At 50.9% G+C, this 139,290-nt stretch overlaps 6 protein-coding genes across 13 annotated transcripts in view; 2 read left to right on the top strand and 4 right to left on the bottom strand.

Moving 5' to 3' along the window:
- Positions 1-2,061: 2,061 nt before the first annotated feature.
- Positions 2,062-42,386, bottom strand: NUP214 (nucleoporin 214). Of its 8 annotated transcripts, none has more exons than XM_062011460.1 (36): positions 42,275-42,386; positions 41,350-41,545; positions 40,487-40,638; positions 39,994-40,198; positions 39,479-39,549; positions 39,092-39,155; positions 38,283-38,386; positions 37,596-37,702; positions 36,953-37,019; positions 36,291-36,414; positions 34,248-34,409; positions 32,512-32,965; positions 30,945-31,120; positions 30,331-30,422; positions 29,671-29,760; positions 29,152-29,301; positions 28,759-28,917; positions 26,606-26,709; positions 25,915-26,097; positions 25,353-25,438; positions 25,168-25,251; positions 24,589-24,834; positions 23,771-23,932; positions 23,323-23,431; positions 20,109-20,184; positions 19,332-19,440; positions 17,986-18,085; positions 16,564-16,637; positions 13,068-14,813; positions 11,587-11,657; positions 10,942-11,098; positions 8,898-9,047; positions 7,252-7,423; positions 3,753-3,895; positions 2,917-2,941; positions 2,062-2,287 (listed from the first exon to the last, which is right to left on the bottom strand). In XM_062011460.1, exons 1-36 carry the CDS (start codon positions 42,314-42,316, stop codon positions 2,254-2,256), a joined length of 6,246 nt encoding a protein of 2,081 aa, XP_061867444.1. In that variant the 5' UTR covers positions 42,317-42,386; the 3' UTR covers positions 2,062-2,253. The 8 variants fall into 8 exon arrangements, with proteins under 8 accessions (XP_061867444.1, XP_061867443.1, XP_061867441.1 ...); XM_062011459.1 differs by having other exon boundaries at positions 11,587-11,660; positions 30,331-30,428; XM_062011457.1 differs by having other exon boundaries at positions 11,587-11,660; positions 36,291-36,429.
- A 3,312-nt stretch (positions 42,387-45,698) lies between these two features.
- Positions 45,699-57,898, bottom strand: AIF1L (allograft inflammatory factor 1 like). Its single transcript, XM_062011588.1, has 5 exons — positions 57,810-57,898; positions 52,939-53,005; positions 50,002-50,043; positions 48,700-48,862; positions 45,699-47,092 (listed from the first exon to the last, which is right to left on the bottom strand). The coding sequence occupies exons 1-5, from the start codon at positions 57,885-57,887 to the stop codon at positions 47,005-47,007; spliced, it is 438 nt and encodes a 145-aa protein (XP_061867572.1). The 5' UTR covers positions 57,888-57,898; the 3' UTR covers positions 45,699-47,004.
- A 1,887-nt stretch (positions 57,899-59,785) lies between these two features.
- Positions 59,786-79,911, bottom strand: LAMC3 (laminin subunit gamma 3). Its single transcript, XM_062011650.1, has 28 exons — positions 79,505-79,911; positions 76,317-76,621; positions 75,429-75,559; positions 74,447-74,613; positions 73,975-74,163; positions 73,273-73,390; positions 73,094-73,192; positions 72,337-72,473; positions 70,915-71,031; positions 69,927-70,125; positions 69,586-69,698; positions 68,657-68,875; positions 66,349-66,537; positions 65,670-65,915; positions 65,178-65,331; positions 64,945-65,087; positions 64,684-64,862; positions 64,465-64,603; positions 63,834-64,039; positions 63,476-63,552; positions 63,217-63,351; positions 62,678-62,822; positions 62,408-62,569; positions 62,066-62,168; positions 61,754-61,953; positions 61,380-61,526; positions 61,085-61,184; positions 59,786-60,473 (listed from the first exon to the last, which is right to left on the bottom strand). The coding sequence occupies exons 1-28, from the start codon at positions 79,875-79,877 to the stop codon at positions 60,223-60,225; spliced, it is 4,743 nt and encodes a 1,580-aa protein (XP_061867634.1). The 5' UTR covers positions 79,878-79,911; the 3' UTR covers positions 59,786-60,222.
- A 12,681-nt stretch (positions 79,912-92,592) lies between these two features.
- On the top strand, positions 92,593-108,600 carry FIBCD1 (fibrinogen C domain containing 1). Its single transcript, XM_062011515.1, has 7 exons — positions 92,593-92,687; positions 97,791-98,267; positions 99,154-99,313; positions 99,987-100,123; positions 105,154-105,250; positions 105,577-105,756; positions 106,177-108,600. The coding sequence occupies exons 1-7, from the start codon at positions 92,616-92,618 to the stop codon at positions 106,434-106,436; spliced, it is 1,383 nt and encodes a 460-aa protein (XP_061867499.1). The 5' UTR covers positions 92,593-92,615; the 3' UTR covers positions 106,437-108,600.
- Positions 108,601-110,410: 1,810 nt separating this feature from the next.
- QRFP (pyroglutamylated RFamide peptide) lies at positions 110,411-110,791 on the top strand. The gene has a single exon (XM_062011922.1). The coding sequence runs from the start codon at positions 110,411-110,413 to the stop codon at positions 110,789-110,791; it is 381 nt and encodes a 126-aa protein (XP_061867906.1).
- A 5,237-nt stretch (positions 110,792-116,028) lies between these two features.
- ABL1 (ABL proto-oncogene 1, non-receptor tyrosine kinase) overlaps positions 116,029-139,290 on the bottom strand; it is a 33,516-nt gene continuing 10,254 nt past the window's right edge. Inside the window, exons 2-10 of the mRNA XM_062011966.1 lie at positions 138,438-138,733; positions 132,208-132,480; positions 128,286-128,370; positions 127,745-127,922; positions 125,446-125,630; positions 123,221-123,373; positions 122,568-122,657; positions 122,092-122,256; positions 116,029-119,738 (exon numbers count right to left, since the gene is read on the bottom strand). Of these exons, the coding sequence (XP_061867950.1) occupies positions 118,039-119,738; positions 122,092-122,256; positions 122,568-122,657; positions 123,221-123,373; positions 125,446-125,630; positions 127,745-127,922; positions 128,286-128,370; positions 132,208-132,480; positions 138,438-138,733 (3,125 nt within the window). The 3' untranslated portion in view covers positions 116,029-118,038. The remainder of the gene's footprint in view (positions 119,739-122,091; positions 122,257-122,567; positions 122,658-123,220; positions 123,374-125,445; positions 125,631-127,744; positions 127,923-128,285; positions 128,371-132,207; positions 132,481-138,437; positions 138,734-139,290) is intronic.

Genomic DNA, 139,290 nt, shown 5'->3' on the forward strand with positions numbered 1-139,290 from the left:
TTTAACACAGCTGACAGACCAAACCATCTTCTGGCAACCACCAACCCCACACCACACACAATTGCCAAGTCCTTGAGTCATCTAATCCAAATGCACATTTCTCAAACTCAACTTTGCTGTGCTTTGTGCATATTCCTGTAGGCTTGTGGTCACAATCAGCCTCTCTGCACTGCTCAGCTCCTCCAGCAGCTACTATGGAAACCAAGAGCAGCACCCATTCCTCAAGGGCACAGTTCAGCCCTGATTTTGTTTGCTTCAGCCATGATTTTGGAAGCATTGCAAGAAAATGTGTGTACAATAAGGATCTGGAGTAATTTTAACAGCCCTTCACTTGCAGAGGGTAAAGGAGTTAAACAGGTACCAAACAGCACAGCAGGGACAACCCCCAACTGCTCCCATCCTTCCAAAAAAGACACTTGAAATGGCTCAGCATGCCAACATCACATTCTTACCAAGGCAATCTTCTCCACAGCAAGAGGTTTGTGAGCTATCTGGGGGAGCACAGCTGATAGGGCCTGGCTAGGAGGTGTCGCATGCCACAGCAAGGGGAGATTAACGCAAAGAATTTAAGGTCAATGGTTTGGGCCAGCAGCTATTTATAAAGAGGAAGGAAAGCAGAACAGCAGTAGCATCTTTAGGCCTTAACAAATGTTGAATAGTCAAGAGAACATAGTGGGAGGGCAGATTTCAACCCATCTTTGGCTTTTTCTTCCATCTCCAGCATCACTCACACTGTGCTGCTCCAGGGGAAGGGAAGTCAGAAACAAACCCCTGACAGCAGCCCTATCTCCACCATGCAGGGTGCACAAATCCAGGGCATAAGGAAAAGCCTCAGAGTCCACAGCCTCTCAAAGCCTCTCCATATCCAAAAATAAGCTCTCCTTGTACATTCCATTTCCTCTATTTCAGGGAGTCTTCCTTTTTAAAGGGAACCTACCTCCATGTCACTCAAGTGCAGAGATGGGAAGGACAGGAGTTAGGACAGATGCTAACATTTTAGGTTGACTTGAAAAAAGCCACTTCTTCAGGAACTGTTGGTAGATACAAGTATTTAGTTTATAAGATTAGACATAATAATAAGCTGTTATCAACTATTTCCAGTTCCAAAAAGTGACCATACACCCACTAAACCAGAAAATGATACTTGTCACCATATTGTGTGCTCAGAACCACAATGTTAGAATGTTTGTGCTCAAAAGAGGAAAAAAAACCCAGAATCACCCCCAAATGTCCTAACAGGGCCAACAAGATAAACCCATCCAATCTGCATGTACTCAGCTAATACACAAGCTGTTATTTCAGTCCTGCTTTTCACAGAGCAACAAAACCCCAATGACATCATTGGAAGGTTTCACAGAGGTCAGATGCATCGGATAGAGAAAGTGTTTGTCCACAGTGCCTTCAGGGCATTCTTTCAAACATTTGCTCGGTATGTTCAAGTATAAACATATGAGAATTTCACAAATGACACTGACTAAAGCCAAGAGCTACAGGGGAAAAAAAAGTACAATCTCATACATGTTACAAAAATGGAGCTGACAGCAGAATCCAGCAGCCCAAGCCATAAGCTGCAAAATCACTAATGCCTCTGGGTGGAAGGCACGCTTCTAACTCAAGTTTCCCTTTAACCTGAGTTCCATTTGCTGTAAAACTTACAGAAAAGGTAAAAATAGGAAAGCTTTTACTTCCCACCTCTTTGCTGAATGTTACTGCCATGGGAACGTGTTCTGCACGCTGCCAGTTTCTTCTCTCAGATAATTTCCTTTCTCCACTAAGCCTCTGGCTCACACATGACTCAGTTTTAGCACTTCACTGAGATAAGCATGTGCCCCATCCTATACTTAAAATTAGCAGGGCAAACTTCATCCCCTTCTTAAGAGCCTATGATAATCAGGCATTCTCTTCAATGAAACTGTGCTGGTTTCTATCAGGAACTGATTTGAGATGCTCCATTGTCAGGGCAAAGGATGAACAGAAAGCAAAGGGGCTGGTGACTACAGCATCCATCTATCTCTTCCAGATGCAGGGAGAGAAAACCTTTCCAACACAAGTAACACCAGAGCAGATAAAATAGTTTAATATAGAGCAAGAACAAGTGTTGCATAAAAATAAGCAAAATCTTCTCTTTTTTTTAAAAAAAAAAAAGTCTGAGAGCTCCCATTTAAAAAGAAAAAGCTGTTTGGGCATTATCACAGAGGTGACTCATGAATGCAGGAGCTAGGGCACAGCTCTACAGGAGAGTTCAGGATGTTCCTAGCTTCTCCAGCCACTAAATCCAGAGGAAGATCTGTGGAGCAAGAAAAAGAAAACCCAACATAGCAAAGAATGTCCCTCAGGCAGCATTAGCTCAGCAGATCTAACAAACCTCCGAATCTTCCCAGTATCACAAGCTTATTAAGAAAATGCACCCAAGGCTGCATCAACAGACACTGACTACATTTCATTCTGTTTCTCCTAGAGCCTACCATCTGGAGATCCACGCTCTCTCTACCTGACAGGGAAACAAACTTTAAGAGACTTGCTATCCAGCAAGCCAGTGGCAGAGTGGATGGCAGTCAACCTCAGCTCTTCAACATGTTCTTTAACTGTAAATCATCTCTCAGTTCTGCCAGAAAAGGACCAATTTATTTCATTCCTTGTTTCAAGCTGGTAAATGGAGTAGGTAGTCGATTCACACACACAGCTTGAGCACACATAATATGCCTGAGAGGTGGAGAAAGAGCACAAGGTAGCTGAAAATTCTCTCTTGTATGACAGATTATCCTGACTGGGAAGCAGAGCCTGCACTTAGGAGCTCTATGCAGTGCCACTAAAAAGGAAATGAGAACTAGTATGCTACTGTTCCTTTCAAAGCTTCCTCTTGCAAACCATTCAACTCTCTTACTCTGGTTCTGTGTGTGTTTTAACGGTACTTACGTGTTAGATGATCCAAAGCCAAACCCTGAAAGAAACACAAGGGGAGAAAAATAATTATTAAAAGGCAAAATGAATGCATAAGATTTGTCATAACAGTCCTCTCTCATACACAAACTGAAAAACATTTCTTTCCTGCCCATTGCTCTTCCCTGGGCCTAAGGCAAACAATGAAAGCCAAATCTCTGTCTAGAAGGAAAGTGACTTGCCTAGGTTCTTACAAGGGTTTTGCTTTCCCTGCTGTCAGCTGGGTCCATTCACTGGTAGCAATTGCACACAAAGTGCAGTTTATTCACCTCTCCATGAAAACTGAGGGCTGCTTTCTGAAGATGGAGCTTGTACTTAATGCAAGCCCATGGTGACAGGCAAACCCCTGGTGCACACATCCTCTCTCAAAGGCTCTGCTCTCAGCCTTGCACAGATCACTGCAGCTTCACTGAGTTACAGCAGAGAAAAACTGGACTGTTGAGTGTTCTAGCTCCAATTTGCAGTGAATACTCTTTTGACACCAAGTACTCACAGATACCTGTGCATATGGTAATGAACAGGTATCATTTCCCAATATTCTCCCTTTGAGAAGAAACTCCACGAAAAGGAGTGAAAGGCAGTAATCTGATGAGGTGTGCAGCATAGAGAGGGGTTTCTTGATGTGTCACTTAGGATCACAAGCTAAAGTCTGAGAAGACATAACATCCCACCTACGCAGCTCAATTCAAGATACAGTGCCTCCCCTACAGCAGGGCCAGGCAGACTTTTGAAAGGGAAGTGAGGAATCACACCCAAGTTCCAGGGCAAACTGGACACATGAGGCCTGTTAGGTTGATTTTAGCTTCTCCTACCTCCTCCACCGGTCCCAAAAGCTGAGAATCCACTGCTCTGTGTGCCAAAACCAGTGCCTTGCTGCGAGAGGGATCCAAATGTGGGCGTATTTTGGTTTGCTAGTGTGCCAAAGGAAGCTGTGTTGTTACTGGTACCACCAAACCTGCAGTTTAAAGACAAAAATTGTGTTTGTAAGCACTTTCTCATATTGGCAGTCTGTCCTCATACCTGTAATGATAACACTGCACTCCTTAAAAGAAGATACAACAAAAGAGTGAGAGTATCTGATGTGAATAATTGGAATTGTTCATTCTGGAAATGGGTTTTCTGGTTTGGGCAAGACTGTTGTACAAACAAATGTCTGTTCAGCTCCCATTTTTAATGTACACCAGGCAGAAAGGCAAATATGTTCATGCTCACACAGAGTCTGTTCTCAAGTGCTTGGAAATACCAACTCCAGCCATTAAGTGGAATATATTGATCAACCCCTGCATGTACCTCAGAAGCACAGCATCATTTTGGTTCACAAACAGGGCAGCAAACACAGTACTGGTATGAGCTGCTCATGGCCACAGCACAAAGCACAACTCAGGCACAGAACTCCAACTCCCAACTTTCAGGTGGTACCTTACTCACTGCCCACATAAACCTTCTGCAGATTCCTTTCTCTCCTCAGCCCATTCTGAACTACAGTTCCAGTGCTTTCCCAAAGATCTGCATCTGCCTGGCACTCCTCCGCAACACCTTCGGATTACTTCCTTAATTTTGTTTGGGGACTGGAATAAGAAACACTTTTACATATGGAAATTGGTCTCCCTTGTCCAGCCAGCCCATCTAACCAGGCACTGCAGAGCTATCAGCATGGCCCACTAAGAACACCATGGCATGTATTGTGGTTCTCTGCCCCTCTCAATATACTGCTCACAATTCTGACCATATGAGGTGCACTCTAAAGAAGTGATTCAAATGATTCTTAACTTAAACTGGGCAAAATGCAGCCACAACATTTTCAAATGGCAAGTTCTGCTAAAGCTCTGCAAGTGCAAAATGCTACTAGTGCTAACCCGGCACTAGTGCTCCACTGAGCAGTTGGTCAAGTCACACAGTATGCCAGCTTTGCAAAGCTCTGCCTCACACAGCTCCTGTCACTCTTGCCTTTAAATATGAACTGACAGCACATTAACCCACCTCTCCATCCATCCAGATCTAGTAGACTTCAAAAAAACCCCAAAGACCCCACATCAAAACATATCTCTCCAGATAAAAGACAAGCCTTGCAGCAGTGTGACAAGCAATTCACCTGGTAAAGGACATCACCTCTCCTATCCCAGACATTGTCACCATACATGCTGCTTCCACATACAGCATTAGATACCACAGGCAGTTCAGTGACTTTGCACCTTTGGCCCTGCTAACCAACCCCTGGGCCTCCAGTTTGGATCCTGACCCATGTACCTCGCAGACAACTTCAGCTCAGAACCACAAACGTGGTTTTTTTCTCAGCAAGGACAGGACAGGTTTTGTAGTTCTGATTTAAAAGAAGCAAGATAAGGTGACACATTTGAGAACAAGAGGTTTTTGCAGTGCTCCATCTCCCCAAGACCAGGCCACGAAACACACCAAGCACCTCCACTCAGTGAAAGGAAGCAGAGGTGAAAACAGTGACAAGGAAACTTGCAGTTAAATCTGCTTCTTTCCGTTGCAACTAGAAGAACACACCTGTTAAAAAAGGCTAAGCATACTGCAAGTAGAGAAACAGCTTAAACTGGGGACAGATATTTATTTTGAACACAGAAGACATGAGATAGAGTCAATTGGCAACAATTTAATCAAACCCACCTTGCCCTGATTTTCAGGTCTCCTATAGAAAACAGAATTGAGAGGCACCTGAGGCTAGTTTATGAAAGCAAACCATTATTTGCTCACAACCAGTTGGAACTGCAGACTTTGAAGAAGTGTAGTGGTTTCTATTTTTGATACCCAAGTCATTGCTGAAGTGATGCAGTTTTCAGAAGCGAAGCAGCAACGAATCACGTGTATTTAAGTTAGCAGGGTTGGGGATTTTTGAAGTTCTACTTCAACAGACAGGCAGAAAGGGATTCCTGTACAGGTGCCACATTATGCTGCACAACTGAACTATTGCTACAAATTTTGTGATGAGATTTGGAGCTTTGTAAAGCTGCCTTGGAATTCTGCACACTTTACAAGAACAAAATCCCCTTAAAATTGAAATCAAATTCCTCAGGTAACTCTGCAAATATCACACACCTCTGTGACAGAGAAATTCTCCAAACCTCCCCCAAGTTAAACCACTGAATTGTCTTTCTTGAGTCTGCAGTTTGCTTATGCACAACCTCTGTACCACCACACTGCTTGGTCTGAATCCTGTTTTATCTTTAAGCTTCCAACCACTGCCATCGAGCTCATCCAGCTTCAGTACAAAATCCTGCAGCACAATGGCTAAGAGTTGGAACTGAACAAGACACCAGTTGAGTCAAAGCTAAGTTGTCCCTACAAACACATCCTTCTTTGTGGGAACTGCCTTTGTTTTCCAAAGGGACTCTCCAATTTGCTGCAGCAGAGCTCAAGACATAGAAGAACTTAGCTGAAGCCTCCCACAGCTCAGAGGTGGCCAGGCATCTGCTTCACTTCATGGGGCAAGCCCCAGGTTATACTTCTGGATGTTGAAATGTCCCTTACATAAAGGCAGTTCCTCCTGAAACTGGAGAAAACCACTTGTGAAATATATAAACCCTAACACTGGGAAAACTTCCAGTTGCCTCTTTTCATTGGAAGTTGGTTTGTTTTTAAGTTGGGGTCTATTCTGTCTGAATTGTAGGGTGTGAAGGAGAGCTGCTTGCTGCTAGTACCATGTTGGAGAAGTGCATTTGCTGAAGTTGCTTTGCAAGGTCTGAACAAAACAAGGAATAACATGCTGTCTGCTCTGGTGCCAAGCACAGGCTAAAGGGGTAAAGAAACAGGTAAAATCAATCAGTGTGGGATAAACAGAAACGGCTGTGGGAGCGCAGGCTGCTGCAAGTGCTTTATCTCACCCCCCTCAAAGGTGGGAGAACAGACTGTATTCTCATTAGTCTCTCTAGCCCAAATCTCTCAAGTGGATAAAGTGGCTAGACAGCCACAGATAATGATATTTATTATTTAATTTGCTAGGCATGGTTTGTAGGCCTAGATTTGAACTCATTAAATGTGCACACAGAAAATACTCACCCATTTCCTTAGACACTTGCAAGGTGACTCACGCTTCCCCCCTCCCTTCCCCCCAAGTCTCTAAAGCTAAAGATTCAACACAGCAGTTTCAGCACTAAAACCAGATCATACACTTCATTTCCTTTGAGGTTAAAGTCTTAGTTTTATGCCTTTATAAAGATTGTTGGATAAACCAACCAAACCAAGCAAGCTTAGCAGTCAATGACAGAATATATTCTTTACATTAATGCAGAGGTTTCTGGCATGCAAGAAGATTGCTTCCCCAAAGCCTGGCCCCCCTGGTTGTCTTACCCAAATCCTCCAGCGCTGGCTGCTGCCGTACCCTCGCCGAACACTTTGCCTCCCGTTGAGCCCAGAGGGCTTGAAAAGGTTGGGGCTGAACCGAATGCTGGCACCCCTCCAAACCCAGGGGATCCCCCAAAAGTAGGAGGGCTGCCAAACACTGGAGCAGCACCGAAGCCACCTGAGCAAAACAGAGGCAAAAAAAACACAAAGGGACAAGAACATCACGTAAACAAGGCAGAAAGAGAAAACAAACCCTAGATTTCCAAGCAGACAATGTCCACACTGAGGCTGTTCATCTTATCAGGTGGACACAGCATATTTTACAAAACTAACTGCCACAAAACTTCCAAAGGGCAAGGTGTTTTGTTACAAAAGGCATGGATAAGGAGAGTGCCTGAATGCAACTGAACTAAGAGGCTAAGCAGAAAGAAAGAAACAGAACTCTCCACATTCTGGGTCTCCTGAATGTTTGAGCACAAAATCAACTCAACCTCCAGAGTTGTACTAAAAGCTGGTAATATATAGTACATGCTTCTGTGAAGGAATATCTGCTTGCTATATATAAAAAAGGAGCAGCATCTTAGTTGTGAGACAGCAACTGTGCACAATAACCAAGTATTAGACTGATACTTATATTGTTATAAAAACAGGCAAATCCATCCTTCACTGGAAAACTTGCAATCCTTACCAGAAAAAAAGAGGCCTAGCTTCTTAACAACTCTGGTCAAAGTCAAGCTCTGCTTATCATCATTTAAATGAGTTACATTTAAATGAGTCCAAAGGAACTGCATGTAACAGCAGAGAAGGAAAAGCCTTCTGTAAACATCTGCTTTGTGAATGTTTGCTGTCATGGTCTGGTTGCAGTGTTCCACCTAAAGCTCTGCAAGGACATACAACTGTGGACAGAACTTCAAGCATGCTTCAAGCTCAAACTGGAGAGGCTCCTCAGTGCAATGAGCAACTCTCTCCCATCTGTTCTTTAGAGAGAGTGGATAGCAAGCTTGGTTTTTAGGTGCTTCAGTGATGCAAAATGATTCAGGGGGTAGGGTATTATCTAATTCTGGTTTAAGAGGGGGAAAGTAAGACACAATGATTAAATGCCAGGTCAGTGGATCTGCATAGTTCTTCAGGGAATCAAGAAATGAAGTCTGCTCTTGGCAATTTCTGTTTGGGGTTTCATTGCCTTCTACAGCTCCAAAGGGATTTACCCAAATAATTTTATTCTATGTTCATCTGCTGGTATTGTTGGCCTGCTTCTAACTGACACTGTGGAACATGAAGTACACCTGCTCTTTTGTTTGACTAGAGATGAGGATGGGATACCACCACACATTTTAATACCCTGGCTGAAATTCCAATCCATGTCAAGGTAATGGATAGTGTTTGGCTGTAAATACAAAAGGTCTGGAAAAAATAAATGCTAGGCCTGAATTATTTAAAACACAGCTCAGATATCTTGTTACCTCTATCTCTAGGAAGTCAGAGTATTTATCATAAGGGCTGAAGCTTTGCTTGGCTTATACTCTCCTTTGCAATGGATGCAAGTACATGTAACTGAGTCCAGGCTGTAGATTTCTAAATGGCAGAATACACCACTAAAATCTCTCACAGGTAAGTGTGGGTGTTCGTGGTGTGGAGGATTAACAAAGTACCTGTTTGCTTTGGACTGGAGAACCCAAAGCCTTGAGATGCCACACTTCCACCTCCAGAGCTGAAAGTGCCCGTAGGCTTCTGCTCTCCAAAAGATGAGCTGCCAAATCCAAAAGTCTTTGCTCCACTGTTTCCAAATAAGCTAGAAGAATCTGTGGAGATGAAGAATATTTGTGAAGCTCTTAACAGACAATATTCTACATGACACTTCATTAACTGCATCAGGAGAAAAGGAAAGACCTTTTACTCCCTCGACTTCCAAGCACAAAATGGTCACCACAAGTTAAACAGCACTCTGCAGAGACAAGCTGAGTTTTCCCCTGTTCCTACAAAGCTTTCTAGTTCCACCAAGATCCATTCTGGATCTGATGGACCACTAACAACCCTTTATTGCTGCCACCTAGCAAGTCACAGTGATGGATGATTTATTTAGTTGCTTCCTGTGCTGCTGCCACTAAAAGACAGTCCCTCAAGTGAGAAATGACAGCAGCTGCAATCAGTCTCTCCTGACAACATAAATGTAATTCCACCACAAATTAAACATTCTCAGCTCTTTTGGCAATGACCAGTAGTTCTTAAGATGACTATAACAGGACCTTAAAGTAGGAGACAAAATTTTCCAGCCTTACTGAGAAACAACCCAAGTTTTCAACTTTCACAAGGCTACACAGACTTTTAGCATCCAGTGGCAGGACAAAGAATAACCAAAGCTCCTCTTGTGAACCATCTGTTTTATCTCATCACAAAACCCAGCACTGCAATAAAGGAGGACTAAATCAACAAGGTTAGAGAACTAACCATTAATCCCAATGGATTGTTAAAGAGGTAATGAAATAAATGGATTTACTCTCTCAAGACTTGAAGTGCTACTTGTAGCCACTTGCAGCTAATTTTACAGCTTCCCATTGCTCTCTCACATCTCAGACATTGCTCCCCTTTCTTTGTGATTTCTACCTGCTGCACATCACATCCCTTCTGCTTTACCTTTCTGCCCAACTCAAGTGATGAAATAATGGAGCTGGGTAGCCTCACTGAATGAAAGCCACACTTAGGAAATCATGATGAAGAGTGAGGGTGGCCTACAAATGCACATCAGCAGCACAGATCTGCAATAGGTGCACACAAGAGGCATGAGCCCCTCAGTAATTCAAACTACTTGCTACAGCAGACAGTGGCACACATGCATCTCAAGTTTTAGAGTATTACCAGAAAACTACTGTGTTTTTAACTTGACTCTCACATTTAAACAAAAACATCTTTCTACCAATAGACAGTGATTGATTCTTGCCTTTACAGTTAATCCTTTATGGCTTCTAGAAAAAGGAATCTAGTAGTCCCTTGAAGTCCCTGGTGAAGTAGTCCCTTGAAGTCCCTACTTTTAAGAGTATTTTCAACTACTTTTCATGCCTCCTTCTGTGAGGTTGGTTGGCTGGGCAAGACGCAACATGTGGGAGGGCTGGTGTGCACCTCCTATGCAGGCTGATTTAGCTAAGACACATGTGACTGATGCCTTTTAGCTGACAACTGGGGGAAATGGAAGGACAAGTGCTGAGTCCCTCCTCCCAAGGAAAGCTTGAACACAATTTCTGTCATCTCCCCGGCTTTCACTGATGCTTGTATAAGTTTATCTGTGAGACTCACCATGTCTATCTAATCTGGACAAAAACTGATGAACTATAACTGTGCCTCCTTTCAGAAGCAGAACACATCCCCAAACCAACCACTGAGCATATTTATTTTTCTCAGCTATTACATCCATGTGGCTTTAAAGATGCATTTGGCCAACAGTTCCCTACAGAATAACAGCCAGCCTTCATCCTCCTCACACCTGCTTGCTTGTTTCAGTGGCTTCCCTACTTGTTTTCCAACCTAAAAGACAAATTCTGGATTACAACTCACTGATACTTTTCATCTCTTTTAACACAAAAGGCTTCCAGGGGATAATACAGAATTTACTCAAAACCAACTAACAGCAGAAAAGCAGATGGGATCACAAAAGCAGATGGAAATGACAGCACATTTTGTATTCTTGTTTTGTTCACTTACTCTGGGAAGCTGTAGATCCAAATCCTCCACTGGAGGAACTGAAAGGATTCTTGTTGGCTGCATCCTGACTTGGCTTTCCTCCTAAACCACTGAAGAAGCCGCCACCTCTCCCACCACTTCCAGTTCCAAACAAGCCTCCACTGGAAGAAGATGGCTGCTAGAACACAAAAAGGACAAAAAGGGACTTCAGTGAAGCCGGAGCAGCACGTGCCCACCCCAAGGCTGATTTTTCTGTCTCACCTGTTCCTCTGGATGTACAAAGGGGTTGATGAACCAGCAACCAATTACCTTCCAACATGTAATGTAATGAAAATTTAAGTCTATCTTAAACTCTGGCTATGGTTCAGAATCATGCCTTTGAACCTTGCCCTACACTGTCCACTTTCCACTTAGCATGGAATAATGGCAGGTGACTTACTGCATCTCTGTCTGGCAGGTGATTAAACGTTTGTCTCTCCATATGTCTTGGAAAACACAAAAGTAGATGCTGCTTTGGTGCCCACTAGAATAGCAAATATCTTCAGTACAGGCTGGAACATCTTTTACTGAGCTTTTCTTTGAGTGTATCAGAAATAAGTAGGGAATCCTAAAGAAACCCACTACACGTAACAACCCCTTGTTTCTACAAAAGCAATAATTACTTGCCTGGCCAAAGACAATGCCTCCAGTATTAGCTGCTTGCCCAAACACAGAACCTGTGTTACTAGAACCAAAACCTGCTAAGAAAAGAAAGGACAATAAACCACCAGAAGTATTAGTAGAGTGTAAGACAATTCAGCGAGGTGACACCAGTCCAGAAGCAGGAAAGGACTGCTCTCCCATGCCAAAACATGGGGATACAAATGATGTTACCAAATCTTGGACCAATTTATATCATGTGCCAACACACAGATAATAAATTCCATTGAAAGTTTATTTGAAAGTCATTCTCCTTTTCTCTTCAACCAACTTAAAAGCAAACAGAAACCAATAATGCTGCAAGTCATGAACAAGCACTGTAGCACTCTGACTGCCCTTGTGTAGGGAGGAATTAGGTTTTGTTACCTAAAGATTCCTGTTATCTAGAACAAAATGTTTTGATTAAAAAAAGAATTGTCCACTCCATTTCCCAGCCCACTCCAATGTGCATTTTGTTATAAATCTTGCATTTCTATAATTAGCAACACCTTTCTCAAGCAGAGCTCACTTCCCCCAGTTTAACTGTTCTCTCTTCCTGTAGTTAAAATGAGCAAGCAGTTTGCCTACAGTGCCATCATTTTTAACTAAATGAGCCTAATTAGTTTTTCTTCCTTGGAAATACATGTTCTCTATTATTACTATGTACTTTTCACTTCTCCCTGGAAGCTCTCTGCAGATTGCACAGACAAAGCTTTGCAAAAAAACCCCACAGCAATACATTGTAGAAATGTGGAGAAGGGAGACTGCCAAAGAAGGTTTGTTCTGTGCAAGTACTCAATGTACTGCTATATTTAATTTTTAGATGCTTCCAAAAGCAAAGCCAGGTTTAACAGATTAGTTTGTTGCTAACCCATCACTTTGAGTGCTTGACAGGTTGGGTTTTTTTGGCCACCTCAGAATACAATACACTATTATACCTGGTTACACATCCACTGTTACATACACTCAGTGCAGCAGCCTGCTGAAAGAAAGGCTGCATCTGTGTTCATTGCCTTGATTACAGCCTCAGAGCTACCTTGCTACTTCAAAGTAACAATTTCCAACAACATTCTAGTTAAAGATCTTGTGCACTGTGCTGAATCCAACCCACTTATTCTGCAACAGACAGGACAAAGCATAATTCAAAATTAAGTCAAGGTAGACTTGTAAGTATAAAATGAATGCAAGACTGAACTGAAAAGGCTACATTCAGTAGCCTACTGATGAACAGTGAAGCAGACCAAAAGCTTCTTTGGTCTCCAACATTAGCCTGCCCCTCACATACACTGCAGCCTCTATTCTTATTAATTGAAAGAAAAAAACACCAACACCTCAAACCAAAAAGCATATGCCACAGGGGGGAAAAAAAGCATTAAAAATGTCCTACTTTCCCAAGAGATACACTGCTGTCTGTTCTTCAGGCAGACAGCACCTCTGGGATGGCACATCTCCCTGCAGTTTGCTCTTACCTGAGGCTTGGCAGAAGCTGAACCCAGCAGATGACGTTGTCGTAGTGACGGCGGCAGCACTGCCAAAGACAGATGCCCCTTGTCCAAAGGCAGAGTTCTGCCCAAACACTGGAGGGCTGCTTTGTCCAAACAACCCACCTCCAGTGCTGGCAGATGGCTGTCCAAAGGAAAAGGAGCTGACAGTGTTGGTACTAGTTGGTGCTCCAAAAACATTGCCACTGCTCGAGGTTGCTGTGGAAGCTGCTGGCTGGCCAAAGGCTGGCATTGTCCCAAAGCCAGATTGGGTAAAGGTAAAACCACCTGAAGAACTGCTGGCTGGTTGCCCAAAGGTGGGTGCTTGGCCAAAGGCTGGCTGACCAAAGCCTCCGGTTGTGGTGGTGCCAAAAGCAGAAGTACCAAAGCTTGAGCTGGCAGCCTGGGTAGTAGCAGTGGCAGTGGACAAGGTACTGGTAGTGAGTTGTCCAAAAGGGGAGGATGCTGTGGTACCTGCTGGAAGTTGTCCAAAAACAGGTGGTGTGGAAGGAGTGGCAGTTGTATCACCAGCAGGTTGGCTAAAGGCTGAGCCAGAAGAGCTGGAACTTGGAGGCTGAGAGAACACTGAGGAGCCTGCAGAAGTGGGAGCAAACACAGAGGCAGGAACAGCTGGACTCTGAACACACGTAGTAACATCAGAGGCAGCAGCCAACACACTTGTGGCTTCTGCAGGAGAAGCAATGTTTGTTGTAGAGGCTGTGGCTGCAACATTCTGATCTGCTGGGGCAGATGCAGAGACAGCAGGAGGCACTGGTGCCTTCAGATCACTCGTGGAGGCAGGAGCAGCGGCTTCAGGGGGAGGAGCAGCTGATGTGGTACTGGAGCCTGCAGAGACTGTGTCCCCAGCTGTGGCCTGGGGTAAAGCAGGTTCTTTAACAGACTCTGAAAGCTGTACCTGTGGCTGTGATGACTGAGTCATTGGAGGTAAAGACCCAGCTGCTACAGCTTCATTTTCAGATGGCTTTTCTGACACAGATGGTAATTTGGGATCTGCTGCAACCTTATTGGAAGTTGCAGCAGGGACAGCAGTTTGTGATGAATTCAAGAAACTTCCAAGTGAGAGGGATGTTGCAGCAGAGAGAGTAGAAGGGGTAGAGGTGGATGTGCTCATGCTGTTTGTTTGTGGAATACCAAATGAAAAAGTGGATTTGCTGCCACTAGAGCCTCCAAGATTAAACATCCCAGGAGACCCCGTGTTGGTTAACTGGATGTTGCCAAAGAGACTGCCTGTGGTACTAGTGCTGATGGATGAAGGTACCGTGCCAGAAGATGTGACTGATGTAGCTTCTCCTAATGAGAGGGGAGCACTAAAAGTAAACCCAGAAGGTATTGTAGACACTTTAGTTGACTGTGCTCCTGCAACACTGGTAGATGGTGTTTTAGTGGTGGCCTTGGCGTTATCATTGCCTTGACAAACCCGTAGTCCTGAGAAGCTCCCAAGAGTTTCCCCAGCTGCATTGCTCTGAAACAAGTGATCTCCTGGTTTAGATGGAGCGATATCCAACTTGCCAGAGGCTGTGGAGGGAGCAGAAGATGTTGCAGCAGGTTTGTTTGACTGGGTGTTGTCTGCTGAGGAGCTATTTCCTACAACAGCTCCTGGAGCACTTGCTGGCTTGAGGGACCCAAAAGCAAAGGAGCTCTCAGGGACTACTCCAAATTTGGCAGTCCCAGCAAGCGAAGACGAATCAGCCTGGGTGGGCTCTTTAGCAGGGGCTGTGAGAGAGACAGAAGTTACATATTGAGTTATGGTATGCAAAGCTTACTTATCATCCTCACAATAACAGCATTCTGTGGTGCTTCACAGATTGGCAGACAGTGCTCTTGCCTCAAAACTAGAAAGTCTCTGACCATCAGGTAACTGTCACTTCCAGTGCATTCAGGAGACAGTGACATCTCAAGTTTTTACGGACAGGGTTGCAATGACAAACACTTACTTTCATGTCAGCCTCCACTTAACCATCCTTCTCTTTGAGTAGAATTTCAGCCTTTGGCTCCTATCTCTTTTTCAACAGTTTGATAAAACTTCAAAGACCTGGTTACTACAGGCCACTTGCTGTTAACACTGTTTTCACCCCTTCTTACTTTGTTCAGCTAAACAATTCCTGACACTCACTACAGAATGCTCTGTTTAAAGCAACACTGAGAAAAGAGTCTGGGTCATAAAAACACTTTCTAACACTTGAAAAGTCTTTCACAGAATCAAATATTTCTTTACAAATTCGACTAGTTCGACCAGCAACCAGTTGCTAACAGTCTGTTTTCAGCTTTGAAGGACTAGGGAAAACACCTCTAATATAATTTCCAAAGCAGCTCCACATATAAGATATATTGCTGCCCAACAGTGTGAAACTGCTGAGGTTTTAAGGAAGACTGAACTAGTTTTATCTGATGTACTGCCATTTCATTTCTGAGCTCCAAACACACACTCAAATTCTGACTTGAAGACACTGCATTGATGTTTGGACTGTGGGTTGATTTAGAGAAGACATAGGAAAGCTGCATTGAGATCAAATAACAAAGAGTAAAAGCTTCTTAGCACAGCTGGTATTATCCTGTGTTTTACCCTATATTAAGCATATTTAAATAGATTAGTAATTGACAATGAATAATGTAGCATTTATTTTCTCCTGAGGCACTAAAATTCCTTCTTCCATCCCTAACTACGAAAGGCAAAGACACTCCTACCACTTTAGGGAGCAGCATGAAGTAACTGCCCTCATACAACACTGTGATTTATAAGTCTGTCTCCTGCACTTCCTGTTCCTCCTTTCATCAGTGCTATTATGCTTTTACATTAACTGCATCTTCAAGTTTTAGACCAAGTTAGTTCTCTCTGCTTGAACTCAATAGAGTATTAGTAGCATTGTTGTGGCTGTGATGGTCTAAAGATATAAGCAAGCCAAGATTTGTAAGAAGAGGTGATACTTTTCATTAGAGCTACCAATAACATTGGAAGCCAGTTTTGTGAGACTGAAATTTACAATCTCTTTTGTGAGACTGAAATTAAAAGCCAGAAAACTCAAGAATATGATAAAGCAGATGCATTAATCTCCTTTTTCCAGGCAAGTGTGCTCTACCTATGAAATGGAACAATAGCCTATATGTTGTCAATTTTAAAAGGCATCCTAAGCATTCCCCTCCCATTACTGAATGCTCATTCCCCTTAGTGGCAGCTTTTTGTGTCAGGTGACCTCGGCAACTTTAAATCTACTGATTAAAGACAGCAGCAGAAGTGACTACAGATGCTACCTTTTTCATAACTAGTACCTCCTAAATGTTCTTGGCAGCAAATATTTTGCTTACCTTTAATTGAAAGGCAGGTGACCTAGATTTCTGTGCATTACAGGGCATAATCCAGCATACATATATAATGTTATTGCAGCTACTGCAATTTTAATAATAGAACTGCAACATAAAACAAGAGCAGCATGAATTAAGAACAGTAAGCATCTTCCCAACTAACCTTGTGAGGCAGTGAGGCTGGGCAGTGTTGTTAATGAAGCTGCTGATGTGACAACACCAAAATTAAATCCAGACCTAGGAGGAAAGAGGAGAAAAGGAAAGAACGACACTTAGCACAAAGTGTTGAAACTTCCAATCCTATGATTAACATAACTTTGAGACTGAGATTTCCAGTACAGTCTGCACAAAGTCAGGCACAGACACAAGAACAGTTTCTCCAACAACTAAACAGGTAGAGAGGAGCACACACAGACTGGGCTCCATTCCTTGCCCCTCTGACAAGGCTTCCAGAGGGTTAAAGAGTGTCAGAGTTGCAAATTCTTTTGATCACTCCTCATCTTTCCATATTCTTTCCTTTCTGCTATATATTTCTTCCCAATTCAGCTCAGCAGCTGAACACCAAATCCTAATAGTTTTTCAGAGACTAGCAAAAGCAGAAGCCACAGTTGCAACCAGAGTTTATTTAGAAGAGCCAGAAGGTAAGAGACAGTGCCTGTACAGAAGGGAATAACTAGACACCACCACTTGTCAAGGAGATCACTCACAACAAGACAGAAGATGAGAGTTTCCACTACTATTTCACACCACAAATATTCTGTCTTGCAAAAATACTGTGATCTTTCATAATGAGCACTGGAGTCCTCCAGAGACCTTTATTCCCTGAGGCTTTTTAAGCTTTCTCCAATTCTCAAAGACCAGCTGCTGATACAGAAGTCAAGTTGTGTAACTAAGACATCACTGACAACAGCACGGTCCTCAGCATCTGGTTCACAGACTGAGGCACTGCAGCCTGGGACAACGGCAGCGTTTGTTTGCTTTTTGAATTTAATTTTCCACTCTCAAAAGGATCACTTTAGCTCTTTGAAGAACACAGTAAGGCATTTGGGCAACATTCCCTTGACAAACTTGAAGAAAAATGGTTAAGATTGTTCCTCTGTACTCAGCACTGGCGAGGCTGCACATCAAGTGCTCGTTTGGGCTTCTCACTACAAGAGGGACATTGAGGTGCTGGAGCGTGTCTAAAGAAGGGCAATGCAGCTGGGGAAGGGGCTGGAGCACAAGTGTGATGAGGAACAGCTGAGAGAATGGGGGTGTTTAGTCTGGAGGACACTGAGGGGAGACATGAGCACTCTCTGCAACTCCCTGCCAGGAGGCTGGAGTGAGATGGGGGTTGGTCTCTTCTCCCAAGTAATGATTAACAAGACAAGAGGAAATGGGCTCAAGCTGGGCCAGGGGAGGTTTAGTTTGGAGATTAAGAATAAAAGGTCTTCCAAGAACTCTAGTGCAACCCCTGCCCACTCAATCTATCATTTGCAGGTGCCATTTTACAGTGTTATGCAGCTTGTAGGCAACAACACTTGCTCTAAGACCCCACATTCATATTTACTGTCAACTACAAAGAAATCTTAACATTCATACAGACCCCACAGAGGAAAACGAGAATTGACTGAGCTGTGCAGTTGTTGCTGGTACTGATGTCACTGTAGAAGTCACAGCTGTAACTGTTTTTACTGTCCCTTGTCCTGTAAGTTACAAGAACAAGTATTACAAGTAAGAAAAAAAACCCCACACCTTGTCATTCATCTACCAAGAAAGAAAAGAACAGTTCACACACACAGTGTCTGATTTTAGCAGCTGGAAACAAAACTGTTTGGCAACTTATACCAAGTCTGATATTTGTGCACAGAAACATTCCTGCTACTGTTACATCAGAGAACACACGAATTATTTCAAAGATTTAAGGCAATAAAATATATCAAGTTAGAGCAAAGATAGGTGTTGTCATCTTGACAATAAAAACTGAATAATAAAGTCAAGAAATTCTTGTGAAGTCTCCCATCAACATTTCAAAACACATCTGAAATAAAATGGAAGTGCTGTCCAATTCAGCAGCTAACATTTTCAATAAATCAAAGTTTAAGAAGCGTTTGCCAAGCCAAATATGATTCCTAGCTATTTGTACTGCTTTTTACCCCTGGCTAAGAGGCAACCTACATCCATGGATTAAAGGCAGAAGAGCAACAGAGATAGATTTCAGACATTTCTGCAAGAGGCTTATGGACCCATGTCCAATACAAGTGTTATTATCTCATACACATAAAAAATCAATTCCTTCCTTCCTCAAGCTTCCTCTGCCCGTTTGCATTTGATGGTGTAAACTGAGCATTCCTTTGCTTCTGAACTTCTAAACTGTGCACAACAGACCACAGTATCTGCACTGGCTTTCAAATTGGTCATACAGCCCAGTGTTCAGACCCTGTGCCAGAATTAGCTCGCTTCAAGCTAGTTTCAGGTACTCTTACACCGCTGCAGCCTCTACTAAAGGAATTCTCAAGTGAGACAGCAAGGTATGGAAAAAATACTCCTGTTAGTTCAGGGTGTAATCACTTTTCTGCACAAATACAACCTTCCATGTTTGAAAACAAAACAGCACAGACATCTGTTCTTCATCTGCTGTCAAAACACAGCAGCCTTTGGTAGATGTGCTTTTGACATTTCTCGTTAAGGGTTATGCCTTCTGAATCCACTTTGAAGGTGAAATTGTGTCACTGAATTCTAGATGCAGAGACAAAACATGGGACTGTACACAAAACCAATCTCCTGCTCTTCTGTACTTTGGTTTTTCAAATTCTCTCTCTCAAGACTGGCACAGTGGCCTCTCAGTGGAGGCAGCAGCTTCCTCAGTGTCTTCATTTTCTGGATCATGCATCCTGACAGCTAGCACGAGACATCCAGGCCTTATTTCCATCTCCACCAGAGACAACTTACCTGAGATTTTGTTGCCAGATGATGCTGGACTAGCTGTAGATGCCATAGGACAGGGTGCACACACAGAGGAAGGTGCAGTTTGTCCCTTAAGCGAGCTTGTTAGAGGTGTCTAAAAACACAAAACCACTTCAGGTCAGTGCAGTCTGTCCATCAACAAAGGTCCTTCTCACCATAGTCTGGTATTATGAGTATATGTGTATCTATATCCATCTCACTAGAGGAAGGTGATAAAGGACTTAGAAGTGCCCTTCAATCTTGGGACTATTGTCTTGACACTTAAATACAGACACAATACTCAACTTTTTCAACAAGTCTCTTGCAGAGGCCAGTAAGCCTCCATAGGCAACAGCTCAACAATTCCAGGGGACAACCATTGTTGCAGAGTTTTTTGATGTATGGACATAAAACCTAGCAGCTTGTTGAGCAATAGGAAAAATCTCCCTTGATTCCCTAGCCCTTTTTCTGTGAGTGTGTGAAATGTAGGTGTATCGAGATAATATAGTTTCCTTTGTTGTTAGCTGCAACCCTTTTTGCTGCAAGGCTGTGACTGTTCAAAAGGTATGAGTCTCCAAAAGAAGGAAAAGGCAAGACATAACAAAGATATGCCTAGCATCACACTGCCAAAGTCACAGATAAAGAAATGGTTTGCCAAGAATACAGGGCAAGCTGTGAAGGGAGATTTTTAGATGACCTGTTCACGAACAATTAACCCCCCAAATTGTGCTGAGCATACCCAGGTACAGTATTCCACAGGGAAAAGGTTCTGTATCACGATACCTGTTTAGCTTGATTTGTAGCAACAGTTGCCAAAACTTGCTGGACTGCCTGGGCTGCAGAGTGAGGCACAGATGATCTTAAAAAGAAACATGAAAACATTAATGAATGACTAGCCTAAAAGGACTTCCTCAGCTATCAAAAAGCACAGCTTCCATGAATCTTGGACAAGCACTGCTACTAAAGATTCCACACGCAGCTCCAAATGAACAAATCTGATTAGAGAATAAACCTCTTAAATGAATCGACCACATTTAACAAAGGAAGTCTGCAAACGTGTTTAAAGCTCTAGACTTACATGCTGAAGTCTTCTTCACAGGCTCTTGCCTCAGAAGAAAGTCAGGCCTTTCTATTTTACAGGGAGTTGATGAAAAATCAGCAGGTAAGGGGATTACAATTTTATGCCTAGTGGATAACAAATTTAAGAAGCTTCCTTTACATTGTGGAGTCCAGACAAGTATATGCAGCTCTGAGAAACGCTGAGCAAGGAGACAAAGCTGAAGAGGGGGTGAGGAAGTGCTTCATGTCTTTGAAGTGTAGTATAAATATTAATGAAATCATGGCAAGAACTCTGATAAAATTAACCCAAATTCTGCATTATAGGTTTGGGAATTTTGACCGTGAAATAAACGGCACGTCAGAGCCCACAGACAATTGGTGCAGAGAGGCAGCTACTTCTGAGGGGAGAGACATCCAATCACAGTAACCTGGGAACAGCCATCCAGTTTTAGCATCTCCTCAAGTCCATGCCTCATCAGGTTCAGCAGCTTAAGTGACCAGTGCCAGAAGCTTTCATAAGCATAAATTCAACACTTGATTGCGTTCTCTTGGTGGCAAAGGCCAGTTTTCCCTTACCCTAGCAGCTTCTCTCCATCTCAACTCAGGCTAATAAGCAATCTATATATTATTATCATCTTGTAAAGCATGAGGACTCCCAAACTGCAGGCCAACTCATAGACATTTCCAACTATACTCCAAAGGAAGAGGACATACACATGAAACAGTAATTTTGCATAGTCACTTTGTCTTGGATAGGATGTTGTGCTATTTAAACAATTTTGCTTTATTGGTAAGCCCTTCCTTTCAGCAATGAGCACTTGGTCTCCCTGTTGCATGGCCTGGATTTGCCCTCTGCCTAAAGCAAAAGTAAGGCAAACAAGGAAAACTTCACATCAGCACCAGAAAGAGTCCATGTTGAGAAGGTGCAGCTGGAAATTTCAAGTTCATATGAAGCCTGAACAAAAAACAAAACAAGAGAGGGTCTGTGAAACTCATGATAGAGTTGGACAGCAAAGTCCAAGGTCACTTGACCCACAGCTTCTCTGATAAAGCTACAAAAAAAGCTGGTTTTCACTTCAGTTGTGGAAAGAGGAGGTTTTTTTGCACTGAAAAACTATATACAAGCAACTAGACTGGGACCACCACACCTACCCACAGGCCATTGAACAACTGCTAACAACTGAACAATCATTACTGCTTAACAACCCGAGGAGTGTGCTGTGGCAGCAAAAGAGCCAGGATGTCTGAAGGAGCAGAAGCCCAGGAATTAACTTTGCTGGGTGAACACTCTTTCCTTTAGTACTGACTCTGACTGGCAGCCACGGTTCATTTGGGTAGAATTTTTAAAGAGTACATTTTTATGAGGTCAGCTATAAAATAAGACTGTAAAAAGCCTTCAAGATATCAAGCTAGCTGGTGCTCTATAAATTAAGAGAGATCAATCAATACTGCCAGTCTAAAACTACTTGAAAGTAAGATTGGTTTCGCTTGGATGTAGTTAAAGACCAATCTCAGATGCGTATCATGTCTCACGTCCTTGCTTCTGTGCAGCCACTTTACTTTTTTCAATCACAGTTTTGATGACACAAAGTGTAGACAACTCTTCCTGGTCATAAATGCTTTCAGCAAAATTTCCCCAGAGCTGTTTGCAAGTTTTGCTTCCAAGAGGGACATGAAGCATTCCCCTTCCCCTTCTTAATTTATCACTAAGAAAAACAAAACAGTAAAACACTCCCAAACTGTTTCCCAATTATAATGCAGAAGAAACAGTGAAGTGAGTTGCAAGGTCAGCAGCTGAGTACCACCGCTGTAGGACTCTGCTCCCTTTTTGAAATGTCATCTTTTTTCTCTGTGAAGAGGATACAAACATGTACAAAAAAAGTGTTGTTACAACAGAAATCTTTGTGTTGTCCCCAGTTACACGGATGAAGTGTTCTTTTAATGCATAAATAACCGCACATTGTACGTGGCAAATTTATCCCACTTTATGCAGGAAGTCCAATTTAGTTCAGACTTCTCAGTGGTGCCCTTGCTTCTCCAGCCCAAAGACAACCATGCACTATCTTGATCTTAAGCAAGAGTAGAAACCTCAAGCAAAGAGAGTTTCAAGGTCATTATGATGACAAGGAAAAGGACTAGTTCTGTGGCTGGTGACAAAGCCTGGTGATAAGACAGAAATCTTTGGAATGAGCTCAGCTGGCTGTTGTCTGTAGGAGGTAGAGAAGCAGGAAAGACAGTGTTACAGCTAACTCACAAGGAATCTTTACAAATTCAAGGTTAAATACCAGAAGACAAGATTCATAATTTACTGGCAGCTCTGTATTTTTCCCAAAGTGAACTGGCCTCTACTGACACTCAACCCTTCAGCCAAAATTCTGATGTGAAAACATTTGAGACAAGTTTCCAGAAAAGCCAGTGTACAGTTCTTCTCCCCCTCAGGGGATGAATCTGGAAACAGACAGATGAGGTATAACTCCAGAGAAGGTTTCCTCTGTAATGTAAAAGTAGAAGGAACAACGTTTGGATAGCTTAAGGCCACAGACTACACTCTGTGACAGAGGCATGCACTTCACTCACAGAGAAGAGGCAAAATAGAGGTAGTGACTGGAAAGACATCAGATCCAAAGTACATATTAGCAGTAAAACCACTGAATCCCAAAAGGAAAGGTTGCACTAAAATGTATTTCACAGGCTAATGGAGCAGGTGGTTAATACTGGTCTCATCACTTGCTCAGCACAAGCCATTAGCAAAGCCTTGAATGACCTGGGGAAAAAAAAAAAATGTTTCCTCCTTTCATTCCACAAACCCAATACCCCTCTCTAAATGCATCCACTCTAGGTCTTGCATAGCCAGACTATGTAAAATACTACTACTGCTCTCCACTGGCAGATGTGCTCTATTGCAAGCATTACAGAAAGAAGGGGAACAACCACTCACCCTATTACTGTAGAGACAGCTGGAGCCAACACGCCAGTCTTGAGCTCTCGCACATTCACCACCTGAGGAACGTTTTTCAGGGTTGATTCAGTCAGGGAGGTGCTTACAGCTTTAGAGGGTGGGGAAAAAAAGAAAGAGAAAAAGAAAGAAATGTAAAGATGATCTCTATATTAAGCATTACACTCACTATATTGCCTTTGAGTAACTTCAGAAGAAATACATCCAGCTTCCTAGCGGGTATCTGATGTATCTGGCCCTAAACATTCGGCATCTCAGCCCTCAATACAGACACCAAAGTACTGGGCAGCTCTTATATAGTTGGTATATTTTTACCAAATCTAGTTATCCTTAACAACTTGCCCTTACCTACATTGCACAGCACAAAATTTCAGTAAAAAGCCACATTCAGTTGCTCAGAGGTCACATGGGCAATTAGTCATCCTTTTACCTGGGGACTGGTTAGCCATATGCCTCCTCAGAGCTGCGGCAGCAGCTGCCTGTGGTGCTGGAACAGTGACGGTGGGAGCAGGGGCCCCATGTTTCACAGTCTTTGTTTCAAGCACTGCACTGTCTGCCCCTTGTGGTATGATTCTGTTTGAAGATGTAGGCACTAAAAAACAACCAAATCAACAAAAATATTACAGTTCATTATATTTACAAATTAGGGAGACTTGGACTTGAACTCTTAAGTTCCTCCTTCCTTCTGACAAGCAGATCTTTTAAACAATCAACATGATCTGTCCCTGGCAGTTCCTGTATATCCCAAGGAATTTAGCAAGTATGTCTCAATAGCTGTCATTTCAATGCATTAGATGACTTACAGTTTCTTGTTACAGACACTTCTGCTGACACTTTCTTTTTCTCTCTGGCTATAGAGATAAAAAAATCCTTCTCTTACTGTGACTCACTGGGCTCCAAACTAACTCTGGCCACACCAATCAAACACAGCAGTACTTCAGTTGCTTTGGGCATTATTTGAAGGAATAATGGCCTCCACAAATTACTGAAGGAAGACAATGTACCTATGGTCAGTACTATTTAAAAGCAACAAGTTATCACAAAAATACAGTCAATAAGTCAAGATATTTTAGCAGCTTTTAGCTGAAGTTCGAGGTTACAATGCCACTCTGCTAACTGCTTCTGGAAACTTGGCAACGTACATCTGCATGCTGCAATCTCATCTCTCCAGGAACTGAAGCACTGGCAATGGACACAGCAGTTAAAGAACATATGTTGAATAGGAGAGGTATTGCAAAAACAACTCACACAAAGTACCCAAGGAGGGGTGCTGTTTCCCAAAGGATGGAGACTGAGCTATCAAACCAGGCTGGATGGACGGAGTACGGACCACAGGAGCATGACGAGGGACTTGGACTGGAGCAGCCTCTTCTTCCTGGTCCACTGCCTGTGAATCATCGTTCTCCAGTGACTGGGAAAATGAGGATGTTGAACTCACTTCATCCAAATCTTCATAGTATCTTGTGGACAGGAAGGCAGATTGGGACAAACTTGCTGCAACATCAGAAACAAAACTGTGTGTGTGTGTATTAAGTTGAGGAAATCATCCAGCCTAACATAGCCACTCTATTTTAGGATGCTCTTCTACTGGTTTGTTTTAATCCTACATTGATAAGGCTCAACCCCTTAACCGCCACAAAAGGTGGCTTTCAACAAAACAGTAACTGAAAGCAATTCTTACTGAGAGCAGATAGGGGGAGAAGTGACAGGAAATGAGAAGCAAGGGTTGAGGAGTGAGAAGCCAAACAGCTTTAGGATTGATTTCCACAGCAGTTAAGTCACTCTCCTGTAAAGCATTTCAGACTTGTATGGTAACTAAAGGTTTACCTGGAGCTGTAGACCTAATTGGTGGAGTTTTCCTCTTGGCTAGGAAATTCCTCAACTGTGCCTGTTTCACAGGGGATAATTTAGCTGGAAAAATAAAAACCAGTTATTAGTCTATAGTCAAACTACAAGTCAAAAAAAGTAATTCCCATTTATGGTGTGAATGTCAGGAAGAAAGAATAAGTTACCAGGTACTTTAGGCAGAGGTTTGGCATGTGATTCCAAGGTAGTTTTCATCAAGGCGCTGCGCAGGCTTTCAACATCACTGTCAAAACTGGGACAAGGCAGAGCAGTGAAAAAACATGATCAGCAGAAAGAAATCAACTAAGTCAGGAACAAAATGGGGTCAAAAAGGAGCCACTAGAACCAATGGCTTATCGGAGAAAACAGCTCCTCTAGATACTGTGCTATTTAAAACACATGCATCTTTATGTATTTTGGAAACTCTGGGAGCTACTCAGTACTTCTTCCCCTGCATTCAGACAGACAACCAGCAGTACCTCAGCCTGGAGCTTCTCCTGTTTACTATAACAAAACATAACTTTTAGGGGAAATTTCTGATAAGCATCAAACAATGTGCCACAGAGTATAATCAATGAGCTTCGCTATCAGCTGGGTATAGTTTAGTACCATTTTTAGGACATCATCCTATCCTCCCATACCACATCCACAAAGCAAAATTCTTTGAAGGACGCTGGGGGCAAGAGAGGGAGAGCGTCACCACCACTCTGAAACTCATGTTTCACATACCTTTGAGCATTGCTAAGAGAAGATGTATCACTGGGGACACTCCACTGAGATGTCCGGTTATACAGTCGGAGCTGATGCAGGTTGTTCATGAGCTGATTCAGTCTCTTCCTCTGCTGACTGATTATCTCCCGGTTGTTAGCCAGGGTGTTAAACAAAGTCTCTCGCTCAGGAACTATCAGATGCCTTAAGACAGCAGATCAAGAGACAGGGGTAAGGACCATTCTACATATCTAGCCACAGGCAGGCATGCATACATAAAGCAGTTTAGTGGTTCTAGCTACTTAAACTCTGTGAGGTCAAACTTGGCTTGGTTTGAACACCAAAGCAGTGTGGTTCAACTCAAATGCTTATTTCTCCTTTGGGTATGCTGCAAGTTTATTCCTTTAGCTCATTTCTTTCAAGATGTTTTCTTCATTAGAGAGGTTTTATTATCTACCAGTAAAGAATGCATTTGGTTTCCATAAAGCTTATCTTTTTTTTTCTATAAGCACTGTTTATACTGTATACAGTCACCATGCAAGCTTTTAACACATGAGAGCAAAGACTCTGACCCTATAGCTTCCATTAGGTTTATTAGTCAAGTTCATCCCTAGACTCCTTGAAAAGGCTTTTGTCTGTCGATTAGACACTAATACCTGATTCACTGACATGCTCCTCACTCTTTACCTGTATTCTAGTTCCAGTTACTTACCTCTGTGCCCTCTTCTGTTCCAGATGTCGATCCCATTCCAAATCCAGGACATCATTCACATCCTGAACAGCAAACTTCACGTACTGGTGCAAGCGTCGGATTTCCTACCATGCAAAATAAAGCCAGCTTTTAATCCCCTTCAGAAATCCCCATTGCAGTTACAGAAGCTGAAGACCCTTTGGGCTCCTTCAGTCCAAGCCATGCAGCACTTTTCAATGCCTGGAAAGTTTTACCAGCAAAACATAACCCAATACAGTGAAAATCTACTCATTAGCCAATGGGGTAACCACAAGGCTTGGCTTGGACATTTTATCCCAGCTCTCAACTAGAAATAATACTTTCCATAATGTCTGCAAAGCATTGCCAAGTCTTTACAGAAAGGGTTTTACAAACATCAGGTGCTATACAAAACAAATCTTATTTCAAATCTCATTTCCAGAACATGAGTCATTTGCTCCCATTTTACAATGCTGAAACTTCTAACAATTATAGGTGAGCAAAGCTTTGCAGGCTATTCATATGGCTCTAGGATACCAGCATTCCCAGACTATGAAAGCACTCACAAATACTCACAACTTCCATGTTAAGGCAAGGAATTAACTTGAATTTTATGAGCAGCACAGAGTAAAGTGACTTATCCATAACCACATAGTTGAGCAACTGTCACAAATAAGCCAGAGACTTCTGGCTACAAGCCTTGCTCTCTAAACAAAACCAAAGATCAGCCTCATTACTGTCACCCCTCCAGCCTGTCATGGCATGAACAGGTCTTGAACTCCAACCTTGTAAAATGGAAATGGAAACTGCAGTTGGTTTCAGCTCATCTCAACAAATAACAATGATGAAGCAACCAAGTAACACAGCCTGGGAAAAATTACACTGCAACTGTCTTTGAGATACATCATGAAGTTCTAATGTGATGTACCCAGCCTGAAATCAAATCCAGTCCTACTCTATGCTTAGTGCCACAAATGACCAAGCATAGGTTTCTTCTCCCAGCAACTACAAGCATTATATAGCAACAACTCTCTGGACAGCAAATCAATATGGCTGGTCATCAGAAGAGCCTCAGGATACTTAAAACTTAATTGAAAACCAATACACGATGCTGACTAAATGAGCTTTTCTCACCCAGGAGAATGGGGATGATGTAGACTGAACAGAATTTAAGAGTCAGGCTAGAGCTGTCTTCCTCAAACTTTCAAAAGTTGACCTAAAAACTCTCTCCTTACATCCTAGTCCACTTCCACTTCTCTCCCACTGTTACTCTGCCCTAGGATCCTCTCTCTAGATCACTGAAACAAACAAAATTCACAAGCATAAGCCTGAAATGTCACAGATATAGTGGACATCAAAGCAGGCACACAATTAAGACTGTGACTTAACCTAGGGACTCCAGGTGAAGACTAGAGATCAGACCTAAAAGAAATTACTTCAGGTCAGCTGATTTCTAGCAACTGTGTGCATGTGCTTGATAGCTACCTTAACAAAGATGATATTCAATTATGTCTTCACCCTGATAATCAAACCTCTGGAGGGGAACTTATGAGTGTACAAAAGACCAAGTATCATTTGTAGGCCACATTCATTCTTATTTTCCTTAGAGTCAAATAGCCCTCTCCTCACCAGAGCTGTAACAAAAAGAGTGCTTCATTCCTAGTTTCTATCATGTCTTTGAAAGCCTCTTTATGTACTGCTGGTTATTCTTCTTTGTGCTCCAGCTTTTAGAATATCATTTAGCTTTATGCTTCACCATCCATGAAATTAACCACACAATTCTGTAAGTCATAATAAATCATCAAGTTGTTCCATGAGGCACTTGCTGGAGATAAAAATAATTCCAATAACTCTTCTGCAAAGTGCTGAAAACACCCAGTGTTTTAACTTAAATCCCTGAGCAAACACTACAGGTTGAGAAGGAACAGGATGTCAAGAGTCAACATTCCAGTCACATTCTGAACTTCCCTTCAGCAGGAGTTCTGAATCATCACTGCAAATGGCAACAACACTGAGAAGCTTTAGGAAAGACTTTTCTGCATGTCTTGCAAACTCATGGAAAACAAAGCTCATCACACATTTACTAGACCATGTTGAAACAGCAGATATTTAGGACAGAACAAAATTAGTGGACATTTGGCTGACGTGCTTCATACCTGAAACTGTGCTTTACTCTTGAGATCCAAAGGTTTCTTATAGAGCAAGTGCAAATATCCCGAGCTATGATTCCGCTCATTCTGCTCTCTAGCCTCCTCTACCCCTGCAAATCCTTCCAGCAAGGTTGTCTTCAGAATACTAATATCTCCATGAAGTGACTGCAAATAGAACAAATGAGATAAGGTTCAAAAGGACCACTTCTTCACTGTCATCTCTAGCACAGGGGCTTCTGCAAGCACCTAAAAACACAACTGCAAACATCACCCCTACATTCACGCAGCACAGTCAGATTTTCCATCTACATCCATTCAGCTTTAGCAGGTTAAATGGGAACATCAGGTGAAGAACAGTCATTGCTGAGGAGTTAAACAGGTTGAAAACACTCTGCTCACCTCTGTTGTCTCTTTAATTTCCAAGAGGAAGGTGTGAAGATCATCTAACTCAGTTCGCAACATCTTCATTTCCTCTGGGGTACCAACTTGGAAAGAGGCTTTGGAAGTCCGAGCCTTCAGTTCCTCCACCTCCTTTTGAAAATGTGCAATCTACAAAGCCAAGCAGAAGAGAGTGAAGCCACTGAAACATAGCAGGGTCTGGGACAAACATCACAGCTCATGGATAACATTTCTACTACACCATAAACATCTGTCACTTTGCAGCCAAAGCAGGAAATTCTTCTTGAAGATTAACAGGCAAGAATACTCCACTTTTCCAGCACAGTAATTGAAATTAAAGATGACTGAACAGGATGCACAATGAGAAATTACAAACCAGGCTGATCATCTTAGGAAAAAATTCCATTCTGATTCCTGAACTACTGATCAGAACACATGTGAACTGAAATAAGCATCTGTGTACCTATTACAGCTCTTACAGCTTCTAAAATGAACAAAATAGCTTGAAAAGAATCTTACCTCCTCTCTGATTCCTGCTATGACAGGGTCTGAATCCTTCCACTGGTGGGTCTGCTTCTCTAAAGCTGTGCTGGGGAGTACTGATTTGCCCTGAAAAAGCACAAACAGTATTAGAGATATATCCTTAGCAACAGGGAGCTTAGAATATCAAAAAAGGCCTGTTGTTAGAAACTGCGTTCAGACACCAGTCACCAGGGAGACAATAGTCCTAAGTATAAATACTTGTTCTACTGTAAACTAAGACTGGCATGTGCATATTTGAAGTAGGACTGTGCAGTATCTAGAAGTATCTAGCTAAAGCTTTACCAAAGCAATCTGCTCTGTATCACTGCTTTGATTTCAACACACCTGGTGTTTCTTAATATACAGTCAAGGCATCTCTTCACTGTTTATTAGCTTGGAAAGCCAGTGAAACTTCCTAATTTCCACAAAAGTGGGAAGTATTAGCTTCTCCAACTCCATTATCACAACATACATCAAAACACAGTTCTCTGAAGAGATGCACAGACCATAGTTTCAGTCCCACAGATTTGCCACTGTTTTAATATCAAAGGCTAGCTAGTTGACCTAAGAACAGGCACTCGGTCCAATGAATTCTAAGCAATTAATGGGCCTTGTAAAACATTCATCCTCTAAAGACTCCACTGAAGTTCTCATTACCTGAGCAGAACTTGGCTTTGCTGCAGATGGAGTGATTTTGGCTGTCTTCTGTAGTAAAGAAGCTGAAGGCACATTTTGAGCAGGACGTGCCACTGGAGCTTGAAAAGACAGAGTCACTTATGAACTTATTCAAAGCTTGAGAAGACAGTTTGTGATCAGACACAAACAAAATCACCCCTGTCAAACTCAAAAGCAGCAGTGGTATGGGCCCCAGAGCAAGACCACACCTTCCTTAGGGGCTGTTGGATAGGAATCCAACTTCTCTGCTAACGGTAACAACTGTCACACTGATCTGTGTTACTGCCCAGATACTTTCCCAATCAGAGCTGTATTACAGAGCACTGAAAGTGCCATAACTTCTAGATGAATTGAAGAAGCTGAATATATTCATTTCACATATGGATGTCTGGGGAAAAAAGTACACAAATGGAAAAACTTCTCAGTTTCAGTACTAAGCCCACACCATTACAGTGTGCAAATGAAGGTCTGTTCTATCAGTAAAAGCAGCAGGAAAAATAAGAATGAAAGAAGACAAATGAAGCTCACTGTTTCCTAAATCCATTACAACATTGTTTATAATGCATTACTCCCAACAATATGCGTCAGGCTCCTACCTGTGGCAGGCAGAGGGGTCGAAGCCTTCAGTGGTGCAGTAGAAGAGGCTGTGAGGGGGGTGGACTGGCTTGGAGAACCTACAGAAGCAGCTTTTGAAGTAGTTGAGAATGAAAACATTGTGGAAGTGCATTGACCACTGCTGCTAGTGGGAGAAGAGCTATCTACAGCAGCAAACCTGCAACAGAAAGTAGAGTATCTTTCAGCTCTAAAGCAGTGCTGGCTGTTTCCCTCCATCCAAAATGAAGCACTAAGTTCAAATCAATTAGCATCCCCTAAGATCAGCAACAGCTCAAGCTCCAGGTGCAAATTTACAAGTGCAGATTCTGGAGACAGTGGGAACGAGCCATTGAGCATAACTTCTGAATACATAAAACCATAAAGCCTGCTATCATAGATCCATCCAGTAAGCCGCTACCCTGCTTCAAAATGACTTCATCATTTTGCACCAAAGCAGCAACTAGAGCAGATGTGAGCTGCCCTTCAGTGTCATCCTTGCAGGCAGGCTCAAACAGAAATTCTGCAAGAAAATATTAACTCCCATTCATCTGCAAATTAAGCTCCTCAAGGCAGCCAATTTAAATATTCAGCCAATTCACAAGCATATCATTTGCTTTATACAGCAAATATAAACCTTAACAAGCCCTAATAGCTACCATCAGATCCTGCTGTAGTAAAGGCTTTTCTAATTAGAAAATAATCATTTGAACAATCAGAAATTTCTTATGATGAAAATTGCTCAACTGATCTCCATTGAAAGCAGCTCCAGTTAACATAGCTCTGTGTTTCAAACCAGTCCCTCTAAAAACAGAGAGCAAGTCTCAGGAGTCAGAGGGAAGACTGGGTATATCAAATCTGTGAACACTCATCATTCAAATCCATTTTGCACAGTTTCTAATCAATATTACTTTCAGTTGTCATGAACAAGCTTTGAAGATTTCAGATCCTGTGTTCAGTGACTGTGCAGACATCTCAGAACAAAACCAAAAGGTCTGGCACCTTCTCCACTGAACAGCTGATGAAGGAAATTCATCAGCTGTGGATACAGCTGCCCCTCAGCTCTGAGTTACTCTTTGGGCTGGGGGTAAGAAATGTTTGACAAACAGTCAAAGAAACTCATGCTAACAAAACCACTTGTGCTAACACTAATGCACTCCCAGACACAAAGGATTTCAAATCTCAGTGTCCACAGGAGTTCTTAACCATGATTTCCATCAAATTAAGGCATGGAATTATTGTTTGAGGCCTACGAAGCAAAGACGTGAAAAAAGTAGTTATCTGGCAATTTGGAAAATTATCAGTGTAATTTTTGGCATTAATCCTTGACTAGTATTGTGCCCATGAACACAACCTCTAGCATATAACCTCTGGCAAGGGATGCTAGAGAAGTTTTCACAGCCAAGACAGATGTGTCTTGGATAAAGAAAAGCTTTCTCAATGCTTTCCTGGGAGCACGGGGAACAGATAGCATGGCAAAAAGCCAGAAGTCATCTTCAGAACTACCAAACATTGTCCTCACTTGGAACAATTTAACAAGTATCCAGCCACTGCATTAACTATTATATTTACTTCTCATTGAGGTTCACTTTGACTGAAGAAGCTGAAGGGGAAAAAGATGGCTTCTGTGCAACAGGTGTTGTGGGGAGTGGTGGCCCAGGTGAACTGTCTGCAGCTGGCTTAAAGTTCATGGATCCAAATGAAAAGGTGGTGGCAGTAGCTGTAGTGGTCCCTGTGGAAGAAGCAGGAGCCATGGACACCTTGGGAGAAGCAGAGGAGAAGGAAAACGTTGCTGCTCCAGTCAGACTGGGAGCCAGAGCTTGCTGGGAAGCATCAGTGGCAAAGGGATAAGGTGGAGGATCACTGCCTGTGGCACCAGGCATCTTCACAGTTGAAGGCATGAAGGAAAAAGCAGCTGCTCCACCCGCTGCAGGAGGCTGAGTCGAGGCAGGAGCAGCAGCAATGACACCTGGTACTGCCTCAGCCTTTAAAGTTGGAGGAGTGGTTGGAGTTGTGGCAGTACTTCCTACAGAAAGACAAATGGAGAAGGAAGAGACTCATTTGCTGCATTGACTAATGGTACAAGGTATTGCAAGACAGACAATACAGTGAAGAAGAGAGATGGCAGAGCTGGGCTTCTAGTCCCCAAACCCAGTAAGTGATACAGAAACTGCACAAAGCCCATGATCAATACTATAGTCTATCTAGATTAATGTTGCCTGGAATTTCCTGTGAAAGGGCTTCACCTTCCTCCATTGATTTTGATGAGGTTCCTGCCACCTCAAATAAAACAGGTTGTCAGCACACAAATCAGCCAATGCTGCAGAGAGGCAGGCTGCCAAAAAGAAGCATTCTTTTTGGAAAGGAGAAGCAAATTCAGGGTTAGGGAAGAAAATGGTGGGTTTCCAATTATTATTGCAAGCATATAGAGAAGCAGAACAATCAGTTTACCTGCCTACCCAAGCACGAAAAACTACCTACTTCACATATGGTAACACATACACAACTCAGAGAAAATCACTGCTCCTCACTAGAAGAATGCTATTGTTTAAATAACAGAATGAAATAACAGATTGCAGGATGCTACTGTTTAAATAAGCTTTTGCTGCAGCCAAACACCTTAGTTCATACCATGGCCTCTTGGCACAAATATGCAGGAAAATCATCACCTTTCTGCAGCACACAGACCATGCTCTGGCTCTGTACCTGTCCCCAGGCAGAACCTGTCATTAGTGCTGCAGTTCCAGTCATGCAGACCAAATCTGGGAAAAGAGCCTCCTAGAATTGCTTTGGCTCTGTTCCCTAAAGGTTGATTGCACAGTAGAGTCTGAGTGCCCAGTATGCAAAGTGCTTGAGATCCCACAAAATGAGTATCACAGAACTCCTGAGTGGTGGGGGTTGGAAGGGCCCTACACAGCCCCTCAATCAGGGAGCACAGGAACACGCCCAGGAGGGTTTGGAAACTTCTCAAAATAAAGCCTCCACATCCTCCCTGGGCAGCCTGGGCCAGGGCTCCCTCACCTCAGCACCAAACAAGTTTTCTCTTGGGTTTAAGTGGAACTTTTTGTGTTCCAGCTTGTCCTGTCACCGGACACTTGAGAAAAGTACAGGACTAGATAATGTCACAATGATGCACAAAAGAGAGAAGACAGTCCTGGGAGCACAAAACACCCAAAAACTTCCCCCACTACTATTCTAAAGAAAACAGAAAATATATTTCCTGTGACCACATACACATTTGACTACCAAGCTTAACAGATGAAGATGACAAATATCCACAACTGCAAGGGTCCCCCCAGAACACTTACCTGCTGCCTTTGGAACTCTCTCCCCTACTAACAGCAGTGGTTCTGGGGTCACCATAAGCGACCTGACCCCTGGGTTTTGATTGATCATGTAGAAGGGGCAAAGCACACCATCCGTAGAGAGCAAGATCAGGACTGGAGCTGGAGGAAGGGTCTTCTCATCATCTGCCAGAGACCACATATATAAGTCCTGCAGCCAAAGTTTCCTGTTCTGTTCCTACTGGCACTAGCACCTTCACAAGACTTAGCACAGTATTTCTTAGATTTCTCCCTTCTTGCTTTCACCTGAATCTTTGATCCCTTCCTTCTTTGAGAAGGCACAATTCTCCTCTTTTCATTCTTTATTCTTTCCTATTCCTGACTTCACGTTTCATGAAGTCATAGATGAAGGGTTATTTTGACAATCAAAAGTGACCTCCTGAATGACAAAGGCCAATTTTCACCTAAAGCTTTTCCACACTTTGAAGCTGTCCATTTTCTTCACCTGTATGCTGTTTTCTCCTTCAATCCTCTGCCTTTCAACAATCCCACATTCCACTGGGTCCTGTCACATCAATAATATTCATATACATAAAGTATGAAAGAGAATGGCTAGACAGGAAGCTTTTAAACTTGGGAGAAAGCCAGCATCTAACAACCTGATGATATGAACCTCTGATATAAAATACTTGTGTTTGTGTAGCTGCAGCTTTGAGCTGAGAGTCTGCTTCAGTTCCAATAATCTCAGCATAGTTAAAGGCCACAAACTTCTATATGTATTTCTTAAAAAGAAGTCTACAATGATTTAACTGTGCTTAATTAAATCAAAAATAAACAACTTAAGCCAAATCTAGGATGTCAGAAAAATCTGCTAGAATCAGGTGTTTTGTTTGTAAGCCAGCGCAGTGAAGGGGTGTGTTTCTCTAACTATTGGCTTTTCAGTAAAAGCATGCTAAAGAAGAGCAGTTTCCACATGGGAACAAGCTCCAGGACAAACAGTTTCTTTACAATCCCACCTTGCTGTGAATTGCAAAGCCAATTAGTGTGCAGTCAAAACTAAGCTGATTGCACTGTGAGAACACAGAAAATACGTTAGCAAAAAGCTTCTCCAAAAAACCTTTCTAAGAATTCTAGGGCAGCACAGCCTGGGCTTTAAAAAAATCAGACAGATTCCTTAATCCAATAACTGTATAGATTAACAGAAAAAATGCTTCAAATTCAATTTGGCATTCAAGTACAAAGTTTGACCTCAATTCCCTACTGTAGGTTTTCATTCAGGTAAAAGTTCTCAGTTAATCGGCACCCTCCTGTGCTCTTCAGGAACTCCTGACTGCAGTACCTTCCACTCTGCCTGAAGGCATCTCTGTATCAATCTGTCTCTGGGTTTCAGGGGAGAGTTTTCAGAATTCACTAAGGCACAACACAATAGCTCAGATGTATCTTCAGCTTCAGCCTCTGACAAGGTGCTCTGAAGAGCCTTCCGGCAGCACAGAAGGTACAGCAATAATGCAACTGGGTAGATGTAGAGCGCAGCAGGGTTCAGTCAGTACAGGCCCTGGGCTTTAATGCAGCATTAAAACCTTCACATTCCCCTCAAACGATCTTTGCTTTTTCTGGCTTTAAAACTAACCCACTTTTCCTTTACATCAGTGCCAATGCACTTCATACAAAACAGTTCTGCAAAACGACATAAGCTAGAAGAATAAAGAAAACCTCACAGGCAGTCTGAAATCCCCAGTGTTAGAACACGAGTCCTTCAAACTGACTGCTATCCCAGCTCTGTGAAACACAGACATAACTCAGCTGCTTTGTTTGCCATGTCTGTGAATGTAGGCTCCCAGACTGCTGAATGCTTTGAGGAAGAATTGTACTTAACACTTTGCCATTTGAACCCTTACACAGAAGTAAGCCCACATGTGCTGGGGACTCGGTACAAAAAGGCAGGATTTGTGTCTGTCTCCCTTTCAGAACGATCTCCCAGAACCACGTGCATCAGGCTGCCCCTCTAAAGTATCCCATCTATTGTTATTATTGGGCTATTCCACAAGAAAGACTAACAAGACTTACTGATTGGGATAGGCATGTTACTGGTGTAGTCCACAGCAACACCAACAGGCAGAGTGTCATCGCTCTTATCTGTCACGGGAAGTTCTGCTCTGCTGGAGTCCTCCAAAACCCACGATTCCCAGTTCTGCAAAAAGGAAGACTATTATATTGACTCCTTCCTTGCTATGATCAGCCTTCTTCAGAACTCTAGCCTACTACAGTTTAAAGATAAGACTGCAAAAACAAACTAGAGAGCATCTACTTAAACAGATTAACAAAAGCCAGTAGCACCAGACTTGTGTGTGAATTCTCACACATCACTGCACGTCAGAGCTAAGGTCAGACAATTTTAATGACCTCACATGAATCACTATTATGGTGAGTCTGACCAAATTTTAAGACTGCCAAGTGAATCATCAAGAACAGACTTGTTACTCAGCTCACAACGTACTGTGTTTCTGTTTATCCTTTCTCTTTTGTGTCACAGATCTCTTGCTTATCTGAGAATTACATTAAGATTCTCTGTAACTCAGATGTAAAAAGAAAGAAGGTTTGTTTGCTGTTGGGGTGCTTTTTAAAAATATACCACCTCGTATTCCAGGTCTTATATAGGTTACACTTGCTTAGATTTTAGAGAAAGAGCAGGTACATATGCACAAATGCAACAAGAACAAAAATATTACCTGATCCCCTTGCCTGGCAAGAATGCTGACTTCTGTGGAGGCTGCTGAAGCTGCCAGAACTAGATCCCTATAAGCACAGACACAAACAGCTTAAAACATAACCAAGAATACAGTTATAACAATATCTTGGGAGGAAAAAACAGTTTTATGAGGCAAACATGACTGGCTACTTCATTATAGATTTTAACTCCTTTACACCTCCTCAGCAGGAGATATGAATCCCTTTGCCAACCAATGACCTGACAGACACTGTACCATCATAAATAATGATGGTCCAAATCAGGTAGTTGAAAAGTTAGATCTTCCTCACACAGGTAAAAAATTAAGTGAGACAAAAAAAAAGGTCATGCTTTACCCAAGCTATGACTTAGAATCTCAAGAGAAACTATTATGACAGATTTAAATAATCTTACAGACCTGCATAAAACATGAGTTCTCACCAGACAAATGAGAACGTTGGCATGGAGATAAAGTATGCAGGAGAGATTAGACATACTTCCAAAGCCCTTTCAAAGTAACAACCTTATTTCATTTCTCTCATATTCAGATATTATATTTCACAAGAAGGAGGAACACAGAGAAGCACTGACCACTCAGACATGCCTAACAAGGGAAAGACCTTGCTGTGATTTCTGCCACTCACCATTCCTCAACATAGTTGAGGAAATAATGATGCTGTCTCTCTGTGCAGCTCCCATAGCAAGGTTCCATGAAATTCACAAACTTCTCTGGTCGCTTCTCTTCCTTTTTCTGTAAGGCCAACATTGATAATTTACCTTCCAACACAGAAATCAAGTAATCTCCCATAAATACGACTGCATCAGGGTACACCAGTTATTGCCACATACCTCAAGAGAGAACAAGTCTCCTGAGATCACTTGAAAAAGGAAGAATTAAGCAAACAAACCAAATCCTTCCTCCAAAAGGATAAAGGAATGACAAAGAGGTTACCAGGGAACTTAGATCTCACAACCCCCCCAGCAATGAATAATTTGGTATTAAACAATATATATCAGCAGGCCTAAAAGTCTCCTTATCCTAAACAAAAAACAAACATACACAAGAAGTGGATCAGGACTCTGCATCAGGTACAGTGCTTACTTCAAAAGCCATTTTCACATCATCATTTGATCTCAACAGAAAACAGGTTACTGAATAGTTTTCAGGTGGATGCTACTTCCTCCACTCAATCTCCCCACCCCAAACCCACAATTTATTGTACCAAACTCACATGATGCCAATGTGAATAACGAAAGCCACTTGCTATTGCAAGTAACAAGCCAAGAACAGGCAACAAACACTTTTGTCACTGAGACCTGCTGGCACTTACAGGCAATATGGCAATGACCACTTCTGGGGGCGTTTCCAGCGTCCCATCAGCTGCTGCATATACAATAGTGAAGACGTATGTGCCAATCCAAAGTACATCCAAAACTGGAAGAGAAAGAAACAAATAGCTCAGACAGAAACATAACCTTGTATCATTCCCAAACCAGAATGATACTTCCTTGGATATTGTTTTTTTGAACTGTGCACAGCACACAGAAGACAAACAAATAAGGAATCACTAACTTATAAACACCCAAGATAAGGAATTTCAATGACTTGTCTGTAGAATATCCATCTTATTAGGGAGGAAAAACTATTCAATCCCAGAAATTTTAAACACAAACCAAATTAAAGTATTTGCTTGACCATATCACAGGTGAGACACCAGTGGTTCCAAAAATGGATGTTTCAGTGTATACAAATGAAGTATTTCAGCTTTGACATTTTATTGGAGAGTCAAAGTGATGAGATGAAACTCACACAAAATGGGATTTATATTCAGAAATGTTCATGCTAAAGGAAGATTACTTGTGACAGTACTGTCTATCACATCAGAGAGCTAAAAATAGCTTTTAAAATGCACATTGAAAACATTCTAGAGACAGACAAGGACTCTGGCTGACTGGAAATTCTTCTAAGCAGCCCAGACATAAAGCATATCAATTTTTTCCAATAGTTAAAAGAAAGAAAGAAAAAAATCACACTAATTTTATAGCCAGTGCAGTACAGAGATTCTATAACTAAAAAACATGAGGAATGAGTAAAAATATTTTAAGAGAAAACAAGTTAAAAACAAATAGAAATATGTACCTTTAACAGGATTGTCTGAGTCATAAAAGGGAGGACAAGGGATCACTTTCTTCTCCTGCAGATTCTGCAAATAAAGCTACTCTTAAATACAAAGAAAAAGCCAACAAACAAAGCCAATCACAAGTTTACCAGGAAGCCCAGAGAACCGATGTAGAACAACTAGGCCACTCTCAAACACTAACCATGTGTCACTGAGATAATTTTTCAGTGGAAGCTGCAAACCTTAAACTAAACCCAGCATTGGTCCAAGACCAAAGCATTTGTGCAGCTTCATGTGGGTCATGTCACATGCCAACCAACCAAATTCTGTGGACTGCAATGCAAAGAAAGTAAAGCATACTGCAAACTAGTGAACAGATGCAAGGCCTTACAACCAGCAGTACTTACAGGTAGATATTGCACCACGGTGCCATTTTGCCTCCCTACAGCCAATTGTTTTCCCTTTGGGCTCCAACACACTAAACAAAACAGATAATTTCATTAGTGCTGAGGAACTGGAGAGTTACAAGGTCCCAGAACAGCAAGACCCATGAAAAAAAGTCATGAATCTGAATTAAATAACCAAGGAGTCAGCCAGTCACAGAGAAAGCAAGACTGCACAGATCAAAAAGCCAACAGATTATGACTCTTATTTACATACTTCCTTCAACTGACACTCAAGCCCAAGCAGCACGAAGCACAGGTAGACACATTAGACTAATTCACAAGATGCAGCTCCTCCAATCAAGTGGGAAAGAGCAGTTATATTGCAATACATTTTACTGTTGAGTTTAAATCCTTCCTTTCTGTGAAGAATTTTTAAAGAAACCTCCTCTCAAGTCAAACAGCCTTTTGACACCCATCGATCTGCTTCTACTCTCCAGAGTCTGACATGCTGTATGCCATCTGAGGCTGCCACTCACCAGATGTAACTGCTACAGAGGAAGGCAGTGTGGCATACACTTTCACAGTGTCTGTGACCTGCAGGACAGAGATGCTGCCATCAGACAGGCAGATGGCCACCATGGCAGGGCTGGCAGGGTTCCACTTCAGGTCGTTGACCGTCGCTGCGCTTCCTGAGTCCTTTGCCAGTTTGTGATAAGCAAATGCACGTTTCTGCTGTTTTGCCTTTCAGAAAAGACAAAGATATGGGATAGTCAGCTCAAACCCAAGTTCTCCCAAAGTCATAATCCAAAGTAGTTTTAAGCTTCCTGTAAATTAACGAGTGATAAACATAAGCAGCAGATTGAGTTGAATGAACAATTCCTTTACATCTCCCACACACAGACATTAAGTCCCACCCAAGCTGTGACTCTCCTCCTGCTGTATTCTGAAAAAAAACCCCGCAATCCCAAACCACAAAACCCAAAAGAAGAAACTAAACCAAAACACAAGCTCACTTTGCATTTGCTTTACCTGATTTAAGAACGTACGGACATCAAAGAAGCCAATGAAGGCCCCGATCTCGCTGGACATCATACAGACAGACAGGGTGAGATTATCACAGCTCAGAGCCAGGTGCTGCACAGGGAACTTCACAGGAACTAAGGTACTCTGAACATTCTCCACTGGAAACAACAACAAAAGAAGAGACTGAATGGGACAAATTTAAATAGCAAGAACTGCTCTTGTAAAACAGCACCATTAAAATAAGTTTGTGCAAAAACCACTAGTCCTATGAACAGCAGCTGACAAAGCCAACATGGCAAAAAAACTGAGTGGCAGCAAATCACTTTCCTTCCTCAGTAAATCTGGTGGAAAAAGAAGTAGATAGATTTTTGGGTTTACTTCTGTATGCACATGAATACCTCTGGGGGTGCAGTTACTAAGGTGAAAGGGAGAACAAAAACCATTTTGCACTTAGGTGGTGGAACAGCAGCAATTGCCTCTTCTACTGTGGGAGAGTCAGAGTGGATGATTCAGCATGAGAATGCCGTCCCTCTGCTCATACTCATCCCTGACCCATGCACAGGTTCACAACTCAAAGCCTGGCTACCAAGATAACAGGTGGCTGCAAGGAAAGGGGAACGTTCTCAGGTAGGAACAACCATCTCCATTGTATGGAGCTGAACACAGGTGACACTGAATGACACTTATGCACAAGCATCCTAGCCACATGCTCCCAACAACTCTACTTCATTTCAGCCTGAGGTACAGTAGGCTCCTGCCTTCTCACACAAGAGCATGACAAGGACTGTATCAGAAGCCAAGAGCTTCACATCATAAAAACGTGTATGAATTTGTGTCTGCCAAGACCACAAGATGTAAGTGTGCCTTACCAATTTTATTGGGATCTTCTCCCGGTTGGTTTTGCATGAGAAGATTTCTAGTGTGAAAGACCTGCAGGCTGGTTCCTCCCCCAGCAAAGATCAGCCCATATTTGTTAGACACTGCAAGGAGACTGGAGCGCTCCTTGGGAAGATCATCTGGAGCATCAAAGATACGGACCTTCTTCAGTGCTCTGAACTGAAAATCCTGTTATGAGAGAGTTAAGAAATAGCTGTCCACATGCTGGCAAAGAGGAATAGTTTACTTCAGTTACTCTAAGACAGTAAATGGAAAAGCCTCTCCACATGAGCTGTACAACACCCACCATGGCAGAGCCCACACCCATACTGTCACTAGCAAACCCATCCTGGTTTTTGTCTTATAAGAAAACCTGAGAATACACATCTTTTTTCCCACTGGCTGAACTGCTCTTCTACATAGCAGCCTATGTTCATTAAACTTGTGGGAGCTCCATCTATCCGGGATATCTAACCCTCCCAGAAACATACCACAACTACACACTGCAGAGTGAAACGTTTTTCCAGCGCTCACCCTCTGCCTCTCCTCCCCCAGACATTACCAAGACACACATCCCCGCTCCTTACAGGCCAAGCCAATCTTTCCCTCTTCCACTCCACAAGCTCTGGGACTCTGCTGAAAGTCCCCAAGTGCTCCACAAACTCTGCAAGGATGTCTCAACTGCCCCCCCTTGACCCGAACCAACACCTGCACCACTGTTCACCAGCCTGTCAGCCCCGCGGTCCTTCCCACCGTCTTTTCCCCATCACAGCCTAGGTCAAGCCGCTCCCAAGCCCCCTTCTCCTCACGGCCTGTCACCCCCCCACTCCAGGCCCAACTCAAACAGCCCGCGAGCCCGCCCCACCACCCCCGCGAGCTGCCCCCTCACACTGAGCCTACTCCTCCCCCGCCGCTCACCTTCATCTCCCGCTCCGGGATCACGTCCATGTCGTCGCCCATGGCGGTGCCGGTGGCCCCGCGGCCCGCGCTCCTCTCAGCCCTGCGCGCAGCCGGGAAATCCCCGCGCGCCCGCCACTGCGCTCACTTCCGCTTCCGGCGGGGGCCGCTCCGGTCTCGGCTCTCGCTGCTCCGCGGCGGCCGGAGTCCTCCGGCGGGTCCCGCTCCGTGCCGCCCGGGGCTAACGAGCGGGTGGGCACACGCCAGGCCCTCACAGGCACACATCAACCCCTCATGGGCACACATCAACTCCTCACGGACACACACCAGCTCCTCACGGGCACACATCAACCCGTCACAGGCACACACCAGCTCCTCACGGACACACATCAGCTCCTCACGGGCACACACCAGCTCCTCACGGGCACACATCGACCCCTCACAGACACACACCAGCTCCTCAGGGGCACACACCAGCTCCTCACGGGCACACACCAGCTCCTCACGGGCACACATCAACCCCTCACGGGCACACATCAACCCCTCACAGGCACACACCAGCTCCTCACAGGCACACACCAGCTCCTCACAGACACACACCAGCTCCTCACGGGCACACATCGACCCCTCACAGACACACACCAGCTCCTCACGGGCACACATCAACCCCTCACGGGCACACACCAGCTCCTCACAGGCACACACCAGCTCCTCACGGGCACACACCAGCTCCTCACGGGCACACATCGACCCCTCACAGACACACACCAGCTCCTCAGGGGCACACACCAGCTCCTCACGGGCACACATCAACCCCTCACGGGCACACATCAACCCCTCACAGGCACACACCAGCTCCTCACAGGCACACACGAGCTCCTCACAGGCATACATTAACCCCTCACGGGCACACATCAACCCCTCACGGGCACACATCAACCCCTCACGGGCACACACCAGCTCCTCACAGGCACACACCAGCTCCTCACGGGCACACACCAGCTCCTCACGGGCACACATCAACCCCTCACAGGCACACACCAGCTCCTCATAGGGACACATCAACCCCTCACGGGCACACATCAACTCCTCACGGGCACACATCAACCCCTCACAGACACACACCAGCTCCTCATGGGCACACATCAACCCCTCACGGGCACACACCAGCTCCTCATGGGGACACATCAACCCCTCACGGGCACACACCAGCTCCTCATGGGGACACATCAACTCCTCACGGGCACACACCAGCTCCTCACGGGCACACATCAACCCCTCACAGGCACACACCAGCTCCTCATGGGTGCACATCAACCCCTCACGGGCACACACCAGCTCCTCATGGGCACACATCAACCCCTCACAGGCACACACCAGCTCCTCATGGGTGCACATCAACCCCTCATGGGCACACACCAGCTCCTCATGGGCACACATCAACCCCTCACGGGCACACATCAACCCCTCACGGGCACACACCAGCTCCTCATGGGGACACATCAACTCCTCACGGGCACACATCAACCCCTCACAGGCACACACCAGCTCCTCACGGGCACACATCAACCCCTCACGGACACACACTAGCCCCTCACAGGCACAAGTAGCTTTTTTCCTTACATTTAGAGATGGAGCCTGACCCTCTCAGCCCTTCTCCGCCCCAAAGAGCCCCAGCCTGGTGGGGCTGCACGTGTGTAACCGGATAAATGATCACAGGAGGCTGATGAAAACAGCACACACTGGGTGCAGAGGGGCTTGTGGTTAGAACTGATAGTGAGATGGTACTGATCAGAATAAGCACAGCTGGGCTCTGGACAGACACCTGTCCTCAGGAGGGATGTCCTGGAGTGATAATGGTTCTCTGCCTGAGGGGGAGAGACCCTATCAACAGGGGGATGTGGTAGGCACAGGCACTTCTTGTGCATGACTTGGTCAGGACTGTGTTCTCGTAACGGGACAGAAGCTGGAACATAAAGAGTTCCACTGGAACACAAGGAGAAACTCCTTTGGTGCTGAGGTGAGGGAGCCCTGGCCCAGGCTGCCCAGGGACAGTGTGGAGACTCCTTGGGAGGTTTCCAAACCTACCTGGACATGTTCCTGTGCCCCCTGAGCGAGGGAAACCTGCTGTAGCATTCCATGATTCTGAGACTGATGAGGACAGAACCCTCTGCCCTGCCAGAGGAGGGATGAGAGTTTACTCAATATACTCAATACCCACCCCAGGCAGAGGACTCACTGAACACAATAACAAGAGGTGTTCTCTAAGGATTTGTACCAATGCAGCACAGGATGTACTGCTGGGTGTGTCTCCTCACTGTGCAATGGTGAAAGCTGGCAGGCAGCTGCTCCTCTCAGCCCATCAACCCTTGGTATGAGACTCTGATGCATTGGCCATGAAGGGTCCACTGCTGCTGCAGCTCTAAGCTAATCCTTCCCCCTCAGCACAGGCTACAGAGGGAGCAGAGGCCAATGCTCAGGTTTGGTCCCTGTACACCTCCAGTTACATGTGGTTGAGCTGAAAACATGGAAGCTCTGTGAGCAGGGACAGCTTTACTGTACTCCTAAGCCCCACAAAACCAGCATGGAGTTTTTTTTGTCACAGTAGGAGCTGGGTTTCTTTCCTTGCTCCTTCCTACCTCAGATTCAGGGCATTCACACCCCACTCAGCTTGCCAGCTCAGCAAGGTGTCCCCCCTGGCCCTGTGGGGCCAAGGATGTGCTGAGAAAGACTGTTTATTTGAAGCAGGTTGTGTTTCTCTTTTCCAGGACAAGAAGGACAAAGATTTCCAGCGTTACAAAAGCAGTGATGGCTTTGGGCAGTGACCTGAACGGTGGCAAACCACATCCAAATTTCCCTTGTGTAATATGCTCCCTTTATTTTCTAACTGCACATCAGCTTTAACGAATATAGCCCAGAAAAGCAGGTAGGTTCCCAGAGGCTAACAGGCAGCAGAAAGCGGACACAGGGCTCTGATCTAAGGGCAATTCTGTCCTTTTGAGGTGCACTGGAAAAGTGTACCTAGTTATTCCCCCAGGAAGCCTGATCTCCATTTTGATAACTCACATCAAACAAGAAACTCTGGGAATTGCTTCAAGAGCAAAGGATGAAAAAAATATTACTCTTTCAAGGGAAGCATTACAAGTGTCTGCTTTTGATAAACAAGTTTTTCCTTAAAACAAGCATTGCCACCTGCTTCCTTTCAGCAAGTCAAAAAAAACCCACCCCAGACAGCTTTCAGAAGGTGGCCCCTGCATTTTGTAACACAAACTCCATGGCATTCAGTCAGCTACTGCAGATAAAGATCAGATCAAGACAGTCCAAACCTATCTCTAGGATCTATTTCAGGGTTTATATTAACAGCCTTGGAAACAAGCTCACTTAATCTGCAACCAATCATAAGGACCAAGCTTCAGAGGAGCTAAACTAATACACTGACACACAGTGTAGCTTCAGAAGATTTATTTTCAGCCCTTAAAAGTAGACTGGTGCTGCTTTTGCTCATAATTTTTCTCTCCATTACAGTTTTGGTTTTCATGCAAACAGTAGTGAGTATGTTTTCTTTACTGAAAAGTGCAGCCTTTGGCAGGAACAGTCAGCCTAGTGGAGTTAATCATCTGTAATTCCTTTAAAGATTATTTATTAAATCATGATTTCTTTTTTAAAAAATAAAACCAGGTTAAAAGCTGCCAAGAACATTTAAGAAAATAGCAGGGAAAGGGCAAAGAGCAAACATCTGGATTCCAGAAATTGTGTTCAGAGCAAGAATCACCGCAGCAACCAGTGTGGATAGCACAGCTACAGCTGGGTCCCAGCCTACACTCCACACTTACAGCCATTCATATTTTGCAGATTTGAAGGTTTAACCATTGGGAAATGTACTGAATAACCCCAGGAAACACGGTGAAACACATACAGGGAGGTCTGCAAAAGTCAGAGGGACAGAGCAGCTGTGTGAAGATGGATCGTCATCTGCAACTGGTCTGGCAGAGCTCACAGTTTAGTCACCCAGCTTCCTTTCACCTGAAGGTTTCGTTCCCCCCAGGCCTTCCTGGGGGGCTGCAAGGGCAGAAGGCAGGCTTGTTTCTGCACTGGATGGACAGGACAGACAATGACCTGTTCAAAGGTTATGCTTCTGGTCAGATCCAAGCAGAGATTTATCAGGAAGAAGGTCTTCTGAGGTAACTTTTAATCATCCTCACTTGTCAGTGGCCGGTGTTGGACCTGGTGACCACAGGATGACCCCAGGGAGCAGACAGAAGCTGTCCCTGCAGTCAGCCTTGCTCACTAGTCCAGAGTCAGGATACATAGGATGGAGCAGAGAAGGCACTTATTTCTTTGCACCCACGAAGCTGCTGTCAGAGGCTTTGCCAGATAAACATTCAATGTCTGGCAGCAAAGCCCTTCAGGAACCTGTCATGACAAGCACAGCTCTGATACAGTGAGAGGGAAGTAGCTCCTCATCTCAGATATGCAGGAAGGACAGAGGAAAGAGTAAAATCACAGGATTATTTGGTTTTTGGTCTCACATTACACTTGGTGCTACAGCTTCTAACAAATCATGTCGGGTAAGGAATGCAGCAGAAAGACGTTAGCTGGAGGTCTCCAGCTTCCCTTGCTGTTCCTCTAAGGCAGGTTAGTTGAAAACTAGTTGACAACTAGGAATGTCCACGGTAAAAAATAACAAAGCACAGGTAACCTCTGTTACAGACCAGCAAAGCAAACAGTGCCACTCTTACAGCCAGTCCTCTTCAAGGGAGGCTGGCTATGTCTCTCTCGGGAGGCGGACCAGAAGGTTTTGGGTTGCTTTCATTGGCTTTTCCTTCAAACATCATGACCCTGCAAAACACAATGGATGACACCAATGGGAAAAAAAAAAAGAAGCAGGTGCATCTTTACAGATCATTGGGGTGGGATTGTCTTACGGGCTGAAAAATAGCATCTGCCTCCTATGCAAAGGGCATCCGCTAATTAACAGAGGAGGGAAGGCCAACAGAGCACAGTGCTACCAGCAGCTTCCAGGAGGGAGTTCCCAAAGCCTCTACTGGTTTCCCTCTCAGAGCCCAGAGGATTAGCATGTTTTATTTAGACAGCCACTTCTGAAATCCTCTGGGCACACACTGCATGCCAAGTCCTGGTGCAAAAAGGCAAATACCATCCCTGGCTCACCTTGTACATAACCACACAGCAGAACATTCAAAAGCCAACACCAAGCAAGCAACAGTGAGTACAGCCAGGGAAGAGAAGAGAGTCAAGGAGCAAGGCACTGGCTTGAAGAATCCCAAGCATTTTGCAACCACCAGCACTGTCTTCCTCCCTGAGGGCCGCAGCTACGCTGGGAATGCCAGCTGCCACGCTGGATCAAAGGGCTGCACTGCTCTTTTGGGACGAGTTTTACATTTCTGCTCCTGCTTTAAAGAGTCCAACAGACAATGGGGTGTCTGTTAGCAAAAGAAAGGACCCATCTGTGAAAGCTGCTGCAGTTGGGACAAAAGGTAGAGATATGGGACAGGCTGCAGGCTCAGCCTGCTTCCATGGAGAAAGAAAGGAGGAGCAGGGTGTGAGAGGTCTGACAGTGCTTGGAAGAGGAGCATCCCAACACACAGGCACAGGGGGGAGGAGAAACTCCTTGCCAGCAAGCACATACCAGCTGAGAGGGACTATGTGAGACGTGGGAACAAGATCCTTCCTCCCAACCTGCCTCGAAAGCTGGCTGTGTTTCTAAAACTCCCTTCAGAAAGGAGCAAGGGGGATGGAGAGGAGCAGCCCCTATTCACTGTGCTTACAGACAAAAAAAAGCAGGGCCAGCCCCCATGGCTGTGAAAGGAAAAGTCAGGCTTCAGTGAGGTGGAGATGGAGCCAAGCAAGTGTTTGGAAGCCATTTGTTACAGCAGGACTTTCAGAGCCCTGTTGAGAGGGCAGAGGAGGCCGTGGGAGGCTAGTGCTGGCAGCCTGTTCTGCAGAAAAAACCTCTCCCAGCACAAGCCAGCTGTTTCAAGCATGTATCCCATCTCCCATCTACTGCCCATCTCTCCAAAAATCAGGCAGGGAGGGGGCATCCTGGGGTAAACAGGAGCCAGCACCGCTGCTGTTGGCTGGACTGGTATTCACAGGGAAGAGATGGGAAGAAGTCCTGCAGTCCTGGGTGCCTGCACAACCTCAGGAAAGGGGGAGAATCACTCTGCACAGAGCATGTGGGAGGAAGCCTGTGTTAACACACTGCAGGCAACTCCTCTGTGAGCATTCACCACTATCTAGCCTCAACACATACACACGCTCATCTCTCTCTGCAAACTCCCACTTCACAAGGGTTCTTGTCTCCCCTTCATGAACATCAAGTGTGCACAGTTCCACCTGCACCAGGCAGAACAACTTCTGCTTCCCAGCTCCCCCAACACACCAGTTCAGGTCCTGCATCTCCCCCACTCCCTGGCAGAGACACTCACAGTTTAAGCACAGCAGAGCGTTTCCCAAGCATCACGTTGACAAAGTCCTGGTATGAGATGGTCTCGCTAACCCCTCCAGTCACCTCAGAGATCATCTTCTTCAGCTCTAGGTGGGTCTTTGGAGCCCCCATCTTCTCCATCATCCTTTTGACAGACATCAAATCTGCAAGAGCAAGGTGGTGTTGAGAGGTGACCACACTGAGCACAGACCAACCCCAGGGACACAGGCATGAGTTCCCATCTCAGACTGCCTCACCTGTGGACTCTGAGGCTGACATTAAGCGGTTTCTGAAAGCCAAGAGCAGCCTTCCAGCACTGCTGTACTTCCCAGTACAGAGCACCACTTCCCATTTGTGCAGCTCAAGAGAAAAGCACCACACATGCAGAAGAGGGACAATTCTCCCAGCGGTCCAGGGACACGTGAGGACACGGCGCTCTAGCTCGAGGTGGGGTGCCAAGAATCACAAGGAGCAAGGAAGCAACGCCAGGGTTAAAGCTGGAGACAAACAGGCTGTGGGGAGCAGGCGCCTCTGCCCAGCACCACAGGCCATTTCCTTCCATTGCTCTGCTGCCTGCTGTGACCTGTGGCCCCTTCCCTCCGGAAACTGCAACGCAGCCCTGAGTCAGGCCTCCTCCAGCTCCCCACAGGCTTTACTTCAGCTGGAGGAGGAGAGCGAGGCAGCAGCCTCCTGGAAGGGGCAGCATGTGAGTAATTACACTCCAGCGTCAGTTGCAGGCTTGCAGAAGGCTGGATCTTTACATAACTGGTGTTTCTTGGGCCCAAACCAGCACTGTTCAGCCAAGCCAGACTCACACCCAAGTCCCCTGCTCCCCTCTCCAGCAAAGAGCTGCTCTGCACTGAAAGTGTTCATGGTTTTATACAGCTTCTGCCCTAAGCCAGGCAAAACTCAGGATTGTTTTGATTGTCCCACAGTTTTCCGGCTCTGTAAATGCTGAGGATTGAGAAGAAATCCTTAGTGGAAAAAAAGGGAGAAGGGGAAAAAAAATCACTTAATGCAGAAAGAAGTAGAGGAGCTAAGCAGAAACTCAGGAGGAAAACAGGACTGAGAAGAGGTTTAAGCAGGTGAGGAGAGACTGAGGAACCTGAAAGGCAGAGGCTAGAGAGCCAAGGAAGCCCCTGACTGGCAATCAAGACCCAAGCAAGGCTAAATAGGGGAAAAGCCCTCATGTTTTTCTCCTCAGCAGCACAAGTGCAGAGGGAAGCAGCAGATACAGCAGCAGACACCACCTCAGCAGGCTGTTGCTTTTGCAGCCCAGTGCCAGCATCCCTGAGTTACTCACCAATCTCGCCTTGGTTGTTCAGGTCAAACTCCATGTACTTCTCTGGAAAGAGACACAGAAGCAAGTTAGCAGAACACTAGAGCAGGGGTTATGCAGGGCTTTGGAGCCCTGCCTGCTTAGAGCAATGAAAGAAAAGATTAGGGGCTAAGATTGATATGCTGCTGAATGCAAACAGTTCAGATGGAGACCATCAAGACCTGGCTTTAGTGCCCTTAACTGAGTTCCAGGGCTCTAGAGTTAAGTGCTCTTTAATTGTGGCTGCTTTTCATTTACACTGAAGGAAAACACTGGCATGAGAACAAGGGATCAGCTAACCACCAATAGCATTAAAAGGTTTCCAGCCAAAAAAACAAAGCTCTGGAACAGCCTCCCAGAAGGAGTAGCAAGGAAAACAGAACCCTGAGCACTCCTCAAATGAAGCTTGATCGGATCAGGAGGGAGATTAAATGACGTAGTTGCCTGCAATAGCAAGGGTCAGGCTCCACAGTCCTCCCAATGCCACGCTGCACTCCCAGAGCAGCACCTGCCAGGAGAGATGCTCATGGACTGCATCAAGAAGCTGAGGCCAAGAACATGCCCAGGAGCAGGTTGCTTCCCTTTTCCAGCCTGCTGTGAAACAGGACAACTCTAGCATCCTCAGAGAAGGGCAGAGCCTGCTCCTGGTTAGTTTTGCAGGACAAAAGTTCACATTCTGTAACAGACAGAACACTGATTTGAGTGGGAAAACTCACAATTTCAGTCCTGTGCTGCTTCTGACCTTTGGAGTGGCACATCTGTGTGCTCCCTATTCAACACCCCTTACTAGCTGTTCCCCATTTAGACTTTAAGCTCTTCAAGCAAGGATTTGTCTTACAGACAACACAGCTCCTAGCACCACAGGGAGCCCCCCATCATCTCAAGTTCTGCTAAATGAGAAGAGCAAGATGCCTGCTGCTGCCATCCATCCACACTGAGCTGGAGAAATCGCCACTTGCCCTGCAGTTAGCATTCACTCCCCAGAACAGCCTCAGAAGACTCTCAGACCTCCCAGGCTGCTCCTTTCCCCAAAGGGGAAAGACCTTTTGCCTCTGCTCCAGGGATACCAGCAAGCAAGATGAGCATGAACAGAGAAGTGGCATGCTAATTCAAGGAGACAAAGGGAAGAGGGGATGTTTCACATATCAGAGCCTTCCCAGGACCTGTGTTTTTGAGGGGAGGTCCTGGGTTAACCAGGCTGATGAGCAGCTATAGGCAGGAGGCAAAGGAATGGCTCAACATGTCTCCACCTGGGTCTCGGCTGGTGCTGAGCTGACCAGGACAGACCTACAGCAACATCACATACAAACCAAAGCTGTTCATTCAGGCAGGGATAAACATCTCCCTTCAAGCATTAAGCAACTGATCCTAGATGAAACTGGTGCTGTCACAAGTGCTTAGGGGCCAAAGCAATGCTTGATGTGGAACTGGCTCTCCCCACACTCTGCTGCACCATAATGACCTTGTGCAAATGAACTGCCACTTCCCTGGGCAGGGGTCAGGGACTGCCACCTCCCAGTATGTGCTCAGGGACACAAACCCAGCTCTGCCTTGACTGTGCCCAGCACGTTTTCTTTTCTTCTCATCTGACACTTAGCCAAACACAGAGAGAACAGAGGCAGGTTTACATCATCGTGCTCTCAAGCTCACACATTCATCTTTCCCTCCCATCCCAGCTGCAGGGATTTGGTGGGATCCCTCCCCTCACAAATGCATTTACACAAACACTGGACAGGGGCTCCCTGGGCCCAGCTGGGGAGGGCAACGAGGAGGATGGCAGAGAAGAAACACTCCCCCCATCATCACACAATGAGGTGATTGTTGGAGGAGCTGGAGGAGGCGTTTGGGGAGTGGGACAGGCCATGGAGGCAAACTCACGAGGCAGCGGGAGGAGATGCCAAAGGCTCTCGTTACAGGGAACTCTGTGCCTGTGACCTACGGTTGCAATGTTTGAAGAGCCCCAATTGTGATGGGAAAAATAATGCTGGACCACAGCCAAAAGCCAAAGCTGTACAAAAGGCAACAGAAAAAGAAGGGGGAGGGCAGGAGGCTCTGCTATGCCCAGCAGGGTAAAGGATCACAAAACCCCAGTCAGCTTCTTCCATGCTGGATTGAAAAGCTGAAACTCAAAGGGAAAACACAGGCAACCCCTGAAATGGAAGCAAGGTCAGGTTTTATTTGGGTAGAGCTGGGCTGAGGACAAACCTTGAGGGCAGTGTGACGCAGACAGCATGTTTTCCCAACTGCTTCCAGCCACTGCTTGGCAAGAAAGTGGATGCACCCAGAACAGCCCTGCCAAATCTTGCCCTGTAAGCACTTTAGGGACAAACTCCAGAGGACCTTGGGTTTTTGAGTTGTTTCTCTATCCCCCCAATCCCAGCAAATGGCCCAAAACTAAGCCCTGGATCTGCTCACCCATTGGAGCCAGGCTTTGGCCAGGACTAGAGACACATTACTGCTGTTGCCTCTGGTACCATGGGGCTCAGGAAGCAGCAGATCAGACTGAAGAAACTTTTGCAGAGAGAAAGTCTCTAACTCCTTCAGGGAGCAGCTGAGATTTCAACTCTGTGGGAAGAGGTCCTCCTGCTCACTGAAAAATAGGAGTCCAGCTGCTGCATCATCCATTATATCAGCTAGCTTGTCTAAGTATCTAGATAGAAACCATCCTCCTTTGCTGTTCCCCGGGGTTTTGCCCACACAGCAGGTTTTGCAGTAATAGCAGCCACCAGGCAGGATCTCTGCAGGGTGACAAGTCCCTGCACTGCAAGTGGGAGAAGCACAAAGGCTCACGTGGGAAAGCCAGCTCTCCAGGGAGCTTCACCAAGTCCCACAAGCAAGCAGGAGGCATCCAAGTGCTGAGGAAAAGAATCTGTTCAGAGCAAATAGTCAGGCTGAAAGGACAGGGAAATCTCCAGACCTCACCTTTGAACACTGCCAGCTTCTCCTCCAGATCTTCTTCATCACTGAACTTTGGGTCACAGAGAAATTCCTAAAACAGGAAAAAAAATAATATCCCCAAGGTTAAAGGTGCAAAGGAAAACAAAACCTTAGAGGGCATGGACAAATACAGCACTACCCAGCAGACCTGTGCAACTCCCAGAGACACATCTAAGCAACGGAGCCAAGAGGCTTGAGAATGGGTTGAATCCCTCCACACCTTGTCATTAACATTCCAGTGCAAGGGGAATGCCTCTGCTGTCTCACATTTCCCATCAACAGCCTGAAGGAGGACTGGACCCCATATGCCTTTGGAATAACTACATGAAACTCTCTCTTCTTCCTCACCCAAAGTTTCAGCTCTCCATGTATTTCTGCTTATGCACACACAGCACATGTATCTGGCATCTGTTCCCAGTGAGGGCTCCTACTCCTCGCTAAAAGCACTCTGATGTCTGATTTCAAACTCTTGGATAAACTCTGAGGGCTAGCAAATGGAACAGGCAAAGTTTGCAGAACATCATGCACCCAAGAGAGAACTGGTATTTTGAGGTAAGGGGCTCTCACTGTCTCAAACTGTTTTTCCCCCCTACCTTGCTCAGGCTGGAGAGGCAATCCTGGGTCATTTCTAGTTACTTGTCCTACCTCAAAGACCTTCAGGCATCCAAGAGAACAAAACACAACTTGCAGAGCCAGCTCTACTGCTATGTCCTGCCAGCAACACCCCCCACAGCTGCGAGCAGCAGGGTCTTGCTCCTGTCTCTCCCCTCCCACACTACCCAGTTCCAGCCAGCCCAGGACAGCTTCATCACTCCCTCTGTGTTCAGCAACACCACATTCTTCAGCATAGAAATCATTAACATCTGCATAGATTATGCATGGCTTGTTCAGGATAAAACCCCTCCAGGGGTTAGAGTGGACAGAGGGCTAAGGCTGTTCTCTGCTCTGGGCAGGTGTTCCTCGCCACTATGTTCCACGCTTCAAGGAGGGCTGGAATGAGTCAACAACAGACTGGTGGCACTGAGGCAGCTTTGCTTGTGATTAAGAACACCACTGCTCCAAAGAAACCCAAACTACAGGTACTAGAGCATTGGGACTGCAGAAGATCACTTCAGTCATCAGTAACCCAGATGCCCTCCAGCTTCCAGGACATGTTCTTGTTTCTCCCAGAAGGAAGACTGAAGCAGCTATCCCCAGGTGCCATGCTCTGTGCCAGTCTGGCTGCTGGGCCAGCTCCTGAGCATTGCAGCCACAAGCTGATGCCTGGTTCCTGCTGCCACAGCCAGCCCCAAGCCCTTCATGCTCGATGGCCACATGCCACCCTAGCCTTGCCACACATGCTCCAGGCACCTCCAGCTAACACACCTGAAGTTGCTCCCTCTTTCCTCACTGGCACAGAGGACCCTGGACCTGCCCAGGGAGTCCTCAAACCTTTACTGCCAGTTAACCACCAGTTTTGAGTCTTTCACGTGTTGCTTAACTAAGGTTTTGAGGAAGCTCTACTAGGACAGAAGTGGCTGTCATCTCCTCCCACCTCTCAAACTCCAGATGGGACACCACACACCATGCCCACTAAACCAGTGTGACACAGACTTCCCTAATCACCATGGACACCAACTCAAACTGAGAACCGTGGTGAAAAGCAAAGTTCCCAGTTCCTTCTTTTGCTTTCCTTTGCCAACCCGATTTCATTTATCTCAGTTATTTCTACCCAGGGGTATCATTTGCCAGCCCAGCACAAAGGGCACAATTCAGCTTTGAGACCTGGGCTCAGCAAGCAGCAGAAGTCACCAGAGAGCAGAGTCGTGTTACCTATTGCCTTTGCCACTGAATAGCCCCTGTAGAGGGAACTTGCCAAACATCATTGAGAACCAAAATAGGGCCAGAGAGCCTCCTGGCTAGCAGGTGACAGCCTCATTCCTGCCCTGCAAGAGCAGCAGACAAAGGATATGAGAGCAGGGTGCTGCATTTCTCTGGGAGCAAGAAGCAGCACAGAAATGGTGGATACCAAAGGGAACGTTACACCCCTGCACTATGGCTGAGGGACATGTGCTCAGGGCTCCAACAGCCTCTGGCAGCACTTTAGACAGCAGGGTAGATGACATTATCCACACACCTAAGACCCAGGCCCCTTACATATCAACTGGAGAGGAACTGACAGCCTACCAGTGTCACAGCTCTGCTCCAAACCAAAGGAAGCAACAGGGGAACCATTTCAAAGACATTTCACCTACCACATTGTATGCAAGACAGGCTGTGACTTCGATAAGGCACACACAATAGCACACAGGAATTCAGTCCCCAGGGCCAGTGACTCAGACTCAGAGTGCCTGAAGTTCCTCCTAGAGACTTTTGCTAAAGTTCCCATTTTAAGGGGCATGTTCTATTAATAAGAACTGCCTAATAAGCCCCAGCCTCTCCCCCACTCCTTCCCTGAACAGCCTTTCTTGGGCAGAGAGATTTTTCTAAGCCAATAAATTCAGTCACACAAGTCTCTGCTACCTGCAAAGACAACCCAAGAGAAAACAGATCCTTCCTCACTCCCCTAAAAGACAGCTCCAGCTGGCAGGCCAAGCTCTCACCGGACTCTTTAAATGCTCAATGCCAGCCACCCTGTCTGCTGGGGCTGGGAAGGGGCCAAGAGATGCTCATGCCTACCCTGGTGTTGGATGAAGCAGGCACCTACTCGATGGCAGACTGGATTCCTTCCCCACAGTCTACAGCATTAGAGGGTAAAACTAGGTTGAAACTAATCTGTGCTGGATTAAACTTGCCACCTTGATGCACGAGGCTGAACAATGTGATTGCCATTCCCCAGAAGAGGGGAACGGCCAAGAGGGGATCCCAGAGGAGAGTTTTGGGCTGGAAGAGAGAAGTCAATACTGGGACTCAGCTGTCCTTCAGCAGCACATGTGCACTCAGGGTGCTGCCTGCCAAAGCCCCTTATCCCACTGAGAGTTCTAGGGTAGAAACCAGCCAGGAAAACAGGGCTGGGAGGGAGATGTTAGGATGAGACAATAAGATCAAGCCTGATAGGAATTTGGCCTGATAAGTTTTATTAGGAACATTTTACTGGTTTGCAGCCCAGGAGCTTGGGAAACCCCCTCCCTGGCTCTAGCCACAGCATCAGCCCAGGTTTACATATCAGCTCTGTGTCAGAGCAAGATGTGAGCCATGCTCACAGCAAACTCCTCTAGTGCTGCCATGCAGAGCTGGCAGAGCAAGCTGAGCACAGCAGCAGAGTTTACTGCCCAGAGCCGCTTCAATGCAACAGCTGCTCAGGATCCACAGGCTGCCACTACCCCAGCTTGATTTCTAGCTGCTCAAATCCCCTCTCCATGCACTGAGCCAAGACACAGGGCAGCGAGGATGTGAACAAGCAGCTCTCACTTCCCTCAGTGTGAAGTTATGTGGTTTGTTTCATTTTTGTCATGCAAACCTCACCCAGAGAAAAAGCCTCCCAGAAGTGATAGCTGCTTAGAGGAGGGATAGGAGCCTGTCCCCTGCCTGGGAGGAAGAAGACCCCTACCCCTGGGGCACAGCAGTGTGCATGGCTTCCCAGACTGTGTCCTACAGCTCCTACCAGATAAAAGATCACGTATCCACCCAGTGCCCAAGTCATGCTGGAGGACGACTCCGAAGCAGCAGAAACTGCAGCAATAAGTACAACACAATTCCTCCTCAACCCAAGGGTCAACATCACCTTGGCTATGGCGGATGGTCAGACCCACCTATGCCCCTCCTTAGCACAGGGGGTTCCATGCCAGTCTTCCAACAGCAGGTTTCAAAGGCTCCTTTTTAGACAAGTCTTCTTACTTTACACCCTTATGCTGCAGCACCTCTTTTTCCAATCATTCCACAGCGCCTCCTGGTTTCTAATGATGTCATTCCCTCTCCAGTGACCTACAGAAACTCGACTTTTGCTATCTCAAGGAATATATTAGCACTTTTCATGGCCTAGTTAGTATGAGAGCAAGGCAAGCCCATCAGCTCTTCTGGGCTCTCATCTTCCGCAGCTCTTCTATTTCTGCACCTATAACATCAAAGTGCTGCTGACTAAATCAGCAAGTGCCCACCAAACCCACCCAGAAATGACACTGGAAATCCCAGCGTTGCTTGTTTCAAGGTTAAAACCTTCTTTTTGCCCTCAGAACTCCTCTTGCCAGGGAGGGATGCCAACAGAGCTGCCCTCACAGACCATGCCAAGTAAGGGATGAGGAAATCCCCAAGCTCCGGGGAAAGGACCTTGCCTGACCCTGCCATGAAGGGCACGAAGCCCAGAGTACTTTACACTAATCCAGGAGCTGCCATTCCCCCTGCCCAAGGCTCGTGAGACCTCCGACCATCCCGGGCTCCACATTCAGCCCCATCATTAAAAACTAGAAAGGCTTGAGTCAGCTCTTCTGAGCAGCAAAACCTCCTCGCTCCCGGGGGAAGTCACACTGGAGGGAGGTTGAAGCCCTTCGCGAGAACAATAGCTCATATTCTTGCTGGAGCACGTTCCCAAAGGGCAAACGGACCCGGAGCATTCAGCGGTGTGCTGCTGGAGAAGGAAAAGCCGCCTGCGAGGGCAACACCGCCGACGGAGGGGACGGACAGAAACCTCCCTGTAGAGCCTCCTGCAGCTGGGTTCCACTCCGAGGGGAGCACACACAGAAGCGGAGGGGAGCACACACAGAAGCGGGGAGCAGCTCCCTCCTCGCCCCGCCCGGCACCTCCGCAGCCCCATCCCCGCCGGGCATCAGGTCAACCCCGGCGCGGCCGCCGCTGCCCCCAGTCCCCATGCCGTCCCTCGGAACCCTCCGCCCCGTCCCCTCAAGGCTCGGCTCCGCTCGGGAGGGCGGCCCCGGCCCCACCTTGTTGATCTGGTCCAGCCGCCCGTCCTGCGGGTCCCGCCGCAGCCCCCCGGCGCCCGCCCGGCGCGGAGCCGCCATCGCGCCGAGCCGCCCGCGCCCGCCGCCGCCTTAAGTAGGGCCGGGCCGGGCCCCTCCGCCCCTGCCCTTAACCCCTTCCCCGCCCCGGCTGCTCCTGCGGGACACGGCAGGGAAGCCTTCCGTGATGGGGAACTGCAGAGCACGGTGGGAGCTTCCACCGACGGGAGGGACAGGAACAGCTCCCCTCGAGATCCGCTCACACCTGAACCCCCTTGCGCCCCCCGCCGCCGTCTCGGGGTACCCCGCTCTGGTGACAAGCTTGCAAGGTGTTTTTTGGGAGCAGCTCTGTGGTGTGGTAAAGCACAACAACTTGCAGGTCTGTCCTGGCGAAGCAGCTGGAAAAGGCATCAAAGACACAACCAAAGTGATGTGTGTCCTGGTCAGGATCTAATCGGAATGGTGACATTCAGCTCTCTCCCTCCCCCTGCAACCACAGGTAGTCACCTCCTTTTAAAAACTTGTACTAAAGTGTTTTTTAGGAGGAACTGTCACATTGTTGCCCCCACATCACCGCAGAGCCAGACACATTTCAACCCCAGGCACTGTGAGAAGGCAAGAGCCAGTGCAGCGTGTGCCTCTGCTGCTGCCGTGCACTCAGGTGGATGGGCAGCTACGTGTTAGATGAAGAATTTTTAATGGGTACAGCTCTAGGCAGGTGTCACCAGCTAAAAAAGCAGAGTTCCAGGGAGAGAATGATGAACCATGTCTTCAGCAGCAGGCACAAAGCAGAGGCTTGACATTTCTATAACAGCAGCAAATTTGTGTGTTGATTGCAGATGTAGAATTGTCTCCCCAGAGAGATAGTAAGTGGGGGCAGCTCCTGCCTCTCAGCCAGCCCCAATCACACCGTGTTCTCCCTGCTACATGGGTTTGCTTTCCCTTGGGCAGGGAGCAGGGGGCACCAGCCATTACCCTGCCACAGTTCTGGCACCTCACTTCTTGGGCAGTTATTGTGCAGAATGAGGAGGGGAGATGGGTTTGTTCATGGAAGGAAAATCCTGTGTCACTTCCAGACCACTGGACCCACCAGAGATGGTGCTGGGGGGGATCCCGTGTCTACAAAAAGACTTCAGCAAACCTACTTTCTAGCACTGAGAGCAGAACACAGCTAAAACAGGTTAAAAAAATGAAGTGGGCACCAGGCTGGGGACTTGCTTCTTGTCTTATAGGAGTGACCGCAGCTTCTAGCTGGAGTCAGGGCTCAACCAGCACAGGGTGGGCTGAACAAGGACCTCTCTTTGCTGCCTGGATGGCCCCTTAGACCAGGCTGCATGAGAGCATGGGGTGGACACACATGCCTTCCCTTTAAAGGCGATATTGCTGCTGACCTCTGCCACCTCGTGGGAGGGACTGGCAGAAGCTGGCCGTGTCCTGCTGCTCCCCATCCTGCACAGCCTGGTGCCACCAGCCAGCTCTGCTCCAGTGGGGAGGGTGTGTGAGTGCTGATGCGGGGCTGGGGGTCCATCCATTGCAAGTGTCAACTTCTCTGCCTGGTGCACTGCAGTGCCACCCAGCCCCTGGGACTGCTGGCAATTGAGCTGCTTTGTAGCCAGATCTGGTGACACCTAGGGAGCCAAGTGGAGCTGGGACAGGCCATAAAGATCAGAAGTGTGGGAAACAGCAAACCTGTGCAAACCTGGAGCAGAAGCAGGGCTGCTCTTACCGTGCAGCAGGCAGAGGATGCTCCACCTGCCTCCTGGGAGCTGGTTCAGAATCCAGTTTTGCTCCTGCTTGCCCCCAGTTTAGCCCTCCCTGCTGAGCTCCCTTCCCCAGAGCAGCAGGCAAGCTCTATGCCTTCCAGTGAGCCTCTCTGCCTGGCCTCACCACGACTCATCTCTGCACCTCTGTGACCACAGCATATGAGCACTGCAGTGTGCAGTGGGACCAACTTCCAGCCTTTCCCTTCTTCTGTGGCAGGAGGCACAGCTGGGTGGCACAGCTTTGGTACATTACACACTTGATGAGCTGTCCCTGTCCCCTGCACTGTGCTGCAGTGGGGAAGGAGGGATGGAGGGACATTTCCAGCACTCAGGAGATAGATGATGGCTCTTTGTTCACTCCATGGTGGGAAACTGATTGTGTGACGGCTCCATCTCCCGCACTGAAATACTGGTGGTGGCTGGTAGCTGGTGGGACCCCCCCAGCCCATGGCCAGAGCTGAAATCATGCTGCAAAGCACATGAGAGCCTGAGCCGGTGCAGAGAAGGAGCTGGGGTGTGATATCGTATGGAGGGCAGCGTGAAGAGCAGCGGGAGGGATCGATGCTGGTGTCCTTTACTCTGCCTTTCCCTCTGCAGGGGTGTGTGTGGGGGTCCCAGAGGCAAGCGGAGCCCTCTCACTGCCACTTCGAGCAGCCCTCGGGGAGGTTGCGCAGAATGTCCTCCAGGTTCTGCTTGTCAGCCCGGATCTCGGCCAGGTCGCTGTCGAAGGCCTGGATCCTGGCCCTCTGCCGCGCCGCCTCCCGCTGCAGCCTGCCCAGCTGGGCACCCAGGCGCCCGGGCTGAGCCAGCCGGGCCCACAGCCGCTGCAGCTCCCGCTGCCCCGCGCTCAGCACCGCCTCTGCCTGCGCCGCCTGCTCCAGGCCGTCTGGGCAAAGGGAGAGGACGCGGGTGAGAGGCAGAAACACACACGGGAGAGGCTCTGGATGTGCTCCAGCGGCTCAGACACGCGGCTCCAGGCAAGAGGCAGTGGGTGCGGTGGGGCATGGAGGCGTCGCAGCTTCCCGGTGATCACAGGTAGGTAAACAGGACTGTGGCTCCAGGCAGGGCCTGGGTGCATCTCTCATCATCTGAATGATGATTTCTACCCCCTTTGCAAAACTTCTCAGGTGCAAGAGTCCTGGAGTGCTCAGAAATGTACCCAGATGATCAAAGCAGGAGGAGCTGGAGTGAAACCAACCAGCAACAAGGAGCAAACCCAGCCCAGCACATCAGCTCCAAAGGGACTGAGCCCCTGACCCTGCCCTGCTCCTCCTGGAGATGCCAAGGGAGACCAGTGTCCACACACTGGGCATGAGCACACATTCAGCAAGCCCCAGGTCATTCTGCACAAGGACATTCCTTGAGACACGAGCCCTCAAGAAGCTTTGCCAAGACCCTGAGTGATCTCAATTGATGGACACTCAGCTCAGCCTGGATGGCCAGTGGCCCAGGAGGCTCTTCCCAGGAGCCTGCACCCCCCTCTCACCCAGGTCTCACCTAAACTGCTCAGTAGGTTGTTCAGGGTCTCGATGTCTGAGACGAGTGAGCCTCGGGCTTCCTGGAGACTTTTTGCCATCTCACTCACCTCTGTCGCCACCTTCCAACACAGAGAGAGATCCAGATCAGGGACACCATTGGCCCTTGGCTGGACAGGAGAGGGGAGGGGGATCCCAGAAACAGCATTCCCATACATTTGAACTCAAAAGCCAAGTTGCTCCCTATGCTTTGGGTAGTGAACAAAGCCCCTTTCAGACTCTGGAGGATACAACTTGCTCAAGGGGTTCCAACTCACTTGGTGTGTGTCCTCCAGCTCCCTCCTGAGCTTCTCAGCCACATGCTTCTGCTGGGAGAGCTCCTGCTGTGTCTCGTTGGCACGTATTGCAAGCTGGCTGGCATGCTTGTGGGCCTCTTTGCTCTCCTGCAGCACAGCCTGTGCCCTCTGCAAAGGGATGGAGATAGAGACAGTCACCTGGGGACAGGCAGGGGCTGCAGGTGGCTCCTAGGCTGGAGCCCTAGTTGGGTGCATCCCTTCTAGTCTGCATGCCAAGGGTGGGCTGTGCTGGATGGGCAGCTGAAGCTGTATCTGGGAGCTCTGCAGCCCTGCCTGCAGCAGGCTGGGCTCTACCTGGTATATGGTCCCCACACCCCACATCCCTCCACTCAGACCTTGGCACTCTCCCCAGCAGCTTGCTCAGCCTCCTTGGCTGTCCTCTGAGCTGTGGTGGAGATGGACAAGGAGTTTTCCAGCGTCTTCTCTGCCTGTTTAATCTTCCTCTGAGCTTCCACCATTGCCCTGTCCTGCACAAGTGCCATCCTCCTGCTCAGGGCAGCCTGGCCCTTCCGAGGCCCCAGCACCTTCCTCATGCCTGTGGGGACAACCCAGTTGTCACCAAACTGTCCCTTTCTGCCTTTGACACTCAGAGGCAGCCTGGTGAGAGCTGAGCTGTGGCTGGAGACACTCTTGCTGGTGCCTTTTACCTTCCAAGCTGGCCAGGAGGGATTCTGCATCAGAGAGCACAGCTTTCCCATGTGAGATGGCCAAGGTGGCTGTGCCATGGGCAGAGCCAGCCCGGTCCTGCAGCTGGAGAGAGGAGAGCAGGAGTGAGGCTGAGGAGGGGGCAAAGAGCTGCACCCAGATGGGAAACCTGGTCCCAGGGTGCTCCTGCTTGGCAGGTGAGCTTCTTGGGAGATCTGGGAGCCTGTCTCCCAAAACATCCCTGGGTGAGAGGCAGGTAGGGATATACCTAGCATGGGCATAGCTCCAGCTGGAACAGAGGGTCCCCATCACAGGGACACCCCATGCAAGGCAGCAGCAATTACCTGCTCAAAGCTCTGAGTCCTCTGCATCTCCTGGTGCAATCTGTTTGCCAGAGCGCGGGATGCCTCGACAGCCCTCTGAGCTGATGGCTCCTGCTCCTTCACTGCCTGCTCCAGCACTGCCAGCTCCTGTGCCTGGGCTCCAGTCTGCACTGGCAGTGCCTGCTGCGGGGTGAGGGGTGCCAAAGGCTCCATGACACCATCTCCCAGCCTGGGAGGCAGCACTGTGGGGGCAGGGATGCCAGCAGGGGCCTTAGCTTGGGTGCTGCTCACCTGCCCCAGTGCAGCCACCTGCAGAAGTTTCTGAGCCATGTCTGTGTTTGCCTGCTGCACAGCTGTGAGAGCTCTCCTGGCCTCTGCTGTCACCTTCACCACATCAGCACCCAGCTCCTCCTGTGCCCGCTGGATTTCCTCATACCTACATGGACAGGGCACTGCTGTCACCAGGGCCCTCTGGTCCCTCAAAGGATGAAGAACTTCCCTGAGAGGGGTGTCAGCCCCTGTGCCAGGCTGCTCAGGGAGCTAGGGGAGTGCCCAGCCCTGGAGGGATCCCAAAGCCGTGGAGCTGAGGTGCTGAGGGCCAGGGGTTAGTGCTGGGCTGGGCAGGGTGAGGGGAGGGCTGGGACTGCAGCAGCTTCAAGGGCTTTTCCAACCACAACAATTCTATGATCCAATGAATGAGTTTGATGAGACTCAGCTTTGTCCCTGTTGGGCAGGCACCAACCCACCAGGACTGATTCCTGCAACACAGATCTGGCCAGGAGCAAGAGACTGCAGTGTCCTGCAGCCTCCCCTCACTGGCAGCCCCTCACCCAGCCTCCAGCTCACGCTGCAGGTCCCGTAGTGCATCCCCCTGCAGCAGCTCCTGCAGCAGCCCAGCACTGGCGTTGGACACACGCAGAGCTCGCCCCACGGCTGCCTCCACCCGCACCACCACATCCTCATGTCTGCAAGGACAAAGACACACAGACAGATGACAGAGATGCTAGGGAACGGAGCATCCATCCTGCTCCCCCAGGCAGGCAGGCAGCCAGCCTCCTCTGCCCATGAGTGCCAGAGGTGCAGCCGTACCTCTCGGCCAGTGCCCGTGCCTCCAGCGCCCGGCGGCTCCAGTTTGTGAGCTGCTGAGGGATTTCCTGGGGAATCTCCTTGTGAAACACAAACAGCAGCAGTGAGCAGGGACCCCCAGATCCCCACAGCCCAGCACCAATGAGAACGTCCCAAAGGGCTGGAGGAGGTTTGCAAGCAGGACAGAGCAAGGGAATTAGCTCCTGTTGACTCAGCTGCAGGGAGGGCTATACCCACACAGGCTCTGGGCTTCCCCACTCACCCATGGTGCTGGTCACATCCCATCCCACCAGTCCTGCACATCCCACTGCCCTCCAGGATGGCCACCAGCCCCATCCCCCGGGAGCCCAGGAGTTCTCACCATGGTAGCCAGGGTGTCTGCAGCGTGCAGGATCTGGCGCTGCACCGACTGCAGCACAGCCCCGATCTCCGACAGCAGGATGCAGGTCTTGGGGGGTCCGTGGCTGGAGCAGTCAGTGGCCTGGCTGGCATTGCTGAGACGGCCCTGTGCAGTGCCCAGCACCCCTGCCAGCCACTCCACCTGTGCCAAGAGAGCAGCCCGGGCACCTGCAAGCAGCACAAGCAGCTGTCTGTTGCCCACAGAGGTGCTCAGGGGTCCCCACTTGCCTGTGGGGTTGCCCCGTGCCCAAGCATCCCCTCTTCTGCCAGCTAATGAAAGGGGAAGACTGTGTCTCCTGGGTGCTCAGGAGTGAGACATGGGTGCAGCACCCAACAGACACCCCACATGCCAATGCTCAGTCCCTGGCAACGCTCATCACTGGCTGTTCCAAAGCCTCCCAAGTGTGAGCATGCCCGTGGTGCTCTGTCCTACAGTGAAAGGCATGACCTCCCCTCAGCCACTCCATTGCCCATGCTGAGCCCAACTCTGACCTGGCATCTCCCTGCCCTCACCCAGCATCTCACAACACCTTTTGGGAGCAGAGGGGTGATGTGGGGCTCCTCCATGATTTTGGGAGGGTTGTTCCCCATACCTTGCAGGAGGTGAGGGCTGGGCAGCCCATCTCCCCGGGGTCCATCTCTCAGCACGGGGGCCTGGCCCAGGTGGGTGTCACAGCCTGGTTTTTGCAGCCATTCCTCCATCTCCTGCAGCCTGATCTTCAGCCGGTCGGTCTGGGGGTGAGACACGAGGGGACAGTGAGGCAGTGCAGGGGCTGTGATGCTGCACCCACGCAGCATGGCACGGGCTGTACCTCATCCTTCACCAGCCCATAGCAGGCAGGGCACTGCTGGCAGCGAGAGCTCAGTGGGTCGAGGAAAAAGTTGGCCTGGCACTGGTCGCACTTGTAGCCCACAAAGCCGGGGTGGCAGAGGCAGGTGCTGTTCTCGTGGCACTGTGGGGTTATGGAGCCCAGCGGCGAGCAGTTGCATGCTGCAACGGTGGCAGAGAGTTGTCACACCATGGCTGCCAGCCCTGGTTTTGTGTCCCTAGGTGTGGGTCCCATCCCTGTTACCTCGGCAGCCCCTGGCAGAGAAGCCAAAGAAGCCGTGTTGGCACCGGTCACATCGCTTCCCCGTGACGCCGGGCTGGCAGGAGCACTGCCCCGACACCGCCTGGCACCCGCTCTCCTGGGACCCCGTCGGGTGGCACTCACAGCTGGCACCGAGAGGTGGGGAGTGATGAGTGAGCAACAGATGCCAAGAGCAGAGACCAGAGCCATGGCTTTCCCCTCACCACCTCACACACCTCTTGCACCCCACGGCGGGCTGCAGGTCGTAGTAGCCAGGCTGGCACAGCCCACAGTCTCTGCCCATCACGTGTGGGAGGCAGTGGCACTGGCCTGTGCCTGGGTCACAGCCCTCCAGCCCTGGGGCTGAGCCGTTGGGGTTGCAGTCACAAGCTGTGGGAGACAAAATACCACTTACATCCTGGCACAAGGTTGGTGGGTAGGACTGTGAGAATGGGGCACCGAGCCCCTCACAACAGGAAAGGCCATGTGCCCTCCACAAAGCAAGGTGTGAGAGGCAAAGGCCCTGCAGACCAGGACATCTCTGGGGAAGGACAGCAGTGAAGGAAGGGAGCAAAGGCCATTCCTGGGCATTTGGGGCCAACCCAAACCATCGGCCAAGACCATAAACCCATTGGCCATCCCCTTCCACCCTCTGGCTGCACTGCAGGGAGGATCTTGGCTGCAGTGGGACCCTGAGGAGCCAGCCCAGCCCCGGGGCTGTTACATACGTGCACATTTCCCGGCAGGGTCAGGAGCCAGCGCGTCCCCGTAGAAGCCAGTGCGGCAGCTCTCGCACTGCGCGCCCGTGGTGTTGTGCAGGCAGCGCAGGCACCGGCCCGACACGGGGTCACAGTTCCCCACGGCGTTGAGATCCACGTTCCCGTGACACTGACAGGGGACACAGGGACGCACGGGGCCCCTCTGCCCCAGGGGGTCCCCGAAAAACCCATCATCACAGAGCTCACAGCGTTTGCCTGGGGAAGGTGAAATGATGGTGTCATGGTTCAGGCCTGGACAGCAAGGAAGCACCACACAGCCTCTTGCTCACCCCTCACACACACACATCCCCCACCTTCCTTAGCATGGCCTCAGGGAAATGGGAGGAGAAACGATAACCAAGGGTCTTGTGGGTTGAGACAAGGGCAGGGAGGGATCCAACTCCTTCCACTATCTCCCAGAGAGAAAGAACAAATCCTCCTCTTCCAGCTTCTTAAAAAGTGATTGCAAAGGTGCCCATTGGCTCAGCCCCAGAGGTGGGTCTGATAGAGCCAGGGAAAGTTTTGAGCAATTCTTACAGGAGCCACCATGACAGCCCCTTCCCCCTTACCACAAATGGCCCCACATAAACTCATGACAGATGAGGGTCCAGCTGTGCCAGCATTGCCCAAAGCCCATCCCCAGCCTCACCTCTCTGCCCTGGGGGGCAGTGGGTGCAGACTACCTCCCCACTGCCAGGCATCTCGGTGCAGGGGGAGTTGTCAGGGCAGGGGCACGGCTTGCAGTCGTCCAAGTGTCCTGTGAAGGGGTTGCCGTAAAACCCAGGGCTGCAGCGCTCACAGGAGGGACCTTCTGTATTGTGCAAGCACCAGCACTGCCCTGTGAGGAGGAAAACAAAGCAAACACCCAGCCCTGAATAACAGCAGGGGCCATGAGTGGAAATAGAGAGAGTCTAGTGCATGCTGCCAAGATGCTGAGGGGACTGGAGCATATCTCTGATGAGGAAAGGCTGTGGGACCTGGGGCTGTCCAGCCTGGAGAAGGCTGAGGGGGGGAAACTCATCAACACTTATAAATACCTAAAGGGTGGGTGTCAGGAGGATGGGGGTGACACTTTTTGTTGTAGTGCCCAGTGATAGGACAAGGTGTAATGGACAGAAGCTGGAACACAAACAGTTCCACTTAAACCCAAAGAAAAAGTCCTTTGGTGCTGAGCTGAGGGAGCCCTGGCCCAGGCTGCCCAGGGAGGGTGTGGAGGCTCCTTCTCAGGAGGTTTCCAACCCCACCTGGACACGTTCCTGTGCCCCCTGAGCCAGGGGAACCTGCTTTAGCAGGGGTTGGGGTGGATGAGCTCTGCAGGGCCCTTCCACCCCCAAACTCCCCCTAATTCTATGATTCTATAGAGAGCCAAGTACTGTGTGGCACACCGCGGGTGCAGAGCAGGATGCACGGCTCCAGACGAGGGATGACACTGAGGTTGCACATCCCTAACCAGGACTCTGGAACTTGTTCCATCCTTGCTGAAGGGAGAAGGTTTTGCGGAGGCCCCCGCGCCAGCTCCGCGCTCTCCCACGGGCAGCACCCGCAGCGTGCAGCACGCAGCCCGTTTGTCACATCGCTGCTGTCCCGGGCAGCGTCCGGCGCCCGGCGGGGAGCGAGCGTCTCCTCGCGAGCCCAGCCGCTGAGTCACCGCCGCGCCGAAGCAGCTGGGAGCGGGAGGAGGAGGAGGAAGGATGCCTAAGGAACAACCCTCCCTCCAGGCTGATGCTCCGCTTGCCCGAAGCCAGGGGGAGGCATTTTCCCCCCATGATCTATGGGGTCAGGTGGGTTGCGTGGGAAGAAACAGGCGTTTTTGCCATTTTCCCCCCACACCCAGGCAGAGATGATTGATGGAAAAGAAAAGGAAAGTAGGTGGCAGGAAGGAGTGGATAAATAAACAAAAGGAAGCAGGCTTGGCTCGGGCTGGCAGCGCCGGGCCGGCACATCAAAAGGCTGGCCCCGAGCCTGGGCACGGTGCGGTCCCGGTGCCGAGTTTGCAGAGCTGCTGCTGCCTTTCCCCTGGCAGGGCCGGGCCGCTTGCTGAGCACAATGCCTCGTTTACTTCCAGCCCTTTCCATGGCTGTGCCCGAGGGGAGCCGGCGGGAGGGCTCCGGGGCTGCCTCCCAGCACCACACGCATGATCTTATTTCTGAGATCAGGGCTGATGTTCTCTGGACAGGGAGCCAGGCAGGGTCTCACGAGCTTCTCATGGCTCTGATCTGCCTTTCCCCAGCACTGAGAGCAGTGAGGCTGGTGCTGGATTCACACAGCCACAGCAGTTTGCATTCCCGCCCCTTTCACCAACCAAAGCCATCCAGACGCTGTGCCTGGCAGGAGGAGGGAGCCAACATCCTGTGAACCACCCCAAACACAGCCACGCTGCCCTGAGGACAGTGCTTTTGCCTTTTCCTCCCTTCAAGCCACAATCCCTGCTGCAGTCACACACCTCTAAGCTGGATCTGGGGGCAGAGCAGGGCTTGAGGCTGGCAGCACGAGAGACAGGTCCTCTGGTGCCTCCTGCAAGCCTGACACTGCTGTGTTTTCCTGCTTTTCCTTTTTTCCTGCTGTATGTCTGCTCAGCTGCAGGTGCCTGGGCTGTGCCCAGTCCTTTAACACTCCCTCAGGTCAGAGATCCATCCTGGCAAAACCCTCTGCCTCTCTCCTGCCCTGACCCTTGCCTCCTCAGTCCTCTGAGGACCAGCACCCTTCCTTTTTCCTCCTTTAAGCTCAAAAAGTACCATGAAAGATGCTTCTCCTATGATAAATTACCACCATCAATGCACTTCATGCTGTTGCAGTCCTGAACCCAGCCCCTGCAACCAACCAAACAGGTCACCTTGCAAGTTTTGGGTCTCATAACCTTGCAGATGCTTTCCAGCACCCCTCAGAAACAAGCAGAGGCATGGATTTACCCCTGCACATAGCACTGGGGGTGAGTGGGAGGGCTGGGGAGTGCTCACCTGAGAGAGGGTGACAGTCCCCGTGCTGGTGGCAGTTGCAGGGCACGCAGCTGACAAAGGGCCCACCGAAGGGGATCTCTCGCCTGAAGCCGGGCGCGCAGGACTGGCAGAACTGCCCGCTGTAGCCCGGGGGACACGTGCACTCCTCCACCCAGCCTGCCCCAGCACCCGGCCCGGGGCGAGCGGACGTGAGCTGGACCTTGCTCAGGGACAGGCTGCCTGTGAGGGGAGACAGCAGTGTGAGAGTGGAACAGCACAGCCCCCAGCCCTGCTCGCTCCATCCATGCCTTGGAAATGCCCCAAAATACCCCAAAAGGTGACTCCAATAATAGGTGACCCCAAAATACCTCCTGGAGAGCCCAGGGGTGTTTGCAGACAGAAGTCAGCCCTGCCCCAACACACCCCCTACAATAACCCTCATAACATAGCTGGGGAAGGGGCTGGAGAACAAGTCTGGTGAGGAGTGGCTGAGGGACCTGGGAGTGTTTAGTTTGGAGATGAGGCTGAGGAGACATGAGCACTCTCTGCAACTCCCTGACAGGAGGCTGGAGTGAGCTGGGGGTCAGTCTCTGCTCCCAAGTAACAAGTGACAGGACAAGAGGAAATGGGCTCAAGTTGCCCCTGGGGAGGTTGAGATCAGAGCTGAGGCAGAACTGTTTCCCTGAGAGGGGTGTCAGCCGCTGTGCCAGGCTGCCCAGGGAGCTGGGGGAGTGCCCAGCCCTGGAGGGATCCCAAACCATGGAGCTGAGATGCTGAGACCATGGGTTAGTGGTGGGCTGGGCAGGGTGAGGGGAGGGCTGGGACTGCAGCAGCTTAGAGGACTTTTCCAACCAAAATGATTCTGTGATTCCCAAGAGCCTGATGCTGCTTCAAAGCCCCAGCCCCAGCCCAGTTGAGTGCCCACAGACACGTTGCCTGGAGCCACTCACCTCGCGTGGGGCTGCAGCTCACACGGACCCGGAGCGCGGTCAGGTTGGAGAGCAGGCGCTGGAAGCTGAAGGTCGACACCAAAGGTTCTGCACCCTCCTCTGCCTCATGCAGCCTGTTGGACAAGGAGAGCAGGAGGGTTGACAAGGCCAGCCTGACAGCCACACACTGCAGGACAACTCTGCTCCCAGGACTCAGGCACAGCTTTGGGGATACAGTTAAATCCCTGAAGGGTGCAGGGAGCAGAGCTGAATCCCACCCACAGTACAGGGCAGCCCAGGAAAGACCAGACACACTGTGTCCCAAACCCAGCCAAGGCTCCCCAAAGCACTGCAATGGGTACCTGAAGGTGACAGTCTGCTTTCCCTGCTGGGGCTGACTCTTGCTGCCGGGCATGGTGATCACCATCCCCTCACCCTCCAGCACCAGCTGGACCTGGAGCAAGGGCATTGCAGTCTCCATCCCTGTGCCATTCCTCTCCACTCCCAGCAGCAGGGACAGGAGCTGCCCGTAACTGAGACGCTGGTTCTCCAGAAATTTCTCTGCAAAGAGGGAGAGAAGCAAAGTCTGTTGGACATGCAGCTACCAACTCTTGCTGGGACAGTCCTGTTCCCACCAGCATCATCAGGAGCTATGCTCACCCTCCTAGGGCAGGGCCAGCTCAAACCTGCCCTCACAGGGTCCCAAATCCACCACTGCAATCACCCAGGGCCTTATGTTGCTGAAACACACTCAGCTCTGGGATGGAACCTGGCACCTGACACACTGCCATTGCAGTGGGATGTCCCACAAGAGCACCAGAGGGTCCTCATGTAGCCAGATAAAAGATCACAGGAGATAGATTAAAATACTATGCACTAGGTGCAGGTGCATAGGGGCTTTGTGGTTAGAGCTAATGTTAAGATGGTACTGATCAAAATAAACATGCATGGACTGAGCACAGACACCTATCCTCATCAATCATCTATCATCAGCAACAGCAACTGTGTTCTTGAGGAAGGATCAGAGTCTGCTGAGGATGGAACCCCCTGCCCTGCCCTGACAGGTGCCAGTGGAGTGATGAGAGTTTCCTCAATATCCACCCCAGGCAGAGGACTCACTGAACAGAACAAGATGTGCTCTGTCAGGTTTTGTATCAATGCAGCACAGGATGCACTGCTGGGTGTGCAGCTCGTGGGGTGACCCCCCAGCACCTCTCTGTGTGCAGACACCAACTAAAGCCCTGTCTCAGCCCTGGGTGTAGTTTGGCTCATTGTACACAGAGCATGGATCCACGTTTGGGACAACATCCCCAGCAGAGCAGGACCCCAGAGACCCAGCACACACAATACCTGGTGCAAGAAAATCCACAGGCTGCTCTCCATGGCACTCAGTGACCATCTCTCCAAGAGCCCAGCGCAGCGGCAGGTCCCCAGTGCCTGGGGCTGTGGCAGCCCAGCCCTCCAGCCCTGCATGTGAGCAAAAGGAGCAGAAAGTCCCCACCAGCCCAACCCCAGCTGCTTTTTGGGGCTCTGTCCATCCTCCTGAGACTCTGCAGGGTCTTGTAAGGTGCGAGCACTTTGTAACTCCCTGCTGTGCTCTGGCTCTGTGCTCTCATGCTGCAGTGACCTAAAGCCACTCCCCTATCTGTTTATTTTCTTACATTTGGTGGAATTTGTTATCTTTAAACTTTTGCCCAGCTGCCTGTGCTGTGGTTCCAGCATTACTGTGAGCTGGAGAGTGCAGGAAGCCCAGGCATTGCATTCAGTTGGTTTCCTTCAAAAACGAGTGAAAAAAACTCCTCCCCTCAAGCCCAGGGTCAGTTATTTCTTCCATCCCTGGATACCCACAGGATGAACATTTGGAACTCCCTCCCGGGCTCCTGAGTGGGCTGCACTCAATTATCAAATCAGCCCAAATTTGGACCTCTTCAGCTCAGTTGCAGGTTTAGGAGCACTTTGGGGAGTGGGATTTTAGGGGGGTGGGAGGCTGTGCCCTGTCCTGCACTGCCCGTCTGTGCTGAGCCTCTTGCAAGAGCCATCCCAGGCTCTGCCAAACCTGTCCCTAAAGGAGCAGCCCCAAATTGGCTGCATGAAGGATGTAAACCAGACTCAGTTTATAGCCTGGCTCTGTTTCAAGGCCGTGGAAGACATTAGAGCAGCAGAGCAATTGGCAACGTGGTTTAAAGGCAATCAGGATAGATCCACGGCGGGTGCGTTTGCATCCATCTGCTCGCTGGCTCACACACACCCCTGCAGGGTACAGGCAAAGCAGAGACCTGGGCTCCCATGGTAGGTGCCCATGCCTGTGCACATGCCCTGCTGGGGTACAGGGAGGGGGCTCTCAGTGCTCTCCCAGCCCCCCTCTGACCTGCCCCATGCCAGTTGAGGATGGGGAGAGGAGGGAAGAGAGAAAGTTCCCACCAAGTTCCACCCTTTTAGTTTTTCTGAGGTGATTTTTCAGTGCTCCTGCAGTCCCTGGTGTGGTGAGACAGTAGTGCCCAGCCCTGCAGCCCTCCCTGTGCCATGCACAGCCCCAGGGTCAGGTTGGCATAGAGGGGTGCCAGGGAGAGCCTGTTCCTACAGAGCTGGGAGCAAAAGCAGAGGTTTAACAGCAAAATCAGGGTGAGACAGAGACAAACCCCTTCCACCCATCACCAGCAGCCAGCCCCAACAGGGAATGCTCAGCACTAGCCTTCCCAAACTGACAGAGTTTTTTGGCTGCAGCTGGTGTAGCTGTGTCCTCCGTTTTGCCCAGGGCTGGGAGTTTGGTACCTTGGCTGAAGTCAGAGCAGATGTGGGTCACCTCGTAGCCATCTGCTGTTGTGCAGGCGGTGGAGTGGCCATAGCAGAAGCAGCTGGTGCAGCCAGCGGGGTTGTGGGGCTGCAGGTTAAACCAGCCTGGCTGGCACCTGGGCAGGGGGAGGAAACAGGAGTGGGTGGCACAGGGCAGGCAGAGCTGCAGGGGACCATGGCAGCATCCCAGGGGAGGACGCTGGAGGCAGCTCCAAGTGAGCTCAGCCATAGAATCATAGAAAAGTGGGGGTTGGAGGGGACTTGCAGAGCTCCTCCAGCCCAATTCCCTGCTCAAGCAGGTTCCCCTCACTCAGGGGGCACAGGAACATGTCCAGGAGGGTTTGGGAATTTCTCCTTGTGTTTAAGTGGAACTGTTTGTGTTTCAGCTTGTGCCCATTACCCCTTGTGCTGTCCCTGGGTTCTACAGCAAAAAGTGTCCCCCTATCCCCCTGACACCCACCCTTTAGGTACTTGTAAGTGTTGATAAGGTCCCCCCTCAGCCTTTTCTTCTCCAGGCTGGACAGCCCCAGGTCCTATCAGAAAGATGCTCCAGTCCCCTGATCCCAGTGGTGCAGAGGAATGCAGCCCCACGGCCTTGCCAGGCAGCCATGGCCTCTGCAGGGAGTCACCCCACAGGATTCCCCGCTGCAAATCCCCTGCAAGGGGTCTGTGGAGGGGCTGGGGAAGCAGTGATGCCCCATGGGAGGGAAGGTGGTTGCCGTGTTGTAGTGCTTACCTGTTGCAAAAGGGCCCCTCCACCCTTTCCTTGCAGGTGCAATGCCCTGTGTTGGGGTCACAGGTGCCCACGCTGCCCGCAGGGTCGCAGGTGCAGGGTCTGGATGGGGTAAGATGAAAGTGTGAGGTGAGCTCTGGTCCTGTCCCACTGCTCTTGCCCAGGGCTGGGCTCCTCCTCACCTGCAGCCGCCCTCGCTGAGGCTGTGGTACCCATTCTTGCAACGCTCACACTTCCAGCCTGTCACGTTGGCTTTGCAGAGGCAGGTCCCCGAGCTATCACACTGGGGTTGCAGAGAGCCTGTGGGCACCCCAGCCAGCCCTGAGCCTCAGCCCCAGCCAGGGTACGGAGAGGGGAGATGGGGCTGATACCAGAGATACAAAGATTGGAAGAACAGACCCTCCTTTGACAGATAAGACAAGCAAACCTTAGTGAGGAACAGACAAAGAATGGAAGGAAAGACCCCTTGGTGTAAACCACAGCATAAGCAAGTCTTTGTGCTAAAGGGTAATTTGGGTGCCAGTCAGTGCTGGGCACCCTCGTTCTGCTGAACAAGTTACAGAAGCAGAACTTGCAGAGAAGTTGTGAGCTGTGACCATTTGTGGGCAAACTAAGTTAAAGTCGACCTCAAAACGACCACCACAGACCCTTCCCCAAATCCAGCCCACTTGTGCAGCTCTATTAGCATATGCATCAGACCTCTATGAATATTCATTTCCTCCATGCACACAGCGAGTGCTTTTGTCACTCTGTCACCTTCCTAAACCAGCCTTTGGGTTGGAGACTTTCCTCCTGGTCCCAGGCGCTAGAGAAGCCGCCAAACCCAGCCCGTCCCAGGACAGCCCCGGCTCGGGCAGGGCTCGAGGAGCCCGAGGCGCACGCACCCGCGGGGTGGCAGTGGCAGGGCTGGCAGGCTTCGCGCGGGTGCCAGCGGTAGTGGTGCTGCCGGCAGCGCTCGCAGCGGGGCCCGGCCGTGTTGTCGCGGCAGTTGCGGCAGTGGCCGCCGTGCCCGCTGCGCCGGTACAGCTCCCGGTCGTAGAAGCACTCGTCTGAGCGGCCGCTGCAGTTGCAAGCTGGCAAAAAGAAGGCAGAGAGGGCAAAGCAGGAGGGGTGGTGGGTGCTTTGTAGAGCGCACAGGGCTCTGCCGGGGGTGGGGTGAGCTGTTGGGGCAGAGCGTGAGCTCCGTGGTGGGCGCAGCACCAGGCGGCTGCACCCGCGGGGGAGGGAGATGGGTCACGCTGTGAAGGGGGATCCCTGGGGTGCAAACCCTGCCCCGGAGCAGCCTGGCGGCGCCACAGGGGCTGTTATTCCCGCGGGATGAGCTGGTGCAGCAGCAGGAGCCTGGGACACACTCACGGAGACACTCATTGGCAGCCTCGGCGGTGCCGCGGGCCCAGGGCCGGTCCTGGTGGAAGGGCTGGCAGCGCTCGCAGTCGGTGCCCGCCGTGTTGTGCTGGCACAGGCACACCAGCTGCCCGGCCTCGTCCGGAGCGCACTCGCTGGCGTGGCCGTTGCATTTGCACCTGCAGCGAGACCCCGGCGCGGGGATGAGCTGCTCTGAGCAGCGGGGAGGGCGGCAGCCGGCAGCGGGACGGTGCCTGGGCTGTGTGGTGTGTGACCCTGCTGCTGGCTGGCTCAGCAGTGAGGAGTGGGGCGGAAAGCCAGGCTACGGCCACCCCAGTGTGTCCCTGGGGCACTCGCGGCCAGCTGGGAGGTCACAGACTGAGGGTAGCCTCTGTGAGATGCAAACCGGCTCCAGATGCTGGGGCCCCGGGGTGGGGAGCAGCCCTGGCCCTGCTGCTCTCACTGGGATTGAGAGAGTCCCCACTGTCTCTGTTGAGGGAAGGGCTGGTGCAGCACAGCCCACGGGCAGCACTGAGTGGGTACCACCCCACCATCAGCTCTCCCCATCCTGCTGGCAGCTGCTCCAGCTCCTTCAGCTGTGGCTGTGCTGACTCTGAGCTCCTGCTTGGAGCACCTCTGCCCTGGCACCCTGGGGCTCCTCTTTTGCTGTGCACAGGGGCCACAGGAGGAGCAACACAAACCTCAGTTCAATTAAAAGCCACAGGGCTGGGAGGGGGCCAAGCAAAGTAGAGCTGGTGGCAAATAGAGAGGGCTTGGGGGGAAAAGACCTCCATTGTGCACAGCTTCAAGACTCCAGGTTTCATCACCCTGTCTCTGCACTGTCAGCTTTGGGTTTGAGATGGAAGAAGCCACATCTCAAGCAGTTTTCCATAAAAATGGGATTCAAACAAGTCTGAGAGGTCTCAAATCCCAGACCCACGGCTCCAAAACATCTCCCCACTCCTGCCCTCACTCCAGTCCGGCTGCTCCTCACCTGCCACCGACAGAGAAGTCAGAGATGGCGTAGTAGTAGGACTGCAGCACCTTTGGGTCCTTGAAGATGTCATCCCCAAATGTATTGAGCCGGTTCAAGGAGATGAGCAGGTCGGTGACAGTCACCCACTCCTGCACAGACATAGGGATGACACCTTGACCAGGGGTCTGTGCTACCTGCTACTCACCTTTACAAGGACACATCCTGAACCTTTTCCTATGACATTTTTACCCAGGGTGGCTGCTAAAGGTGAGCCAGCAATGTGCTCTCGTGGCCAAGAAGGCCAATGGCATCTTGGGGTGTGTTACAAAGAGTGTGGGCAGTAAGTAGAGGAGGGTTCTCCTGTCCTTCTACTCTGCCCCTGGGAGGCCTCATCTGGAGTCCTGTGTCCAATTCTGGGCTCCCCAGCTCAAGAGAGACAGGGAACTGCTGGAGAGAGGCCAGTGCAGGGACACCAAGGTGCTGGGCGGACTGGATCGTCTTTCTGATGAGGAAAGGCTGTGGGAACTGGGGCTGTTCAGCCTGGAGAAGGCTGAGTGGAGACCTCAGCAATGCTGATCAATGCTAAAGGGTGGGTGTCAGGGGGATGGTGGGGACACTTTTTGCTGTAGTGCCCAGGGACAGGACAAGGGGCAATGGACAGAAGCTGGAACACAGGGAGAAGCTCCTTTGGTGCTGAGGTGAGGGAGCCCTGGCCCAGGCTGCCCAGAGAGGGTGTGGAGGCTCCTTTTCAGGAGGTTTCCAGACCCTCCTGGACACGTTCCTGTGCCCCCTGAGCTTTAGCAGGGGGTTGGGGTGGATGAGCTCTGCAGAGCTCTTCCAACCCCACCATTAGTGCACCAGGTCCCAGGTCCCCACATACCCACCCTCCTCCCAGCCCAGCAGCACCTGCAGCGCGGGGCTCCCATCGAAGTTGTACGCGCTGGGGCGTCCCTCCAGGGTGGAGAAGGCCACGTTGCCTCCGCTGAGCGGGGAGATGTCGCTGAACTCGTCGGTGCAGAAGGGCACCCGCTCGTCCTCCCCCGGGCGCAGGTGCTGCCGCGGCCGCTTGCCGTATGTCCGCTGGCAGGACGCGCTGTAGTACTGGAAGGGCTCCCAGGGCCCCCCGGCGCGGCTGCGCTTGTAGATGGCGAAACTCTCGGGGCGGCTGGTGTGAAACTTCAGCCTCACGTAGGTGATCTCGTAGGCTTTGCCTGAGGACAGACCCAACCGTGCCGTCACCCCACGGGCACCGCGGCCTGGGGGTTCATTTGAACCCAGCGCCCAGCTGCTGGCATCCTCCTGCTCTCGCTGTCTCACTCTCCCCACCGCAGCTAAAAGAGGAGAAATCACCATCCAGCTGCTCTTAAGCTGCTCCTCCCTGCTGCAGCCCAAACCCCATCCAGCTCCAAAGTGGCTCTCACCCCAGCGCAGCCGCCCACCCATCGCTTGGTTGCACCAGGCGGGTTGCACGGGCACCGAGCGGCATCCCGGAGGGCAGCGGTGCCACAGGGGTGGGGGGATGGAAAGGGTCAGGGCCAGTGGAGCATCCCAAGGAGCCCTGTGCCAGGACCTGGCATCGCTGCCGTCTTTGCTGGGATGAAGACAAAGAGAGGCCACGGATCCCCGGGGCGGCTGGCACAGCTCTGAGAGTGCTTGAAAGAATTAGCAAAAAGGAGAAAACACCAAAGTGAACATCAGAGCCACTTAATTGCCAGAGATGAAGGACCAGCTCAAATACTGGATTGCTCCATAACAGCACTGCCCCTGACAGCAAAAAACAATTAGCTGCAAGGTTTTGGCTTTATTTGAAAAGATAATGAGTTGGGAATGTTTGAGGGGTTATTCTGGGACTAGGAAAACAAGCCTTTAATTGGGCCCATATGAATACTGTCGCATATGTGCTGTGACTTTGCTGTGGGGGAGCCAAGGCAGCACAGCTACCGGCACTGGGAATAGCAGCTGCCTCCCATCAGGGATGCAGGGAGCACCCGGGGATGGGGACAGACCCCCTCACAGCCCACCCAGAGGTGACAAGAGCCAAGAAGTGGCTGCAACATGGCTGTCTCAGCACTGCCATGCTCCCCTGTCCCCCTCCCCAGACTCACTTCCCTCTGGGACCCCTCCAGGCTGGTGGCAGCGGGGATGCCCCTGCCTTGCACCTCATGGAGGGAAGAACGCCTGGCGGGCACCGTTCCCAGACAGCACCGTCCCCGGGGGATGTCTACCAAAACAGCAAGGTCAGGGCCATCGTCTCCTGGAGCTGTTTGCTCTGGGAGAGGAAGGGAGCACAGAGCTGTGTCAATAAACAGCCCCTGCCCCAAGCAGCCCTGCGCTAGGGGAGCGAGGGGCTGGGCTGAGGGAGCCTGATCTTGGTTCCTCAAGCTGGGATGGGAGAGGCTCACTGAGCTGGGAAATCACCCCAAGGGAGTGCATGCTTTTCCCAGACAGGCCTTTTAATCAACCAAGTTGTACTTAGAAAAAGGAAATCCAGAAAAATAACCCAGGCTGTAAGACACCTCTGTCCTCCCCAAACCTCTGCCCCAACTCAGGCTCACATCACACAGGAACATCAGAGTCACAGATGCAGACACCACCTGATCTGGACACTCTGACAGGAGCCATTGACACCGAGGGCTACCTGAGGAGCCCCAATGCCTGGTGCTTTTGCAAGCCCACGGATATTTTGGGTTCCTCCCTGACATCTGACAGAGTAAATACAACAGCCACAGGCACTCAGAGTTATTGATTGGCTCCGAGTCTGATGCACTGTAACAGCAGAGCTGAAATCTCACAGAGAAGAGAGATTTAAAGGAGGATAATTTAATTAACGCCAATCAAAAGCAGGCAGGTAAACACGGGGCTTGTCTAGCTCATTTGGTATCTTATTTAATAAGCTCCCCAGGTAACATATGAGAACCTACTGACAGCTCACTCGGGACTGAGCAAGACGATCAGGCTGGCAGGGATGTGCTACAGGGGTTAAAACACCCAGTTACTTGGTGGAGCTCAGGAGGAAGCCTCATCCTGGCCCACCAGTGGCTTGCTCAGCCGTGCAAGTAGCACTCAGGTTGCCTGTCCCCAGGTCAAACCCGAAGGAGTTTGGAGCACTCTGACAGCCCGTGTGAGATGGGCAGGAGGCCGGCAGGGCAGGGGATGGCAGACTCCCCCCGGCACCGCTTCTCATGCCCTGCAGGGAGCCCAGCCCGGCCGGGGATGAGGACCAGATGTCCGCCCGCTCGCAGGGGGCTGGGAAAGCTCCGACCTCTGCCCAGCCAGGCAGCTCCCACATCGCTGCCGAGGCGGGCACAGACCCACCGCCGCCACCCGGACCCCCGGCTCCGGCACTCGGCTGTCCCCTTCCCGGCTCGGAGCGCAGCCCCTCCGCTGCCCGCCCTCGGCATGCAGATGGCAGGAGACTGCGGAGAACGAAGCTTTTCCAGCGCTGGCTGCTAGCCAGGTTAGTTTAGATGGCAGCAAAATGTTAAAAAGCCTTTTTGAAATGCCGAGCATGCCCCGTGGGTTTAAGCACCCTCCAAGCAGGAGGCTTGCACAGTATTTGAAAACTTAAGAGGGTCGGATCCCAAGTGGGGAAAGCTGCTGGGGCTGCACGATGTGAGCAGAGCTCTGACTCCCGTCCCAACCTCCCCGAGACGTACTGAATATCCTTAACAATGCACGGGAGCAAAACATCCCCAGCGGGCAAGGCTTTCCCAAAAGGTGCCCGGGGGGAGGGACCTGCCTGCCTCCTGCTCCCCGGGCTTGCATAATGGGTAAATAAGCAGCCTTGGGGTGAAGGGGAGAGCAGCCAGCCAGGCTGGGAAGCGGCACAGGCAGGCATGGCCACTGCCATCCTCACCCACGAAGGACCAGACTTCGGCTGATGGATGGGGCAGAACCTCCCTGGGTCCCCACAGAGTGCCTCTCCCTCCTTGCACCCCCTAAAAGTCCCGGGGACCGTCCTATCTTTAACCCCAAACCATCACCAAGAGCTGTAGGATGCAGGAGCATCCTCTTCCCTTATCTCTGCACCCAGATGTCCATTCCCCAGCCAGATTCCGTCGCCAGCTCTGGGGGAGGCTCCAGCCGGCACTTACCCAGGTGGAGGGTGATGTTGACGGAGTTGGGGTGCTGGATGCCGAAGGCCATGGACTGGCTCTGCCACCAGGTACTCTCCTCCTGGCTGTGGAAGTCGGTGAGGAAGGAGGCGTTGTGGTGGAGCTGGGGGTCGGTGGCATCGCAGCGGTGGCACAGGGTGCTGGCGTGGCGGGCACCCATCTGCAGGCAGTAGTCCTCGGGAGGGGAACCGCAGGTGTTGGTGGCCTCGACTACCCGGCCGAAGGCGGCGTTCTCAAACACGGGCATGCAGCGGCGGGGCTGCCCTCGGGGGTCCTGGCAGGCGGGTGAGCCCCACACGCCAAGCTCCAGCCCCAGCAGGGCGAGCAGGCAGAGCCTGGGAGGCAGTGCCATGCCGGGGCTCGCCTGGCCGGACTCTGAGCCTCCTCTGGATGGCACGGCGGGAGCAGGCGGGACGGGACGGGACGGGATGGGATGGGACGGGACGGGACGGATCCCCTTACCCGGCACCTCCTCTCGCTCCGAGGTCCATCTTGTGGAAGCTGCTGGAAGTGTCGGAAACTCCGAGCGTGAGCCCAAGCCGTGGGGTTTGGGCTTTCCCCCAGGTCATCCTGGCCACAGGCAGCACCACGGGACCCTCCGGTGGGTGCTTTGGGGGTGGTGGGGTTCGCACCATCAGCTGCACACGTGGAGCTGAGCTCCTCCATTCCCCAGCCCTGGGGATGAGCCCACGGTGATACATGCCCCACATATGGGGTTTATTTTACCTGAAATTGGTGGAAGTCACTGTGTTTCTCACAGCCCTAAAATCAAGAGGGGGTGGGGAAAAGACTTTGGAGCAGATCCAGCAGCCCCTTCTCCCCCCACAGTAATTTCTGGGGACCTCACTGCTCCACTACTCAGATCAATCTGGCTGGGTCATGTGTCTGTGACACCCCCAAAAGCCTCCACACCAGCACTCATGGATGGGGGGTCCTGCCTTTGTCTGCTGCCATGGGGCAGCCCAGTCCCATGGGCCAGCATCTCTGTGGGGGCATCTCCATGGGGTGGCAAATCCTCATCACACCTCATTAGCAGCTTGTCAGGTAATGTTCATTATAATCTGTGACAGAAGGCATCCTGTGGCACTCCAGATCTGACCCATGTGGTCAGAAGACTGACAGCAAAGAGGCAGACTGGCACGGTGCTGTGCCCCTGGGCAGGCTCTGACCCCCGTTCCACAGGGAATATGTTTGCAAAAGTGGGGTACCCAGGGGACTGCCGCCTCTGCTCCCCACATTGCTCAGCTGAGCTGCCTGCAAGAGCCCTGCTAACTTAGCCCTCATTTATAATTTAAACTCCTTCCCTCCCCCTTCCTTCTACTCTTATTTATTTTATTCTCCTCCATCCCCGCTGCGGGGGGAAGCACCGGAGGGAAGCTGTGAATCAGAGGCTCCGGCAGCGGCTCCCGCAGCAGCGCCGTTTCAAAGCCCCATTACCATATATTGACCCGGGCTCTGACAGGCGGAGCCAGCTCCGCTGGGAAGGGTGAATTTCCCAGCACATCAGCTGCCTGGGAGCGGGCAGCCCGTGGCAAACCCACTGTCAACCTCCGAGAAGAAAAAGAAGGCTTTTCAGCTCGGTAATTGCCCTGTGCATCCCCACTCTTAAGGGAGGAGGTTTTCTGGATGGTTTTTTCTCTTTCCCCTTGATACTGAGGCTGCCAGCTTGGGGCAGTAGAGGATCTCCCGTGTCATGGGATTGCCACCTCCTCCTTGGGATGTTACATACACCCAGGAGATGATTTCCCTGCCCAGCCCATCCTCTCTGGCAGAAGGGTCCACGTTAGAGAGCGAAGAGACCATGCAACCAGGGCTCAGTGCTTGCTTGTGGGATGCACAATGGATTCCAGCAAAGCTGACAAGTATCCCCATCCCACCTCCTCCTCCAGCACAGCCCACCCAGCATGGGGGGATGGCCCAAGGGGCAAGGGCTTGATGGGAATTGGTGGTGACACTGCTGTGCACAGCACTGGAGATGCCACAGCTGATGTGGGAGCTGCATGTCCTCAGATTGATCCAGTTGCAGCCTGGGCTGGCCAAGCTCCTCACCAGGCTTGGGCTGAGCACAAGGGATGATCAAAGAGATGCCCTACACTTGCCATGTATGGGATGAATGCTTTGGGCAGGATCTGGCCCTGGCTCATGGTCTGGCATTGTTCTGAGTGCAGGGACTGACTGAAGGCCAGGGGTAGCCTCAAATAATCCCCTTTTCTCCTCAAACAAGGCACTGGACACATCTTTGCTGCAGTGCCTACAAGGCACTGGTTTCTCACAGCAAAACCTTCACACACAGATGCATCACCTTGCCATGGGTGAGCTTCACCCCAGAAGGGACAAAGAGCTAAAGCTGGTTCCAGGAGACCTTTTGTCTTCCAAGGACACGAATGAGCTTAACCAAGGGCGTCCATAAAAGCCACTGGAGTTGGGATTTGCTCCCAGACCCACTGGTATAGCAATGCCCAACCTCAGCTGAAGTCCTCTGCACCTGAAGAAACTTCACCCACTGCCCCAGGACTTCAGTCCAAGAAGAGTGGAGATGTGGTGACCATCCTGGTCCAGGAGCCTTCCCCTGCCCTGGCACAGACCTGGCACCCTGCAAGGGTTAAAAGCCATGAAGACAGTGAGAAGAAAACGTTCTTCTGATTTGCTTAATGAACGTTAATTAAGAAGACAGAAGATAGCAGATTCCTTCAGGGTAAAGATGAAAGGCCCATTAATTAAATCTAGAGAGAGAGAGCAGGGAGGACTGATCCTCCTCCTGATCAGACCTGACAAGGCACAGGGCAGGAGCGAGGTGTGCCAGAGCCCACGGGCCACTCTGCCACAGCCCAGCTCAAAGCAGGGCATGGGCAGGTTTTGACAGGGTGCTTGGGTGAGAGCCCAGGTGCCACTACCCACTTACTCCAACACCCACGAGACTGGGACTGACCCCATCCCATGGGGCTGGTTCTGAGATGGGCACACATTCAGCTTGCAGCAGTACCTTCCCCAGAAGGGATGAGCTGCCCTTCCTGGAGCACTGGGCAAGACAAAGTCTCTCTTAGCCAGCTCAGTCCTGAGGAAGACAAGGAGATTTGGTCACCCAACTCTTTTTCTTTGCCCCAGATCCCACCACCCAAGCCCACTGGAGTTAAAGCAGAAAGGAATCAGGTACTGCTTTGTGCCAGAGTATGTCCATGCAAGGAGGGTCAAATCTCCCATGGACCCCTCCTCCCTGGGTTTCAGCACAGGCAACTCCTGCAGGGAGACCCCAAATCCCACCAGGGATTTGCCAAAAGGGGCTTTGCTGCCCATGGCTGAGCCCTGGGGCTGCTGTCACACACTAATGGGATCTGCCAGCATCCTGCTGCCTCTGCACCCCGACAGCTTCACACAGGTTTATTTTTAAAAGCAGAGCAGCTGAGCATCACAAATTACTCCCCTCAAAAACTTCAGCTTCCAAAACTACCTTCCTGTCCTGCCTGGCCCCCTCAAGGCAGTGGCCATACCCACTCCCTCTCTGTTCCTCAGCAGGGATTAGAGGCAGGTTCAGCCTCACGATGCCACGAGCATTTCAATGGGCTCAGCCACTGCTCTGCCTCTCTCCCAGCACACAGAGGCGTGCGAGGAGCAGAGATCCCCAACACCAAGGGCTTTGCAGCAGGGTGATGGGGTGCTCCTTCTCAAAAAGCAGCAGTCCCTTGGGCAGAGTGGACCAGCTCAGGAGAGGGCAGCTGGCATCCCTCCTCCTGTTCTCCTCACCTCAGGGTGAAGACCCCATCAAGCGGGAAACAGCACGTGCAGTTTAAATAACTTCTGGAGCATCTCTTCTGTGTGCTGGCTTATTTTGTAAACCTGAACTTTGCAAAATGTCATGAAACAGAGAAATGGGAGGCCTGGGATGAGTAAATCTCTATTAGAGATTTCCCAGGGCAGCTGCAGTCATGTTCTCGCTCGGTGATGGCACATTGCAGCCCAAGCCCAGCTCGGGGAGCAGGGTCATGCACAGCACTGATTGCAGAAGGTATTTAATTAACACTGCCATAAATACAGCACCAGCAATGCCAAGCAGACCACGATGGGGCAGGAGGCTGATGAGCTGCGGGAAGTTTTGCCAAGGCAGACAGGAAAAGAGGAGGGAGGACAGAGAAAAAACAACAGGTTTTGCTCCCTGCCGTGCCTCAGCCTTTGGAGTCCTCAGGGGAGCAAGAGGAAAATGAAACAGGGACATTGCCCTAGAGGGGATGAAGCAAGAAGTCTTCATCAGCAGCAGACAAGTGGGGAAACCTTGTAACTGGGAAACAAGCTCCCTGCAGGCAGTATGGTCCCAAAGCAATAGCCAAGACAGGCATCACCATCGCCTCCCCTGATACACAAACAGTCCAGAGGACACCTTTTCAGAGTTAATCATGCTCCAATTTGCTCAGTACCTGGTAGACAGTGAAAATAGGGACATCCCATCTTCACTCCTGCAAAACCACGAGCTCCTCATCTCACAGATGAGCTGCAGGATATCAGATCTGACCCAGGCAAAGGACACAGGGTGCCAGCTGAGTCATCACTGCCCCCAGGACACGTTTCACCCACCTCCTCAGGGCTCAGGGATCACAAGATGAGGAAGAGCCAGGTCAGCACAGGACCAGGCAGCTTCAAGCACAGCCAAAAAAGCCCTTTCCCCGCCTGAGCTCATCAGTAGCTTAATGATACCCACTAAAAAGCCTCAGAGTCCCTAATCACTCATCATATTACGGCTGCTCACAAGTGAGGCCAACCAGTACAAACCTCCTTGAAGCCTTTCTAATTAATGAGCAGGAGCTTAGGCTCTCCCAGCCCAAAAGCAGCATCACAGATAAAACCAGCAACCTTCCTCCCAGCCTGTGGCCTCCCTTGATTAAACCCCTTTAATGGGCTTGTTGGCATCTCTTGAGGCCACCTCATTGGCTAACAAGGCACGTCTGTTTGTCTGTCTGTCCTCCCCTGCCTCCCTGCTGTGGGAGAAGTCTGTCTGCCCATCCATCCCTCCTTCCTTCTCTTTGTCTGTCCCCAGCATGGCAGGAGCCATGTGATGTGCCTAACCCTGTGCTGGATCCCTGGGCACGTCCCTCTGGCACTCCATCAGTGAGGTGCCTCACCAGCAGGATAGGTGACAGCTGAGCAGCAGCAGATGCCACCAGATGGTCACTGTGACCACAGACCCAGCTAAACCGATAACCAGGAGGTCACTGGAGCCCCCTCATTTGCTAAGTGACTCCCTGTCCCATGGGGAGAGGGGAGTGAGCTCAGGAGGAGCTGAGCTGCTGCCCACAACCCCCTGGACCTTTGCAACTCCAGAGCATCGGTGTTGCCACGACAGCCCGTGGTTGCAATCACCCTCTGGGCTCTTTCCTGAGAGGTGCTGAGCACTCACAGCTCATCACAGCCATGGGCTCTCAGGGGGCTTTGAACAGCAGGCTCAGGAAGGGCTTAAGGGAGTGCTCAGCCCCTCTACAGCAACAACCTCCCCCCTTTCCTCTCCCCTCCCTCCCGTCGACCACAGACAGTCCAATAGAATCTGTGACAAGAAGTTGTTGTGATACCTTTGACTTTAAAGCAGAAGAAATAACCTCCCCCTTAATGTGATCTACCGTGTCTTTATATTCCCAAGCGTGTCGCTGCGGATCGGGGCTGGGGCTCTGATTGAATATCCTCATGGAAACCGGCGCCCTCATCCCATTACCACGGGGATTTGGGTGCAGGCAGCAGCCGAGCTGGCAGCCCCCTCCATGGGACTGACCCCCATGCCGTGCCACATCCACGCTGCTCTCTCTGGAGCCTCCCCAAAAGCACTGCAGGGATCCTGAATTCATTTACCACCCCCAGACCGAGACTGTGCCGTGGGCTGGCTTGGACTGGGGAGCACTGGTGGGAACTGGGAGAGCAGCGAAGGCAAAGCGTCGCTGCAGGCGGCAGCAGAGAGCTCTGCGGGTAAAAATCCCCGGCGATTTCCACTTCGAGAGGACTGAAATCCCTCTGTTTCGTGCTCGGCTGCCTGCTGCTCCGAACGCCCTCCAGCCACGGGGGCTGGATGCTCGCTGCTAATCCCGCATCATTTATTTTCATTGGCTGACAGGAAAAAAAAGCGCCGTCAGAAAAACCAATGTCAGCTATGCCGGCTGGCATGGGAAATGCTGCTTTAATTGTGGTTTATTTGGCAATAAGAAAACAGAAGCAGCAACAAACCCTCCAGATATTCCCCCCTCCCCCTCCCAAACACCCCCCCCCCTTTAAAACTTCCATTTAGTAATTTCATGACCACGCTTAGATAATGTCCAACAACACACATGAAAGGAAGAGGGGTGATTTATCCTCTTCAGTGGCACAGGAGCTTTGGACAGATTTCCCAGCCTGTAAATATTAAGACAGTTTGTAAAGAAAAAACAACCCAAAACCTGTGGGTTGTGGGTTGTTTTTTTCATGTCAACTGTTATTTTTCAAACAACAAACCCACTGGTTTTTTTCCAACCCTTGTTTTCAGCCTTTTGATCTTTAAAGGCAAAAGCAGGGAGGTACTGGACATCTGAACTGAAATACCAACCATCACAGAGCAGCTTCACAGCCTCAAGCCCAGGCCTGGGCATCCCAGCACTGCAATTTCACACTGCCAGGGGTGTTTGTATTTCCAGGGAGGTCAGGAGAGTGACCATCCACTTCCCAAAGACATGGTATATGTGATTTCATATGGAAACTGGAGGAAGAGGTTCATGCTCTGCCTCTCCTGATGCCAGTGCTGGGCAGGAGCTGAGCAGCCCATGACTTGGGGTTTCCCTGACCTTTTCCCAACATCTCTGCAAATCAGGAGACCAAAACCTTACAAACTCCTGTGACATTTAGAAACCAAACCTCTGCCATCAATACATAAACCCAAGGATTTCTCTATGACTTCTGGAATTAAAGAAAAACCCCTCTGAGTGTTGACTAACCAGCCCAGCTTTCCTCACCCACCTGGCTGAGCACCACGAGCATCCTTCTGGTACCACTGCAGATTTATTTGCTGTGTAAAGCTCTTTCTCCCTCCTTGGAGCTCAGCAACACCTTTGAAGCCCTGGGTGCTGCACAGGGGGCTCTGGGGAGGGGGTTAACGAGTGGGCAGAGGCAGTGCTGGGGAGTTGCTAGGAGACTTGGGGCTTTAGGATGCCTGATGTGATGCTCAGCCAAGGGAGGAGTCCTCTGACAGTAAAGCTGCTAATTTGGGTTTCATTGATTGACAGGGGTTAGGGGTGGATGTGGGTACAGCTGACCCTCCTCCTCACAGCCCCAGACTGATACTTTCCCTTCCTGCTCCTGCAGTTTCAATTAAACCACTGAATTAATCTCTCACAATAAACTCAGCCTCTATTGCAGTTTGGGATTCATAATCACTTTTGCTGCAAATGTAACAATTAAGCAGAGAGGGTCTGGCAGCTTGCAGGGAAAGCCAGGGCTCTCCCAGGCTGCCTTCACTATCAGGGTTGGTTTTTACCAGCCAAAAGCCTTTTTGGGGGGCTACTGGGGATGGGGGAATTGCGGGAGGCATCTGCCTCCCTCTCACCTGCAGGTGCTGCTCCAGATGGCCCCGGGCTGCTGCTCTTCATGCAGGAAAAGGTTTTGAATTAAAATCCTCTCTGTGGTTCTTTTGAGGGTTTTTTGGCTATTTCTTCCCCTCTCCAATTTGCACAGCTCCAGCCCATTTGCCATCGTTACATCTAGAAGGAGCATCAGTGGGGCACAGGGGGCTGCAGGCACTGAGAGGGGCTCCGTGGGGATCTCGAGATGTGGCCCTGCTCCATAGATGTCATTGTGCACCCCATAATGAGCTCCTTTCAGATGAAGGCCAGCCCCTCCTTGGCTGCTCAGAAGCCAAATCACTTCTCTACCAAACCCCACAGCCAGCCCCTCTCAGCACCCTTGTGCCACCACCCCCTGCCTTGCCAGAGGGTCAGGAAAACTCCCCTCTAGACATCCATCCCAGCAGGATCTAACCTGGCTCTGCCCCAAACCAGAGCCTTTTCCCAGCCCACAACTGCTCGAAACATCGTTTCTCACCAAGCATTTATCCCCAGCTTTGCAGAGATGGGATGGGAGTGATGGAATGGGGGGATGCAGCCTTCTCACCGCACCCCAAGCCTGGAAGAGGAGTGAGACCCATGTAAGGGCAGGATCTGGCCCCTCCAGGGATTCCTGGATGCCAACTTCTCACAGAAACAGCAGATTACAGCACATCAGCTCCAATCGATACTCTGCCACGGCAGAAAGCAAAGGGAAAAGAGGAACAAAAAGAGGTTTCTCAGTTGTGGAGGATTTGGGGGTTTTGTTGTGTTTGGAGAGAGAGAGAGAGAGAGAAAGCCTGAGAAAGGGCTGGGCAGGAAGGGCCAGGGAAGGCAAAGCAGGGTTCCCCTGGCATCTCTGTGGGATGGGACCCTCTGAAACATATGCAGTGCCAGGGTGAGCACATGGATATGGAGTGGGCAGGGGATGAGTGCAGGGTGGGCATGGGGTGCTCCACTTCCCCTCAGCACAGGAGGTGTGACTCCTGCCTCCCTAGACTGGAGCATCTGCAGCAAAACCCTCCTGTCTCTGGCCACCTGAGGTGGGGAGGGGAGAAAGTGAAGAAAGGGGTTTGGCACAGACAAGAGAGGTCAAGAGATGTTCAGCCCCTGGTCTGGTTGTGCTGAGACCCTCATGAAGAGCAACCAGATTCAGAGATGCTCTGGACAGAAGGAGGCCATGAAAGAAAGTCCTTTTTCAGAAACCCAGTGGTCTTGGCAGAGGGATGAGCAGAACAGGTGCCCCGGGGAAGCTTCTGCCAGGCACCCACTTTTACTGCAGCCCCAGACCTCTTTGCAGGTAGTTTGTCTCACTATCTGAGCTATCGATTCCTCCCGCGGCAAGAAAAGCCTCCGGTACAACGAGCAGCTTCGCTAAACGATGCACAGAGCACTCAGCCCCTGCAAGAGAGGCTCAGTCCCCAAGTGGCCTTTAAGCCCCTCCGGAGGGGGTCCAGGGGAGCCTGCACAGGGCAGTGACGGGGACAGGAGCTGGAGCACACCGAGAACTGTCCAACTCCCGTGCAGGGACATCCCCCAGTACCCAAACTTGGAGCACCCATGGGAGACCGAGCAAGTTTTCCTGCTACGCAGGGGCAGCGCAGGGTAGTGCAGGGGCAGTGGCAGCGGACGGTGCAGGGGCAGCGCAGGGGCAGCGCAGGGGCAGCGCAGGGCAGTGCAGGGCAGTGCAGGGGCAGTGGCAGCGGACGGTGCAGGGGCAGTACAGGGGCAGCGCAAGGCACCGCAGGGGCAGCGCAGGGGCAGCGCAGGGCAGTGTAGGGGCAGTACAGGGGCAGTACAGGGGCAGCGCAGGGGCAGTGGCAGGGGCAGCGCAGGGGCAGCGCAGGGCAGTGCAGGGGCAGTACAGGGGCAGTACAGGGGCAGCGCAGGGGCAGTGGCAGGGGCAGCGCAGGGGCAGCGCAGGGCAGTGCAGGGGCAGTACAGGGGCAGTACAGGGGCAGCGCAGGGGCAGTGGCAGCGGACGGTGCAGGGGCAGCGCAGGGGCAGCGCAGGGGCAGCGCAGGGCAGTGCAGGGGCAGCACAGGACAGTGCAGGGGCAGTGGCAGCGGACAGTGCAGGGGCAGCGCAGTGGCAGCGCAGGGATGGTGGCAGCGCAGGGACGGTGGCAGCGCGGTGGCAGCGCAGTGGCAGAGCAGGGACGGTGGCAGCGCAGGGACGGTGGCAGCGCAGTGGCAGCGCAGGGACGGTGGCAGCGGCAGCGCCGGGGCAGCGGCAGCGGGCAGTGCAGGGCTCTCCTCGCAGCTGCTTGGGATGGAGCTCACGCACCTCCTCTGCATTCCGCGCTCTCGCCGGCGCAGGGGCGAAGAGCTTTGAAGGAGCTGCCCTTTCATTATTAATATGATGATGATGTCTGACGCCGTGTGTGCTCAGCGACGGCTCTCTGCCTCCTGTGGCATCTCGCCAAGAAAAGCGCACGCCGGTCCTCGGGGAGGGGTCGCTCTGTTCCCATCCCCCCCACCCCCGGTCAGCTTTTCTCCCACCCCCTTCCCCGTTCTCCGGTAAATAACGGAGTGGTTCTGCCCCGCACAGCCCCTCAGCTGGATTAGACCCATGGGACATGGGTCCTCTCTCCAGCCTGGTGATATCCTGGGGACAAAGACCAAACGCTGAACACAGCGAGGGGCGTAAAACGCCACCGAGCTCTGTCTCATGGTGTCTTGCTTCCATCTCCCGAGGGGGCACGGAGCCCACCCGGGCCCTTTCCTTGCCCATCACCACCACTGTTCGCTGCTTTGGAGCCCCAAATAGAATATAATATCTGATGTCTTTAAAAAACCCACTCATTTTAGTGTGTGGGTCTCCTCTCGTGTTGCTTCGGTTGTTTTCTGCCCCCAGGACTCTGGGGCAGCATGGGCAGAGCCAGCTTGAGGAGGAAAAAATGCTACCAGGAGCTGCAGCTTCGGCAGGACCTGCTGCTGCAGTGGCCTGCCAGCATCCTCACGTCAAACATCTCTCCCCGTTTTGCCCTCAGGCCACAGCCTGAGACATGAATCATCCCCTCTGTCTGCCTATTGATGTGGGCTGGGCTGCTGGCAGAATCCCCCTCCCCACCCAGTTAAGATGCTGTCAAGCCCCCAGGAGGGGATTGTGCCTAGCAGTGCCCGGCCATGGTGTGTGCCCACGTCCTTGGGTGCACAGCTGCACCCTGAGCACCTGAGCATCCTCTCCTGGTGCAGCCCATGGGACTGGATCCAGGGCTGTGGGGCCACCAGTGGTGGCAGGGCTGGAGCCTTGGGGCTTGGCCAGCTGGGGACACCCCTATTTCTTCAGTGCCACAACTATGGCCAGACCCCATGATGAGTTACGTGATTGATATGAGCCAGCAATCGGCCATGCTGGTGCTCCCCCCAGCCCCTTTGAGCAGGAGGCATGAGCAGAGCTCACCCTCAGCATCACCCAGGCTCCCACAAACACAACTCCCTCCTAGGACCCACTCATTGCCACAGAGAGCCACGCACCAGCCTGGCCACCCAGAACAGCCTTGGGACCAGCAGAGCCTGACCTTGCACCCACATCCCAATGTCAAAGTGCACAGGGGGCCCCCAGCCCCACATATGTCCCACTGCCCACAGGCTCCCAGTGCCTCAGGATTGGGCTGTGGGTTATGTCAAGGTATGTTGGATGGCAAAGGAGACACCAGCCCACTGCACAGCCCTGACTCCATCTGCAGAAAATGAGTTGCTGGACTTGGAGAGTGTCCAGTTGTGCAGCTCGGCGTGCCTAACACCCAGGGCTGACAAGCCACTGAATCACTCCTCCCCATGCTGCCAGGCCACATGAAGCCAAGATACATTTCTTTTTAATGATAAGTTTTTATTGTTCAGAGTTCAGTTCAAACAGCCTCCCGGGTACCCACAGCCTCCTGCTTCCAGGGCTGAGCGCTGCGGGGGCTGAGCTCGCCCAGACACCTCACCCGTGCAATGAGCTGCATGGTCTCAGCTGTAAAGGGAAGTCCTTGAAAAGTGTCCTGAGGGGGGGGAAGGAGCTGGGCTGCTGGCCATGAGCATCACCCAGTAAATCCACACAACATCGCTGCAGCCAAAGGCAGGATTTGCACGTGGCTGGGAGACAAAACACACACACACACACACACACACTCACACACACACACACACACTCACACAGGTACCGGTGGCCGTTTGCCTGCTCAGCACTCACCCAGCTCTTCCCAAAATGGGGTGTGTGTCCTGCAGAGGAAGCTGCTCAGACCTCACAGGACATCCAACCTGCCACCCCTGTGCCTTCCTTCCTTGCTGCTGCAGGCAGCCAGCCCCCACCCCAGTGAAGCCACACAGGAGCTGCTGGGGGGGTCTCAGCTCCTGGTGAGGTGCAGAGACAGAGACCCAGAAGGGCTGGAACAACCCCCAAGCCCCATTGTGCCACTTGCCCAGGGCACAGCCCATTGCTGCAGGCTGAGTGTGCAGGGGGGGCTGCAGAACCCCCCTCTAGAAGGTTTCCCAGGGGTTTCTTGGCATCGAGAGAGAACCCATCCCCCTCCCAGCCCGCTGAACGCAGGGCTGAGCTCTCGCTGCTCCTCTGAACCTCTTAGCAACGCTCCTGCCCGCGGGTCAGACAAGCGGCAAATAAAAGATTTAAGCGAGGTGCCGCAAAGGTACGGTAAAGAAAAACCACATCGCTGCCGGGAGAGCTGCTGCTCAATCAGCTCCGGGAGGGACTGAGCTGGTGGCACGCAGGGCCAGCACCGCTGCCTTGTGCTGGCAACGCTGGCGTTTGGGCAAGTGATGCTCCAGCGAGCACTGGTGTGACCCCTTGTGCTCGGGGGGCTCGACCGTTGCTTCCTCTCAGCCAGCACCAGATTTCCACCAGCACTTTGGCTACTGTTGGCCATAATGGCTTTTGGGGGGGCGATGCCAATGCATCCCCTTTTGCCCAGCACCCTGCCCATCCCTAAGCACTGTTTGTACCCTGCTACGGGGTGCTGAGCTTGAGGAGGTGACTGTAGCTTTGGAAAGGGGGTGAGTGACCCCCTCATCTGCCTCCCCGTTCCTCTGAAACATCCCGGTGCCCGCTGGCACCAACCCCCACCTTACCTGCTGCCGCTCCTCCAGCTGTGCAGCCACATCTGGGCAGCTGTGGAGCCCCGGAGCGGGGAGGGGGGGGGATAGACACCCGAAATTACTCCGGAGCTGCTGAAGTGGCGGGGGGGGGCTCAGGGCAGGGCTGGGGGGGGGGTGTGGAGAGTCCCAGAGGCATCGCAGAAGGGGTCTCGGGGGGCGGGCGGGCACGGCGGGGGGCGGGGAAGGAGGGGGAAGCGTCCCCGAGGTAGAGGCGAGCGGGTGGGGGGAGTGGGGCGGGCAGGGAGGGAAGATCCACCCCCGTGTCCGTGCCCGTGTCCTCCCTCCCTCCCTCCTGTTCTTCCCTCCCTCCTCTTCCTCCTCCTCCGCCGCCGCCGCCGCCCGTCCTCCCGAGCCGGGCAGCACGGGCGGGCCGGGGGCTGCGCTCCCGGGGAGGGGGCCTGGGGGAGGAGGGGGGAGGTTTGGGTACTTGGGCTGGAAGTTGGCGGCACGATGGGGAACGAGCGCTGGAAAACCATGGGAGGAGCCTCGCAACTTGAGGACGGGCAGCAGGAGAAATCGCAGGTACGGGGCGGGGGGCGGCGGGGCCGGGGACAGCCCGGGGGTCCCATCCAAGCCCACCCCTCCATTCCTTTCAGCGAGCCTTTCTCCCGGTGCAGCCCCGTGGGGTGAGCGGCCCCCACCCCTCATCCCGCGTGGAGCCCCCCCGGGTCGCCTCCCTCACCCCCCACCCCTCCCAAATGACTGAGTTCATTGATTTGCGGTGCCAGTGTCCCCTGAGCCCCCAGCGCCGGGGCTGCCCCTCGGCCGGGCAGCGGGCGATGCCGGGGGGCTGCCGCACACCCCTCCGAGCACCCGCTGCACCTTTTAAACTGCTTAAATAACCCTGGAGAAGGGATTCGACATCCCGGCTCCCTGCTGCAGCTAGAGCCATCCCTCTTAGTTCATAGACCCGCGGCAACCTGGCCCCTCTCGAGCTCCAGAAGCCCCCCTGGGTTATTTTTTGGGAGGGGGCAGAGGCCGGCGTTGCGGTGGGTGCGGTGAAGCAGCGGCTGAGACTGCGATGAGACGCGGGGGATGGTCTGTTTGCACAACCCAGGGCACGTGTGGCAGCTCCTCCGGGCCGGGCAGGGGCAGGGGGCAGCGGGGGGAGACGAGAGAGCAGGTAGGCAAGTGCGAAGTGTGGGCAAAACGTGCCGGGGAAGAGCTGAGGGAAAGCGAATCTCCGACGGAGCCGGGCAGTGGAGGGAAGGAGACGAGCGGTTAGCTCCTGCTCTCGCTTGGCTCCCGATGCTGGGAGAGGGATGTGGAGGAGCAGCCAGCCCCGGCCCTGAGACCCCCACTTACTCCCAAGTACTGCAGCTTCCCTGTCTCCCTTCCACCCGCAGCGATGCAGGAAAGGGGCTTCTGCCTGACTTTTCCCATCTGCACACCCTTCTCTGCACCCTCTTCTCCCCAGTCAGCCCCTCTGGCCACCCCAAGAGGCACGGGAGGCCCCACACACCCTCCCGAGAGAGAAACCTTCCCAGCAGAGCTGCCTGCCTGGCATGCAGCCCCTCCACACAGGGATCCGGGCAGAGCTGCTCCTCACCCGGCTCTGTGCCCCACCACGGCCCCGGGGATGAGCTGAGCAGGATGGATCCATCCCCATCACCCATATGGGGCTGGACAAACAGCCTGGAGCCGGTGATTCACTCAGGGGCTTTCAAAGGAGGCACAGAATGTGCTGTGCAGATGGTGCTGGGCTCCCAGAGCCCATAAGCTCCAGTGGAAACCCATTCCAGCTCGCCTGCGTGCTCACCCACAGAGCCAGCTCCGATGCACTCACCAGCTCCTCTCCTCTCCTCTCCTCTCCTCTCCTCTCCTCTCCTCTCCTCTCCTCTCCTCTCCTCTCCTCTCCTCTCCTCTCCTCTCCTCTCCTCTCCTCTCCTCTCCTCTCCTCTCCTCTCCTCTCCTCTCCTCTCGCTGTGCTGTAGGAGTAGGAGCAGGGAGGCTTTGGATGACAGAGGAGAACAGGTAACGGGAGCAGGATTCAGCTCATCTGCCTCCGTGCCTGCAGGGAGCGGGCGAAGCGCAGCGTTGGGCTGCGGGAGGGCACGGGGGGAACTGCAGGGCACGGGCAGGGGGCTGTGGGGTACAGCCCCTGCCCCAGGGTGAGCAGGGACGGAGCTGCAGCCCTGCACAGAGCTGAGCAGCAGCAGAGCTGGGCGGGCAGGGAGGGTGGAGAGGCACCGGGGCAGAGGCTGAGATGCAAAACGAGCTGCTTGAGCAGCTCTGGAGCAACGGCTTGGGGGGGAGGGGGAGGGCAGGAGAGCAGCCCCCGCTGCCCTGAGGCTCCTTCAGGGCTGGGTGAACCCCGGCAGTAAGGTGAGGGTACCTGGGCTAAAGTTTGCCCCTGGTGTTGCAGACCACTGTGCTCACCTGCCTCAGAGCAGGTCCTGGTTTGTACCTGGCTGAGGGCACAGCTCAGGGGCAGAGCACCCAGGGCTGCCTGCTGTCCCTGCCCACCCTCCCACAGACGCCTGGCAAAGAGCAGCTGCGTTGGCAGGAGCAAAGGGCACCTCCTTCTCAAAGAGCATCTCTCCTGGCACAGCTCAGCCTCTCCTGCCACCCGCTCTCTGTCCGTGCTCCCTGGGGATCAGCCCACCTCCATCTCAGCTCCAGGGCAGGGGCACAAGCTGGCTCCTGTCCTTCCCTCCCCATGGGCTGTGTGCCAGAGCTGCTGGCTCTCACACCCAGCACAGCCCCTCGCCATCCAGCTGCCTGAGGAGGCTGGGGGATGCTTAGTGGGGGGATGAATGATGGGCATCAGGGCTGGGGGACCCACAGCCCCACAGGCTGCATACATGGCAGGGCTGAGGCACCAAGGACTAGGTCCCCATGGGACACAGTAGCCAAGCATGGAGATGCTGTGTGAGACAGTGCAGGACATGGAGAGCCCAACTCAGCTTCACACCAGGAGGGCATCTGTGCCTCAGTTCCTGCCTGGGGCTGCCTCCTGAGCTCCAGCTACAGGGCAGGTTTGCAAGTGAAGCTCTGCTTGTCCCAAACATCTCCCAACCCCACAGCTTCCCCTGTTCTTAAGAAGGAGTGATTTGGGCACATGAGGATGTCCATCCCCATGGAGATCTGCAGGGGGACATCAATAATCAGGGCAGGGAGATGCTCTGCAGCTGCCTGAAGGCTCTGGCAATAAGATCCTGCAGCCCAAAGCCACACAACAGACAGCAGATACCCCTGGAGTCAGAGGGCCATGGCCATGATGGAACAGGAGCATGTGGCAGAGCTCCATGCTGGGAGCTGGACCCACAGCTGCAGCAGGGCTGTGTCTGAGGGTTTTGGGAGCACATCTCTCCCCCCACCCCTCCAAGTTTGGAGCACTGTTGGTGCTGCTGGCTGTTTCCCTCCTCTCCCCACCACAGGTTGCCAGGTAACACAACCTGCCAGCAAAATGCCGTGGGACTCGTAAAGCTGCCACAGCTCAGGATCTGGTGGTCGCCAGCAGAAGGGGGTCACTTGGGAAGGGGTTCAGCCCCCAAGTCCTGCCCCAGCTCCCAGTGGGAGGGCAGAGATGTTGGGGCTCAAAGGCTGGGAAAGAGCTTGGATACAGCTCCCAGGCAGAGCTGCAGGATTTTGGTGTGTTAAAGCCTGGCTGGGATTTACAGAGCAGTGGCCCTGTGTGGCTCTGCTGAAACCCTCAATGCTCAGATGGGTCCCTCAGCTGTCCCAGCTCATCTGCACGTCCCACCAGGCATGTCTGGGCTTGGGGATGTCAGTGTGGTGGGGAGCAGCAGTGTGTGGGACTGGAGGGTGCAGAGCTGGGGAGCTGAAGGTACTGAAAGAGCCTGGGCAGCCCTGGAGACCCCAGAGATCCCACATCACTCAACCTTGGCTTCTGCTTAGCAGCCATCCCTCCTGAAACTCCTACACTCACCAGGTACCAAGGGGCTGGGGCAGTCCCTGGTCCTGCTTGTCCATGTGAGGGTATCTGCAACGGGCATCTTCCACTTCTGTCTGCCCCTGTCCTGCTGCTCCCAGGTGCCCCTCATGCCACCAAGCCAAGGCTCCATGTCTACAAACACAGGGCAGACTCCTCGACCCTCTGCTTGCTGAAAGCTCCCCTTATTGCCTTTGACATCTCCTTTTCATGCACACCCAGGGGCTGAGCCTCAGGCTGCCTCCTGCAGGAGGTCCCTGCAGGGTGGTTTCCCATTCAGCCCCAGGCCATTGGCAGCTCCAGCCTCACTCCACGGGCTGGGAAAGAAACCCAGAGCATCCCCTATGGCTGATGGGGCATCCTTGGCCCCCCAGACACAGTCCCACTGCAGCCGGGGTCACCTTAATGCAAATGGTTGTGGGAGCGTGAATGGAATGAAGGGTGCTTGAAGGAAGGTGTCACTCCAGATAGATGTGCACAGGAGGGGACAGGGCCTGGGAAATCTTTGCAGATGCAGCAATTTTCTCCTCCTTTCTGGGGAAAGTAGTCTTTGTCTCTCCTAATCTGCAGTTTTCTGGCAGCCCTGCAATTCTTTGTGACAGCCATGGCCAGGGTCAGGGGAAAAAATCACAGCCTCTGTCCTGCAGGTGTAATGAGAAGGGGAGGTGGTGGGGGGCCGGGGGGCTGATGGGACTGGGTGGCAGCTCGCTCCCTCTGTGCTGATGCTTCATGCTTTGCAAGGGGAAAAGGCTCTTGGTGTGCTTGGAGCAGCTCCCACAGGCCGAGCCGATGGGTCCCTGCAGCAGCTGAGCTGCTGGAGGGGTTCAGGGGTCAGAGATTTCCCACAGAATCTCTCCCTCTCCAGAAAGCTCTGGGCAGGCAGCGAGGGAGTGAGAGGGACAGGGACACATGCAGCTGGGAGATGTCCCATGAAGAGCAGGTCACAGAATGGGATCACACAGTCACTTTGGTTGGAAAAGCCCTCTAAGCTGCTGCAGTCCCAGCCCTCCCCTCACCCTGCCCAGCCCAGCACTACCCCATGGCCCTCAGCACCTCAGCTCCAGGGCTTTGGGATCCCTCCAGGGCTGGGCACTCCCCCAGCTCCCTGGGCAGCCTGGCACAGGGGCTGACACCCCTCTCAGGGAAACAGTTCTGCCTCAGCTCTGTTCTCAGCCTCCCCTGGGGCAACTTGAGCCCATTTGCTCTTGTCCTGTCACTTGGCACTGAGGAGCAATGTGGCCCCAGCATTGACCTGCAGCCTCTCCTTGCTGCTGGGGACATCCCCTGCCTTCCCTCCACTCCTTGCTTGTCTCATGGTCGCTACTCTGGGGGACACAAGGGCTATTTTTGCTTTTTCTCCCCATGTTTGTGCCCAGGGTGGCAGGAAGCCCCACACACCCCCCTCCTGGGGCACTGGGGCTGCTTCAGCCGAGTATTGAGCCGTAAATAAACCACGGCAGCCGGAGCAGGCGGCTGCTGCACCTTCCTCTCGTTGTGATGCCATCCCCCAGCTGCAGGCGGGTTCAGCTGCTCTGCTCACTGAGCACACTCACCCACAGCCTCCTCCAGCCCCGGCAGAGCCCCAGGAACCCACCATCCCTCCTCAGCCACCTCCCTGACCAACAGCACCTCCCTCATTGCTGCAACACTCCCCTAAAGCCCGCCAGGGCCGGCACTCACCTCTCAGGTGAAGGGACGGGTCCCGAGGGTGTCCGTCTGTCTGTCCCCAGAGGATGAGCTGCGGGTACATCCTGTGCACCGTCCTGCTCTCGGTGGCCGTCCTCCTGGCCGTCACAGTCACCGGAGCCATCCTCTTCATGAACCACTACCACACGCCGGGCACCGAGCCGCCCCCCGTCATCAGCACCAACCCCGAGGAAGCCAACGCGCTGGTCACCATCGAGAAAGCCGACAGCTCCCGCATCAACATCTTCATCGACCCCAACTGCCCCGACGGCGCCGGCACCTTGGGGCGGCTGGAAGGGCTGCAGACCTCCCTGCTGCACACCCTCACCGACCACGACGCCGAGGCCAAGGCCACCAAGAGCCAGCAGAAGGCTTTGCTGGTCACCGTGGCCGATGAGGTGGCCAAGCTGCTGACTCACGCCGTGCAGCTGCGCGCCGACTGCGACGGCCTCAAGAAGGGGCACAGCGCCATGGGGCAGGAGCTCAGCGCCCTGCAAGGAGAGCAGGGCAGGCTCATCCAGGTGAGCTGGGGGCTGGCAGTGCCTTGAGGACAGATCTCATCACGTCCCTGGGGACGTGGCTGCTTGCAGCCCCTTACCTGTGGTGTCCAGGGGAAAAACCTCCAGCAGAAGGAGCTGAGGTTTAAGGTGGGTGCTTGGGAATTGCAGGGTAGGAAGTGCAATTGCAGCTCCAGCTCATCAGCCCCCTGCATCTCGCTGGCAGCCTCTCACACTGTGGGTCTCATGGCTCTGTGTCCCGTCTGGGGGCTCTGAGCAAAGCTGAGCACAGCACAGGCCCATCCCAGGGGTGGTTCATGCAGCAATCAGCACCCCTCCCTTATTTACAGCCCCCAGAATTTCCCAACCCATGAGCTGTGTTGAAATGCTCACCTGGGCACGCCGGGGTTCCGCTGGGCATTTGAGCAGGGGCACAGCTGGATGCTCAGCTCCGTGCTTGTCCCTCCTGGTGCTCATCTCCCTTCAGCTGGAGCTGCTCCATCCCCATCCTGCTGCTCTGCTGCAGCCACCCCATGTCACTCGCCCGGCCCAGGTCACCTCGGGGGACAGCGGCTGTCTCAGGACACAGCTATTCCTGCTGCCTCCACCAGCCTGTCCCTTGTCCCTTCCCCAGAGACTCACTTTATCCCACAGAGAGGTGGCACCAACACACCCCAGCTCAGGGATTTCTCTATAGGCACTATCCAGACCCTGATCCCAGGCCAAAAAGCACTGGAGATGCTGTAAGGGACATGCTCTGGCTTTTCTATCAGCCCATACCCTGGCAGGGAGCGTTGCTGCCCGCAGGCTGCTGGGGCAGAGCATCCCCACAGTGGGGTGGCCACGGGGTTGGGGTGTGGAAGGGGTTTCACTACATTTAACCACAATTGCACGTGTCCCCTGCCCACAGCTGCTCTCGGAGAGCCAGACCAACATGGCTCGGCTGGTGAGCTCCGTCAGCGACGTCCTGGACACGCTGCAGAAGGAACGTGGCGGCGCCCGGCCCCGGCTCAAGGCCGACCTGCAGCGAGCACCAGCCAGGGGAGCACGGCCCCGGGGCTGCTCCAACGGTGAGGTGGCATCCTCAGGGGCCCCCAGGGAGAGGGAAGCCCTCAGCAGGTCTCTGCATGAGGAGAGGGGAGAGAGAAAACCACCCAAGAAACCGACCTGGAGATGGGATTGAATACAGCAGGGGTGCTGGCAAGGAGAATGGGGGAATGAGGCAGGAGGGAGATGGAAATCTGCGCCCTAGGAGGGGTGTTTCTCACCATGTGACCTCCAGTTGTCCATAAACCACCCTGCCAAGCCATCACAAAAGCCACTTGGGAGCCCTGCAGACCCACGTGTTCCGCACACAGACACATCTGGGGCGAAGGCAGAGCAAGGAGCACCCGCTTGCCTTCACCCGGGTGCAGAGGGCAGCAGCTGCTGAAACACTCACATTCATCCTCACTTGGCTCCCTCCTCCCCAGCTGGGTCCCAGCCTGCCCTCACTGTCACACAGGGACACGGGGGTGGTCCCCACCAGCTGCTGGGGGGGTCCCCGTGGCGGCTGCGTCCCCTCCGGCCACCAATCACCCTGAGCACCAGAGGAGAAAGGAGGGAAAGAGCAAAGCAGCAGCGAGCTGCCAACTAGAGCTGGCAGCAAGGTTGAGAGCCTGAAAGAAATGGCAAGACATTAAATTAGATCGTTAATTAACCAGCTTTCCTCTCGTCCCACCCCACCCCAATGCCACGCTGCAGGCTCCCGGCCCCGAGACTGCTTTGACATCTATGTGAGTGGACAGCAAGAGGATGGGATTTACTCCATCTTCCCCACACACTATCCCTCTGGCTTCCAGGTCTACTGCGACATGACGACGGATGGGGGTGGCTGGACGGTGAGCTGCCGGGGTGCTGGGGCCACTGGGCGAGGGCAGTGCTGGCCACGGGCTGGCTGTGCCCATGCTGGGGTGCCAGGGGTGGGAGAGGTCACCCTTGGAGCTTGGATGTGTCATTGGGATGGGGGATCAATGCTTGTGGGGATGCCCTGTGCTGGGCCCTGGGGAGGCTGCAGCTCCAGGGCTGTGTTCAGTGCTGGGCCCCTCACTCACTGCCACAGGGACACTGAAGGGCTGGAGCACAAGGGTGCTGGGGAGAGGCTGAGGGAATGGGGGTGTTCAGCCTGGAGAAGAGGAGGCTGAGGGGAGACAGGAGCACTCTCTGACACTCCCTCACAGGAGGCTGCAGGGAGCTGGGGGGCAGCCTCTTTTCCCCAGTAACAAGTGACAGGACAAGAGGGAATGGGCTCAAGTTGCCCCAGGGGAGGCTGAGATTGGAGCTGAGGCAGAACTGTTTCCCTGAGAGGGGTGTCAGCCCTGTGCCAGGCTGCCCAGGGAGCTGGGGGAGTGCCCAGCCCTGGAGGGATCCCAAAGCCCTGGAGCTGAGGTGCTGAGGCCATGGGTTAGTGGTGGGCTGGGCAGGGTGAGGGGAGGACTGGGACTGCAGCAGCTTCAAGGGCTTTTCCAACCAAAGTGATTCTATGGTGCAAACCAAAGAGGCTTGTTGGCATTCCCTGTGCTGGGTGTGAGCAGCCCCTGCCCAGAGCAGCATCACTCAGTGTGCTGGCAGGGCTGGGGAGGGGTCCCAGGGAGGTGGTGAGGGGCTCACTCAGGCAGGGATCAGGCAGCCTCTCCCCTGAGGACATGCTGGGTGAGCCCAGGCAGACAGCACCCCTCCAGCTGGGTGCTCTAGGAAACAAATCCCCACGATCTGATTCCTCTAAGCAGCTTTGAGCAGTGCCAGGAGGGAGCTTAGCCCCCCTGCCCTCGGGGGGCTGATGAGCCTTTGGCCTAAGTCTGCCCAGAGCCCACCCCTGGGAAGAGCAGCCTGTCATGCACAGGTTGGTACCAGCAGCTGCAGCAGGGAAACTGAGGCACAGTACAGCCCCAGGGACCCCAGGTCCTGGGAGGCTCACAGAGGGAAAAGGGGAGATCCCACCATCTCCCCCTGATGGGGAGGATCCCTGCAAACCCTGCACAGCCTCCACCAGCACCAGCACTGCTCAAGTGCTGTCTGAAGAGCAGCCCAAGGTGATTAGCGAGACACTCAGAGGCTTATTTAAAGCTGCTGCAGGCAGGAGGGCTCCAGCTGGGCTGGGGAGGGGGCAAAGCAAATGATTTCACAGCTGGTAGCACGGTGGCTGGGCTGGCAGGGCACTGCCTGCAACACCCACCACGGCCCCGGGCAGAGGAGTCAAACCAAGTTGATTTCCAGCATCCTGGTGCACCCAGAGCAGGGCCAAAGGTGCTTGCCCCCAGGCTCCGGTTTCTCAGGGCTGCTCTGCAGCAGAAGCTCCCAAACATACCTCCAGTCCCTCGGGGTGCAGAGGGTGTCTGAGCCATCGCCTGTGGGGCTGGGGATGTTGGGGCACTGGCTGACCCGAGCTCCAGGTGAGCCCTGGCTCAGCTGGGTGCTGTGGTGCAGAGCTGAGCTTTCCTTCCCTTCCTCCTCTGGAGCGATTACTCCTGACATTTGGGCTTATTTGCATGTGGGTGGGTGGGTGGAAGTGATGGCAGCAGCTGAATCAATTTTGTCTCGGGAGCTTGGGAGCTGCTGAACTAAGCCTGAGCCTGCATGGAGGGCTTAGAGACCCCAGGGAGGGGGGAGAACCGCCCCAACGCCCCACTGGGGACAAACCCATCCCGAGCCACTCACCTGGGGCTGCTCAGCACCTCCCCGTCCCCACGGCGTGATCTCAGTGTCACCCTGTCCCCTTGCTGCAGGCAGGGTCCCTGGTTGTTCCTGTGTGTCTCACTGGGAAGGCTGAGTGAGGCACAGCCCTTGCCCTCTCCCCACCACTGGCTGTTCCTCCTGTGAGAGCTCTGGGGCTCTCTGCTGCCTGTTGTGTGCAGATGACAAGCAGACATCTGTCAGAGAAGGCAGCCAGCCCATGCAGGGCAGAGTGATGTGAAAGCAAACACAGAAAAGCTGAGGAGCCCCCACAACACCCCTCAGTCCGTTCTGGCCCCTCCTCAGTCCTGCCCACTGTGGGTCAGTGCCCAGCAGTGCCAGTGGCAGCGTCCCCATCCCGTGCTCGGTGATGACTTTAATTGCAGCAGCCCCCGGGCTGACCCCAGCCCCGCAGCAGTGCCAGCCTGCAGCCGTGTAATTGCCAGCCTGACCCCGACTGCCCCCTTCGACACTTACCCCCAGCACTTGATTAAAGTCATGATGGGGTGAGGGAGGGCAGGGGAGGTTTGGCATCCCAGGGGGCCTGACAGAGCTGCCTCTTCATGGACTGTTGTCCTGGGAAGTTGGCAGATGCCCCGTGCACAAAGCCCTCCCATGGCTCCCTCTGCCCCAGCATCATTTTCTGTGTCCGGAGCATCTGGGAAGTGGTGGGAAAGCTGAAGGAAAGGCTGTGCTGGCAGGACAAGGGTCGTGGTGATGGCAAGTGACAGCTTCCAGCTTCACAGGCACCTGCAGTGCCAGGGACATCCGTGGGGACAGCGCTGGGCCGCTCAGCACCCTCCAGAGCGGCCCCAGGGAGGGCTGGGGGTGTGACAGACACTGATGCACCTACACGTGGGCTGGGGGAAGCTGAAGGCAGAGGGTGAGCTGAGCCTGGGGAGCCGTGTGCTGCTTCCAAAAGACGTGATTTATGTCACCAGGAAGGAGGATGAGACGTTTGTGCTGGTGGGGACAGGCGGGAGCAGCTGGGGCCCCGCTGGGCAGCGCTGCCGGCTGTGGTGCTCAGGGATTGGAATCCTGGGGTGCTCTGGGTCTGAAGATGATGATGGTCTCCCTGCTGTGATGGTGGCTCAGAGGAAGGCCCCAGGGCTCTGGGGGCTGTGCCATGACCCTTGACTGTGGTGGCAGAGAAGTGATGCCCAAGCATCTCCCAGTGCTACGGCTGCAGTGGGATTTCAAACCCGCCGGGGTTTGGTGGAGGCTGGCATCAAGGGGCTGCAGGCAGAGGGAGCAGAGCCCTCCCTTGCTGCCAACACCATGGCAGGCACAGGCTGTTTCTTGAAGGCATCTTTGTAGGCTGGTGCCTTTGCAGGAGCCTGTCTCTGCCCCGCGAGCTCTGCGCGACCGGGGGAGGCAGAGAGCGGGGGAGATAAATATTTCAGCCTTGCCTTTCAAGAGGAGAAGGAAATCCTTTTTGCTTAAGAGGGGGTGATGCATATTTGATGAGGAGGAAAAAAAAGCAGTGAGGCAGGGCTGGGAGCATGGCAGCCTGGGAGCCTGCAGGTCACTGGTGTGGGGGGCAAGGAGGAGGCTCCCACGTCCCACCCTGCACGCAGGAGAGGAGGGTGTGTGAGTGAGGAGAGACCATCCGTGAGGAAGGGTGAGGATGGAGCAGGAGGCCATGGGACATGCAGCACTTGCCAGCCTGGGTTGGAGCTGTTTGGAGCTGAGCCTGGCAGGCAGCAGGGCTCTGAGGGCTCCTCTGGTGCCCGTGGTGGTTGCTGGGCTGTGCCCTGTGCCCCTCACGCTTCCCTGGGCGCCTCGCAGGCAATTGGCCTATTTACAACCACGGGTCAAAGCCGATTAAGTGAGAGCATCGGTGCTGCTTCCACCACCTTCCCCATGCAGCAGCACCACAGCCAATGTTGGCTGATGAAAATCAGCTTTGGGCCCCTGTCCAGCCATGCCATCCCCCCTTCCCAGCCAGCCCAAAGAAAGCCCCTTTAGACAGGCTTAACCACAGCTTCTCAAGTGCTCAACGCAGGGATAAAAATTAAGGCTCTAATTCTAGAAGGTAAGTACAGCAGGATCAGAGCTGTGCTGTGCTGAGGAGCCTGCACCGGGCACCCAGGGCCCCAAAAACACCCCATCTGGTGAAGGGCAAACTGGTGTGAAGCTCGTGGGGTGAGTCTCTGCCTGCTGGGATGAAACCCTGCACAGGTAGGAGAGCAGGAGCATCCTCACAGTAGAGCAAAGCACAGCAGCTTCCAGGGCAGTGTGGGGCTGGGTGGTGGGGCCCGATCCTGGGGTGCTGTCAGTGGGGTAAGGGGCTCAGTGGCACCATGGTGCTCTGGCCCCTTGGCTGCCAGCCACAGTGTCCCCCATGCCCCCCACACCCCTCCTGCCTCAGCCACGGGAGCGTGGTGCTTGGTGGCAGTCAGGCAGGCTGGCTCAGCCAAGTTTAATGCAATTAATCCAGGGCTGGAGGCTTAATTAAGTTCAAATGGTTGGGCAAGGAGCAGCATTTTCTGGATCGTTGTCAATAAATCAAACCCGAAAGTAGGGATAAAAGGGGATGAAACACACAGGGCATGGCATGCTGCTGAGCAGATGGGAGAGCAAAAGGGAAAGGCCACGCTGAGCCCTGGGGCTCTGGAGGGCTCCTCTGGGGCTGGGGTGCTCAGTGGCTGTTGACTGATGAGGCCATACAATGGCTGGTAATGGGGTGGCTGCCTAAGAGAGAGAGCAGGGCCCCAGGAGGGGGGAATCAGCTGCTTTGTTACTGAGCATCCCACCGTTGGCAGGATGGCTTGGACTGACCTGGCAGAACGTGCTGCAGGGCTGGATCTCGAGTCACATTGTCCATATGTCTGTCTGTACCTCTGCTCCCACGTGCCACATCTGTCTGGAGCCATCCAAGGCTGTTTGGAGCTGGGTGCAGTGCATTCACCCCTCCCAGGAGCACACCATGGGGTTCCTGAGCTCTGCTCCTATCTCCAGGCACAGGATGCAGAGCAGGATTTGTTAGTCTGAACCAACTCACCCATCCCTGGGAGCAGCAGATAAGGATGCAGCACTTCCCTGGGGACCTGCTCCAGTGTCCCTGTGTAAGGACGGAGTTAAAGGGTTTGACTTGTGTGACACAGCGGCTGTGGGAGGGGTGGGGAGCAGGGGGGCTGCTCGGGGCACAGGGGCTCAGAGCAGCCCCAGGACTGATGCCCTGTGTCTCCTTCCCCAGGTGTTTCAGCGGAGGGAGGACGGCTCTGTCAACTTCTTCCGTGGCTGGGAAGCCTACCGGGACGGCTTCGGGAAGCTGACTGGGGAGCACTGGTTAGGTGTGTGGGGTACCCGCTCCTGGGCACGAGGGCAAAGCCCAGGGTGAGGAGAGGGGGATGCCAGGGTCTCCTTCATGAAGGGACACCAGGACTGCCCTGCCAGCACTCACACCATCCCTGGAGTGATGGCCACGGGGACCCAGCAGCTGGGAACCACGGGGGCAGTTGCCCCCTGAGCTGAGCACGTGCCCTTGGCCGTGCAGCCGTAACAGAGCCAAGCCTGGAGGGTGGAAACCGCTCCCTCCCCACCCCCTGTTCCACAGGGACCCCCCCACCCAGCCCATCCCCACGGGGGTCCCTGCACACACCTCCTCCCTCCGCCGCAGGGCTGAAGCGGATCCACATCCTGACGGTGCAGAGCAGCTACGAGCTCCGCATCGACCTGGAGGACTTCGACAACGGCACCGCCTTCGCCCACTACGGCAGCTTCGGCGTGGGGCTCTTCTCCGTGGACCCCGAGGAGGACGGGTACCCCGTCTCCATCGCTGACTACTCGGGCACGGCAGGTAGGGCACGGGGATGGGGGGATGTGTGTGGTGCCACGGGGCAGGGGAGCCCACAGCCAGAGCAGCCCTCACTGGGGTGGTGCTGTTGTCCTCTGGCAATGGTGAAGCTGTGTGGAGCTGGAGGCAGGAGAGGGGCTGCAGGGACACGCAAGTGCCCATTGAATGAGCCCCACTGGGGTGCCCAGGGGACCCCAAATGCCCTGGACACACTGAATGAGCCCCACTGAGGTGCCCAGGGGGCCCCAAGTGCCCTGGACATCACTGAATGAGCCCCACCGGGGTGCCCAGGGGACCCCAGGTGCCCTGGACGTCACTGAATGAGCCCCACTGGGGTTCCCCCCGGGGTGGGACACAGCCCATGGGCAGGGTGAGGAGCAGACAGGGCCCATCACAGTTCCTTTCCTCCCTGTCTGGTGACAGGAGATTCCTTCCTGAAGCACAATGGGATGAAGTTCACCACCAAGGACCTGGACAACGACCACTCAGAGAACAACTGCGCTGCGTTCTACCACGGTGCCTGGTGGTACCGCAACTGCCACACCTCCAACCTCAACGGGCAGTACCTCAGGGGCCACCACAGCTCCTACGCCGACGGCATCGAGTGGTCCTCCTGGACCGGCTGGCAGTACTCCCTCAAGTTCACCGAGATGAAGATCCGGCCAGTCCGGGAGGAGAATTAGCTGGATGGCATCAGAATCCTGCCCCTACTCCCTGCCCAGCCCCCTGCCCTTCCCCACCACCCTGCAGCCCTGTCCCTCCACCTGCCGTCCTCCCCATCCTCCCAAGGGCTGTCCCATCTTTGAGGGGTCGCTGGGGAGCGCCTGCCCCTGGAGAGGGTGGCTTTGGCTCCCTGGCATCTACAGACATTGCTGGACCTTTGCTTCCTACTGCCACGGGTCCCCTGCAGCCAAAGCAAGTCTGGAGGACAGCGGGATGCAGGAAGCAGTGCCCAGGGGGGTCTGGCAAGGAAGAGAAGGGGCTACCTGGAGGGAGAGATTCAACTGGGCACCTCTTCTCATCTCCACTTTGAGCACAGACACTCAGCAGCGGTGTTGCCAAACTGGCAAAGAGACTGGGGGGCCACTCACCGTGGGGGCCCTGAGCCCCACAGAGCCCCCAGGACTATGGGCTGCAGCTCCATGGCTCCAGCTCACCCCATGGTGCTACTGGGGGTGGGGATGGGGTGCTACTGCCTGGGTTGCAGCCCCCACGGACACCCGACCGTGCCCGTGATTCCTCCTCTGGTCTGCAAAAGGCTCACCACTTCCCCTGCGAGAGCAATGCAGCTGGAAAAGGACAACTGCAAACTCTTTTGTCCCTGTCCTGGCGCCTGGAGCCTCACAGGAGGCTGGGACATCCCAAAGCAAACCAACAGCGTGCTGCAAGGACACACACCCACAAGCCAGCACAGCACTGAGCTGTTTTGGCAGCACGGCAGAGACGACGAGGTGGTGAGGAAGGCTCAGCCTGCATTTCACAGCTCCTTCCTCCCAACCAGACCTACTTGGATTCACATCAGACTTTCACCATCCAAAAGCTGTGACCTTTCCCCAAACCCTTGGCTTGGGACAGCACATCCCCCTGTTCCCATGTGAGCCCCCTCTGCTCGCTCCCAGCCCAGGCACCTGCATTCATTTTCACCCAGCATGAGCCACGCTCTGGCTCCACACCTGCAGATATTCAAAGCCTTTCATTTCTTCAAATCCCATTAAGGTTTTGCAAAAAGAAGCCCCGAGAGGGGCTTAGCATCTGCAGGGCCCTGATAACGGGGTGGCAGGCACTGCCTCGTGCCAGCCGGCCCAAGGAGGAGCTGCAGTGGGGTGTGGGGCTGGCTGCTCCCTCTGGCTCCCTGCAAGGACTCAAATGGGGGGCTTTGTCCAGAAAAACCCCCTCCAAAGAAACAAGCTACAGCAGCAGTGGGGAGCAGAGTCCCTGTGCTGGGCCCTGGCCCCAAGAAACACCGTGGGATGGACAGACTGCCTGAGGACAGGAGGGAAGCTCCTGCTGTCCCTCTTTCCAGGGAGGTTTAAGGCATGGGCAGATCAAAGGTTCATCTTCCCAGCTGTGCCAGATCTCTACACCCTTGTGTGCTTCTCTGTTTCTTTCATCTTTCCCCATCTCAGCCCATGTGCTGGATCCTGTCAGGATCCCCATCTGCCCATCCTGCCAGGGAAATGGGGACAACTAATGAGCTGGGGTTCCCTTCTGCCAGAGACATCCCCAGGTGAGGATGAGCCCCAAGCTCTACCACTGCTCCTGCTCTCATGGAGCTGCCAGCCAGGCTGAGTTTCTCAAAGGTGGAATCTGGGAGAGCTCAGCCTTTCCCATCCACCACAAAAGCAACAGCCTGGGGCCATTTCTGAGGGGCTTCCCACAGCCTGACAGACTCCTCCAGCAAGGCTCCCACGCTGGCAGGGAACACAACGCCTCCCTTTGCCTTCAGGTGAAGCTTCTCTTCAGGACAAGAAGACAGACAGAGCCACACACCCTGGCTGGGAAGGTTCATCCTCTCCCTGGATCCTGCCCACTGGTGCTTATCCATGCTGGGAGGAGATACTGTACCTGCAGCCTGTTGGTAGCACACCCCTGTGTAACTGCCCTCCTCACCCAGGCCTCCCCAAGGCCTCAGGTCTGGCTTGCACCAGAGGTATTTAATCCACACTGAGACTTGGGATTGCCCGGGATTAGTCCCCAGAGCACACACAGCCCCGGATTAGGCTGAACCCGTCCGTGGTGACACCTCTGCAGAGCTGGGGGGAGGCCAGGAGTTGGCCACGTACCTTCCCCACAAAGGCCTGGGCCAGGTCGTGGTGTGTAGCCGTGCTGTGAAGTTTAGGTCATGTGTGAGTGGTGTCTGACGCTGTACACGTGGACTTTCTAAACTCCTTAATAAAAGGAACTCATCGTTACCAGCGTGAGGGGATGTCAGCAGAGGAACCTGCCATGGTGGTGGCAAAGGCAGCAGCACCAGACTACTGCAGCTCCTGTCAGCCTCATGGCATGGCCCCCTGCCCTCCAGGAACCAGCTCATCCTGGCATTGGTTTGCCTAAATCACAGAATCCCAGAGTGTTGGGGGTTGGAAGGGCCCTGCAGAGCTGCTCCAGCCCAACCCCCTGCTAAAGCAGGTTCCCCTCACTCAGGGGGCACAGGAACGTGTCCAGGTGGGGTTGGAAACCTCCTGAGAAGGAGCCTCCACACCCTCCCTGGGCAGCCTGGGCCAGGGCTCCCTCACCTCATGCTGAAGAAGTTCAACACCTCACCCTTGATCTCGTCTCCTGGCACCCAGCATCTCCTCACACCCAGCAGCATCTCCTCCAAATGAGGCAGCAAATGAAGGAGACCTGTTAATCACCAGTGCTGCCGCACTCCCGTTGTGGCCACTCATCCCCCTGCTCCTTCCAGCCCCCTCCCTGCTGGGATCCATCCCCTGCAGCCACAGCCCTGCAGCTGACCATGTGCCTTGGGGGCTGACACAGCAATTAGTGCTGGCGGGTATTTAATGGCAGCGAGGTGGGCTGGGCAGCTCAGTCTGGGGCCAGCACGGAGCAGTGCCAGGGCCAGCAGCGCTGGGGCACCACCTGAGGCACAGAGGTGAGTGGCTGGTGGCCATCTATCTTTCTGTCTGTCTGTCTGTCTTCCTCCTGCTTTGCCTGCTGGGCAGCAGAGCCAGTGAAGAGGCAAAGGCAACTGGGGGCAATGAGCAAGGGCCAGGAACCTCCCCACACTCCCAGGACTGGACTTGGCTGCACCCTGAGATTTGGCTCTAGGATGGGCAACCGGGTGAGAGGCAGGGACTTGAGCACGGCTGGGTCTGGTGCAGGAGCAAGAAGCATATGCAGCAGCCCCTCGGGGGCCAGACCCTCTGCCCCCCAGCACCTGCACTGACTGTTAGGGCAACATCTCCAGCAAATAATAATAATAGCTACAAATCCATTTCCCCTTTCTGAGCCTTTGGAGGAGGAGGAAGGGGAGGCAGAGCAGCTCTGCCCACGCTCAAGGTCACCCCAGTGCCTGCGGCATCGCTGCCGGCAGCCCCGCACTGTGCTCCCCCCGCTCTGCTCAGCCGACCCTGCTGCCAGGGGGACACCTCTGAGCCCCATAAAGCAGAGGGATGGAGAGCACCTTCCTCTGCGCTCACATTACCCAGGCACTGCAGGTAGGATGGGAAGATGAGGCCGGCTCAGGTGAATGCACTTAAGTCCTCCCCGCAGTGCCTCTAATAGGAGCAGGCAGCCAGAGCCCATCAGCCTGCCTGGCTAATAGCCCAACTCTCAGCTCTGAACCAGGGGAGTAGCTGCAAGGCTGCAATTTGTGAGCAGGGGGTTGCTAAAGATGAAGGGAAGCAGGTGTGAAAGGGAGAAGCAAAGTGAGTTCAGACCCCAGCTGCACCCTCACAGCAGCTGAGTGCTGGTGTGGGTGCTGGGGGAGCAGTGGTGGGTGCTGGGGGAGGAGTGGTGGGTGCTGGGGGAGCAGTGGTGGGTGCTGGAGGGCTTTTCCTGCAGCGTGGAGGGGTGTCAGGGCTGGTTTGTGGGTGCTGCAGCCGGGATGAGGAAGATGTGCTAACCCAGGACAACCCCAGCTGCTGCTTTAGCCAATGCCTGAGGATGCTCTGAGCCTGACCGACGAGTCTTCCCCTTCCTGTGCTTCCCCCAGATGAGAGCACCCTACTCGCTGTCCTGCCTCTTCCTCCTGAGCCTGGGGACCTGCTTCCCTCGCAGCGAGCGGCAGGAGCCGGCAGACCCCGGCGCGGGGACGCGGCTCAAGGCCGGCTGGCAGGCGGTGGCGGGCTGGGGTGCCGGCTGGAAGGGAGCGAAGCGGAGGCGAAGCGAGGCGCTGGGCACGCTGCTGGGCATGGCCCGGGAGCCGCGGGGCTACGGCTCGGACGGTGCTGGCGAGCGGCCGGGCTGGCGGCGGCGCCCCGAGCTGCTGCCCGCGGCCGGGGACAAGCGCAGCGGCGCGCTGGGGAGCCTGGCCGAGGAGCTCAACGGCTACAGCAGGAGAAAAGGCGGCTTCACCTTCCGCTTTGGCAGATGAGAGCCCGGACTTGACCCCCCCACGCTCACCCCATCCCATTCTTCCCTTCCATCTCACCTAGGTTTGCTCGGACAAAAAGGGAGGGGGGTGCTGGGGTTGCTTTGGGGAGGGGGGACACGGTGTTTGCTGCACCTGCAGCTCTGCTCCAGATCTCACGTCCCAGTTCCCAGCCAGTGCAAAGGAATAATGCCTCGAGAAGAAGCCACCGAGTCTCCTTCCCAGTCACACGTGGCTTTTGCTGGGGCTCAGGGAAGGGGCCCTGGCTGGAGCAGAGATGCCACAGCAGGAGAGGCACCAGGGGCTCAAGGTTACAGCGGGACAGTCTGAGTGGTGACAGTGTCCTGAGGGCTGCCTGGCTCCCCAGCCAGAGCAGGGCTGCTGGGGAAGAACTGGTCCCTCAGCTCTCCATGGAGTCCCAGAGCTCCTGCTCTCCTGCCTGTTAAGGAAAAGTCCCTCCAGCAGCAAATTCTGCTTAGCGTCAAGATGCCACTGACCAGCACCCGCTCCTGTGTGCAACCAGAGCAATGGGGCTCAGGAAAATCTGCTCAGAAATCCCTGCTGTGAGCAGGGAAAGCAGCCCTGGCATCACCAGTCCTGCCACAGTGCCACCACCCCGCTCATGCCCTGACTCTGAGACCCGTCCTCACCAGGCTGAGGGGGTGGTCACTGACCCTCGGCCTCCCTGTCACATCACCCCAGCCTGTTCCCTCCTAACGCCCTCCTGGCATCATCACCACCTGCAGAGGGGCTGAAACAAGAACCCCTGCATCTACCTGGGGCCACCACCAGGTCCTGGGTGCCCTCTTGCTCTCCTCTGCCAACTTGGGCAATCACTAGCCTGGAAAGCAAAGGACCAGCCTCACTCCTCAGCGACTGCCTCCTCCTTTGGGCAGACTGAGCTCTGCCACTGCCAACCACCACATTTGCTTCTCGTGCCTGCTGCTGCAGGCAGAGGTATTAGCAATCAGAGGTGTAACTACCCAGCTTACAGGCACTACCGGCGAGTTACACACCTAACGACTGCTCATATTTCATGGCAGGCACAAAAAGGGAAGCAGGGCCATGATTTGCAAGCCCTAAATTGCACTCTCAGAAATCAAAGAGCGTGGCAGGACTTGGTTGGGGGGGAAAAAGGGGAAAAAAAATTAAAAAGGAGAAGAAAATGAGGCTCCAAGAGGTGCATTGTAACAGCCATCAAGCAGACAGAGCACTTAATAGAGTGCTGCCGGGGCTGGGAGAGCTGTGCTCGCAGCAGGAGCAGCGTGTCGGAGAAGGCTGAATGGAGGCAGAGCTGCAACCTGCAGGGAAACACCAGCCCTAGGGCAGCAGGCTGAGGGAGGAGCAGGTTCCTCCAGGGAGCTACGAGCCCCATGGGTGCAGCAGGGGAAGGATGCTGGATTCGCAGCGAGAGGGATGATGCTGGGATTTGGCCCTGGCATGAGGACAGACAGTTTCCTTCCCCTGTGTCACTGTCTCACACTTTGGGGATTGCAGCAAAACCCAGTGGGCACTGAGCCCACACAGCTCCCCCAGCCCAGCACCCCCAAACCCACCCCCAGCCCCTCCTGACCCCCACCCCAGCAGGGGCTGTGTGCTGGGGAGACGCAGGCGCGGTGCTCGCCTCACGCAGCGCAGACGGGAGCTTTATTGATGTTTCTATGGCAACATCTCTTTTTTCTCCCCCCCCCCCCTTTCTTTTGAGTGTTCAAACCATCAATAAATATACACTGATCAATTTTACCCTGCACTGGAGTTGGGAGGGGAGGGATGGGAGGGGGGGGAAGAGGAAGGAGTCTTGGAGCAACACTGAGCTAGTGAGGGCTGGTAAAACCCCGGCTTTGCCATGATGGATTGTTGCAGGGAAAAGGGGCCCCATCTCCTGTGGGAAGGGCAAAGAAACCTACCAAGGGATGCTGAAGCTGTGGGGGGATGCCTGGGCTTCAGCTCTCAGGTCCAGGAAAGGAACAGAGTCAGAGCAGCACCAGAAAGCCCCACTTATGAGGCTTTGATTGAAACATAACAACCCTCTGTGTGGCTTAAAAGCCAGCAGTTCCCACAGCACTTATCTGGCAGGTGGGACAGAGCTGGGCTTGGCCCATGTGCCTGGGGGGCTCTTTGATGTGCCCTATGACATGGAGGTGAGGCCATTGCCCTCCTCCTCCTCCCCCTGGGGAGGAAAGGGGCTTGGGGGAGGCTGTGACTTGGGGCAGGCGAGGGGCTGTGGCACCCCCAGAGCACCCCTCAGCGTGCACCAGGACAAACGGCAGCGCTCCAGGCTCTTCCCTATGGCTCCTTAGTGATGGTGGCTGGGGGGAAGAGGAGGTAAAAGTGAATGGAAAATAATTGCCTGGCATTTGGGGGTGTTGTTGGGGAGGGAGGAGTGGGGGATGTGCCAGAAGTGACCCCTGGGAGGCTGGGTGTTGGACACCATGTCACAAATCCCACTCCCACTGGAACACACCCCCCCTCCCAATTTCTCCCGTCTTTGAGGTCCCTTAGTGGGGCAGCTCCCAGACCCCCAACAGTGTTGAGAGACAGAGAGCTCAGACCCCACCTGCCCACCTCACAGATTCAGTGTGGCCAGGCAGGCAGCAGAGTGGAGGGCAGATGTGGAAGGACAGCTTGCCCAGAGCAAGTCAGTGCCTGCCACCTGCCCCTGGCCAGCAAGGACCGAACACAGACACCTGCACTGCTGGGACTAAAACACCTCATTGCCCTTCCCTGACTGGGGTACAACCCTCAGCCCCATCTCTGCTCATCTGCTCCCCTCCCCTAAGCTGATCCTCACCCTTCCTCCCCCGCAGCAGACCTGCAGCACTACGGCCACAGGGCTGGAGCAGCAAATCTCACAGACCCAAGTGGATCCTCTGTACAGAGACAGACCAATTTAATCACATCCAAGGGACTCGTGAAGGGGCTAATGCAGCCTAACTGGGTCACTCAGCACTGTGGCTTTGGGAGCAGAGGTAGGGCCTTTATCACGGGCAAACCCGTAACCTGCAGCAGGGGGGCGATTGCTGGGGAAACAGCAGGTAAGCTTTTTGCTGAGCTGGATCCACCACTGAATAAACACCCAGCAGCACTCCACTCCTGGGGAGGATGGGTTTTAAGTCCAGCCTAAAGAGTTGAAGCCTTACAGAGCTGTCCCTCACCCCATGGCTTCAGAGACACCACTGCTAAGGCAGCAGGACTAACTCGAGAGGCAGGTTGATCCAGAGGCATCATTCCCAACAAGCCACCAAGACCAGGGCTCACCCTCAGACCAGGAGCCCACACAGGGCTTAGGGATATTTTCCTCTCTTTTCAATCATGAAAGGATTAGCATCAAGCAAGGAAGAGGCTGTCAGTTGGCCCCTGATTGGCCCCAGGGGCAGGCAGTGCTCCCACACACCCGAGCATGCCACCAGACCAGCAGCATCTCTACAAGCCAGGCTGCCACAGCAGCCCATCATTATTTGGAGCATAAAACACTGACCACATCTTACATCTCGTGACAAGCAACTTCTCAACCAGAGTCACCATGGCATGAAAGGAAAACTTAAAAGAGTGAACATGGTAATTTCAAAGACACGAAAACCAAAACAAAAACACAAACACAGCTATTTTTCCCCCAGAGCACTCTCACTTTCAAGCTCAATAGCCTTGAAAATTGGAGCAATCAAACTGTTAAATGCATCGATCTGTTAAATCAACTCCTACTGTACTCAGCTGAATTCAGCCTTTAATCCCCTCTCCTTCCCTCCCAACACTGCAGATCCCAGGGCTTTCCCCAGCCTCTGCCTTCCCCTTAGGGCCTGGTCCCTAAGGAAGCTGAGCACCAGGAGTGGCTGTATTTGGGCAGCTTAAGCTTCTCTATCTTCCCTCAGCCCACAGCTATTCCCTGTATGTGAGTCTTTATGCTCAAGGGGTATACCAAGAGCAGCCTGGGCATTGGACTTGGCCAGGATCATCATCACAAGGAGCCCCTTGTAGTCCTGTGTGTACAGGCACCAGACACCACCACTGAAGGCTGAAAAATAGCCTGAGCCTTGCCAAGTGCAGGCCAGTAATTGCATTCATACTTGCCAACAGCATCCTCCTGATCCTTTCATCTCTCTCAGGCTCATTTAGAAGCAGCCTGATGCTGCCACAGCAGGATGGGGTTTCCCAGGAGCCTTATTCCTGGGGCCCACAAGCGAATGGTTCCCAATGCCACGACCAACAGGTTTCATCAGGGACTTGTCAAGGTGATTAGAAATGGGGCCAACTGGGTAATAACCCTGAAACATCACTAAGCAACCACGAGACCTCAGGCACAGCACTCACTGTCATCTGCCCTGTTCCCTTCTCATCATTTTTTAGTCTTTAATATCTTCAATTACCTCACTTTGGAGGCTGCTCAGCACCAGGATACGTTCCTCCCTCCAGACCTGCTGGAAACGATGGATAACCAGAAATAAGGGAGGGAGCAGCCAGAAGCACCCGAGGAGAGAAACTCACAGGTCATGTCATAGCAAAGGAGGAGGAAAACACAAGAGCTGAAGTAGAGAATATAAATAACAGGAGGAAAAGATTCACAGAATCCCAGCATGGTGAGGGTTGGAAGGGCCCTGCAGAGATCCTGCAGCCCAATCCCTGCTAAAGCAGGTTCCCCTGGCTCAGGGGACACAGGAACGTGTCCAGGTGGGTTTGGAAACCTCCTGAGAAGGAGCCTCCACACCCTCCCTGGGCAGCCTGGGCCAGGGCTTCCTCAGCTCAGCACCAAAGGAGTTTCTCCTTGTCTTCCAGCTTGTGTCCATTACACCTTGTCCTGTCACTGGCCATCACAGAACAAAGACTGACCCCCATCCTCTCAACACTCATCCTTTAGGTATTTATCAGCATCGATGAGATCCCCCCTCAGCCTTCTCCAGGCTGAACAGCCCCAGGTCCCGCAGCCTTTCCTCTTCAGAGATATGCTCCAGTCCCCCGATCATCTTCATAGCCCTTCATCACAAGATTCAAGTCAAATCTCTGAAATCTCACTGAAGACAATAGCAAAGTCTTTGCTTCAACAGAGGTGATGACACAGTCTTTACTCAGCACTTTCCCCTCTCCTGGCTTTCCAGAGCCACATCAGAAGGACATGGAGAGGTGCTGCTGCCGTGCTGGGGGCCCCAGTTAACCACCCAAATGGGGAACCCCTCCTTTCAGATGGCAGAACCACGGGGAGGTCATTTGAAGAGCTTTGCTGACAGACAAACACAGGCCTTCCTCAACATTGATTTATTTTTAAATATACTACACAAGAAGAGACTGGAATAAAAAATAAATCAAACAAAAAGCAAAACAGAGAAAGAGAGGAGGAAGAATCGAAAGTCGTGTACAGAAACAATCTGCACTGGACTGAGTTAAAGGGGAAACAACCCCCTCAGGTATCACAGAGATGAAGGACAGAGCTATTTACACACTGTAAAAAAGACAAGTCTACAAAAGTGTGTAATAACGAGATACAAATGTATAATATAGTGGCACAATATGTTATCAAAGTAAAAACAGTACCTCCAGGAAAGAGACAGTCCAAGGGTTGGGGTTTGCTTTTCCTTTTCTCCTTACATTTTAAAGGCAGCCTGTGGCAGAAATGTGTATTTCCTTTTGGACATGTCATGTGGTAAGTCATGGCTGTTTGTGAGGGCGAGCAGTGGCGTGAACACACACGAGTGAAGTACTAGAAATCATATACAAAACAAACAGCTCCCAGGAGAAGAGCATAAAATACAATTGAAGGCAATTAGTGTTTAAGATACACAAGAGGGATCACAAGAATTACAGGGGAACAGGACATGGGAAATGCTTTTCTTCTCATGTTTGGAACTGTTAGGAGGAGTTAAATTGCACTGTTAATAGCCCTAAACCTCGGTTCTTTCACTATTGTCACGAGTCACAGTTAGTTCCCAGTTGTGTTGCGTTAGTTGGGAAGGTCACAGGACCTTGGAGAGGAAGGCCAGGAGTCCTGCTGTCAGTCTTTTGTGGCAGTTTCCTCGGGAGATGCTCCCAAGAGAAGTGTCAGTCTTCACAGGTCCTTGTTTGATGCTGGATGGAACCACACTGGCATGAAGGTAGTGATGGGTTTAAGCCCAAAGTGCTGCCATCTGAGCTCGTGAGAAGGAGTTACAGCACTGGCAGGCAAAGGGAGACACTACAGCCCCCCCCCCCCCCACAGCACAGGAAGGGCAGAAGCCACATCCCATCTCTGCTCACAGATCAAGAAGCTGGAAATTCAACTGGAGAAACACCAACTCTCACCCACCTGATGTGCAGGCTCAGCCAAGACAACTGCTGGATGCACCGTGGTGTCCCTGACCTCACCCTAAGCCATTGCCTGCTGCTGCAACCCTCCTGTCTTTCAGGGAGCAATGCCTTGCTCAGCACCAGCCCACTGCTCCCAGGCCTCTGCAGCTCTCCACCCAAACACCATCCTGATTCACATTTGGTATCAGGAGAGCACGACAGCACATCCTCCTCCAGACCTTGGCCAGCTCCTCAAACAGGCTCCTGTGCCACCAGGTGCTGTCTGCAACACCGGCAACCACAAGCAATTCATTTGGGCTCAACAACGTTAAGAAACGACTGAAAACACAGAAACAAAGGGCAGCAGGTGGAATCACAGGAAGAATTTGGGCAAACATCACTTGTAGCATTGTCAGGAAAAAAACCCACCCCAAACTTACATTAACAATTTTCCCCCCTTCCCTCCCAAGAGCCAAATCTGTTGCGTTAATGTCAGGTAAATGTCAGCCTCAGGCCAAGGACATGTGCTGCAACTCTCCCAAGAAACACAGTGGGTGTATTGCTATTCCAACACTCATCCTTGTGTATGGTGGGGCAGAGAGAGGGGATAAAAATGCAGTAGAAAGCCCTCCTGAGGAGGATGGCATCTCAGTGTCCATCAGTCTGGCTTCAGTCCCAATGGTCTGTCCAGACAATAGAATATTAACAAAAAGGCAAGGCGTGACATCAGCATTCAGACTTGTAGTCCACAAGGCAAGAACTCCACAGATAAGATGATTACAAGTATATGAAACACAGGGAATCTGAGCTAAGAGGGTGGAAAGTGCCTCTTGAACACAGCCCTGCCCTTTGGAGCTGGGGCATCCAGTCACAGCCTGTGTCTTTGCACAGCCCTAACCCGAGCACCCCGGTCCTTTGTCAGTCCACACACGTTACTCTCTCCACAGTTGGCTTTGGCCCATTGTGATTTCTATTTTTTATTCTTAACCTGGCTTCTGCTACCTCTGAACAATGTCACTGATTTCTTTCACTGAACTGAGGAGTTTGCTAAAGTCCTGGGTGGCTGCAGGACCGCTGCCAGCTGTCGCCGGGCAGATCTGAAGCTCCCTTAGGTTATTCTCCAGCTTATTGATGGCCTCCCGAAAGGCAAATTTGTTCCTCATCTGCTGAATGGAGTCCACGTAGCTCACACAGAAGGTGTAGAGGTTCTTGCCAGCCTCCAGGACAGCGCTGTGGCTTGCCATTTGTTCAGAGTTCTTGCTGATGGCGAGCCGTAGAGCCTCTGTGCTTTCCAACACCACCCCTTTGGTGATGGTGCCGCTGGCGATCCTCTCCGGGGGCTGACGGGTCTTCCGCAGCGACACCCGGGTGGATATGAGAGGGATGAAAGCTGTGGAGGACGGTTGGTCCCCACCTGGGGCAGAGGGTACAGATGAGGAAGAGGCAGCTGGGGTTGCTGTGCTCATCAGCAGCTTTGAAGAGGACTGTGGCTTTGGTACAGAGGAGATCCCCAGCTTCTTCACACCTTCCCCTGACTGGTTTGACTTGACAGCATCACTGCTTGCAGCCTCTCCAACCTGAGTCAACTGTTTGGATTTCGGCCCAGACACCACATCTGCTGCTGCCTCATGGCTGGGACTGAGAGAAGCCTTCCCAGGCTTGCTGAGGGAGGATGAGGAGAGTGGAAGCGGAGGGGCCGGTTTCAGCTTCGATAACTTCCCTTTGTCCTTCCCCGCCGACTCTGAGCTCTGCTTGAGCCTCCTCAGTCGTGACTCTTCTGAGGAAGCCTTGCTGGCACCCACGAACCCAGTGGGGTTGGGTTTGGCAGCAGAACCTTGGTCCATCATCACAGTGGTACCTAAGGCACTGGATTTGACTCCGTCGTCCTTGTGGAGCACGCTGGAGGAAGGAGAGGCAGCGGGTTGCCTACGGCCAAGTTTTGGCGTCAGGGTGGGAGGGCTGGAGCCAGGGCTCGACTCTGCATCTTTGAACACATCATCAGTGGTCTCTTCATTCTTCTTGAGCAGCCGTGGAGGAGGGGTCACCGTTCCCCTGACAGCAACGTCAGCCTTGGCCTCGTTCGCCCGCTTCCGAGGCAGTGCCGGCTTCTCACTCTTGTGTCCCCCAAACGTGGAGGAATCAAACTGGCGTCCCGTGGACTGCAGATCCCGTGGCAGAGTCACAGACTTCCACTCTGTGTCCTTTGCTCCGTGGGGCACACAGGAGGCTGAGCAGGACCGTAAGAAACGCTTGTTGGAGTTGGAACTGCTCTCCTCTTCGCCAGCCACCCCTCGACTGCTGCTCATCGTGCTGGATTTCTTCCGTAAGTGGGGAGATAAGAACGCAGAGCTGCCAGCCACAACCCCGTTGGTGACACCAGCCCCGTTGCTTGGGCTCTGGAATTTGGAGAGGTCACTTGCATCTGTGGAGGGTGTGATGAAAGCTCCGTTGCCAGCGTCCCTGCACTCCTCCTCCCCAGCCACCCTGCGGTCTGAGTGGCCGTCCATCTCTCTGAAGGAGCTGCTCCGTTTCGGAGGGGTAGGGGCAGTCTTCTTCTTCTTCTTGATCAGGGCACTGAAGAGGTTGTGCTTTTTGTCTTTTGGAAGCAGCCTCTCATCTTCATTCAAGTTGCTCTCCAGGGCCACCCTCTCCTTCCGCGGGAGCAAGGGAGAAATAGCAGGTTCGTGATCCAGAGGGTCTGCAAGGGAAAGAGGAGACTCTACTGAGCATTGCTTCAATAGCCAGAATAGTTTTCTTCCAGATCAAACCACTGCAGCACCTCCAAAAGCTGCAGGTTCTGTAAAGAGAGACAGCTTCAGGCCAGAAGGAAAAGCAAGTCCAGCCACACTCGAGCCTGGACTGAACGTGGTCCCTAATCCTGCATACATTCATTTCTGAAGTGGCCTCTACAAGGCTTGGCTGCCAAACCGCTTTCCCTGTGGGCTTCTGATTGAAACAGCAACATAAAACCCACAAAACATTTATGTTCCAATTCCCACCCTCACATCTGGAGACTTGTCTAAACTTCACACTGCAAAGAAGATCAATACTAAGAGGCCTTTGCTTTAGTCCCTGTGCTGTTGCTGTCTTTTGAACAGGAGACCCTCTGAATTAATAAGGTATCTCTGTAACCCACCTCCATCCCCAGTGTCCTTGTTCATTTAGATTCTGACACTCCTAACCTCCTTTCTGATATCATCCTCTGTGGGGAATGGGAATCAACTTTTGCACAAGCAGAAATGAAGATGCCCCTCAAGAGATGAGCACTTTGGGTTGAAGATGGATGACTTTGTACAACAATGGAGGGAAACGGCGGTAATGGCCTCCCTCAGCAGCACGGCTCCACGAGGAAACCATGGGGTGACCCTTTCTCCACTTACAAGAGGTATTTAAAAATGAATAGAGGTTTATAAGAAATTTATACAGAGCCCTGAAGGTCTCTGTATTTGACTGACAGAGGGTCTCATTCCCAAGCCAGGCACTCAGATGCCATTCTGATTCCAAGGAGGAATGCCTTCAGGGCAGCACATACATTTACAGCTCGACTAGGCACTAACAAGGGAGATGAAGCAGAGTCATAGGGGAAAAAGACAATGCTTCTTAGTCACATATTGGTGATCATCATGCTACGGGTGGGATTTTGGTTGAGAGAATCTGAAAAAAAACCAGCTGTGTACTTTGAGAAGAGAGCAGACTTCCACAGAACCACACACAGTGAAACCATTCCCACACAACAACTTATGGGCACCTGGACAACCAGCACTTTGGCAAACCATAGCCCTTCTGTGCTCAGACACTGCAGAGCTGTAGAGATCCTGAGAAAACTAGCAGCCTGCATCAAGCTTCCAGCTGCTGGGCTTGCTATGGAAACACTGACAATTGAGGGGGAAACTGCAATAAAACTTCAATGTGAAATATTTTCCTTCACAATGAAGAGGAAAATGACTCCCAGCATAATGTTAAAATGATATTATTCCTGCTGCACTGGAATCTCTCAAAGCTCTTAAGTACTTAAATGAAGTTCTTTTACTTCAAAGCTTGTAATACCAGGCAATTTTATTTCCTATATATGGTAAATAACCTTCCTTTCTAACTCACTGATACTTTCTTTTTACAACATTTTACATCCCTTCTTTTTTCCCCCCTCTTTGTCTGGATGTACATACATCCACTGAACCAGGTACTACTGGGTGAATTTGACATCACACAAAAAAAGCCACTCACATGAATGATCAGAAAAGGCAGCTTCAAGAGCAGCTGAAAAAAAGCCACTGTGTTTTGTTTCACCTTATTTTTTCAAATGAACTAGCCACATATCTATTGCATGCAATGTTTTACCACTGCTTTTATTATCTCAGAATGGAAGGTAAGTTGTTGAAGAAACTGACTGAAAGGGAGTTTAATTTCATGGAAGATTCTGTAAATACCTCTTTGTCCCTTGCTGAAATTATATTTGGTACCTGCCATGAGTAATACTCCTCAGTGCTGCAAGCACAAACCTGGTAGGATGAAACAGTAAAGAAACCTCCCTTATGGGGCTTGCTAAACCCAAGCAATCGTCCTGCTTTAAATTATGCAGTGTGGTAGCGTAAACTGGCTTGAACACAACAGATTACCCAGCACTCAGATGCAGTGGAAGATCCCACTGATAGCTCCTACCAGGGAAGAGGAAGAGGGTATGATCAGAGAGCTCCGTGTTCAGGCTCTGGTCTATAGGGAGCTGCAGGCAACAGCCATTAAGTTAAAAGAACTCCTAAGGCTTCTAACAGCAGGTATAGTGCAATCCCTCAGGCAGGTAAGGATTCATACTCCCAGCTGCTGTGTGTGTCTGGTATCCAGATTAACAACCAACCTTTGCAAAAAATAATAAAAGGGGTTCTGAACCCAGGAAAGCAAACTCAGCAGCCTGTCACACAGAAATGCAATACTGGTACAGAAAGATGGCACCTGATATTAGACACAGCTTTTCCTAGGTGAAGACCTGCAGCTGGACATGCATTTTGTTTTCCTCTGTATTTCCTGAAGGAATAATGACTTTAATTAAAACCTACCACATTCCCCCTGGCCACGAGCATGTGCAGTCTCCAAGGCCTCGTTGGCATCTTTGCTTTCAGCAGCTCTCCTCGATGTTCGTGTTTTGGTTGGTAACTCTGGGGCCTGGAGAAAATTGCTCACCACACTCCTCATGCCCTTCTTCCCCAATTCCTTCTCCACCTCTGCAATGCACAGAAAAAGAACAATCACTACCATCAAGAAGATAAAAACTATGGTACTGTTCAGAGTTAACCTCACAAATGAAAAGCAAACATAAGATAGAGTTACCTTGATGTTGTTTAGTCATTAGGCCCTTTAAAAACCAGATGCATGCCCATACACAGCCCATATGCAAATGCATCCATGCTTTCTATACCACTCATATGATATAGGACTGAGTTTCACTGCAAAGCAGTCTACATGCAGAGTTAAGGATGCAGCTGGCCCTTTTCCCAGCCCTGGAATTGCTGGTCCGAGAGGGACCCAGACCTACCATCTGATATGCTGGATTCCTGAAACATCGTTTCAAAGGCCTGATGGATCTCTGCAAAGGAGGGTCTGTCAGAAGGGCTCCACTGCCAGCCTGAAAGAACAACACTGCTCAAAACCTCCCGCCAGCATTAGACATTCAGAACATCACACCAAGAGCAGCTGGGTATCACAGTTCCTTTTGTGTAAAATGGGTGAGAGAAAACAACGCCACGGAAAGCTCACTCAAAGGGTGCTGGGTATCTGCAACCACCATCGAGCCAAAGTGACTCTGGACAAAAAGGTATCCCGCTGTAAGGCCACAGTGGAAGAGTAACAGTCAGTCCCTTAAGAAGCCTAATGAAGCTCCTGCTTCATCCTTACAACACAAGCTTTTCTTTAAATTGTCAGGAAAAAGGCGACAGAGAAAACATTGAGCTGAATAAGAAATCTCTCCCCCAGGGCTATGTGCTGCTCCCAGTAGAGAATGGCTGATTTCACAGCAAGTTCATCCTCTGGGGAAGGCAGTTTTAACCCACCGCTTCTGCACAGCATTACACCTTCACTGGAACTGGCAGAGGGCTTCTCCTGCCTTGCTGGATGTTTCCAGATCCTGGCAGTTTTCCTGCACCTCTGCAGAGCTAAAAAACAGCATTTGCAAGGCTGAGGAACACTTACATGCTCTCATGAGCTCATAAACTTTCTCAGGACAGCCTTCAGGGCGCTCCATACGATAGTCTTTCTCCAACAGCTCATAGACTTGAGACAGGTCAATCCCAGGGTAAGGGGACATGCCATAGGTTGCAATTTCCCACAGCAGAACACCAAAGGCTGCAGTGGAGAAAGAAAGAGGAAAAAAAATAAAAAGGGAGAGGGGGAAGGAAAATCAATAAGCTTTGTTTTCATCTTGAATTTGAGAGGATGTTTAGTGGGAGTAGTCACTAAACACTGCTGCACACTTAAACCAGCTCTGCATGGCTCAGATCCCATGCTCAGCAGTAGCTTAAATGTTAAAGAAGCGTAACAAGGCTCTTCGTCAGCACAGACAAGTCTCCTGCGATATGACAGGGTAGAATTAGACTAATTTTCAATGTATCAGTTGTCTCAAACCTGAACGCCTTGAGATCCTTCAAGTCCTATTAAAGGCACAATTAAGAGACTTCACAGTGGATTAGCTGAAACCATTTTGCTGCTGCACTGCAGTCTCTCCCTCAGTTTGACAGCTCCCCAGAGGACTTACACATTTTAATAACTCAATGTTTTTTGGGGTGCCCTTGTTTAGCTGCAGTGTGGTCCAGAGGGGAAGCCTGGGAGGCAGCAGTGAGAGGAAAGCTTCAGCAATTGCTACCACCAAGACAGGGTGAGGGTGAAACATTTTGGTGACAGGGAAAAGCTGAAGAGGAAAAAGGAGAGCACAAAAAGGGTCTTGAAATGGGCAAGGCATTCAAATCCTAGAAGTCAGTGGGGATGCAGGTCAGCCCCAGGGTCAGGCAGCTAACCCAAGAGTCAGGCACGCAGAATAAACTCGACAACAGTTCAACAACCTGCATGTAATTAGTTCAGTCACCCTATTCTGTTCTTAACCTGAAGAGAAAGCGATTACAATTCTGCATAAGTAAGGAAATCACATCACATTACATGGTAACACCACCAAGGGCAATTTACATTAGACATTTCTGTGCACAATTTTCTTTGATTGCCGTCCTGAGGCAGTGAGGTGAAAGTGTCTAAACTCTGGCGTGCCCAGCAGCAGCCATGGCCCCTGGGGACAACTGGCTTGCTCTAATCAGATCCCAAAGTCCACTGCCCTCGCTAGGCAAGGTTATGCTCACTCTAATTAAAGACATCAAATACCTCTTTTGGATCTTTCCTCCCTAAATTTCTACTATTGAAATGCAACATGGATCCTGCAGCCACCACAGCAATACAGCAGCACCCTTGGGACTGGCAGATACCCAGCAGTAGCCACCACCAGCACGTGCAAGGCCAAAGCAGAAGAAATATCCTGGTCAGATCCTTAGAAGGGTGCTTTGGGTTTTCCTCCCCTGTCTATAAAGCACTTTGCATCAGCCACCTACTTAAAAGTTTCTTCAAAACAAAGCCTTTCTCTGCAGTTTCCCCAAAACTCCAGAAAACTGAATTGCTGCTTCACTCCTGTCTGTTGGTTTATATATAGAAGATGCTCAGGATAACATTTTCCAAGTGCCTTTGGGACCACATCCCACAAACTTCTATCTCCTGTCACTGGGCACTTTTGAGAATTTGACCAACAGAGATATAAAACCCAAAGAAAAGCTGATAAAAAGCACAATGAGACTTTCTGAGGTCAGATGTGATAGAACGTAGTTCCATTTAGCCACGTCTGCTCTTATCACCAACACCTCAGGCTCTTCAATAACCATTTGTCATCAAATTTTCTTCTCATCTCACTCCAAAGATTATTCTTTTAAAATGCAGAAAGACAAGCTTGGAGCTATCACTAGACAGATACACACTTAATTAAAAAACAAAAAGGATCAGATTCTCACTGTCCTCCTCAAAGCAGTTACAAGGGTCCTGGCTATGAAACAATCTATTGCTTCATAACCCTGTGCCAGAACTCTATCAAGGCAGTAGTACTGGTGCCCTCCAGCCCCATTTCATGCATTCCTATAAACACTACAGTATCCTTAATTTTCTTATTTGCTGACAATTCAAATGGCTACAGTCAGGTCAGCATCCTCAGAGCTCCTCTCAAAGCCTGACTTAGTGGAGATTAGTCCCTGCACTCTGACAAGCTCCCAGAACAATATGGCTCATACCAGGCAATGTGCTCCCTCCTGAAATGCTTCACAATGTCCTCATTTCACAGCCTGGGTAAAGAAGTCTATAATCTGCATTAATTCATACATGCAAATTCTTACCCCAGACGTCAGATTTAATGGAGAACTTGTTGTAGGCCAGGCTTTCTGGGGCAGTCCACTTGATGGGGAATTTTGCTCCGGCGTGGGCAGTGTACGTGTCGCCCGTCATGAGCCTGCTCAGGCCAAAGTCTGCCACCTTCACCAAGTGGTTCTCCCCTACAAGGCAGTTTCTGGCAGCAAGGTCCCTAAAAAAACACAAAGAACAGTCTATTAATAGTCTTTACCATCTCATTTTTAACAACAGCAAGGAAACCTGTTGTTCCTGAAGAAACCTGGTCCTGTGTGTGATTCTTTTGATCAGAATATTAGACAGAAATGATGTAGCTGTAGGCACACATGGAAGAGGGAGAGTTATTTTCCATCAGGCTCTGTGAGACTGCCATCCAAACTTTATTTTTTATTTTTTTTAATTTGAAGTGAAAGCTTCAAGAAGCCCCCTCACTTTCAATAAAAGCTGCCACCCTCAGGATAAAAATAATTTAAAGAAATGTCAGTGCTGAAGTTATCAATAGCTGAGGATGAGCACTGAATAAACCAAGTCTCAATGCCTTGCTTCTTGCCCACCTCTCTAGCACTTCGGTCACCCCAGCCAACACCAGTCACTCTCCAGAACTCCTTTTCCAGTCTTTGCTCAAGCACCAGGTTTAGCTCACAGCTACGCTCTTCTTTCTCCCAAGCATATCACATTTTACAACACAACCCTTTTGGATCATGTTTTGGCCTTCAAGCCTGTTGTAGCCTCTGCTATCAGCACCTATGTTTTTAAAGGACTGGGCAATAAGCAAACAAAGCTTTTTGTCCACAGTTTTCCACCTGCCTCCCATCCCTGGCAGGTGAGAGAAGTTTGCCACTTCCCTGGCTCATGCATGTTGTTAGCACCCTCAGAAATGCTTCATGGCTGTAACACCCAAAAGCACAGAAGGACATTTCTCCCATTATTAAGTTTCGTTAAAAACTCTCTTTCTGATTATGTCACATTGAACTAAAAACTGATTCTACCAGAAAGCTTGAATGAGATCTTCAGATAGGAGGCAGACATTGCTGTTTCTTTTCCCTGTTCTGCTCCATCAGAATCAATTAAAAAAAATAAAGTACATCTTACTAGATGCCCATTAAATTCTCGCAGTGTTTTAGAACACGCATTCTTATCAATGCTGATTACTACAATGTGTCTAAATAAAAGCCCCTCTTCATAATCAAATTCCTCCTCCTTCCTTCCTCATTAAATGAGGTCACAGCCCAGCATTTGAATCCTTGGATGTGAATTGTGACAACACTCTTAAAATAATTGGGTAGGTGGGTATGGGGGTGGCTGATAAGGAAAAACACTACTATTTATTTTAGATAAATGGGTCATCAGAAATAAGAGGAAATGAATGGGCGAGCAGACAAATGGGATCCACACAAAGCAGTTTTGAAAAGTCCACTTCCTACAGGCTGAAGGGATGAAATACTCTCAACAGAGCAAATCAAAGGCTGGAAATTTTAATTTGCAGCATCACCGTTCACTTTGTTGACTGACAGAAGCATTTAAACAGGCCTTCCAGGGAGCAAAGGCAATGCACGGCTTAGAGGAGCACCTAGAACTTGACACATGATCTTCATATCTGTCTCTATGAAAAAACATGTGATAATTTCATATTCCAGCTAATTGGGCAGGAAAGGTCACGCTGTGGCACAGAGAGCAAACCGAATCAAGCTCAGCCACTCTCGGACCTTTGTGCAGGATGTGTCATTATATTGCTAGGAGGCCATTGCTTCAGATGAAGAATGCAAAGCTCTAGCCATAATTGCAGCACACTTAAAGGTCAGAGTCTCTGAGACTTTTAAGACTGCAGAGATGCTTATTAGAGTGAATATGCAATCTGGACAATAGTGGGAAACAATCCTTACAGAAGATGGAACAAAAAGCATAACAAACAAGACATGGAGTAAGAAGACACTAAAAGGGTTGGTTTGCTGTGAGCCCTTGCACACATCCACCAACTGCAGCAGTTAAGGAAGAGCAATAGCTTATCTGGTCCATTAAGAGCCCATTACTTTGTGAAGTATTTACAAAAGGCCCTTGCCCAAAATATACAAGTACTGATATGTCTTTCACCTGCAGCCACTCCAAAGGTAAAAGAAAAACACTGGAAAAAAAAGAATTAGGAGACATTCTGTAGGCAGGTTAATGGATTGTACCAGAATACAGGGCACTAGTGTGTTAAATAAGTCTGAGTGATAATCTAAAAGGCAGGGAGATCAATCAAGGGATGTTTTGTGCTGGAGATTCAGAGGTGCTCACTATCCTTCCTACCTGTGAATGAAGTTTTTCTTCTCCAAGTACTCCATGGCTGAGGAGATCTGAGTTGCCATGTAGAGCAGCACCACAGCGTTCACCTCCTGCCGATTACACTCACGCAGATAATCCAGCAGATTCCCGTAGGTCATGAACTCTGTGATGATGTAGAAGGGAGGTTCCCGTGTGCACACTCCTGGGGACCAACATAAAGTTTACAATGAATGCTTGAGAACATCAGTGAATCTTCAGGTCTTGTCCTCTAGGCCAATTTATGGCTCCAGAAGGTAGAAATATGGAGCTCACAGAAAGAATGAGTTCATCTTGGAATTGGTTAATAGAGGGGTTTAATTTCCTGCTGCAGGCTCTGGCAACTTAAACATTAGGGAGATGAGAACATTAAAAATCATGTATTAGTGGCACAAATTGTGAATTTTGCCAGACAATAAGTGTCTGTAGTTAAAGCCTTGGTGGAGTAAGCAGCTTATCTGCTCCTTAACATCCATATCGGCGCACAAGGGTTTAGTTCAAATCCCTCTGCTTGGTATTTATCACTTACCTAATAATTGCACCAAGTTCGGATGCTTGATCTCCTTCATTACTGCAGCTTCTTTCAAGAACTCTTCCACCTCCATGGTATCCTCCTGCAGAACAATGGTAAAGCTTTGGCAAGAACGGCTTGCACAAAGGAGGAATAGATTTTTGTATGAGGACACAAAAAGAACTGCAAACTGACAACATAAGCCACAGCTCTTTCAAGGTATTTTTTTTTCCTGTAGCCACATCACAATGCCAAGGAGTTGGGAATTTAAAAAAAAACAGGTATATATTTTTATCATTCTTATTGTAAAGGAGCTGTTTGGGGCAAGAAAATCCATCTCCCTTTTGTGAAAGGCCTCTCACAGGACCACTCGAGAGTTGAAAAGCAAAAATGTGCTTGGTCCTAACAGCAAAAAAAAAAAGATAACATGAAATAAAAAGTACAGAAAAGCAACAAGACTGAACATAAAAGGAAGGAGACGCCACAATCAAATGCTTGAGAAGCTGCTGCTGAAATAAGGGCCCCCAGCTTCACTGGGTAAGAGCAAGAAACCTCCCCTTTCAGCCAGAGAAGCCTGCCCCAAGGCAGCCACACCAGAACTGAAAGCCTGAGGTCCCACAGATTTCATTTCTGGCATTTAGAGACTGACCCATGACGCAACCATTCTGGGCAGATGTGTCACTACCTATTTGTTGAAAGCCAGAAAGTTGCTTGGCACAACACAAACCCAAGGAAGACAGAATCTTGCTCAAAAGACATCTTTTCTGAAGCAAATATGCCCCAAATGGCCAGAAGGGCAAAGTGGTGCAAAAAATACAGATCTGCTCCTGAAGCAATGTTTCTTTCTATATCCATATTTTCTTTTCATTGATGGATTAATGTTGACAGGCTACGTGGATGAAGTGTTTTAAGGAAGGATTGGAAAGGATTTACTGCTGCTGGTGAGAATGATAACAGTGGGCTGCAGCTGTAAGATCCAGCCAGCTCGCTGCTCTGCAGTCAGCAATGAGAACATTTTTCCAACAGTTTCATTCAATCATTTACTGTTCTTTGCCAATTAGCTTGATTGGCAGCTGTGATTTGCTGAACACACTCTGTCAAAACTAATAGCCCAAAGGTCCTTGTGAGTAGAACCTTAAATTGTTTTCTTTGGCGAAAGAAACTGAGTTAATAATCCAGGTTGCAAAATAACCCTAAATGTGCATTTATCTTATGCATGCTATACAAACTCTGAAAGGTTGCTCCTCTGCATAGCTGTTCCACCACTTTAAGTCTCTTACCTCTCAGTGACCAAATCAATAGGAAGGACACATACAGAGAACTACCAGAACAATGGTCTCTCTGAAAACCTCATCTCATGCAAAGGATCAACCTTAACCAGCTTCTACCCTTCTCTGAACAAAATCCCGAGAGAAATAAACCAGCTCTGGCTATACAATATTTTCCTGGCAGAGCACAGGAACATGCCATGGCATTGAGGGCCACCAGAGTTACATGTTGCCTAATTTAAAAGACAGGCTTCCAGGAAAAAAAATAGATGCAGACTCAAGGTGTGCAGGAAGAAATGTGTTGAGATGACCAGCTCACAACACTTCAGCCGTTAAACAGACCTCACAGGCTGGGAGCTTTGGCCACAGTCACAGAAGGATGAATGGGTCCAACACTATGCAGGTCACAAAGCTCCTCTCCCACTTACTGCAGCCAGTGCCTACAACATGCCCTTTTCCAACAACATCACGTGTGAAAACACACACCCCGAGTGCCTCCTGTTATGATAACAGGCCCTTATAAATACTGACGTGTCCTGTGCAACTCACTGAGCTTCCAACGAGATATTTTAATGGGAAACATCTAAGCACCACAACATTGTCTAGCACTTGCCAGTTAAATGCAACTGAGGAACAGCGTGTGCTGCTTTGATTGCCTTCTTGCATGATCTGGAGCTTTGTGCCAGCTATGAGCTACATTTATAGACACTTGATAGAAAACTGAACAACAAATGGGTGTTTGCAAGCAGTGCTCCTCAAAAAGAAGCTGCAACAATATTTTCTCCCTCTCTTTCAGATTTCCCTTTCCCTTTATCTTTCCTACAGAGCTATCTGAAGGAGATGAGGGAGGAACAAGAAGAGACGTATAAAGTCTTGAAAAATATTCTCAGAGGAAAACAAAAGTGAGTCATTGGAATGTTTGTGCAGAAGCTGCAGAGGGCTCATTTTCCCCTGTAGAAATGGGATATAAATGTGATTTTTAAATGTTTCCCAAAACTTTGAAGAGAGCCATAATCCCACCTGTCAGGTAACAGGTTCGTGGATTTAAGGAAGGGGGATTATAAATTTGCTTTTAATGATGGGTTTAGTGTGCATAATTGCAGGTTGATGTGCTCCTCATCTCTCTTCTTGGTTATTCTTACATTCCCCAGTGAAACACATTGCTCCATACAACATTCTGAACCACTTTTAGTCATGTTTCATTAAATATTTATTTGATATATTTGAAATAGCCATGGTCTGTATTAAGTTTCTCCCTCTACACAAACAAATTGTACAAGACAATATGCAATTTGCCTTTGGTGATGGGTTTTAGAGAGAAGAGAATGAAAGCAACAACTACAGTTTGAAGCAAATTGAGAAGTCTGAAGACATCAGGCATCCTCACACTGCAGCCAGAAGTAAGAAAGGAGATGCTACAGCAAGTAACGTTCCAGGAAAGAGTCTCTCCTTTCCACTTTGAACAGGCACATTTTGCTCAACCTCCCAGCTCCATCTGCATTGCAACACTCCCAAGCAAGCCCTGTGGTCCCCAGCGGGCTGGATCCGAGCAGGGATAACACTAGGTGTCACTAGCTCCCTGTGGAAGTGGGCACTTGGACTCTCCTTTGCTGGTGAGCAACACCAGGAATCTTCAGAGTACAGAAAAGGCCAAAATGAAAATACTTTCTGCAGCCATAGCAACCCAGAAATACCGAGGTAGCCGCTGCTCAGAGCCTAAGGAAGCAAATGTGTTCCTCAAATCAAGGAAATGTTCCTCCTCTGACACTGAAGCATCTACCCAGTTCTCTCCACTTCAAAATTTCCATTGCAAAAACGAAAAAGAAACAAACAAAAAACCCTGTTCTGTTTGTTTCTGGAAGACCAAACCACATCCCCAGTCAGGGAGAGAGAACATGGTGTCAAGTTAGCATAAACTCTTATTAAGCAATCAAATGCAATGTGTGGATGGTGCCAGAAGATCTCAAGACATTTTTATAAACACAAATGAATTAAGCAATGACCTTAATGAACTCACAGAGCATTATTTGCATTTCAAGAGACAAGGAAACCAAGACACCAAGAGAGCAGAGCCAGAAACAGAAATGATTATCTAGTTCTTCATTAAAGCCACTTATAAATTTTAACATATTTTAAGCTTGGATACACTTTTTCCTCCCCTTGTATCTTTTGATAAGAAGCAGCTGTGAACAATCGCTTCAGGCTTCCAGGTACACAGGGAGCTTGTCTTTTGGGAAAGATGCCACATAAGACAGAAAATCAACACATGCAAAGCCTCCCTGAAGCACAGACTTTGAATTTTCTGTTGACTGACTCACAATCCACAATTTTCCTCAATCCATCAGCTTGTGTTAGTGTGCTCGGCTGTGAATAGCTTTGCCTCTGCCACACCCTGAATGCGAGACATTGCAGCGCTATTTACTTTTCTAAGGTTTCACCTGTTTTCAAGTCAAAGTTGGGCTGTTAACTTCCCACCTTTCTTGAGATACAAGTGTTGCAGGTATCACATAAAAACCATAATAGGATCAAGCTCTCAGAAATACTCTGTTCAGAGAAAGGAGTGGCTGTCAACATCCTCAGCTGTCTAACCAGGACTGAGAGCAGGCAGCCAGCTTTAACTCCCTTCCTGCTGAAAGGAGTTAAATGGGAATGCTCAGAGATTTGAGTCCTACCTTTAGAGTCTTCACAGCCACTGTAAGGTTGTACTTCTTCCAGACTCCTTCATAGACCTCTCCATACTGCCCTCCACCAAGCTTGTGTTTCATGGTGATGTCAGTTCGTTCTATCTCCCATTTGTCGTAGTTCGGGGACACGCCATAAATAGTGGGCTTGTTGCGTTTGGGCGCCGGGTAGTGCAACGTGGTGATGAGCCCATCTGCCACCGTTGAATGATGATGGACCAGCTCTGCTAAGGTGTTAAAGCGGCTCTCTGAAGAGACATACAGCTGGGGACCAAGGAGAAAGAGAGAGCTCATTCACACAGAGTATTCACACAGAGAAAGTACATGATAACACTGTGAAAGCAAAGTATCTCATTGCTTCTACTCCAGCTGCAGCACTATGAGCTCCATGAGCTCTGTAACAAGCTCCCAGAGCTGAGAACAACCAATGCTTGCATGGGAAATGCACGGATTTGAGTGAAAATACATGCACTTGGCTGAAACAATATGGAAGGAATGACTGCAAGTAGCACTAGGTCTGCATGCTGTTGCTTGAAACATCTGTTTTCAAAAGGCTGGTCAGTAAAGATTGTGTCAACCTTGCTGTCTTGATGCCATTATTACTATTTGAGTTGTTACATTCTGACCTGCCTAAAATCTCCCTGAAAACCAGTGTCTTCCCTGCTTTTGGTCTAAGCTTCTGCACAGTATTTTGCATCAAATCGGACAGCTGGACCAATCCATTCTTGTGATGGGCACCAATCAATAACACAGAAGTAAAATCATTACCACTGAATGAGAACCTGCTGTGCAGCATGGTAATCTGTATTTGTTACCTCTTAGACATTTATACAGAAGATCCATTTTAAGCCTAAAAGCCTACTAAAGATAATGGACAAGTGACTCCATACCACCAGAGCTTTGTATTTCCAGTTTTCACACTCCAGCCCATCTTCTGCTGGGCAAGGGGACAAAAGACAGTGATTTAATATTTTAGAAACTGATGTTGGTGACACCTGAAGGGGAAATCTCTGTATCAAAGTGCAACAGTCTATGCTGGACACAGCACACAGAAGATGGAAGAGCTCCATTCTTCACAAAGGCCTGAGGTCTGGCATGGGACAATCTCACAGGAACAGCAGCACTGTGTTAGCCACCCACATTTCACTCACACACTGTGAAGTGAGTGTGATGCACTGGTCCTACTGTGCACATTATATGCCAGTAACTATGATCAAACTTCCCAAATGCTTCTGACGTGCTGGACACACACTCAACAGTTTGTGGCCATCTGTCTGGGATTTCGGGAGGCCGGGAAGCTGACGGGGCTGCCAGGCATCCAAAAACCCCAGACTTAAGGGTGAAATTCTGCTTCTTCCACCTAGACAGAATTTTTGGATGGAAAAACAAGAGGTATCTGTGAAGCTCCAGCAAAAGTATGTCCAACAGACAAGGGAGATGCATTTGCATGAGAAAACAAAAAGTTTTCAGGGAGAGACAAACCCACTCTCCAACTTGAGTAAAGCCTTTGGACTGGAGACTGGTAATTGCAATATGCATGCTCCTCCTTTGCAGGCATCTCTTTAACCCAAAATGGAAACAAGAGCCATTGGAAAAGACCAAATATTCTGATGCATATGAGAGCACAGGCACCATGTAGAAGAAAAGGTGAGTGAAAAGAGCAGTTCTCCCTCTTAGCATCCAAATCCCTACTTAAGTTTATGATGATGAGACATATCATGGACTTATTTGACAGAGCTATAGAAGGTAAAATGCTCAGCTCATACACACACAGTGTAACCTAGAAGAGGGGAAAACACACACACATGTGAATGACCCTACAGATCAGCCATAGACAGGTTGGACTGCTGCAAGGTACAGGCTGTCATACATACAAAAAAAGCAACTATGCTGTAGAAATCTACCTTTCCACTGTTGGGAAATCAGAGCCCCTAGTTAAAATGGCATTTTCTCTGGTGGCAATACCTTGGGGAAGTGGGAGAACATGTACAACCTGTCTGTAAGCCACTTGAGCTAAAACCACGCCATTAATTACACTGATGACAACAGATATGCTTTGGATGCATAAGGCCATTCAGAGTGGAGGGTTTTGTACCCTGGCCTGGAAAAAACAAACCCACTTTACCTTTACTCTTGTTTTAATTTTGCTATAGTTGCTGATAAAAAACCCAAACCTCTCCCATGGAAACTTTATCCCTAGAAAATAAAGGCATCCTCCTGGGGAACGTGTTCTCAACCCTCTACCAAAATGAGTCAAGTATTCTTTGACTAAAAAGCAACTCTATGGTAAAGCAACTCTATGACGAAAAAAAACCCAAACCACCTTCCATGGTCAAAGAGGTGAAATCACCTTAAAAACTAAGAATAGAAAAGTGACAACTTACAGCTGCATGGCTTGGACCACTGAGTATTAGCCAGTACAATCAAAATTTAAAGCAAGCCATACTTGTTTGGGAGTGATTAGAGGCAGCATGAGCAGTTTACATGATACATTGTGGGCTGAAATATTAAAGTATGGATGTAGAAAATTATGCTGAACTCCAGGATCACTTGGAAGGAATAGAGAAGTTTACAGAAGAAAGCAGCCTGTGCTTTTATTATGGCTTATAGCTCATGATGTCAAAATGTCATGTAAATTAGAGATATCTGGATGTTGTGTGACAGATTAGGTCATCTTGTTATAGATGCAAAAAGGATGTTAAATAAATGTCCAAAGGTTTCACAGCAAACACGTAGCAGGATGGTGAACAGAAGTCTGGATCACCCTGTCCAGGCCACAGGACAACACTCCATGCCTTAACACACATGAATTTTCCCATGTACATTTTAAAAAACCCCACATGCACCCACTAAATGTGCTCATTCTGTTGGCAGAGCTTTTCTAACCTCTCAGTGACTACATCTCAACACTGGCTTCTGATGGCCTTACTTCCTATCAGCACTACTAGAAATCAGACTTATACTGTGTTTAAATCTTCAGCTGGAATTTGAAGCATGTATCATCAGCAGATGAAGCAAGAGGCAGCTATGAACAGCATGCTGCCCAGCCATTGCATACACACTCTGGCTATTCACTGCAACCTCCCTTCTCTGCTAACCCTGACTACCAAGCCTTAACTCAAGCTGCTTGCTGGATGATTTCCCCCTAGAAAGCTGCCTGTTGCTGCTAACTGCACTCATACAGAGGTAACAGACTCAGCATTTCTGCAGCACATGAGGTGACATGGGGTTTCTGACACTTTGTTTCCCAATTAATTTGTTGACCTATTATTTGGGCATTTTTTTGTGTATTGGCAGTCAAACTAACACCAGTTCTGTTCCAAGAGGCTCTGTTTATACAAGTTATCTGCATAAATGTAGCTTCTGCCACCAAAACACACCTTTCCTGACTGGCAGAGTTAAAATTGGCCCATGTTAACCTTCAATGCATCCATAACCCCATGAGATTCCCCTTGTCCAGTCAGCAGACAAAAATGAACATCCACACAAAAATCCATGGAGATCCATGATAAAGGAGTGAGTCTACATTCAGTTCAGCCACTGGAGATTTCAAGAGACTCAAGCAAGACCTGTGTTCTTAATGCTGAAGACAGCAGGATTTCAGGAACTGGCTGGACAACGCTGTTTACTCAGTTGGGTTACTCAACAGGAGGCTTTGCCTCAAGTACCATCAAGTCAGGAAAACCAAGTCCTCTGTACCACGGAAGTGGTTTACGAGATGACTAGCTGCACTGTGCCAGTGAAATCAACAAAAGCCACTTTTAATGCCTTCCTTAAAAAAAAGACCCAAATATTTAAAGGTGGCCTGAAAAAAATATGATTCACTAAACTGAGAAACAAAGGAACAATTACCTGAGATTTTTTAAGGTGTTGAACCTCAGTGTATCAACGGTGACAAAATTAAGACACCCCCATACCCCCCTCTGATCTTTTCACCAGACTTTCAATTTCCTCTGGGTAAGGCTGTGTGATGCACAGCACACCTCCAAATCAAGTAGTTTTACACAGGTTTCTCCAATAACTTTCTTCCAACAGTGTGTTCTCTCAGTCACAGGATATGATCCCACCAAAGCCATTCATCCTTACTGCAGCATCTGAAGATATTAAACTCCCTGGACAGGCTGGCTAATGATACAGCAGGCTGAGAAGGCCCCAGGTGCTAAGGGAGTTAAAGGAGCCTTCCTTCTTCAGAGCCATGCTCTGCTACAAAGTGGGTAATAGAGTATGACATGAGCAGCTCAGAGCAAGGAACCTGCTCCAGTAATCTCAGTCTCAGAGAGGAAAAAGCAGGGATATTAGCTGTTCTGCTTCCTACCTCCTCAGCTTTTACAGCTGAGGACAGGGTGGTGAAAGAGCACAGAATCCCTCAGCCCAGCAGCAGAGCGGGCAGCAAGTCTGCCACAACTCACTGCCCAGCTCATTAACACAAATTGAAACTGATGTGGTTCAACACACCAGGCTGCAAACTGCAACGCCTCATGCATGGATATGGCAAACCATCCCTTCTGCAGGGATGCTGGCAACAGGGAAGAACTGTGGCTACCTCTTTGCTTGCCCCTGCACAAACAGCCAAAGCCCAGAAATCACAGCTCTTGGTCACTGCTGCTTCTTGTTGTATTTCCAACCATCAGCTCTAGATCTGCTTTAGTGAACTGTGCTGACCTGTACCTTTTCTCAAAAACACCAATTCAAGCAACTTCATGGAAAATGAACAGTTAACCTGGCTAATACAGACCTGAAAGGATTATTGCAGCTCTGCAGAACTGGTTTTTTGGGATAAAACCAGCTCTGCTGGGCTGAAAGCCTTCAGATGCCAAACCTTTTTACAGCTCAAATGAAGAACATGTGCTATCGCATCATGGACACATGCTTATTTACACCAGCTGAAGGAGGCCTGGGTTCAAAATGTTCACATATGAACATTGCTCATCTGCCAGCATCAACGTGAATAGAAGGAATATCAACTACAGAGACAGGAGGAGGAATTATTCCAGGTTGTCATGTAGTCTTCCAAGTATGCTGCACATCAACATTTCACAGTGCTGATTTTGACCACAGAGTGTGAGGCTACATGGGAAGGAAAAGGGAAGAACAAAAGCACCATGACTTGGAAACACGTTGTCTTAAATAACATGGGCAGAACTGTCTCAATAACAGTCTGTTTGCTAAAACAGACAAAACATATTTCATTACTGAATAAAATCTTATTAAAGGTTGTAGACTGATGAGTCTGATACACAGGAAACACTACGTACTGGTTCCCCGTGTTTTCATACTGAAGATTTTTCTGTCAGCATTGCAGTAAGAAGAATAAAGCTCACACAGGACAAAGGAAAATTGCCTATGATGAGCCACTACTACACTTTGGTTTGGTTTACTTTTCCTCCTTTTGATGCACTGTAATGGTACAGAATCTATCATCTACTAGATGCTGGCAAGAAGAGCCTCAGCAGCCATGCTCCAGACACACACTTCAACTTCTGCACAGGATCTAAAGAGACACTGCTTAAAATAGCCTTGTCAAAACTCAAGATTTTCCAAAATCCAATGCCAATAGAAATGTTTCCATGAAATTCAAACAAAAAAAATCTGTGGAAAACTACACTTTTTTGCTAACATTTCTCTGCAGCATCCACAAAGCACAGCATTGCAGCACTGCTACAGCACACAACCATCTAGGGGGAAGGAAAGAAAAAGAAAGAAACTAGAGACATGGCCCAAATAGAAGTGAAAGTGCCTACCCGACTCCAACGATCAGGCTGAAATACTGTAGAGAAATCAAAATAGTGGTTAAAAGTGCTGCAGAATAGCTCAAAAAGCATTCTGTTCCTACTATTTACAGGATTATTAGCAACAGGCGCCAGCTTTTCTGATTTGGCAGTCAAAGAGATTATCTTTTTAACATATGGGACAAGAATTCATCCTCAGAACCTCTTATTAATGATACCTATTACATTCAGCTCTGATGTAACTCTAGTATCCTACCTTAAAGTGCTTTGCTACTGAGCTGTATTATATCTTACCAGAAGTTTGACAAAGGGGTTACACTGTTATGTCACAGCCATGTTGGCATCTCACAGTCTATTGCAATTACAGAGGATGAACATTGTTATCAGGATTCAGAACTGCTTAATTCAATTGCTACTACTTGACCTTGTACAGTCAGTGGACAAAGCGTATGACAAGGTTTTCCTTCAAGGTTTGGCCAGGGTGCAGCCTACCTTTCCATCAGATGCAGTGTTTATTCTGTAGTGGTACACCCTTCCTTCGTATCGCAGTGAAATAGATCTCTGTCCTGGACTGCTCTCGCTCTCTCGCACAAGGAAGCTGCCGTTGATGCCGCTGCTCAGAAGATACTCAGCAGCGTTACGTGACACTGGTCCATGATACCAGGAATGCTTCTCCAAACTATTCACTGGAGTGATGTAGTTGCTGGGCACCCAGCCTTGTCCGTTCTTCGTCTGGGCCTCGCACCATTCCCCATTATGATTGTAGCCCAGGACACGGAGCTTTTCACCTTAGTGCAAGAGGAACATATATTTACACATGGCAAACCTGGGGGCTGAGGGCAAAGATGGGTTCTGTCTGGCTAACAGATCATGAAATAATCTGTAAGAACGGATATCTAACTGAGCAGGAAGCATGTCTGTTTCTTTCAGCTTGAGTGGACCCCTCAAAGCCAAATAAAGTTGCATGCATGCTTGAGGAGTTTGATAGGCTCTTATGCAGTTCCACATTAGTCTGATATTGCTTAAGCTTAAAAACTGGATCCAGCAAATTTTATTTGAACTGAGTTGGCTTGATGGGGTTAGGAAAGAACAGGAGGAAAACAATTAAAAAAATAATTTCAATTAGCAGGGTGAGCAGATGTGACTTGGAGTACACATAATGAACACAAGGACTGAACAAGAAAACACTGTCTGTATAGTAGTTTTTTCATATGGACCTGTGTTTTGGAGAACTAGGAAAATGATAGAAACCAGCTTCTAAAATCAGCTTAGTTTAATTTCTCAGTTCAAATTCTTGCTCCTAATGGAGACCTTAGGCTTTGGCAAACAGTTTCTTGCCCAATGA

Source organism: Colius striatus, chromosome 19 (genome assembly GCF_028858725.1).
Source record: "Colius striatus isolate bColStr4 chromosome 19, bColStr4.1.hap1, whole genome shotgun sequence".
NCBI classification, from domain to species: Eukaryota; Metazoa; Chordata; class Aves; order Coliiformes; family Coliidae; genus Colius; species Colius striatus.

Bases quoted from the DNA above. Each gene is read 5' to 3' on its own strand.
- NUP214 (XM_062011453.1), bottom strand. From the start codon at position 42,316: ATGGGCGACGACATGGACGTGATCCCGGAGCGGGAGATGAAG. The intron at 40,199-40,486 runs GTAAAGCAAATG...CTTTTCTGAAAG, and splicing joins TCCGTACGTTCTTAAATCAG to GCAAAACAGCAGAAACGTGC. The intron at 39,550-39,993 runs GTGAGTGGCAGC...TGTTTTGTTTAG, and splicing joins CTCTGTAGCAGTTACATCTG to TGTGTTGGAGCCCAAAGGGA.
- AIF1L (XM_062011588.1), bottom strand. From the start codon at position 57,887: ATGGCGGCTCCGCGCCGGGCGGGCGCCGGGGGGCTGCGGCGGGACCCG. The intron at 48,863-50,001 runs GTGAGTAACTCA...TTGCTCTTGCAG, and splicing joins GAACAACCAAGGCGAGATTG to ATTTGATGTCTGTCAAAAGG. The intron at 47,093-48,699 runs GTGAGTGTCTCT...TGTGTTTTGCAG, and splicing joins CGCTCTGCTGTGCTTAAACT to GGTCATGATGTTTGAAGGAA.
- LAMC3 (XM_062011650.1), bottom strand. From the start codon at position 79,877: ATGGCACTGCCTCCCAGGCTCTGCCTGCTCGCCCTGCTGGGGCTGGAG. The intron at 64,040-64,464 runs GTATGGGGAACA...TGCTGCTTGCAG, and splicing joins CAGCCCTCACCTCCTGCAAG to GTGCCCGGGCTGCTCTCTTG. The intron at 61,954-62,065 runs GTAAAAGGCACC...TTGTCCCCACAG, and splicing joins CCTCCTGGCCAGCTTGGAAG to GCATGAGGAAGGTGCTGGGG.
- FIBCD1 (XM_062011515.1), top strand. From the start codon at position 92,616: ATGGGGAACGAGCGCTGGAAAACCATGGGAGGAGCCTCGCAACTTGAG. The intron at 92,688-97,790 runs GTACGGGGCGGG...GTCTGTCCCCAG, and splicing joins GGCAGCAGGAGAAATCGCAG to AGGATGAGCTGCGGGTACAT. The intron at 99,314-99,986 runs GTGAGGTGGCAT...GCCACGCTGCAG, and splicing joins GCCCCGGGGCTGCTCCAACG to GCTCCCGGCCCCGAGACTGC.
- QRFP (XM_062011922.1), top strand. From the start codon at position 110,411: ATGAGAGCACCCTACTCGCTGTCCTGCCTCTTCCTCCTGAGCCTGGGG.